This window comes from Populus trichocarpa, chromosome 1 (assembly GCF_000002775.5).
Source record: "Populus trichocarpa isolate Nisqually-1 chromosome 1, P.trichocarpa_v4.1, whole genome shotgun sequence".
NCBI classification, from domain to species: Eukaryota; Viridiplantae; Streptophyta; class Magnoliopsida; order Malpighiales; family Salicaceae; genus Populus; species Populus trichocarpa.
In genome coordinates this window covers 28,676,091-28,786,320 of record NC_037285.2, presented here as the reverse complement: position 1 = coordinate 28,786,320, position 110,230 = coordinate 28,676,091, and the positions used below count along the sequence as shown (strand labels likewise).

Sequence of the window (110,230 nt, the reverse complement as noted above, 5' to 3'; positions counted from 1 at the left end):
ACCATAATAACTTTATATAATGCAAATCAAAACAAATTATGAAGGTTAATTCTCAATCAACTCAATGTTGAATAATGAAATTAAAAAAAAATAATTAAAAAATAACAAAACAATTTGACCTGAGTTAATCTGTCAAATCCGTGACTCGGATCATGAGATCAGGATAATATCATAAAAAGTAAACAAAAAAATGACCCGAGTCAACCCAAGTTAACTTGTCAAACCTATGATTAGGGTCATAAAACTGAGATAACCTTATAAAAAACAAATCAAAATAAATTATGAAGTCTAATTTTTAATAAACCCATTGTTAGAGGTTGAATTTTTTTAAAAAACTCAATATAAAAATAGGACATAATAAAACAACTTGATTCTACCTCAGATAATTCGCAAAACACGTAACTCGAGTCATAAGACTTGGATAATCTCATAAAAAGTAAATCAAAGTAAATCATAAAACCTAATTCATAATCAACTCTATGCTGAAGAATGAGATTGAAAAAACTATCAATTAAACAAAAAACAAAAAAACTCGAGTCAACTAGGTTAACCCACCAAACTTGCAACTCGTGTTACGAGACCAAGATGATCTTATAGAAAACAAATCTAAATAAATCATAAAATTTAATTCTCCATCAACCTAATGTTGAAGGATGAAATTGAAAAAAAAAATTATCAATTAAAAAAAGACAAAAAAAAAAAACTTGAGTCAATTGAGTTAACCCGCCAAATCTATAATATATGTTATGAAACCGAGCTAACCACGTATAAAGTAAACCACAATAAATGATGCAGCCCAATCTTTAGTAAACTAAATATTGAAGTACAAAATTAGAAAAAGAAATATAGATTTAGAAAAAAAACAAAAGAAAAAAACATTATTGAAATGAATAGTATTTTTGAGGTGGTGCACAGTAAAAGCACCACCTAGCTCTTTTAGTACACTATAACTAACTATTTGACTCGTGTTCCGCCACAGGTTGTAGATTAGAAAAAAAAAGAAGAAATCCCTAATATACATGCTATTTTGATATGTTTCATTATATAAAAAAATTCAAAGTGTAAATCAAAAAGTCTATCTGTCTATCTAACCATTAACAATAACTAAAAAAAAAACTGAAAAGATTGAGAGATGATTGTAGATCAAGATATTTGATCTCGCAAAATGAAATATTTACCTATTTATGTATACTAAATTTGTTTATTAAAATCAATAAAAGATAATAAAAAGAGAAACATAGATGAAACTAAGTGAATTAAATTTAATAGAAAAAAAATATTATGCAACGTCGAACATGTTATAAATATTATTTCAAAATAATGATTTTTTTAATAAAATAAAGCTTATTTTTATAAAATTAAAAACAATTCTTCAAAAATTAAATACATTTCCGTTGATGCTTCAATATTCACCCCAAATTTCTTCAAATGACAAAATCATAATTTACGTGTTGCAATGAAAAGTTTCTTGTGTCTATGTGCACAGTGTTTGCTACAGCTTATGCGCTTTTTTTTGTTTCTGTTAATATTAATTTGGCTTCCTTTTTTGTTTTGTTGACAGAATTTTGCTATCCTAATTAATAACGAATTAATCATGTAAAATCCTTGTTGCTATAGTATAAACAATTATTCTTATAGTTTATTGATAAGTAATAATGAGAAAAGGATATATATTTTTTAACGACAGTGAGAATTTAATTAATAAATGTAAAAATCCATTTACGATCGAGGCAAGTTGCCTTGTTACAATCAGGGTTCAGTCCAAAGAATATATAAAGATGAGAAAAAAGACCAATGCCTAGCAAGACAAGATTCATCCAATTATAATTTTAATGGATATAATTCAATTGATTAAGTCTTAAGTATTTTTTAAAGGTCATCAATTCGAGTGTCACAAATTTTAAAGCTACTAGATGTTTATATGATTGTTAATTTTAGGATCTTGTAGGATTAGTCGAGATATGTATATACTGATTTAAATATTCTTGATTACAAAAAAACAAAAAATAAGAAGAAGAAGGATTGATCGAATTGTTATCTGGGCCAAGAATCACCTTACTGCGTTGATACTTTAGAGTACCGTGCAGTAATTTGAATGTCCATGCAGATCTGTAACAGCCACACTTGTGCAAAAGGAAAGGAATGTCCTCTTCTGCTTGAACACCAAGTCATCGAAATGTCCCTCTAATGCTGCTCTGTTATGAATTGCAATGAATAAAAAGGAGACCGCCGTGCGTATCTTTATCAAGACCAGCTGTAGATCTAAATCTTAATTAGTGCTTACACCTTACTCGTGTTTCAATGCCTCAATCAGTCATAATCCATGATTGAACTCGATCGGCTCCTGATCTTTTCTTTCTTGCAAGCTAGCATTTACTTAAACTAATTAATTAGCTAGGCGGTAAATTTTGGGGAATATTAGGCAAGCCATGCAGTGTATGCGCACAATAAAAAGAAGCATCGTATACATTATGATCAGTTGCATTACAATATGCACCCACCACTCTACAAAGTTTGAAGCTGTGAGCAATGTGAACACTGTATTGAGTGGGCTGAATGGCTTTGACTGACTTTGGAGCAGAAAAGAATGGCACGATCAGACAGTGTGGCTGTGAGTGTAATAGGCATCATTGAGGCAGAGAATTATATGTTGGTACTGGGCAAGCAATTAGAGTGATTGCTCCCTTTATTTATTTGCTTTTTGTTTAGCTTTTTCTTGCTGGTCAAGGTCATGGTGCTCTACCATCATTGGGGTCTCAACTACTTCCACAAACTTTCACACCTTGTAGCCCCATGCGCCTTATTTCTTGGCCCATGCAACTCTCAACAAGTAAAGGAAAATGAATCCCAAGTGATATTTCATCACACAAAAAGAAGAGATGAGCAACATGGTGTGTAAGTGTTGTTGTAAACGCGATCATTGGCATGGAAGCAGAAGCTCAAGATGATAACTAGGCATATAGTAGAGCCAGACAACATTCATTCGTTTTACATAAGCGAAAAGAGAGGACTACACTGGTCTGATGGGTAATTTTATCAAGGTTAAGCAGGCGGGACGAGATATTGTCTAGTTCACTGGGATATTTCCAAATATAGTAGAGGGAAAATGGATTCAGATGCAAGTTCTTGAAGTGAGATCACTTGTGTGGTTAAAACGTAATCCTGTGGAAGCCAACTAGCATAAAAAAATGAAGCCGCCATTTTGAACGGAAAGATTAACAAGAGAAAAACTGAATACTGAATCCCTAGTTCCCTACTGCAGTTGAGCAATGAGCATTATATATTGCCAGCCATTCACGTCTCCTCTTCTCTCTCTTTAACATTCCTCATGGACTTCGAAGTTCTCAGTTGCATTTTTTTTTTTTTTGCTCTCCTTTAATGAGCAAACAGGGTGATCATCTAGTGAGAGCCTGGCACAGGTAATCTACCATTGATCTTTTCAGCACAACAAAAGATTCATAAGTAATCAATTACCTTGACTTCCAAATGGGGAGCAAATAGTGGTGTTTTGGATGCCGTATTTCATCATTCACTATGCCTTTCACCCGCAACATTCCTTTCCTAAAAGAGCTGAGATCATGAAGTAGAAATCAAGAGGGGCAAGCAGATGTAAAGCATAACCATAGTGCTGATAACATCTCATTATCCAAGTTAGCAGCCTTCCCCTTCTATTTGCTGCCACGGGCAGCTTCTGCTCTGAAAGCAAATATTAGAATGTGTTCAATATTTTGCTACAGATTATAATTACTGAATTTATATATATAGCTCTGGGTTTGTTTTATTCTTCTCTGTATAGAAAGTATACACACAAGACAGCTGAATAGTTTATCTGGTATAAACATGCATAGCTGAAACGTCTTATATCTTAGAGGCATCGGCTGTAACTTGGCTTAAAGCCACAGCTGTCTTTGATCCGGATGGACAACCTAATTGCAAGCAAATGAAATCCCCAGCAGAGAGGAGTTTCACCAGATCCACGTTGGTTATCACACCAAGTCCATGAAGCATGTAGACAACATCTTCAGTAGCAACATTGCCTGATGCTCCTTTTGCATATGGACATCCACCTAAACCCGCAATAGAAGAGTCCACTGTGCTAATCCCCACCTGTTGATAATATAAAAGACAATTGTTGACAGATCAGATAGATGACAGAAAATAAAAAATAAAGACAAATTTTCAAAAATTGTGTTGGATGAGAGTATAGAAAAGAACACATCCTCCACAGATGGGGATTAGCACTTCAGTCCAATATGCTCTTCCAGTTAGTCAGATGATTACTACCACAAACATATATGCTCATATTTAGTTGGTCAGATTAGACTATCTACTCTATCAAGATTCAACTGTACAGTTGTCCAGTGTACAGAGGAGAGGAGAGCATATAACAAGCAGTCCAATTGTATGCCTCCCTAAATACAGTTCTACCATGGCAAGGTTCTGAGTTCCCCAATGCTTACCTGGAGGGACACATAAATATTTGGAAGATATTGCCCATAAGTATCATGGAAGTGGACGGAAAGCTTCTCGACAGGAAAAACAGCCATTGCAGCTTCAAGCATGGGAACAAAAGCCCCTGTATCAAAGAGACATGCACATGAAGACAGAAAACAAAAATAGGTGTCAGAACAGGCAACTTAGAGCCCTCACATCTCTTGCATCTGCTAACTATAAGCGGGCAACAAAACAAAGAGGAAAAGGACGTCAATGAATAGCTGGAAAGCAAGAAATATTCATATATATATATATATATATATATATATATATATATATATATATAGAGAGAGAGAGAGAGAGAGAGAGAGAGAGAGAGAGAGAGAGAGGTAATTATTTGCTACAATAAAAAAGAATAGACAAAAAAAAAATTTGTTATGAATGCGAATATAGATGTTTCTAAGAGATAATGTTCGTCTGATGCAAAGGTCATTACAATAGAACTCCAAAAATTTGTTGAATAAAATACCCATGACTTCCTTTCACAGAGGAGCAATATCATTTGCAAGGGGGATTCTACACAAGAAGCTCCACTAGCATCACAGAAGGAAAAGGAAATGAAGAGAATATCTGAGCCCTAAAAGAAAGACTATCTGAGAACTGGGTTATGCCAGGAACAAGAGATGATGGCAAGTTTGTATTCAGACACGAATACATGTTTGCAAAAAGAGTATTATAAACTGAATAATCACAAGTTGCAGATAACAGACAATTACTATTTTGGTTTATTTTTGCGATGGAAAGTAGGAAAAATAACTGGTAAAGAAAATGTGCAACTTGGTGACAATAAATGAAATCAGGCAATCAAGAACCATTGGAGTCTGGTACAAAAGCAAAGGTAAAGCTTCCGTCTCCTTAAACATCAAAACATTTTGAAGAGGCTGATCGATGCCAGCATTTCACACAAGTATTTTCCTTATTATACAGCATCTACCACTGCTTATATTCGGCATATTTTTTAAGTAAAAAATATTTAAGCATGATACAGGTTGATCAAAACCACTTGGATCTGCTTCAATTGCACTAAAAACATTTGCAAAATAAGATAAACTTGAAGTTATAATTAAAACCTAATCAAATTACCTGAGGTACCCATTTGGGTGAAACAAAACTTGTGGCGTCAACAACAGGCAAGCCAGAAGATACTAGTCTATGAATCAATTCAACCTTTACATCTGTAGGCACAATATTTTTCTCATTTTTCAGACCATCCCTTGGACCAACTTCCACGATCTTCACAAATTTTAGTGTACCTTTCAAGAACTACTTTCCCAATCAAAGATAAAAGAACATGATTCAGAAACATCCATATTGAACAAATTGTAGCACAGTTCTGAAACGCTAGAAATTTAAATGGTGGACCAACACACAAATGCAACAGCCTAGATATGAACGTGGGGACTTTATGTACTTAAACAACAATAATGACTACAATCATCTAATTTTAAGAGAAAAATAAAATTACAGTTCTGATTCCATTATGGAATCACCTTATGGGTAACTATACTGATGATCAGGAAAATACTGTGAATCACAAATGCTTCCAGACACCACATGGTTGCTGCCTAAGCTCAGAGTCCTCCTGTTTCCTTGGGACAGGTCCCTTGTGTGTCTTTTGCAAGGAAATGTCTCTCTTGTATACTCATAATCTTCCCTGCAAACAAATTTGAAATTGTTAATAGAATTGTGTTAAAAACAATTACTGCAAGGGTCGCTTAATAGAGCAGAAAATGCAGTTAATTTTCTCTATTTCCAGTACAACCCAAAGGAAAATCTAGCCTTTAGTTCTTGACGTCATAATTATGACAAAGCTTCAGACCCTTGTATTCTTTTTATCATTACAGCACTAAACTGAGGGAAAAATGAGCGTCTACTAGGCAAAGAGGTGTCTTATATTTTGAGAAAATGCCTTGTCTAGGGGCATGAAAAATTGTTATTGCAGCTACCTCTTCCTTCCAAACTCTATAATCAAACCCCCACGTTGTGTAATTATTAAAGAGCTGATCATTCTTCCACCTCCACCGGATCCTTTGTTAATACAAGGATAGTTTAATCATGCATTTGCACTTACTCACAACTGTTGGATGAGCTGCAACCCCTTCCCTCAATCCAGCAATATCCCATTCCCATATCATCAACCCTGGGCCGGCAAGCACTATAGGAGAAACTTTGAATTCGGTCAATGGTGTTCATGCTAGGCAACTTGTCGAAACCAAGCGGCTCTTCCAAACTCGACATTGCTAAAATGGATGCAAATGGAGGAGGAGCTGCAATTCAGGCACAGAACAGCTCAGTACTCTCATAATAACTAAAGAAAGCCTTTGATGCCAACAGACCTTATTAACTACATAGTTAAATTCTGGAATATCACCATGAAAATCCAACACCTGTGACACAATGTTTTAGCACCCACTTACCCGGCATAGAGTTATAAATTTTTTCTTCGAGTTTAAACTTTAAGTAAACAACATTTTAATTAAAAAGTAAATTATACTTGTCAAACCAAAATAATTCAATCCTCAAAAAACTTGAAAATCCAAACTTCTTCAGCAAGAAATCACATTCACTCTGTTTATATTCTTAAGAAAAAACTAAAAAACGGAACTAGATACCTTTAGAATTTCACAATTGCTTCTGTTTTAGCTCTTCAGTGAGGAAAATAAACCTACATTCTCTCAAATTGACAAATTTCCTTTTGTTTTCAATTCCTTTTCTCTTTAAGTTTCTTGGAAACCAAACAGAGTGTATACAAAGCCAAACAAGAAACCAAAGAAAGAGAAGGAAAGAAACAGACCTGAATTACAGAGAAAAAAGCCTAGGATTTTTTTTTTACTTCAAATACTTTAACTGAACCATCCATCCTGAAAGAAGCAGATTCCTAGTAAGGACTTGCTGGTACCTTTTGCTGTTTGGTTTGATCAGTCTGTTAAATGTCAGTTTGTACATTTAAATGGGGCCAACATGCAAAGGAAAAGAAAAGCTCTTGCAGATCCCATGTCAACGATCGTTTCACATTCGATCTTCTCTTCTTCAATCAAATGCTCGCAGGTTGCTTTCTAAATGCGCTGTGCTTCTGGAAGTCGGTGCTGACAATACTGAACTTCTCACTCGAGCGTGTTTTGGCACACAATTATTACAACCTAGAAGGATAAGCAATGGTTTCAACAGGGTTATTTTTGTGTTCTTGTTTTAAATTGCCTCAAGATTGTTGAGGAGGATAAATGTGTAAAAAATGAGTTAGATATCTTTTGCATTACATGAAAGCGAAAGAAAAAAATTTCCTGATTTTTGCAAGTCTTGTCCTAGTCTTTGGATGAAAACTTGGGTTGTGAGGCCAGGATCTCAGAATAACGTGCACACTTTGTCGCCTATCACTACCATTCATCTCTGGTGCACTCTGTCTACGCTGTGATGGTTTTATCAGAAGGAGATGCTTACGTGAATGGGAGTTTGAGGGCGTGATCTGATTTTCATTGCACAATAAGACTTTTTGGAAGTGTTGTGAAGACATTATTAGTTCTTAACATCAATAAAAAGGATGAAGTGAAGAGATACTCCATTCGGGAGCGAGCGCACAATCACAAGGAGTCCGGAACAAAGCCGTAATGATCAGAAAGCTTCTGAAAATGGAAGCAAAAGACCAGCAGTGCAAGTTTTATAGGGAGCCCAGCTGGGAGGCTAATGGTTTTGCTCTTTATGAGAGAAGAATCACTCAGCTTCTAAGTGGCATTGGTTCTGATGAGCACATGGAATATTCTTGAAATTTTTTTCCTGAGGACTCCTGTAAATTACACCTTCAATTCCAGACTATATTCACTTCTTCTTTAATAGATTTCTTTAGGGGTTGTAAATTTTTTATTGAATTAATACCTGCATAATATTCCTTAGAAACCCCCGGTGGTGTTGATGGGGTACTCTTTGAAAATCAAGTATATATGAGATATTTTTATATGAAAAAAAAAACATTAATAAAGAAATTAATGAGCTTTTAATTATAAAAAAAAAAACAGGAGAAGAGAATGTAAAAGTTAGGGACGAAGAAGAGGAATGTGTTTTAATCTCGAAATATAAGGTTTTAAACCTTTTTTTTTTTTTATGTAATCCAGCTTTCTTTTATATTACTTGACTTGACTTGCTTCATACAACATATAAGAGGTAAAAATATAGTCTTGTAATAATAAAATAATATTATTTTCTTGTTTGTGTCATCACATCTCATTAATATATATAAGCATGAAGTGCTTATTTATAATTAATGAGATGTGATGGGTATCATAATTACTGGCTCAAGTCTAAAGTAGAAAAGGTTTAGTGTGTGATTACTTTTTAGCTATACGCTGAACTTAAGAGGAGGTGAGTCCAGCTCGTACATTGAATCTAAAAGGACTTGGGTTCAACTTTATGCTGATCCTAAGAGTGGTTCGGTGGGGACGCGTCATGGCCCAACTTGGAGTTAAGTAAGGACGTGTCCTGGCCCCAGGTGAAGTTGGGTGTGGACACGTCATGGCCCAACTTGGAGTTGGGCGCGAACGTGTCTTAGTTCAAGGTGGAGTTGGGTGTGGATGCGTCCTAGCCCAACATGGAGTTGAATATGAAAAAAATATAATTTTATTTTTAGATTATGATTTTATGCTATGATTTTAAACAAGGGAGGTTTTTAAAAAAACCATACCCATCAGATTCTGTACAAGATTGCACGCTCAAGTAGAATGTGTGGTTCTTACAAGATGAGGGCTGCTGGAGCTGGAGCCGGAGCCGGAGCCGGAGCCGGAGCCCTGAAGGAATGAATTGTGCACTCAAATCCCTTTTTAGAGTTTTTGTTTGGTATTGAGAAATGTTACTTTACTTTTTCTTTTACTTTTTTGTCATCTTGAAATATTGACAAGCATGGAATTGTTTTACAATTCAGACCAGGTTTTTGCCGACTTTTGCGAAACTGGTACTTTTGTCTTCTAGTTCTCTCTGTTCTCCTGATCAGATCCATACAGGATACTTCTCCTGATCAGATCCATACAGCAAGTATCCATATGCCATGTAGCTGTTGCGTGGCACCACACCAACTTGTGACTACCGTGGTCTGCGCGCGCGCGCATATATATATATATATATATATATATATATATATATATATATATATATATATATATATGCATGCTTGCACAATGACTAGATTATTGCACAATTTTTTTTAAAATTAAAAAAAATAGTTTTTTACAGTTTTCTTTTAAATTTTTATGAGGATTAACTTGATATGACTCGATCAATTTGGTAAGTCTAAAAACAATATAAAAAACCAGTAAAAACATAATTTAACTTAAAATAAATATTCAAAATGAGAAATTTTTTTATAAATATTTAGATAACACCATATTGGATCAATTCGGATCAACTCAGGTTTACCTGTTAATCCATATGTTGGGTCATAAGACCATAATAACCTCATAAAAAACAAATCAAAATAAATTATAAAGCATATTTTCCAATAAACCCAATAATAAAGTATAAAATTGAAAAACAATCAATTAAAAAAGAACAAAAAAATGACTCAAGTTAACATGTTAAATTCGCAACTCACGTTATGAGACCAAGATAACTTAATAGAAAACAAATTAAAATAGATTATGAAACTTGATTCTCATTCAACCCTTGAAAGATAAAATTGCAAAAAGGTTTGATTAAAAAGGAATACCCGAATCAACTCAGGTTAATTCGGCAAACTCATGACTCGAGTCATGATATGTGAATAGCATCATGGAAAGCAAACAAAAATAAATTATGAAGTATAATTTTCAATAAACTTAATATTGAATGATGAAATTGAAAAAAAAAATCAATTAAAAAATAAGAAAAAATTGATCAAAATCAATCAGGTTAACCTGTAAAACCCACAACTCGGGTCATGAGACCCAGATAACCCAGTAAAAAGAAAATTAAAACAAATTATGAAGTCTAATTCTCAATCAACTCAGTATTGAAAGATAAAATTGAAAAAAAAATCCAATTAAAAAAGGACATAAAAACAACTCAAGTCAACTCAAGTTAACCCACCAGACTCATGATTCGAATCATGAGACGAGGAAAACCTCATAAAAAATAAATCGAAACAAATCATAAATTTTAATTCTTAATCAACACTATGTTTAACGATGAAATTTATAAAAAAAAAATCAATTAGAAAAAGAAAAAAATTATATTTGATCAAAAGTATTTTTGTCATTTTACTGTGCATTTTAATTATTTATTATTTTTTATATTTGATCAAATATCAAATTATTCATCAGCTTAAATTATAATAACAAAACAATCATTGTGAAAATACAAAAATACCCTTTAATGCTGTATTTAAATTTTTTTTGCTTCCAATGATATTTTAGATGTTTTACTGTGCACTCAATGTATAAAAATATTTATTTCCTCTTGATTAATTTGAAAATAAAAAATATAAACTATGTGAAAAGATTTCAATATATTTCAATATATTTGAAAGCCAGTATTAAGTTTTTTGAATGAAGAAAAGAAAGAGTCATTACACTATTTCAGAGTGCAGTGTAAATATCTTTAAGCTACTGTGTTTTCCAAACACCAAATAGCTCTTTTTAATTTGTTTTACATAAAATATTGTGTTTAAGGAAAATATTTTCTAAGTCGGTCAATTTTGTATGCATCATTTTGTCAATGGCGCCTTTGGAAAGGATCACACTAACTTTTACATGGATATATGGTGATGAAGTCTTGAAAAACCTCAAACACATTGGGTTTTTTATAGCTGTGATTTTGGGCCGGTAACTAACTTGTAAAAAAAGTTCTCTGTTAGTCCTGATACTTAAATTAACAAATGTAAAAGGAACGTGTTCTGCAAACACTGCAATGCATCAAAATCATGAGATAATTTCTGCATCTAATTTTAGAAGAGCTTTTCTTCTCCCTTAGATAGGTCTGGTCTATGAAACTAGAACACTGATCATGCACTAATTTAACTTTTCACCCTTTAGATTTTTTTTTAACTCGTAGTGAATTTGTTCCTCTATATATGTATCTGGGATAAAAAGGCTCGCATGGTTTGGATTCTGATTTCTTGAATGATATGCGACTTTTAACTCACAGCAGAACTAATCTTGAACTGATGACTATCTTCTTGTCACTCTTGTTGCTAGAAGATTTTGTTCACCAATCCATTTGGGAACAAAATCTTCATTATCTTTCAACACTCCAGCCACATCTTAGTCCGTGATTCGATTATGATGAGTTTTCGGCAGATCAATCATGGCACTTGAACGATTCTGTAATTTAAATTACAAGACCAGGCATACTGATGAACAGGGACAGGCATGGAGACAAATCATGAAGACACACATTTTGTCACGTAACACTAGTAAGAAGTCATGACTAGGTATAATCTAGTAGTTGACCGAGGATATATAATGCAAGAAATTCGTAATGATGCCCTTCTCATTCTATAAACAATAATAATATTGTTATCATTGACTGGACTTTCAGCAGTAGATAGGAAGAGACAGGCACCGAGAATCTCTCCTGTATGTTCAAAATGTTTGAAGGATATTTTGGAACCTAGAGGAGACCCAACCCCTCATGAACACATGCATGCAACATTTAGTGTCTGCCTTGTTTCTGGAGCAAAACTCTCCGTACTCTATCCCCTTTTCAAGCAATCTTTGTTGTTAAAAAGGAAATATTTCCTTGGCATATATATCCGAGGCAAGGCCTCTATACTATACAGTATACACAACAAACCATGGCACTTGAAATCTCAAATTGTTGTTTCTTCATGAGTGCACCCACAACTCCAAGTGGATTCAACCTAGACGATAATATGTGTTTCTACAGTGCACCTACCAGCCCTACCAAGGGGACCTCCATTGCTACATATGATCTCGAATCCATGCCCACCACACCAAAAACATATGAAGATGCAAATTCCAATCTTGATGACTTTGAATTCGAAACTAGTCGGCGTTTCAACATCGGCGATATTGATTCGGGAGGTAGTATGAGATATGAAGATGCGATGGAAGAGCAACAAAAGCACCAACACAAGGAATCACTTCCTGCCATGGCATTTGCGGATGAATTATTTTGTGATGGTAAGGTGATACCACTAAAGCCTCCACCGTGTCACAATCACAGCTCAACTCCGACATCCCCTGAGTCCCAAATGGCGAAAATTAAATTCTCTTTTCCACGACGGAATGTGTGGAACGATGATTTTGATCCATTCATGGTAGCTTTAAAGACCGTCAAGGGAGAAAGAAAGGAAAAATGGCAGAAAATCAACCATACACGGGCCCGGTCCATGTCGCCTATACGAGCCAGAAGTGAATTGATGGACTGCACGCATAAGCAGTGCAAGCAATTGGATCGTATCAGGCCGGATCTGAATAATCAACTGGAGCTCAATGGGTTGCCTACTCGCATATGGATTCCAAATGTAACAAATGCTAGTCCAAATAGGCTAGCTGAGTCCAAAGGAGTTCTGTTTGCAAGAAAAGCTAGATTGATGAAAATAGACCTAGAGTGGCCACGAAAGCCCAATAAGACAACTCTTCAAGAGTCCATGCTGAAGGCTGGAAAGAACGCCAAAGAAAAGGGAGAGCCTAGTGAGAGAAAAAGCAAGAGGCAGAGTATGAAAAACTTTCTGTATAGGAGTTTATCTACGAGGAGAAATGATGAGGATAGAAAGCAAACAGAACAGACTGTTGAAGTTGCAAAGCCAGAAACTAAGAGGAAGTTAAGCTTTAAGTCCATGGGGTTAGTTGTCCGCAATGGGGAGAAAGGAGGGTCTCAGATCACCAAGGTAACACAGACACGTTATAAGCCAAAGCTGTCTCTGTGCATGGGCAATGGAGCAAAATATGTTGAATGAATAACCCATATTGTTTGTACAGGCTATTTTATAAGGTCATCCCAGTATCATTGTGGGATTATGGTAGTAGCTATAATGTATGGTTTACAATTTTCTCTTCCTATTCCTATTGTATAATACATTGACTTGTATTGCTTTAATGGCTTCTTGATGGCATGTTGTTTGCGAACACTTTGGACTTTCTTTCTTCTTTATGTTTTTCCCCTCCTTCCAAGAGCCATACTTGTCTTGTTTCTTGCTCATCATCACATAAAAGTTGTTCTCATAATATTACTTCCCATTTTCGTATCTCTAGTTATGTGATACTAAACACTACGTTTCATCATTAACAAGGGCACAGGAACCAGAAGATAATCCCATCTGCATGATCGAAGTTCGTACTCTGAGGGATCAAACTCTAGTACTGAGCTTATGACAGCTTTGATTAAAAATTTTATATACCATTGTAAATGTCCCCCCCCCCCCCCCCCCCGAAAAAAGTAAGAAGTAGAGACGAGGAAAACAAGATGAATAATGGCTGGCTAGCGTATTCATGCAGCTAAATTACAACTCCTATTTCCTGCTTTTCTATACTGAATTTAGCAAGGCAGAAATTCAATTGGAGAATCAATTTCTTGGATGATATATAGGTTTCGATGTTTGCACTGGTGGAATCTGTCGTGGAACTTTAGTGTTGCGAATAATGACTATTCCAACACTTCAGTCGGCCAAAGCCTCTTCCACCTGGAAATCTCTTCATTGTTGTATAGTTTTCTGATCCCTCCATAAAATCCATCTGCCTCATCCCCCTCCTCCCTATGCTCTTTCCTGTTGACCGCTGTGCTTCTCCATCGTGAGCCAGGAGTATACTGGTGGAACTCCAACACTACAGTGTCTGTTCGCAGAAATTTGATGTTAATTAGAGTTAAAAGGACAGTAAGCAAAGACAAACTTCATTTGGCTTTTGCAATCACGGCATGGATTGCAAATAAGATGTATTGACATCGTTTCTCGAATCTTGAAAATAAGTGCATGACCTATACACGCAGTCACGAATAAATTTGGCTTTTGCAATCACAGACATGGAGCAAACAGAAAAACTATCATCATTTAACAGAAATTTCTAGGGCTAGAACATGAGGAGCTTCAACTTTTGTCCAGAGTCAAAACAGATGAATAAGATTCATATATGCAATAAAAACTTGGCTTCACATTTTTAACAAGACTGCATTTTTCGCAGTACAAATAGAGACATAAACATTCTCTCTTTATCAAGTTCCAACTAGCATGCCAAAAAGAGTTTCTTTTCGATGATGTAACTTGACGAGCGGGCCATCAAGTGGTGTGGTTTACTTAAAGACAATACAAGGCCATTAAGCTTGCAAAGAAGGCAGAAAGCTGGTTGAGAGATTAGAAGCTTACAATGGGAAATTTATTGCAGCCCCACTTTGTTAAAGATTCCAACTTAACAAAGGGAGGCCTATAAAAGACATTAAGTTCTTTCCATGTGGTTGGCCATAAATATTCCCACTGACACAGAGGTTATCAAAATGTTGGTGGAAGCTGTGACATTTTGACAGGGATTTGTCGTTGGGGACCGATCAAATAGTATAACTTGGTGGTCCACATATTGAAACACCGAATTCAAGAAAAGGACTTGCCCAAAACCCAAAACTGGGTCCAAACTGTGAAAGTAAACTTAGCTTTATTTTTATGTCATACACAGTTTAAAGGAAAGATGTTCATTGCATTTTTCACGAACATGATTATATTATTCAAGTGTACTGGCACAGTTTGGAACTCTCTTTCTTTTCTCTCTTCAAAATGTTTCGCCCAATGCTGCCAAACGTGAAACCGGACTAAAATTGTGTTATTTTTTAGTGTTCCACAAGATGATTTTAGACAAAATAAAAGTAAGATTCCTCAAAACCTTATCTTCTAGGCAATCACATGAAGCATAAAGTGGTAATTGCTAGGAAGAAAAGATGAAATGAACTCACCGCTATTATGACACCGGCAATAATTTTCATTTCCATCACATAACTCCAAGTGACCTACAACACCATACCACCAACCTGCAAATATGCATGGTAATATTTAATCAAACATTAAAGCATTTTTTAAACCTGATTAATATATTCAACATACACTTCTAACTATGTACTACAAAGAATTATGCGTTTATTTAGGCATGTTCTATAGAAAATTCAAAGCGAATCACTTCAATATAAAATAGGACCTCTGCTGTCTCTGGTTCCTACAGACAAGAAGAGTATTTTTTATGATAAAAAAGTTCCCCTAGATTTTAAAGCTCACCAATATAAATCTACTTATCTCTAGCTCTTCTTCGTAGACAATAATGAGCAGATTGGGGTTGAATAATTCTTATTGTATGGAGTAAATACTCGGATATTGATATATCTAACTTGGATAAAACATCGAGAAATTCTGATTAGTAGCAAGTTTCTGGTATGGAGAACAAACCATAAGGAAACTCTTTGTTTCTTCTCCACTGAATCTCAATGTGATCTCCAGGGCGTAAATCATTCAAGCAATCAGAGATATGTAGATCATGCGGGGAGGTATCAAAAGGTGGTGCTCTAAGCCTTTCCCATGGCACACCACTCTCTGTGGCAATTGCTCTCCTCCCATGTGGTGGGTACCTGAGATAGACAGAACATATAAAATTAAATCCACTAGATCCACTTACCATATCAGTGTTATTTTAACATCAACATCTTTTACAGAAAAAGCTAATTCAAGAATCTTTAACACCCTATGAATAGTAACTATGATGTCCATAACAATCTATCGAGAATCATGGTCCAAGAAGAAAATTAATTTCATTACCTGACTTGAAATGTATCCGTCCCTGGATCATAACTTAGATTAGCATCATAGCATGATAGCATGAATCCGACGTGCCCATTCTGCAATACAACATAAGTAGCATTTACTACCAGGGATGAAAATTCATAAAACCTAACACATCAATCCTCTGTAGGGTGTTTAACTAAAAGCATAATTATAGAATTTGTAGCCTTGAAGAAGTAAAAACTATTCAAATTTAAGCTCAATTATAGCTAATTAATTAATGTAAACAACAAAAAAACAGGATCATGATCGATACCTCGCGGTTAAAGACTTGAGCAGGGAACCAAAACTTGCCAGTCTCAAGAGCAAGGTACCAGGACATGATTGAATTAACAGGAAGAGAACTCCTCTGCTTGCTATTGTTAATAGGATCAGCCTTTGGGGTACTCCACGAAGAAGGCCAAAACATTGACAGAAGCCTCGTAAGACCTTTTGGCTTTCCTTGTTTGCAACTTCCCAAATCCTTTCTCGAAGCTAAATGCCATTGCCACTCCCTATAAGCAGCAGGGCCAATAACCCTGCCCCATTTCTGCTTCATATGTTTTTCCCATAAATGATCACTCACACACCTTTCCCTCAAAGAAGTACACACGCCTGCCATGCTACAGAGCCCTGCAGGAGGCAACCTCTCAAGAATGCATTCCAAGGCCAATTCAGGCAAGTCCAAAACAGACATCTCTCCAGCTTCACCATCAAGAGAACTTTTTTCTGCTCTTGCACTTGAACTTAGGCTCATATTCTTAATTGTCATTTTTAAAGGGATTCTATCGATATGAAAAACTTTCAAAAGGGTACTCCTTAATGACCCTAAATAAGAGAAGAGAAGCAAGTCCTTCAAGAACCAGAATGACAACAATCTCATTTCACTTGTCCATGGAGGCAAAGGCTTGAGAGGGAGGGGCTTTAACAATAGGACGAAGGAGAAACAAGTAATGAAGAAGTAAAGTAGCATTGGAGATAAAGGGTATTTATATCGCCGATCAAACTCAAGTTTGGCATAAATTGTTGGATAAAATAGTGGAAGATCAATGGATGGACCAATACTGAAAAAAAGAAAAAAGAAATGGTAATAAAAATATTAAATAAAGAAAGAGAGGAAAGGGAAGGGAAGGAAACGAATCAAGTCTTCTCCTCTCCTTCCTCCTTCCAACAGCAACAACGCCCACCTCTAAAAAAAACAAAACAAAAAAATATATATTGATATTAACAAAGTGGGATCTTCTAAAAAAGAACAATCTTTTTCTTTCATAAAATTCATAAAATGGGGTTTTACTGGTATAGAGAAAGCCCACCAAACCCACGAGGGGGCCACCTCTTAAAAAAAAAGTTTTAAATTAGACCAAAATTAAAGCTTTCTCCTATCTATGAACACTCCAAGGAACAAAAAAAAAGAAAAGAAAAAAAACTTCACTTGTGTGAGATGTCAGCTGTCATACAAACCAACTCAAGAATCCAGAAGCAGTACTAGAATTCTCACCCTTTTTTATATTTTTTATGGACGCCAGTTCACCCGCAGCCTAAACAGCTGTCAATAAATAAATAAATAAGGGAAATGGGGTATTAGATGAGCCAAGAAGGAGAGAGCTAGTGAAGTTGGTGGGGTATTCAGATCTGATTTGGGCCTCTGATACATGGAAATCGCAAGAAGAATACAAACCAGAAAAAAATACAGTAGCAGAAAGAAGGGCTAGATACAGAGGCCCATATCTCTCTGAAAATCTGAAATTTGGCAAGTAAAAACAAAAAAGAAACAAGCTTCAAGCTTTTTTTTTAAATAAAAAAGTGGAGAATACAGATCTGGGTAGTTGAGATAGAACCCCAATTAGGTGACTCAACCAACTCCCCAGTATCTGTTTAAAAACTAAAAACCAAAAGAGACAAATATTAGCAGTAAAGAAGAGGAAAAAAGTGAAGAAATATTGAAGAAGATGGTTAATCCGGGGTCCCCTTTATTCACCTTAATCCATTATTTTCTTTCATCAAATTCTCCTCCACCTCCCATTACAACACCTCTCTCTTCCCTATATAGCAAAGCACTGGCATTGGATAGAAAGAGGGAGATTATATTAATATTTTTGTGATTGAATGAATGAGTGGTTATAGTTAAAGCGATTTCTTTTTTTGGCGTGGATGTGAAGCGAAATCGTTACTAAGATCTATCTATCTTTTTTCTCTTTCTTTAATTGCTGTGTTCTTTAGATTTTTTAGAACTTGAAGGGAAATTTATTTGACCAAGAAAAGGAAGCGGTTAGGATTATCAGGAATCAGGCTTCCCATTGGTGGTTAAACAGGTTTCTGGGTTTTGTCATTATGCAGGCAGGCAGAGCTTCTTATTACCTATAATCTAAATCGCGTGGGGATGTTTTACTGTAGGAGCCGGCACTGTTTACGCATACATAAAATTACTGTGAATGGCATTGTTAATTTTTTTGACTAGTCATTTTGGTACTGAAGGATTTATACTAGGTGATTTGATACTAATTTAAGGTTAATTGATTTTGATTTTTTAGTTAATGGTGAAATTAAAAAAAGAGGAACAGTAATAAAAACGATGTCAAACATGGAAGGCATGCTAGAAATTTCAGTACAGATATATTTTGGTCTTTAAATTTAAAAATAACACAAATTATATGATCTCGATGCCTTCCAATTTAATTTTGGCACAAAAGTTTGTTTTTTTTTTTTTTTTTCATTGATTAAGAGAAGAGAGAGAGAGATCGTCAGATTCTAATCGTAAAGAGAGAAAAATATCATTGACACTTAATTAGACCACTAAAAAGGTCGATATTTGTATCAAATTATTCCATTTGATGAGGCAAGCTCATGTTAAGTGTTTTTTTTTTTTTTACTTTTAAAGTTTGTGAAAAACATTTTTGAACCTGGGTAATTTTTGGATTTTATGATGGTCTTTTGGTTTTTTTAAGGCCATGAATAGATTTATTATAATTTTTAAAATGTTTTGGATAAAAAATAGGTTTTTAAATATAAAAAATTAAATCCTAATTTTCCAACCATTACAATAATTTATTGTTGGTTTTGCATTTCAAAGTACTTTTGACCAAATTTGAAATTTTTTATTTTTTTATTTTAAATTAATATTTTTTTAATGTTTTCAAATTATTTTAATGTATTAATATTTAAAAAAATTTTAAAAAAATAAAAAAATATTTTAAAAATCAATTACAACTATACTCTTAATCACTAAATATAATAAATTAGGTGACTCACCATTTGAAACAGCAAGCGATGCGTGCTAATGCTATTATATTTTTAAAAAAAATTGGGGCCAGTCGACAAAATGCAACCAAAAACAAAATAAGAGCTCATTCGTGTGGGCATGCACAAAAGGTTACACAACCCAATAACAGAGCATGTGGGGCTAGCGAACGCGTTCTCCTTCACCATAGATATTTGGACGGTGATCAGAGGAAAAAAAGATCTCCAGGAAGAACAGGGCAGTGCGCTCACCGAGAAATCTCGTGTTAGACTTCTTCCTTAACTTACTGAATAGATGTTACATCTGCACTGTATTGCCTCTGTTCTTTAATATATTCCATGATTTAGTTTCAAGGTAAAATATGGTGGAAGCAAATTTAAATGTGTGTAAAAATTATAATTTTTTATTAAAATCTACTTCATCTCTTTTCTTTTTATAAAAACTTATATGGGTTTTACCACAAACCCTATCCCGATGAATTTAGTTTACTCTGGCCTTATAATGTTTAGGTTGGTGCTGAGTCAGTTTTATTAATTTTTTCTTTTTAGTTTTTGTTTGGTTCTTTAAAATATATGATGCATGACACCATATGCTTGGATTTGATAATGCGTCAGACTTAAGGTATCGTGGGTTTGGCACGTGTGTTAAATCCAAGACGCTTGAACTTGGTAGGGTGTCTAGCTCAAGGTAGCATAGGTCTGACACGAGTGTGAGACCCAAGGCGCTTGGATTTGATAATCAGCCAAGTTCAAGGTAGCGTATGTCTGTAAAAAATAAAATAAATCAAGAAAAAGATATAAAAAACAAAAAAAATAGTAATCAAAAGAATGAGAACCAAATATAAAAAATAAAAAAGAATTAAGGAATGATGAGATTAAAAATCAATTTCAATTTCATTTAAATAAAACAAAATATTCAAAAGTATAAATTTGAATGCAAAATAAATTGAATGATTGCTTTGAAAATAAAAGGGTTTGGCGTGGAAATTGAAGAGGAGAGAAAAAATAAAAAAAATAGGTTGTCGGCACCAAACCATAGATCATTTGGTTACACGCGTCACCCAAGCATAAAGTAGATGCCGAGGGAATTCCAACTCTGCCCTGGAATCAGCGTTTGGCCACCGTGCAACGCTACGCATACCGTTAATGCCTTTTGGCACAACCTATACACTAATGTGTGCATTATACGCGTCAACTACTTTTTTTTCAATAATATTTATATTTAGTAAAATATTAAATCACCTTCAATCCATGTTATGATAACAAAAAATAATATTAGAAAGACAAAAAAAACCCTTAATAGTAAGTTTAGTGATTTTTACTTTTAAAAGTAAGTTAGTCATTTAATTATTTTGAAAAAGTTGGAAAAACCAAGAAATCCCGGATGCTAAGCTAAATTTTTTTATTTTATAAGGATAATTAATTTTTTTTATTGTGCTAAAATAAATAAGAAAATTAGAATTTGATAATGCCAATTAAATCTAGTAAAAATATCACTTTATTAACATGTACTATAAATGAAAAAAACATCATTGTACCATAGTAATTTACAGTACAATAATTTTTTGTCCACGCTTGTCTCTTTTGTTTTTTTATTTATTTTATCCCTGAAAAAATATGGAATCAACTTTGATTTTCCGTATACGTTTTTGTTGATTTTACCTTCGCTAAACACCACAATCAAATTAGTTGATTTCAACTTCTTTCATGGAAGTTAAAATGTTGAGAAAGTGGCACTTACTTTATTTTTTGTTTTTTTTTAATATCAATTATTTATTATTCATGTAATTTACTTTCAACCACTCATAAACAGTTTCTATGAATCTTAATCTAAAAAGTTTTCTTTTAAATTATTCTAAAAAAAATCCAACTGCTCGAGAAAATCAGTTTTATTATAGTTTTTGTAAATTTTAAATTCGAAATTAAAGGTCATCCGGATCAAGGCAATTAAAAAATAATGTATAGGAATATAATTTATTAGATTACCGATAATGTAAGCATTTTATTTGTGGATCCAAGGGAATTCTTTTTATTGATTATGCTGGCGGGTAAGATACAAAAATCAAGAAGACAACTAGCCTAGTTTATATATATATATATATATATATATATATATATATATATATATATATATATATATATATATATATAAAGGAAAATATATAAATGGTATAGCTCAAACAAATTAGTTTTCGAGCTTGGGTTTACGATGATGAAAACAATAGTAAATTGGATCCATCATTGATGTCATAACATATTTTTGAGTTATTTTTTAAATTTTATTATTTTTCATTTAAAAAATAAATAATAATAAGAAGAAGACTGACATTTTAAAAAAAGCAAGTTGAAAGAATTTCAAATATAGAAAAAAATTAAGTTGTAATTTTAGATGGAACTAGAAGCTTAATTGTACTCCAATGTATCCAAGACTGGAGAGATAATGCAAATTCAAGGTCAAATTAAATAATTATTGGACAAATCTGTATAAAAATTAAGTCCATGGACATAATTAGATTTTTAATAAGCCAATTTGATTTAATCATGGGCCAAATTAAAAGTTTAATTATATTCAAGAATTAATTTGGGTCCAATTAAATAATTTAATTAGGTGCAAGGACTTAATTATACTTTAAATGAGTCAAATTAATTTTATTAGGAGCTTAATTTGTGAAAAAATAAGTTTGGGAGCACAATTTGAGCTTAATTGAGAAGATTGAAATTTTTGAAGACCAAATTTAATTTTTATCAAGTCAATTGATTGAATCAATGATAAAATTGCAAGAAAATAAAAAATTTAGGGTCACTTAGGGATTAAATTGACAAAAATCACAGCCGAAGACCTTTCTGTAAAAGATGTCAAACTATTGGGGCTCAATTGACTAAGATTAGGGGTGAAATTAAGGACAATTGAAAGTTTAATAATCAATTGAGGGTCAAATTGCATAAATCCAAGACTAATAACCAAAATAAAAAAAGCCCTAAAATGCAGGGATGATGTTGAAGTTCGGTAAGGGCAAAATTGCATAAAATTAAAAGTTTAAAGCCAATCAGGGTATAATTGAATGAAAATAAAAATTGAAGAACTAAATTGAACTTTACCAAAATGACACCGTTTTGAAGTTACTGTTCATCTTCTTCTTAATTTTTGCTAGAAAAGACTCCTCAAATGACTACTTTTAAGTGCATTTAATGTTTCATCTCTCAATTAAATTTGAAAAAACATACACCACCATGATGACCTGACATTGGTTCCGGCTGATTGACAGCATAGTCACCGCCCCAAAGTGGCCAACCTTTTTGCAGTCATTTTGACAATTCAAAATGTTCATCTTCCACTCCCTATAAATAGAGGTGGATTCCATACATTAAGTACCAAGAAATCAGAGGCCAAAGTTGAGAAAAAAATCAGCCTCTCTTCCTAGCTTTATCTGTCAGTGTTGCCCCCTTCTTGTGCCACCATAACTGCTAGTTCCTCCTCCAGTTAATGGTCACAGCATGTACAGCCAACATACAACCCTTGCACCAGGTAATCTTCTTCCTTCAATAACCTATACCCATCCTTTTCTTTTTTTTCCTCTAAATGAGGCATGTGGGACGTGAATTGACTCACATTCTGCTGCCTCTCATCCCTTTCAATTAAGAAAGAGATGGGTTGGACGTGTTTCGCCCAGCCCAGCCAAAAAAAAAGAGGGCAAAATATGTTGGGCCACTTGTCAGCCTAACCTGACCGAGTCGGGCTAGACCCATTCTAGCCCATCCCGAATGGCTGGGTCGGGTCCAGTCTAATATATTTAATAATATAATAATATAATAATATTAAAAAAACCTTCAATTTTTTCAAATGGCATTTTGAAAATATTTGTGAGCTCCCCGCATGTTTTTTCAACAATTTTGCATAATATCAGGCTATATATTTACGTTGTAAGATACAAGTTCAGTATTACAAATATCCGGTTTCCTCCGAAACTTCAAAAAAATCAAGAATTTAAAAAATAATTTTTCATTTCAAAAAACAAAAAAAATATTTTGTTTTCGTGCATACAACCAAATCCTAAAAATTTTTCAAGCATATTTTCATAAAAAATACAAAAACATTCATCTTTCTCATGTTTTAAAATATAAAATGGATATCATAATCAATTTATGATTATCCGTTAGAGTTTGATCAAAATATCAAAAATCATTCACTAATCATTTTGTTCACTTTATCTTGAAAGTGTTGGGATTTACCTATAAACCTTAGTATTTGGATTTTGGAGGTATAAAACTATACTGTAGAGTATACCCTCAAATATTAAAGATGATAATAATAATAAATAATAAATAAATAAATACGATGCTAAAATTTATATTTTATAAGGGTTAAGATTTAACTCAATAAAATAGAGGCTTTATTACAAATAGAGATTTGACTTGAACCTTATTAAAGATCAATAAATAATAACAAAGCTTAAAAAAAACAATTAAATAACAATGCAGCTTATTTTAGATAGGATGTACTTAGAAATGCTATATTTTTTTTTATACAACCAGTTTTTTATTTGGATTATTGCAAACTATTAAATTTTTTAATAATTATAATATTAGATGGTCATTCTTAAATTTTATAAGTATAATTTTATAATTAAACTTAAAATTACATTTTCTTTTCAATACTCTGGACGCCTCGCAAGCGCCACGACAGGGGAGAACGGATGAGATAAAGTTAATGCTCAGAGCATGGAGCTTGTCTACTAGTTTATGTCAGGTCCTTTTCAGTGCAGCTGCAAATGCGTATCATGTTTCCATCAGTACTTGCATATTGCTATAATACACACAAACTATTTCGTTTCATGATGTCGGCACTGAGAAAATGCAAAACTATAATGCACTTTCTGTAGGCAATAGGCATGGTAACAATTAACTAAATATATTCTTGAGTTAGGTGTGTAAAAGCTGGTCTGGATATTTATATTAAACTAAAAAAATGATATTTTTTATCAGCATTTTAAACAGGAATTATTTATCTGTTATATCATATCGGCTGTTTTTTTTAAAAATAATTTTTAATTGAAAATATATTAAAATAATATTTTTTATTTTTTAAAATTAATTTTAAAAAAACAAAATCAAATTTTCCCCCAAAATAAAAACAGAAGGTAACTAGTTGTCATAAACTAGAAAAGGCCCAAAACACAATCTTAGAAGAATTTAGCTGTAAAAAGGATACTGTTACCATCAAAACATGTAGTTAATTTAAGGATGCCAACGCCTTGTTTAGTCGGAAAACATCACGAGTTCAAATTCTAGAAAAGCAAAATTCTTAAATCAAGATATATATATATATATATATAGGTGGAGGCAGGATTTGAATAATATATAGTTGGGCCCCAATGATTCTCCTTGTCTAGCTATTCTATCCTCTTCTCTACCCAAGATTTCTAAAAATCCCCTTTATGAACAAATGTGTGATGATCCAACACTTGTTTGCTCGTTCGAGCCTTTTTCAGTGAATTATGGAGATTGCGATTGTGGTCAAGCAAAAAGTTTTGGAATAGAACTTGCTTGAAGGAGCTTGAATGGTGGACAAAGTCCCACCTGGTTAGAGCTCCAAGCCACAGGATTGACACCTCGAAAAGCAACATTTCATTGGGGGGGATAGTGGGGTTGCGTGGCTAGTTGCTGAAGCAGTGTGATAAAAAGAAAAATACGACAAAAAATGAATATAAGTTGAAGTCAAACCACATAATGATGCAAATGGCAACATTTGTTTTGTGGTATGGTATCACAGAAAGAGCCATAGTCGATAATGGCGAGATCGAACAGAATATAATATGATCTTGACGCCAACTTCTTCTTTTTACCCAAAGACATTCAAAACCAAGAAGGATGTCAATGTGCCGTGTTCCTGGTGACATCAAAGAACACCGTGCCTGCAACAGTACTAATGTTTCATGGTGATTTATTAATATAAACAGTAGAGCTTCTTAATATTTTTTTTAATCAATTAATTAATAATAAATTCAAGTTGCTGAGATACATGTGTAGAAACCCAAAGGTTATTGTTTCTAGAGCTTGGGGTAGCTATTGATTTTCTTATATCTTATAGACTATTAAAATAAATTAAATCCGCTAGCTAGGCGTGTGGGTCTGACTATTACACATACTTAGATTAGTTGTTAGTTATTTTTTTACATTTGAGAAAAAAAAAATTATTGGATTCATTTACTCTTCAATTATTACATGATTTTTAAGTACTATCATAATTTTTTATTTTAATTTTGCTAATTTATTTTTCAATCATTATTATGTATTTGATTTGAAAATAAAAACACTAATAATAAATGGTTTATGAAATTTAATTTAATTAAGATTTGTTGTTTATCATTAAAATGTTTAAATATATTTGGAATATAATTTTATCATATTTATGATTTTATTGGCTTCCAATCACATAAAATATAAGCATATTGTTTTTTGTACATGCTTTAACAATTATATATAGTTCTTCTTGTAAATATAAACAACGCTTTTAGTTAAAAACATTACATTATAAAGGGTGCTGGGCATGTGCTTTGTTCAGACAGGAACCCAATTCAGTTGCGCCTCGAGCTAGTGGTTATTTCTTGCGGAATCTACCTCTTATCTAGTACTGAGGAAGTGGCTTTATCCCCCCTTTCCCTGTGGTCTCGTAGGGGCTCTCCATGGATTATGGAACACAGAGAGCATATAATAATTGGTAAAGAATATTTGATAGAGGTGCCATCGTGTGGATCATTGATGAGGTGAAAAGGCGTTTAGGCATCTTTCGCTTTAGTTACCAGAAGATTTTCACAAGGTACATGATCATTTGATGCTTGGTCCCCTAAAGTTGAAGCATCTCATCTATTAAACCCACAAGCCTTTTAAGAAGCTGCCCCACCATTTTTGTCAACGTAAATGCTCTCTCTAGCACAGCTGATCATGTTCTAGATCCACGGAGGAAGACGACGAGCTCGATCCCAGATTGAAGATGAGGTGGGCGCGCGATAGTAATTCAGTGCTGGCCGGGGAGTATGTGTAAGGACTGGGAATTTGTAAAACAAGTCTTTTTATGGGCCATGGAGACCCTCTAATAATTAATGAGAGCAGCATAGAGAGAGTTAGAAGCTTCGTGGATGTGTTGCGGAGAGGGTGTGTTCGCTTGAAGTTTGAAGAAGAACAGGAAATTATGAGCCTTTTTTTCATCCCCTTATCCTTATCCGAGATATAATAAAATATTTATATAACCAAGAACCATGGCAATTTGCATGAAGACGTGAGAAAAGCATCGCAACATCTATCGTTAAGGACTGCAGTCTAGGATTATAACTCTTAATATATCGGCGATACAGTGTTGAGCAAATTAAAAATTAAAGAAATGTTGGAAGGGTGAAATTAAAAGAAAATTAAGAAGAAAAAAAAAGAAAAAGAGAGGGAATTGAAATAAATAAATAAATAAGCACTTATTTCACTAATTGTATTCCAAGTTTTTTTAGTATAAAATATAATTAGACAGGTGACCCGTACTAATATAACTCCAAGTTAACTCGAGTAATCCGTGACCTGAAATATAAAATAAGAATAACCCCACTTAAAGAAAAGAAAAGAAAAATTATGAAACTCAGACCCAATAATCTAATGTTGAAGAATGAAATTGAAAAAAAAATTAATTTAAAAAAAAACCCTAAAAGAATACCAAAGTTAAAATCATAATAATCTTTTAAACTTGTGACAAAAAAAATGATGATCAAAAGTTAAAACCCGGATCATGAGATTAGAATTAAAAAAAAAAAAAGATGAAAAAATCACAAAACAAAATTCATAATAATACAAAATTAAAAAATAATAATAATACAAATAACAATAAAAATAATAATGACTAAATCTGGTATAAAACTAAAATAAAAAATAATAATGAAGAACTAAATTAAAAAATAAAATAAATTAATAAGAGGATGAAAATAAAAAAATAACAATGATTAAATTGGATAGATAAAAAAATAAAATAAAATATTGAAAAGTGAAATTAAAAAAAATAAAAAATAAAAAATAAATTGAATATAAAAATGAAATGAAATAATAAAAGATGAAATTAAAAAAATATTAAAAAAATAAAAAGTTTACGAAAATCCAACTAGTGCTGCACATGCGTCAGATCATCAAGAAGAGAACCGCGATACGTTTTCAACGCCATCGCAGGAAACCGCGTTGGCCCATTGAAAGATAGTACACACGCCGCCCAGAAAAACATGGACGCCTCCCTCTCGATGCGAAAACCAATGAGATCTTTTACTCTTTTCAATTTTCAAAGACGTTGGACACCGAGAATTATACAATCAACACCTTTCAATTTCACGTAGGAAATGACCCTTTTTTTCTTTTTTCTTTTTAAGATCTTTCTCTTCCACAAATTGAATGTCTTCCTCTTCCTCTTCCTGTTTTTTTTCCTCGAGATTGATACAGCTACTCGCACCAACGAAGCATGTTGTTGTGTTCCCCGCCTAGAACCACATCAGTTGTCTACTGGACCACCATGGTCAGACCATGATTGATGAACAGAGAAGGCGAGTCTCTATCAGTCCAAAGGTGCCTTGGATAGCTGGGCTAGTCTGATTCATATGCAGTTCAATTATCGTTGGCATTGTCACTCGTTAACAAGGAAGAAAATAAGCTGTAAGATCTTAAAAAATAAGAGTACACTCATATTATTTTGTGATTATTTTCCTAAGAAGGTAGCATTGTTCTCGAGATCACCTATATCAGTCTTAAATCTCACTTCAAACGATTTTAAAAATACATCTACCTTGCCAATATCATATATATATATATATATATATATATATATATATATATATATATATATATATATATTTTAAAATCACTTCTTTAAATACTTGACTCCAAAACATGAACTTGGAAAAAATTCTGAACAACCACTAGTTCAATTTTTTGAAATCTTTTGAGATTTTATTATCCTTTCGAGTTATGGGTTTAAAAGATTTGATCACTTACATTTTTTTTAAAATCTTTTTTCACAATTAACTTTGGTTGATATTATTCTTTTATAGAGTTATCTTAAACTCGTGTGTTAAATCTCGAGTTTCGTGTGTTAATCCAACTTTGTTTAGGATAATATTTTTTCTTAATTTATTTTCTGTTTTTGTTGTCTAATTTTTTTTTTATCATAATATCAAATTAATTCAAATATCAAATTTATTTTATTTATTTTAAAACACAGTCATCTTCTAAAATTTTTTTCAGGTTGAAATTTTTTTTTTGATGCAGCCCCGCTATCTAGTTTTATCCTCAACCTCCGCAGGCACTGACAGGGATCTTTGAGGGGCTTATTCCAGTCTGCGACCGTGAAAGTTAGGTTTGTTTTCTGGGCCTTTGAGCCTCTCAAGTGACCGAAAAGATAATGTTGGCTGGGCCTTAGTTATTCAAATATGTAAAACTCTGCGCAAGGAAAAGTTCAAGCTAAAATCAGAAGAGAAAATTGGCAGGCCCGCAGAGAATTGAGACCAAGTCCGTGGAGGAGGATAGAGAAGTGAAACCACATAACTTTATACATAGTATAATGTTCCAAACAAGGTAGACTACATCCTCTTCAAAGGAATTTCGAGAAATAAGAGTAGAAATTTAAGAGTAAATTCCTCTTTGTAGCCCCTCTAGTTTCAAAAAGTAATCACATTAGCTCCTTTAATCTTAATTACTCAAGAGTCAAGACCTCATAATTTCAATTATCGATCCCAGTGATGAGGTCTTCTCGTTAACATTTGTTAGACCTTATAACAACTCTTCTACCTGCTTCTTTATCAGTCTATAATCTCAAAAACAGATGCAACATTAGCCACTATTACATCTATTTCCTTTTTCATTTGATTTATTTTTCAATAACGATGATGGGTTCTGTTTTATATCCCTAGAATTTATTGTTTCTGATATCAATGTAGAGATTAAGTCTTGGAAGTGAATGGAATTCTATAATTTACGTAGATAATATATCAAGATACTTGGACCTCAAAATAATTTGATGGAATTTTTCGAATCTAGTAATTTACGTCTATGTGGTGAAGCTAACACAGTTAGGATCGAGGATTCTCGAAACACCAATGGTGGACATGGATGGAGAGACCATGTACGGACGCAGGACCATAACTAGGAGTGTAAGGCCTTGTACAGCCAAGATAGGAATAGAGGGGCTAATATGATTAATTTGCAGAACTTCCGGGACCACTAATTTGAATTTACCCCATAATCTGCCAGTAAGTGGTGACATTAGTATCTCAATTGTTCCCCAAAATTCGAATATAGTCTAAGTCCTTCTCGACGGAGAATAAACTTGTATGCATATATGTTCGGATCTCCTCCCTCTGGTCTCCGAATTTCTTTTCTTACATATAGTCATAACCATTTACCCAAAGCGGGGAAAAAAGGAGGCAAGGAGAAAAAGAACACAGCATTAACGTAAAAAGGAAAGAAAAGAAAAGAAAAGCTTGCACAAGAAGAAGAGAAACAAAATCGAGGCATGACAGTGAAACGCATTATAGAACGATCCCAAAGCAATCTTTAACCGAAAATTCTTCTCTTTTCCCCCTCTGCCTATGCTAATGGCTAAATGGGTTACTATTTTCACCCATTTCTAGGGTTTCTTTCCTTCTTTCCAGATAAAAACTGAAAGTAAATCTTTAGACATGATCATGAATGTCAAACTTAAAGCATGATATGATTGCCCAATTCCCATCCTCCACTTACATTCTCTGAACTCTCCATTTCCATTCCTTTTCTCTCCTTTTAAAAGAGGAATTATTGAGTGGCCTCTGGCCAGAAGACCATATGCTACTAATCACCAGCTAGTTTCTTTCCACTGCATTTCTTTCTTGTTTCACTTACTTTAAGACGTTCTGCACGGTACAGCATTCCAAATAAAAGCTTTGAGTAAATAGTGAAACTGACACTTCATGTTTCTTTATGGACATGGCCATTCTTTTTCCCCTGAGAGATAAAGACTGACAAACATTGTTTGGGTGGAAGACAGTTAATGAACAGAACGAGCAATAAAAGGCTATTTTTACAGATGCCTTTTTGAATTTACTATGCGTGAAAAAAGAGCATTGACCAAGAAGATGAGTTCAGGCAGCAATGGTCTTTGTATATACTACATTACCACTTATATTCATAGTTTAAAACATTAATTATATATGGAGTTTTTTTTTTTATGTTCTTAATAGTCCATTATTAAGTATGTACCATATGTATTTATTCAGAATATCATCTACCCCATATATATTTGATTAAGGAAATTAAAGAATTAGGGATTTAAGGATGCGATTGTTTTGCCTAAAATATTTTTTTATTTTGTGTTTATTTTTTACAAGATATTGTATTGGAAAATTGTCTCGCCTTAAATATTACTTTATAATTAATCTTTAAATTTATTTTATTCATTAAAAAATATTAATTTTCAACTTATAAAATTTTTAAAACATATTTTATAAATAATAATTTACTCGTAATATTATCCAACAATTTCAACAACTACCACCAACTTTGTTTTTATGCCACCATCACCACCTATCATCATTATCATTATTATTGCTGCTATCCCCCCACCCCCACCCCTACCACCACACCACCTCTCGCTAACCCTACAACCACTACTATTACCGCAATTTCATCATTAAAATATATTATTATCATCTTCCTTTTTATATCATTACTTACTGCACATCATAAAATATTTTTCTATAAGACATTTTATGTAAAACGAAGAAAAGGAAAATGAGGCTAATATATATAGAAACTCTAGCTACTTAATTTATAGAAATATCTATAAATGAGAAGCCAATATTTTGCTGCAGATTTGCCAAAAAAAGGAAACGGAAAGATTTTTTTTTCTTTTTTGCTGCTGATTTTGAAGTAGCTACAAGTAGCTTAACTCCAACTGAACTTTCAGCTACTTGTATACGTAGCTTCTCTTCTGATAACTCTTACTGAGAACGACTACAACCTGCGGTACAGGCTAATTAATGGAGACCCTACGATATTGTTGCCGCTAATCGATCACTTCTGGATGCAGCCTTTTATTGCCACTGAGAGGGACTCCAAAGAGCTTCACAGGACTAGTTGATTCCTCAGTACTTAATGTCAATGAATGCTGACCCAAAACAGTACCATTCTTAGCTCTTTGAATGCTAGAACAAATGGTTTGATCCTGACATGAAGAGCCCAGTTCTATTAGCTTAGGTGCTGCATTATAAGCCTTTTGCTCATAGGGCATTGGTTTTACATGGTTTTGGATGAAGTAGATAATGTCATTATAGAGGTTCTTCATGTGGGAGAGTTCTGATAAAAGCATGCAGTTTTTCCTTCTCAGTCGCTGATTATCTTCTGAGAGTGCAGTTAGGATGTCAGTACTTGATTTTGGAGATTGAAATGGAGGGTCGATCCAACTAAAACCATCTTCTGGTTGGAAAAATTGGGGTGGTTGCTCAGGGTAGTGCTGGTGATGGTGTTGGGATGTTTTTCTCCTGTGGATCTCAGATAACAAGTGCTTTGCTCCTTTTCTGAAGTACTCATTTGCAAACTCCCATCTGTCAGCTACTACCTTCTTGAATCCCTGCAAAGTATTAACAAGAATAAGAGAATGACAAGAGAGAAAAACTGTCTGGTATAAACATCGAATCAGTTTCGTGGAACGTTTATTTATGAAGCTTAATTAGTAATTTAATACGGATTACCATGTACTAGAGTACTAGAATACTTTATCTTGGGCTGAATGTTTATGGTTAATTAGGTGAGATTGATATGTCCTCCAATATTTTGTATCGGTAATATCTAGAACATAAACGGTGCTTATATAAGATCTTAAAAAGAAGTGAGACATAGAAGCGAACAAGACCCAACTGTAAGAGATTAATTTTGAGAGCAAAAGTCTAGGTCTAACTGAAGTCAAGTTATCTAAAATGAGAGTAACCCTACTTGGAAATACCAAGAAGCTCCATGGAAAAGCAACCCATATTAGTCAGCACAGCTTTTTACCTTGCTGCTTATAAACTAGTAGAATCTAGAGAGCGTTTTGAATTACCCGAGAGAGAGAGAGAGAGAGATGCTCACATAGGTATTGAGCTGCCTGACGAAGCTTGAGAAGTTGTTGTGCTTGAAATAGTTGGGAAGAAGATCCCTTGAAAACTCAGGAGGTCTCCACACAACAAAGCTGGTTTCATCATCACCCCAAGACACAATGTGGTCAGTAAGAGGATCATCAACCAGCTGATATGTTTTTGTTAAGAATGGTGCAGGAACTGCCTTTTGAGACTCCACAGTAAACACCATCTCTTCACATCTATCCACTGTAAAAGCCATTACCAGCTATGAATTACACCAGAGGGAGCAAATGACATGTACTGCTGCTAGACCTCTGCTAGTACGATTTTTACACTCAATATTCCAATATGTTTAAAGAAGCTCCTGTCTCTCTCTCATCATAATTTTCTAACTTTATGAAACAGAAACATATGGCCATGCCACTAAAATAAAGCCACTCGATGCCCTCTCTTTCTCTCTCATTGTAGTTTCTAATTTCAAGAAGCATAAGACCATTTCAGTAAATTACAGCATTGAATTTTCTAGATATTACTATAATTATAAAGATCGACGTGCTCTTAATTAATTAGCTCTTGATTGTTCCATTGGCTGCAGTACGACTAGCTAGTACTGGTGGGGAAGATGCATCACATCCTTTATTTATTTATTGCACTGATCATCGGGGAAGATATATGTGTGTGCGCATCTAATTCAGCTCATGAACTTTTCTTTGATTAGGGCACACCCAAATGATGGTTTAGAATCACTGTCTTCCCATGCAAAGACAAATCTGTCCCTATCCGATGTTTACAGTAACCCATGCATGTTGCACGAGAGCAGATACAGCTAAAAGTCTACTAGGTTATGGCATATGCATGCATGCTACGAGGAACATCCATTCATCCATCTCTTCGCGCATCAAAAGGCAAACCCGTGACTTGAGATGCTGTAAGGGAATTAGGAGTGAATACTCATCACTGCAGTGGAAGGAATAATTTAATTAGTTTCCCTTTGAAATAAAATTGCTTGTTAAATGAAATGTCATTTTCTAATTCCCATTTTTTCTCCATCAACAAAGCTGCTTCCTCTATAAATCTTTACGTGACAAAGATCAGAAAGACCCTTTCAGTACTCAAGATTCCTCTGTTGAGGTTCACTTTCTGTACAAATCACAAGCATCATAGAATCCTAGTGCCCTAATAATTATTACCACATTAATTATCAAAAGAAGTCTCGTCTGTTCATTTTATAATTTATAATTTATATATATATATATAGCAAATCTCTCTCTCTCTCTCTCTCTCTCTCTCTCTCTCTCTCTCAGTATAAGAAAAGAAAGAAGGAAAAGTTTCTTTTTATGTGTTGCTTTTCTTATAACTCCAATTCTAGCGATTATTTAATGCGCCTGGAAAAAGAAATGCAATGGTTCCTCCGTCTTCATATAGATATATATAAAACGCAAACAGCTCTTGCATGTCTGTAAAGAAATTTTATCTCCATGTGACCCACGACCTAATTAATTTGCCCTTTCACATCAGAGATAGAGAGAGAGCTAGTTCTTTGTCTCATACTGCAGCGCAAATCTAAATGCATAGCATGTGACCATGAGCAATCCTGAATTGTGAAGAAACAGAGGGAATGCATGTCTGTAAACGCAACAAGATTTTCAGATTCTTAGAAGATTTCAGACGACTAATTTTAACAGAGTACTGTTCAGTTAAGAAATTTCGTATTAAAAGAGGAAAAATAAATATGTGGAAATTCTTGGCTAACCGATAAAGCAGATGTTATTGGTGTAAATAAAATTGATGTAGTTTTATTTATTAAAAATAAAATAATATTTTTAGTTTAATTTATATATATATTTTTTATATTTAGATTAACACTAAATACTCATAATAAACAGATTATTAAGAACTTTTTATTATTATTTATATAATCTTAATTATTTTAACAATTATAAGCATGGCGATATTTGCATCAAAATGCTTGTCCCAAGATAATTAAAGTGTCATTTTGCGTTTCTATATATTTACCTTTTATTTTCATTATTTTTCAAAAGTTTTAAAATAAAAAAATCGTCTATCTCTCAAAAAATATATATTTGTTTTTTGCAAATTGAAGAAAGTTGTTTTAAAAAGTTATTCAAATGATTTTACCTTTGGAAAAACGAAATTTAAATCAAAAGACCCGAAATAATTAAGAGACTTCTTTTTAAGAAAATCAAAACGTTGTGTTCTGCGATATGATATAAAAATGTGTTTATATTAATCTGAGATAAGGGAGGACGGCAAAAAACTAAAAGGAAGGACGACTAGACATGTAATTCAAGATGCAATATATTCTTTCAATGAACTTCAAGAACCAAAAAGTTCCCTTTAGAGCAACCGCAATTTTGAGAATTTTTATCTTATTTTGTAAGTTTTAAATTATTATTTTTTTAATATTTTTAAAATGTTTTGATACGTTGGTATCAAAAATAAATTTTAAAAAATAAAAAATATATTATTTTAATATATTTTCAAATAAAAAACACTTTGAAAAACAATTTATATCACACTTTCAAATTAACATATCCAAATCAGAAACTCATGTTAATGATGTTTACTCAACGATTGTAAGACAAGTAATGGCAATATATTTGAAAATTAGTAATGTTAATAATTATTTAAAAAAAAAAACATGACTGAGAAAAGCATTTATTCGCCTCAATCTTAATTTATCATGATTCACCCCATAAAATATTTAGGATTCATGGTCAATATTCTATGCACCAATTAGATAAGGCAACAAGATCAATCTCAGTGGCATCATGAAAATGCACATGCAATGATCTAAGCCAAGCCAAATTAACTTTTTGAACATATATGATGCATGCATACACACATATTGCTTGAAATAACTTTAGGTTTGAATCTTGGGTTTTCGCATCATTACCTCTCATGCAGTTGTCGCTCATAAAGAGGGGTCGAAGCGGCATAATATGATTGAAATTCTAATGCATAGAGTGCTACTAGTTCTCTATCTCTCTTTAAGGATCTTCAAGGATAAGAGTGGATCCCATGAATCCAAAATTTGAGGTAGCAATCCATCAAGTTTATCTTTGAAGTTTTATATCGTAGTGAAAGCTAGCGAGCATGAAGATGCTTGAGAAATCCGATAGAGCAATGAGAAGCAATAATGGCATATTCATGAAGCCTTTTGATTTTAGTGAAAAAGATAAAGGTGCAAAAGATACTCTTTGGTAAGAGGTGGCTTGAAAGACAAAAAATGCTTTAGAGGGGAAGGAACATCATCTTCTTTTCACCGGTGGAAAGACAACCATATGGGTCAAGCTCCGTCAAAGCATTAGAAATTTCATTGATTGTAGTGAAAAGGTGATGGGAAAAAGAACTATCGTATTTCGGTGTCAAATTAATGAAGTTATCTATCAGATTTGTGTATACAACAATTAATTAGGGCTTCTACGACGATACCTAATAGAAATCGAGTAGGTGAAACTTCAAAGTGATATTATTTATATATTAAAACACGTGGGATTTTTATTGTATTTTTATTATTGTGCAAAATTTTATTTTTTTTAGTTTGGTCTTTAAATTTTGTTTTTAGACAATCAAGTCTTATTAAAAAGCAAATGATTTCAAATTCTTATAAAAAAAAGTGGGATTGGAGGGGGGGGACCGAAATGAGAAACACGACAAACATAAGTGATGTACCATAAGTTTTGAAAACATTCACTTTGGTTCTCTAGCTTAAACAATCACGCAAATTATACAATTGTGGTCGCTCGAAATTGTTCCAATTCTATTTTGGTATAGAGATTTATTTTTTTTATGTTTTGTTTCTGGTTGAGAGAGGAAAGAGAGGGGGGTCACTGGATTTTGGTGGTAAAGAGAGAAACTTATCATTGGCATCGATTTAGGCCACCAAAATGAGGGATTTTTGTGTCAAATTGTTCCATTTGATGCGGGGAGTTCATATTAGGTGTTTTTGTACCTTAAAAGTTCATGAAAAAATAGATATGAGAACTCGGGTTGATTTTTGGTTTCGGGTTGAGTTCGGTTTTTGGGGCGGTTTATAGGGTTTCTTTGAGGCCATGACTAAGTTTGTCATGGTTTTTAGGGTATTTTATAAGTGTTTTGGGTCAAAAAACGGGTTGCAAAATAAGTTTTTGGGTTAAAAGAGCATAGACCCTGATTTTTCGGCAATCACATTAACCGGAATTCAGGCAAAACAGGCGACACGTCTTCTGCCTCAGCAAGCAACGTATCGTCTGTTGCTGGCATGACTGCCCAGATCCAGGTGCTTGGGTCTGTCATGGTTACTATGAAAATATAACTTTAAAGAATACAATTGAAAAGAAATAAAGTGATGTGATTGGTTAAAAAACTAAAAAAAAAAAAATAGACAAAACTTCCTCTCTTTTATTTTGTTCAGAGGGCATCTTTTAAATAATATTGATTTTTTTATGTGTTTAATTTTCAGAGAGATTTTTCTAGTTCATCTATAGTTTTATTTTTATCTTTTATATAGATAAACTATGTTTTTGAAATAAAAAATATTTATTTTCAAATGATATTTTTAATATCTGTAGCCTTACATGTTATTCCTTTTTTCTTTTTATTTTATTCAGTCAATTTAATATTTTATTTTTTAACATTAAATATCTTGATTTATATCTGTCTCGGTTTTTCAAGTTTTTTTTTACATGTCATTAATGATTTTTTATTTATTTATCAGCGCACATAATTCTTAGTTTATTTGATTATATGTGTGCATAAACTTTTTGATTTGTTATATTTTTTAAACTACAAAAATGTGTTGAAAACCCCCGCATATATATTTTTTTATGAAAAATAAAAATATTTGACCCACGGCGGAATGCGGATCACATAGCCAGTATTCATACATAGGGTGTTTGGTATTATAATAACATTAGCGTTTTTAAGTATATTTTTGTTTAGAAAAATATTAAAACAATATTTTTTATTTTTAAAAATTTATTTTTGACTTTAGTACATCAAAACGATTCAAAAACACTAAAAAAATTTAATTTAAAACAAAAAAAAATCAAATTTTAATAAAAAAAAAATTGAAACTCATTCTCAAACACCAATCTCATTCGTGTTTCTCATTGGGCACAGAAGCAGTAAACATTGGATCTTGTGATGGCCAAAAAAAAATGTTATGAAATGCCAAACCTCATACATATGCATAAAATCTTAGATTTTACAATGCGGTATCTCTTATATTCCACAACACCATATTGAGATCTAACTTTAATGTGTCAAAACTTGTTTATGCCATGATCTCAAAAAAATCCAAGTAGTCTAGAATAGGATTTCTGAGTTGGATAATCGGTTAATTAGTTGGTTATAGTAATTTCATCTATTTTTCCTAGTCAAGGTAGTTGATAGCTTATATTTGATGTTTGGTAGGTCAATGTGGCTTGTGGCTAGTACCTGCAAAAGATCTCTTTTGGTGGAGATGAGGACTCTCCGATGCTTAAATAAATATCTTTTTAGAGAGAGAAAATACAATAATATTCTAGAAAGAAATGCTCTGAAAATATATATGTAGTAGAGAATGAAGATTGTGAACATTTGTTCTGAAGGTTTCATGGTGTATTTACAGCCCATGAGTCTTATTCTTTGGTGAAAATGAGGGTCTGAAGTGTAATTTTACCCTAATAACATTTAATGAGGTATAAATATTTCTTATATTTGTATTAATATTTGATGGAAATATGATGGGTCCCTAAATAACTTTTACACACCTAAAAGGTGTATAATTATTAAAGTCCAAGATGTCAAATATAGTTGAGTCTATGAAGGTTGAGCTATTTTCCTGGGCTAGACCCAAGAGAGGTGCTTGACACACTATCACTAAATTTAACTAGAGCCAGATGCATTGCAATTTTACTAGGGCGTGCTATTTTTTCAAAAAATTTATACCTATATATTTTTCTTGATCCGTTGTTTTTAGGTATACTGATAAAAACTGTATCAATGCCATTAGTGAATCATACCGCGCCCCAACTCTGAATGAGATCCACTTACGGTAGCCATTTATATTTTCTATAACAATAATTTCAATATTAAAGATGATTTTTCTGTTTGGTACTAATACTGGGTGGATTTTTTTTATAAACTCCAAAATTCTTGAACGATTCCTTCCACAATGCACACATGTAGATACAAATGTACTGCTTTCCTGGTTTTGTGCAATCATCATCTGTACGATCCACGACCATCTATGTGTACTGAATGCATCCTTCGTTAATCTACCTAACACAATATTCCCATTTGCTGTTCAATAGTAGCACAATAGAGATGGACCAGGGAGTACAAATTGTACAATAATTCAAATAAAAAATCCATATCAAGTTCTACTATAGATGGTGACTGCGTGTAGTATAGCAGTACATTTGAATAGAAAGTACTGGGCTGTCGTTTTCTATATAACATGAAATGAAGCTCCAGTGCATTCACCACCCAAGTTATGCAATACAGAGAGGCCTATGATATATGATTGTAAAAGGGTTCCGACAGGAGCGGCCTTGGCTCACATGTGGCGGCATCCAATGTACTTCATGTGTTCTCAGGTCGCCCCTGCCGGGCTTCCTCTACATGATAGCTGCTACGTTGCAGTGGTGGGCCCAAATCTGAACTGAATAGCCACCTGGTTTTCAACTTCATGCTAACATTTTCCCTTGCAAGTTTCGATTTTGTTGCCGTCGTTATTTTTTTCCAGTTAATGGTGGCATCCCTCTCCTATTTCGTTTTTTTTTTTAACTTTATTAGTTTGTCTAGTTACAGCAGGTAAGGGTTACTCTCGTGTTAAAAATTGGAAAGCGTCAAAACAGCACAATAAATAATTAAATCCAATGTCCACAAGATGGAATGCTAAAAGAGTCAGAAAGATAGACCCACGAAAGCAAAGACTCAATCAAGGTCCATATAATCACAACATTACTTGCAATTTTCAATTTCAAGTTGTTCTTTAACGCAAACGGGCAGGCATGACAATGAAAGCTCTTATTATTATTATTATTATTATTATTATTTTGTTCTAAAAGTTCTGCCCGTGTTGTGTTGTGTTGCTAGTGCAGCATCTTGAACAGGTTTAGAGCAAGTCCATTGCTAGCAGCGTCAGACCTACCTGCGGTCTCCAAGAATGATGGGAACAAACCTGAACAGTGCATCATGAAAAGATCCAGGTGGTGCTAGATCATGTTTCCTCGTAGCATACTCCACTCCCATTGAAAATCTACCACTTCATCAAGGAGTGCCAAAAGCACCATTTGTTCACCAGGAAACCAGTTTTACCCATGGCCGTTACTTCGCAAAAATTCCTGTAATTTCATTGCCCAGACAAATGAGGTTGTTATGGGGTGGCAAATGAATATCGACAATAATGAATTGAGTAAATACGGAACCAGAAATGTTATCGTGGACACTTCTACACCAAAATCCTCACATCAGACATAATAGTAAGCAGCTCTTCTTCCCCTATTTTCTTCCAAACTCCATTTATCATCAGACAACCTTTGTCATCTCCTGACAACAAAACATTCTCGCAATCTGATTCAAAACTGTCAGCTGTCTCTCTCATCTTCTTAGCGCTTGATTTATCTAATAAATAAATATCACAGCCAGCTTCTCTCTTACTACTAGTCCTCTCGACGCCATATGAAAAACGAATGTCACCACTGCTGCCTTGTTTCAGTTCCCAGGACTGCTTCCATTCTGATGAATGAACAGGCTTTTTACCATCATCGGCACAGTCAAGAACAGGAAGATGGCCGGAAGATCCAAGGTCACGGGGCAACATGCCAATTGGACATGGATTCCATGATTTTGCCACAGCCCATCCGCCTGAACTACCTACTTCACCATCTGTTCTCTTAACAGCTTTACTCTTTGTTCGGCAAAATTTAACAAACTCTAGCTTCTTGGTGGCCTGATGGATAGATTCATCTTGCTGGATAAGAAGGTTATTCAAACTTGGGAGAGAAGACTTTTCTTGGGTAACATCTGGGTCTGACAAAACTAGCGAACTTAGTTTTTTGAGTTTCCCCATCACAGAGGTATCACCCATCAACTGTGCAAGATGAAGCGCTGAATCCATAAGCTGCTTATTGCCATTTGAGGACACCAAAAGACATTTGCGGAGGACCTCCATCAGGATTGTGTTTGATAAATTCATTCCTATTGAAGAGGCTTTTCTTTCAGCTGCAGTTTCTTTGCAGCGGAGAGGCTTTAGTCCCTTGAGTTGTCCAACAAGCCATGCAAACAAAGAAGAAAGTCTTTCAATTTGGCCAGTCTCTGTTCTGTATGCCCGTGATGTGAGGTGTGTTCCTGGACAAGATTTCAGAAAGGTCAACAAAGATAACATGGAATCAAAACTATAGTTACTGGCAGCTATATGCCATGCCACATCAAGTTGGCTTTCATGGTAAACCGGGTACTTAGAAGGATAAACATAAATAGCTTAGAAACAAGGTTTAAAAGAGTTCAACAAATATAAAGTTGGGCATGCCTAACTCACTAGCTCAAATGAAGAATGATGATCACAAATGTCTGTTCAACAATGAAAAGTTCACTAGTGGGTTTGAAATGCATAAACAAAACACATATTGAAAGTTGACCACCAAATGATTGCTTGCTGAAAGCAGTAGCAGATGGAATTTGGTTAGGTTTGGAAAGAAAATTTTTGTTAGGAAACCAATTTCAGTTGAAAATTCTAGCTAATAAACCAATATATAAGTAGAGCTATTTCTGTACATCTTGTGAACCAACACAAAATTATAAACCACATGCATGTCAGTGGAACAGAAGGATAAGTTTGTGGTTACCCATTTCATATTTCATGGCTTCTTGAGCGTCAATCATATTTAGAACTGCCTTAAGAAGCATAAGGAGTAATTCTGGTTCCTTCTTTGAGAATTTTGTTATTACAAGCTTCCAATCATCCAAGAAAGAGCTCATGTCTTCACCAACTAGGCAACCTTTTGTAAGCTCCACCAGATTTGAGGAATCTAAAGCCTGGAGCAAGAATTCAAACAACACTGATAGTACTTCTGAGGAGAAGGAAGAATATAGACGTACAAGATTTTTCAAAGTCTTGGTAATATTTTTCTTAGAACCTGTAGAAAGAAGTACATCAGCAAATACATATAACTAGTGCATGCAGATATTTGGGTCATTTTCCATGCATTAGCCATGACCCCAAATTTCAAAGCATTTCAGTAAGAATTCCTAAAACATTAAAACTATTCTCAAAATTTTAGCACTAAGTATTTATAAAAAGTTATATCCCAACAAAAACAATATCAAGAATGAAAGAACCATAAATTTGAACTTTGCCTTTATTAGTTCTTAAAAAATAATTGGAGCATATTATCTCACCCCCAGATTTGGATGAATAGAGCTTGCTGGGCATGAGAGAAAAACTTATTACAGCCACAAAGCTGTTCATGACAATTGCATCTTACTGTTTCAAGAATTAACCTTTCCAAGATAAGGAAAATTAACATGTTCTGGATACGTGGTGGTGGAAAAAATACAGATCAGTGTTCTGGTCAGCATGAATACCAAACATGCTACGTAGACGAAAGATTCCCAAAGAGGATTAAGATGAAAGCTAATACCAGCATTTGTCCTAATTCTAATTTGACAGGACCCCTCATTCACTCACTATGATTTACCTGTTCTAGCTATCCTCATGTTGTTAAGAAGGATTTGCCCTTCTCTATGTTTCATTCTTAGAATAGAGAATTTCTTGCTTTCTATGGAAAGAAAATGCAGTTGCATACTGGTAGATCAAATATAGTCAATCAAATAAGAACAAGAACAAAAAAGGTGCACAAAAGTTAACAATCTTCCAAAACAACCAAAGAACAAAGAACTATTACTTTAAATTTTTTTATTACAGAAGAAAAAAAGAATAGATGATAGTTTGTGGAGGAAAATGGAGAAAGAAGTGCACCACTCAAGTAAAGAAAGGCTTTTTTACTAATAATTTCTTCATGAATAACAGTCACAAATATGAAAAAAAATATACTTTTTAAGTCTTGATGAAAATCCTGTAATAAGGTCTTCTTTTGAATCACATTACTTAGACAAGACAAGAACATTATTTTAAGGCTTTGCCACATAAAAAAGGAGAAAATAAAATTGCACAGGCCTTTGCATCAAAAAAGAGAAAAATAAAAAAACTAAAAGTGCATACGTACGTTTTTCTTTGATTGCTGAAGAACCAGGTTCAGGACTCTTCTTAACTTTCAAGCAGGAAACCAACTCAAGGAGTTTAGATTCGATTTCTTTTCTGATGCTAGCAGTTCCATCACTTTGGAATGGAATCTGCTTTGTCTGAGGTTCCCAATAATAAGATTTCAACCAATCAATTGCCTGAAATTATCAGCAGCACATGTTATAACTTAACTTTTCCAGAACTAAAAAACAAACATGGTTTGTTTGTTAAGCAATTCTGGGGAAGCTTGGTCCAACAGTTTCCTAAAAAGAAATCATGAAACATTGAAACAGGAGTTTTGGCTTAAAATGCTAGCTGTTAGAAGAAAATCAGAGGGTAAATTACTCTACAAATAACAGAAACTCGCAAAGATAGCACACCTTAACAGCTGAATCCTGAACAAGTGCAAGAGCAGGAAGATCACGGTGAGAACCCTCTACAATCATAGCAAGATTAAGAAAAGGAAAAATGAGTTCTCAATTTAGTCCAAAAAAAAACAAGAACATTTCACATTTCAAATTAATATTAATGACCTGCAACCAAATTACAAAAGCTCTGCTAGCATGTAAACAAATATTCAAGAAATTCAAGTTAGATCCTCATATGTGGATTGGGGAGAAGGATAACTGGCTGTTGATATGGGATAAATTTGGACTAACAAGAACTTGTGTATTTGCAGTGAGTTAGCTTGGTTAAAGTGTGGAGTTTAAGGGTCAGGGTATACGGATGAGGTTTATGTTTAAGGTTCATGAACCAAAGAACTTGAATCCAAACAAAATAATGCTAAAACAGTTCGGACTTCTGAATGGCTCCTAACTTGACAGTAAGTATGTAGTTATGAAAAACATATGCACGGATGGCCAAAGTTAAGACTCTTCCTTTGCTTATCAAACTAAATTATATTGAGCAACTAGCTTATGCAAAGAAAACACTTACCATGACGAATGTCGATCAGCGTGCGTGGAATACCAATTGCACCAGCTGCCTCAGCAATTGAAACCTGTGTTTTCTTCCGTGTCTTCTCAACAACACAGTTTACAAGCCTTCAGAAACAACACTCAGCAACGTGAGCCTACTATTTTTCCTTATTGCAATTTTATGTTTGCATGCATATACAAAACAAGGCAACATAACCAAACACAATCTTTAAGAGTAAGGCCTCCAAAAATCTCTATGGAAGTTACACACAAACCAGGATTAGATATATAAATCCACTAATTATATGTTGTTAGAGCAACTCCAAGGGGTGTGCTAAATGGAAATCCAAAAATAAAAATAAAAATATTATTTTGGCTCCTCAATGCTTGTTTTACATGCTCCAAGAAAAGTCTAAACAAAATGCCAAAATGCCTTTTCTCTCCCAAAAATGCTATTCCTACATCTCTCAAAAAAGCCAAAACCAACAAAGCGGAGCCAACAAAAAAATAAACCAATTAAATGCAGCCATGTGGAAAAAAATGACAGCAAACTCCTTGAAGAAAAATTAAAGCACTTATTTCTCCCACTCCATTACAATTGGCTTTTCAAATGGCTTTTTTCCATTGGAGTATACATATTAAAAATAGCCATATTTATACTATTCAAAATTCCATTTTATCAATTTGGCTCTTCAAAATAGCATCTCCCCTTGGAGATGCTCTTACTTTGACTTGATAAAGGATGAGTGTTTTCATATCAAAATATTTCAGCATATCTTAAAACGAACAGATATTTTCCAAATTCGAGGATATGCGATTAATGTACATACATCAAAATGCTAACAAATTATTCTCTATGAATATAGGGTTACTTAATTACTAATGTATTAGTAAAACTCGTTTCCAAGATGCTTTAAATTTCTAATCTAAATTTTGCCAGAGCTGATTGCTCGAGCATATATGTAACTATCACCGAGGCATGATTTCATGATCTATCATCAGTACATAGATAAGGAGCTTTTCCTTACCCAGCCTTCCAGGTTTTTACCTCAAGTCAAGAACGCCATACAATATAGCAAAAGAGGAGGAGGAGGAGTTCACCTCAAGATAGCCATACAATATAGCATTGCCAGCATTTGCTCTGAATGTAAAGCATCGTCAGGTAAGTCCTTTCTACAATTACAAAACGAACATTTTCAGAATATGAAAAAAATGGAAATTTATTCCAAAAACACACAATTATAACATTCATAGCATCACAGTCTCGCAGAAGCAGAAGAACTAGCATTGCCATTGTAATTTCAGCAACTTGCACAGGCCGAGAACCAAGCAAAACGTTTAAACCAGGACCTTGGGCATCAGCTCATCGAGACTGGAAACAATGAGTTACCTATACAAAGGATCCTTCTGTTGAACTTCAATGATCGAAGCTGTGACATCAATCACAACAGGTAAACACCCTCTGCTTCGCCATGTAGATATCTAAATCACAAATACATAAACTCAATTAAAACTAGAAACAAAAGGTAGAAACATTCTATTGGCAGCTGAGTCACTAACTTAACAATAATAAAAACAACGGAATTATTAAAAATAAAATTTCAAGTTTTAACAGCTGAACTGAAGCAGTTAAAAATAATACGTGACAGTTGGGGGGAAAAAAAGACTGAGAGGAAGCAAATTAAAAGCCGAATAACATACCGTTTCCCTCAGTTACTCGGGCAACAAACAGAAAACAATTTAGAGAAAGAAATAGAGTTGCGTCTTACTCTATTAATAGCAGAAAGAATATTTTCTGGAGATTCGGAGAAGAAAGAATCTCTAACACATTCCCACTCGTTCCAGTTTAACCACGGCACCAATTTGTAGCCGTACGATGAAGATGACGATGTTGATTTCTCTTCGTCATCATCAACAACGGCTACCGTTTCGTCTTGGAATCCTAGCAATGACCCCATTGATTAAACGCTAATTAATACGATTAAAGCTCTAGCTTCTTCAAGCAGGGAGAGGGAACTACAAGTGCCAAAACAGAAACCCTAATTTATTTATTGTTTCGGTCCGAATGTAATAATACTTGAATTGTTTTTAGGAAGATATTTTGGTGGCTTTGTCACTGACAGGGGCTCGGTAGGGAAGGGTTTGTGCGTTTCTTTGGTCTGGGAGATGGTTTTCAAATTCTAAAACCCTGGAGATGCTGGGGGCGAGTCGGATCCGATTCCATATGGGTTTGATTTTCTTAATTATTATTTATTGTATTTTTTTAAGGAGGATGGGCTGGGATGTGAGATGGAGTTTCTTAGTTGTCACGGACGTTCTTAATTATATTTATTGTTTTTTTTAAGGGAGATGGGCTTGGATGTGAGATGGAGTTTCTTAGTTGTCACGGACGTATTTTTTGTTATTAAAATGGCCTGTTAAGCGGCACATGCCGTTTGAAATTGCATTCGAGTATGTTATTAAAACAATATTTTTTAAAATTATTTTAATATACTAACAGAATTTAAAAATAAAAAAATATTATTTTAATTTACTTTAAAAATAAAAATATTTTAAAAATAAAAATATTTTAAAAAACACCCGCTTCGTTACTTTCAAGCATCCAAAATTTACCAATTAGGCCCGCAGATTTTTTAAACTGTGAACTTTGGAAATTTGCTCGTGGTGGTGAAGTTGCGCAGTATATTTACCAAAAATACTAAAATAATAGGCAGAGTCAGGCAGTGTGGTGTGTCCGTAACGAGTTAGCTACCATGAAGTCTTACAGCGCGAGTAAGACCGAGAGAGCTTAGTCTGTTCAGACTCAGTCAATGGCTTATCATTTCTCTCTCTCCTTATTACTCTCTCTTCTTCTCTTTACTTATTTTCCTTCAAATTCACAATCCAACCAGGTAATTAATCTACTCCTAATTCCTTCACTTTTGGTTAATATCTAAGTAAATCTAGTCAACTTGAGTTGACTTAAGTCTGAAGAGCGCAATCAAACTTCTTCTTTTTTTTTCCTAATCATATTGGCTCATCAATCAATAAATAATTTGAAAATTTTGGTTTTTTTCTTTTCAGTTCTGTGAGGCTGGTATTGGATATGATGAGGTTGGATGTGGAATTTCATCATCATCAACAAAGCTGTTGATCAAGGGAGGAACTGTTGTGAATGCGCACCATCAGGAGATTGCTGATGTTTACGTAAAGGATGGGATTATTGTTGCTGTCAAGCCTAATCTTAGGGTATAACGATAATAATAATAATAATAATAATAATAATATTTGTTTAGTTTCAATCTTTTTGAGCCGAAGTTGTTTGGGAAATAGTTCACAGAATTTATTTTTTAAAAAAAAAATTGATCTTCTTGAACTGCTTGCAAGAGTTGTATTTTGTTCGTTTGTTTGTTAAGCTAGCTGAATCAAGTATGATACTGTATTATAATTTGATTGATTAAGAAAGAAAGAAAGAAGAAAATACTCTCAGTAGAAGTTCTCAAAATGATTTCTTATGAAGATCTGTTTCAAATTCTATGATGAAGTGCCTTTGAAATGGTAGGAGATGCTTTCTCAGATTGTATGAATTTCATACAGTTATGATGTTATATATAACAACAATCTCGAACTTGACGGTTTACTAGCTAAGACCATAGAAAGGAGAGGAAAGTGATTTGCTATCCTTAATTGAATCAAGCAGGCAGAACTTCTGAGTTTTAATGAACAGAAAAAATGGACTGAAGACTGTTTTAGTTTCAGATAACATCATCACAAGGGAATTGGTAATGACGTTTTGTAGATGCAAAGTGGAACAGAGTATTTTAATGCTACGTTTTAAATGGATTTCAGCGCATCTGACTGGAAGTTCATATGGTGATAAAGTTTGTTCATTAGGGCTTTTAAATTTCTGGTGATCACATAATAATGATACTTGAAATCTAGCATTAGAAATTTTGGATTCTCTACATTTAGATACAAAATTTGACAGATTTTTGCATGAGAAATCCAAGGAGAGCTATCAGTTAGACAAGCTGGACATATTTCCTCCAAATCTTTCAGGCTCGGTAGGACATTTTTGTTGCCAATACAATGTGAGCCAACCAAACTTTCTAAATAAGTACATAAAGTGCAGATTTCTAGGATATTATGATATACACTTCTAGCAGCTCAAGATTCATAGCTGCTTATGCCTTCCTGATAACTGTCTTCATTTTAAATCTACTTTATTCAGAATGTGATATGCACCCGTTACCCTCTTGTGGTGCTAGGTTATCTGGTTTCTTTAACGCTTTGTTTTGGCTGTTAATGCCTGCACTTTACTTTACGGTGTCTTTCATACTTAGTTTTCAATTGTTTGGTTTCTATTGGCAGGTTGGTGACGATGTCAAAGTAATTGATGCTACAGGAAAGTTTGTCATGCCAGGTTAGTTGTGGTATTATTCCTTCATGATAGATCGATGTTGGTGTTTTAACCTTTTTAACTGCGGAATTTTTTTTTTTTTGGGGGGGGGCTTCTTTTGTACGCTTCCTTGATCCCAGACGCTAGGATTTCCTTGTAACTCTTTCCTTTCTTAGGCTAATCTTATCATAAAAAATATGATAGCTTCAGAGATACATTTACCGCTTGTCTACCTCTCTTTCATGCATTCATTGTTGCAGTTGAAACAGGGTTTTGGAATTTTAACGAGTCAGACACACTAATCACTCTCTATTGCATCCTATAATAAACCTGATACGTCTGTAAAATGCAGACATTGCTATACTAGAGAGGATCTTAGATGCTTTCTATCAATGTTTTCTGCCTTGCAATTTGTAATTTTTTTTTATTGTTATGGACTATGATGTAGAGAGTCTAGCGTTTAGTCCAACCATTTCCATGATATGCATGCTTGTTATGATCACTTATTGTGAATTCTTTTCTCTATGCTAGAAGTAATTTGAGTGCATAATGACAATCTGGTTTGCTGTTAATTCCAATACGGGTTTAAACACTTAATGCAAATCATTCCATTTTATGGCTGCTTCTTCTCCTTTTAACATCAACAGGTGGAATTGATCCTCACACACATCTTGCTGTGGAGGCCTTGAACACTGAATCTGTTGATGACTTTTTCAGTGGTCAGGCAGCAGCTTTAGCAGGTGGAACCACAATGCATATTGACTTTGTTATACCAGTAAATGGCAGTTTAATAGCAGGTTTAAAAGCATATGAGAAAAAGGCAAAGAAATCATGCATGGATTATGGTTTTCATATGGTAATCACTAAATTTGATGACATTGTTTCAAGGGATATGGAAATTATGGTGAAAGAAAAAGGTTAGTATCTTGTTCGAGGTCATATATGGATTCAAGTATTTTTTTTTATTTTCAATTTATATCGGTGAACCTAGTAAACAACAACTTCTGGCTATTTATTGTTTTATTTAGAATCTGTGTGCATCTAAAACTTGCAGGTATCAACTCTTTTAAGTTTTTTCTAGCATACAAGGGGGTGCTTATGGTCAATGATGAGCTTTTATTAGAAGGATTGAAGAGGTGCAAGTCTCTTGGTGCATTAGCCATGGTACATGCAGAAAATGGAGATGCTGTATTCGAAGGACAGAAAAGAATGATACAGCTTGGTATTACTGGTCCAGAGGGACATGCTCTTTCGAGGCCCCCACTGGTATTCCTTCAAATATATTGTCCACCTGTAATGCGTGCAAGCCAACAAAAAATTCTGTAGTTAGCGATGATCTTGTGCTTCACTCTAGAGTTTGTACACTCACTGATTTATCATACAAGTAATTCTCTAGTAGCATGTAGACCAAGTCTACTGTCCTTATCTTTGGTTGAATTAGTTGTTCCAATATTTTTTAGTCATTTTCTTTTCTTGTTCCTCTATGATGTGTTGTTTTTTTCCTGGGAGGATTTAGTGCTCAGCCGATGACCCATGTGTGAGAGAATGTGGCAGATGGCTTTTACCCTTCTTTTTTTTTCATTACCGTGTTTAGTTGATATTATATAGTTAGAGTTATCTACTGTGCTTTATGATGTCATTAATTTTATTATCACATAATCGTACAAACATGTTTCAGCTTCATAAATGGCCCAAATGAATTCTTAAGCTAAGGAGATTTGCTTAGTTCAGAAATTTACTTTCTTTTCTGCTGATCTCTAATTTATACCCTTATTGATAAGTAGATATGTTTTTCTATTCTGTGGTTTTCTGTTTCCTTAAAGATATTGAAGTATATATACCTTCCTTTTATAATTTAGCAGTTAGTTTGATTCTCATGCAGCTGGAAGGAGAGGCAACTGCTCGAGCAATTCGTTTAGCTGGTTTTGTGAACACGCCACTCTATGTAGTTCATGTTATGAGCATTGATGCCATGGAAGAAATAGCCAAAGCTCGCAAATCAGGTTTAAATTTTTTAATATTTTATTTTCTTGTTTGTTGAGGAAGTTTTACATTACTGCAGTAGCTAATAACAATTAATACTTTTGCGAATGGAATATGTCAAACATGTAAAAGAAAGTGTTGCTTACAGGAGAATGCATAGCCATGAGTTCGTAAGAGAATGAACACAGTCTGTAACAGATAGAAACAGTTAAATTTGATGGCATCATCCCATATATTTTGTATATTTTCTTATACTTTTTCTCTTAAATTAATGTTATTTAGATAGAAGATTCAGTAACATGCTAACATCTATGTAAAAAAATAGATCTTCTCTGAAACAAGTTCATTGAAAATTTGGCTGGAAAGAGTAGCAGACTATAAAGAATAGATAGTGATACTTTTGGAATACAAGCTGGGTATTAAGGATGTTGTAATACAAAAGATGAAAGAGTCCATTTTGATCACTCTAATTTTCTACTTTTACCATGTGATCTCCAAAAACTGCAGTGATGGCAAATCTTTCCAAGATTATTGGTTAAGTGGTACCATATATGGATATGGGAACAAGGATGATGTCCCATTTAAAAGCATTTATAGTTATCACCAGACTCCTCAGTATGCTTCTCTCAGTTGTGCCAGACTCTATTGTGAGTAACTGTGATGGCTGCTTGTTCCCACATGCAATTGATTTCCTACCATAATCAGCCACTTTCTCTCCCACCTATAATCAAAATCCTAGTAACCTCTACTTATGTGTGTCCTGGATTTCTGCATGATTTCGTGCCTAACTTGCACCGGCTTATTTTCCTCAGTGCGTTGCTTTATTTTCATCCCTGTTGCCATCTCTCGCTTTTATAAAGGCACCTCAAAACCTTTCCTTTGGAACTCTAAACAGGGTTGTAAAATGTACTTCTGCCACCAGATTCTATTTAATACATATAAGTATCTTAGCTTATTCGTTTATGACTTCCTGATGCTATATTGTTTTGTTTGTTTTTTCTTTTCAACACTTGAAAGCCTGATCACTTTCTTTGAATTGCAGGGCAGAGAGTTGTTGGTGAGCCAGTGGTTTCTGGATTGGCCCTTGATGATTCAGGACTTTGGGATTCTGACTTCACCACTGCATCAAAGTAAGAGCCAACAATCTGTTCATCATTATTATTTTTATTGAAAGGAGGAGAGGGAGGTGCACATATTTGGTCAATTTGCCATATATATTGCCAAGCATTAATATATTCTCATGCTTCAGGTATGTCATGAGCCCCCCTATAAGAGCATCTGGGCATGGCAAAGCCCTGCAAGATGCCCTTTCAAATGGAGTTCTGCAGGTTTCTCTCTTGTCATTATAAAGATGTTGCTGGAGCAACTGTTGATACTTTAAAGATACTGCAGATCATCTAGTTTCGATAAAGTTAACTTCGGTGACAAATTAATTTTGTCTTCTGTAAAAGCAGGACGTGAGGTCTCTTAAAATCTGGAATGGTGATTATAAGCTTCAGAAACAATAAATGGATTCAGATTCATAGATATTTTGAATCGCCCAAGACATATCAATCTATTTGCTCATTTAAGAACAATCTCATAATCTGTTTCTCATGTTACTCTTTACAATTTGCAGCTGGTAGGAACTGATCATTGTGTATTTAATTCCACACAAAAAGCCTCTGGGATTGATGATTTCCGTAAAATTCCTAATGGTGTCAATGGTAATAAAAATTGATCATTGTTATTTCTGAAGTCAATTATATGCCTCTTCTTATTCCATTGACTCAATTGAAGCCATTTTTCTTCGTGCTACATATGGCAAATGGAAATGTAGGTATTGAGGAGAGGATGCATTTGGTTTGGGATCTGATGGTGGTAAGCTTTTGTGACTCTTTGCTTAATAAATTTCTGTCCTCGTGATTGTCAACTAAATGCTGGGCTTCTTTCAGGAATCTGGCCAAATTTCTGTCACTGATTATGTACGGGTCACAAGCACTGAATGGTATGTTTTGACTGTAATTCTCTGTTTGTTTAGTATCTATCTGTGAATCTTGTTATTCAGTTTCAGGGATAAGAAAGATAAAGTATAGGTCAAATGTTCAATTTGATGAATCACACTATTTAGCTTCATCTAGTGCCAGGATCTTCAACATATACCCAAGAAAAGGGGCAATTATTGCTGGATCTGATGCTGATATAATTATACTCAACCCAAACTCAACCTTCGAAATTAATGCAAGGTCTCACCACTCTAGAACAGATACAAATGTTTATGAAGGAAGAAGAGGGAAGGTAACTTTTTCACTATAATTTAGTGCTGTTTTGTTTCGTTAACAAGTGGGATTCAAAATACCTCTTAGCAGTTCTTGCATAAGAAGGGTCTCACACCGGTTAGACTGTGACTAAAGTAATGGCACCAGCTACGCCTTAGCTGATGTCTATCATCACTCAATGCCTCCAATCCAAGTGATTGGTGTCCTGTATTTATTGTATTTTCAGCGTCTTTGCAAGTATTTTTGTTCTATTCGATATATATGGCTTTTAGTGTTCATCAAAACTATGGTGTCCAGAATAAGAACACACTTAAAGATAAACATAATTGATGCTTGGGTTCAGATTCATTACAACAGGTTATGCTGTCATTTTAGAGCCTGGAGTCACTAGAATACCCTACTTATTAAGCATTTTAGGAGAAATAGACCCATGCTGCAACCGTTGAGTTGTGACCCGGGATCACCTGATTTATCATCACCAGGATTCATTCATGCCTAAAGGCTATGCTCACACTTGTCGGGTAGGATGTTAGTTATGATATGATACATTTTTTTGTTAAATAATTGCCAGTAAAAATCTTGTCTCTATATGGGCTGAGAAAACGAGATTGGAAATGAGAGAAATATGCCGGCACAAAAGTATCCATGCATTGCTTGTCACACAAAGCGAGTATGCATCTGATAATTGCCTGTGGTACAAAGTGATCATGCGTCTGCTAGTTCGCTGCATTGAAGTCTTAAGTTTTCCTTGTATGGGTGTACTTGTGTGTTGCATTTCTGTAATCTTTCACAAGCATTGTGGTAATTGGCTTTTCTTTGGTTGTAAAATTGTTGTCAAAGAAATAATAGACTCATGAATCAGAAAGCCCATTTGGGATTATGAATCATATCAAGTCATGAAAAGTAAGATTTATAACAAAATGGAAAATACATGACGAAAGATAATAACGTGCTACATGTTTCTAAAGTAAAGAATGCATATAATTGTTGGAACAAAATGAACATCAATTCATAGAAATTTAGTAGTTTTAAGAAGTTCAAGACATTGTTCATCGGTACTCATCATCCTAATGGATTAATAATTAATAATCTATCTAATGGCATTTCCTAACCTGTCAAGACTCAATAAAAAGTAGTGAGCCTACACAATATGTTGTTTTCAGCTTTGTCATTTTTGTCTTTGTTTCTCACTCCTCTTTCACCCCCTCTCTTCCTTTGTGTAAATTTAATTTATAATTGGCTTCAAATCGAAAGTTGTACCAAACAAAAGGGTTTATATGCTGCTGTCATTTATGATCTCTGGACTTGTTGCTTTCTTACTCTTGCCATCTCTTCAAAATTATGCGTTTTCTTTTTGGCTATTTTGCTATTTGAGGTGAATTGTATGATTTGGTGAATAGTACTAAATCAAATTGAATCGTGACTGAATTGGATGTGAATCAAGTCAGATCATAAGATCCAAATCGTGAATTGTGAGATTTGAAGAACCATTAAGAATCATTTCATGTTCACTTGTGTCAAGTGTGGATCCTGCAACTATTTCATTTTTCTCTTATATGTCACCCTTCTTTCATTGTGTGTGTGTACAGCAGTGCACTTTCTCACTCACCATCATCGTGTTTGTGTATATTCATATTCATATTCGTGTTTTAACCTAAACCTTGTCACTCCATGTTGGGTTTTGAAAGTTTATACAATTTTTTCATCAGGGAAAGGTTGAGGTGACAATTGCTGGCGGACGAGTTGTTTGGGAAAATAATGAACTGAAGGTTGTTCCTGGCTCTGGCAAGTACATAGAAATGGCCCCTTTCAGCTATCTTTTCAGCGGAATTGACAGGGCCGATGCTTCGTACCTATCTTCCCTGAATGCTCCAGTGAAGCGTTTTAAATCCACAACTTAAAAGGTGGCAGGTACTCCTACTAGGATTCTTCCTCTCTGTTACATGATGCATATGGGAGACCTATACACAATACCAAAATTTGTACAAAACTTAACCCAGCTCCACTAAGCTTGAATTTCCAATAAACTTGTGTTATGTTCTTCAAAATAATGGTAACATTTCTTTTTTTTTCTTTTTTCTTTTTTTTTTTTGTAACATTTCTTTAATAAATAAATTGGATTGTTCCATCTTCTGAAATGTTCATGGATATTTATCGGCATGATTATTAAAATCATGAGTTAACTTGTAAATCATATCTAATGTATATAATCAGATTAAAAACTTAAAAATTAATAAAATTATACTTAATTCATGCAAAATTAATAAATTTGGTTAAACTTATGCAAAATCACGATTTTATTATTTAATGGAATTATAAATGCTCTTCTAATTAACTCACATTTCTCCTAAATTAACCCTAGCACATAACAACAACCCTCTCTGTAATACCACCAATGATGCCATCACGACAGCATGCCATCTCCTTCATCAAACAACCACACTATTAGCCACTCAAAGCAATAGTGACAGTCTCCTTCGATGAACAGGCCTGAATAAAAACAGCAACTCCCCAGCCTCACTCGCCACCAAATCAGCCCCAGATCGAGCCATAAAACCTCTAGTTTCAAATCATAAAAATTCACAGCCCTGATTGAATTATTCTCATCATGTAGTCTTCTTCCCCCGTGATGGTAGCTTTCTTCTTCGTGAAATTGAGGAAGGAGGACTCATCAAATTACCCATAAATTTTGAAGTAAGATATGAAAATTTTCTTCCGATTCCAATTCCAATTTTAGCCGGCCTAAAATTTGTCTTCACTCCTCAATTATTGCCTCTGCACACCTTTCACCACTCTTTTCTGCAAAATAGATACCCTCCCGAACAAATTGAATGGGCAAATACTAAAAAAAAATTAGAGAGTCAATACGAATTACTTCAACTAGTATAGACTATTATATTAATTCGTATTTTACATGTTAATATTATTTAAAAAAATAAAAAAATATAGGTAATATTTTAAATCCCGACCATGCTGAATTCACACGACTTGAGTTTGTTAATCATACAAGATCCAAGAGTATGGCTCTGACAACCATATCAAATCCAAATGACTTAGCTCAAGAGCCTTGGGTCATAGATGATCGCCAGACCCAAGACTCTTGGGTTTGTTATTGCCACTAAATTTAAGTTTGTTGGGTCCGGCATAGCCGCTTAAGGATCTTGGGTCTGACGGCCAGGTCAGACCCAACTAACTTGGATCTGGCGGCCATGCCAGACCCAACTGACAACCAAATTATTTAGAATTATTTATAAATGAATAAATTTGAATATTTACCAGATTAACCTTTGTTTTATCAAATAATAATTGATTTATTTAATTTTTGAAACACATAATATAATTTATAATTACTTTTAATTAAAAATTAGGGACATAATTGAATTATATGCCACATGATTATAAATTAATAATAAATATATGAATAAATAAATTAGTTTCTGATTCGTGGAAAGAATTAAAGCAGACACCATTATCACGCTCTAAACAACAACCAAGAAAGACTTTGATATTATCAATTTTTATTTAAAATAATAAAATCAACGTTAGAGTTCAATTTATTTTGATGAGTTTTAAAGTAGAATAATTATTTTTAAATTTTAATGTTTATATTTTTTGTTGATTTTTTAAAGCTTTTTAGAGTTTTGATAATCGAAATAAAGTATAACGATAGTATTATATAGTTTAGTTGTTAAGTAGCTTATTTATATTATTTAGAGTTTTACATGGTGCATAAATTAAAAATAAGAGTAACCTATATTTTATGTCGCATTATATAAAATAGTCCATTTTTATGAATTAAGAATTTTCTTTTCAAGATTTTTACTAATATTGATCTTTTTATTAATCAGATGATGAGTTGAATTTACTTTTATATATATATATATATATATATATATATATATATATATATATATATAGGATGATAGACCCACGCGTCTTGGGTCCGACAGCCATGCCAGACTTGCGCGTCTAGGTCTATCAACCATGCATGACCCGCGCCTAGGTTTGGCATCACACATGGTTTCCATATCCAAGGCGCTTGGGTCTGGAAACTCATGTCAGACTCAAGCAAACAACAAGCAAAGAGAGGACAATAGTGCATTTTAGTTGTCAGGAGAGAGAAAAGAAATTAAGAAAAAACTCAAATAATCGATCATCAGCGGCAATCCAACTATGACATGTCCACATGCGTCACTCCATGTGCAAGAGGGCACGGCTACGCATCTAGTGATACGATGGATGGCCAGATTAGGCCACCAGGAAGTGGCTCACGCGCCTCCTTAATGGCACAGGCACCGCCCACTTGTTTAGGCGTGTGGAACACACATCAGCAGCTTTTTAATTTAAAAATACAAAATACAACATGAAAATACTAAGATGCCCCTCAGGGTCCTCTTAATTACACAAAATACTAATGTAAAAATACCAAAATACCCCCAAAGGCAAAGCTTTTTTTTTGTCTTTTCTGATGCTAAAATCGTTATTTGCTTATACTCTGAAATTAAAAAAAAACCTGAATATCCTTGTGGAAGAAAGCCAAGGAAACGTTTATCTGCTCGCAAAAAGACGAGAAATTAAAAGTGAAACTACTATTACAATTCACAGTAAAATATCTCTTAATCTATAGTGATCCCCCCCCAACACCATTTATCTTTTGTTATAATAAAAGCTTTATAGACTCTCTTTGATTCTTTATTTCCATATATATTTTTCCTCATCTTTTTATTTCTTATGTCTTTATGTGCATTATAAAGCAAGAGTACTACTATACGTAGTTCAAAATTCAAAATAGTGAGATGTATTAAGATCAATTAGTCCATGATTAAGTGAACCTGCCCATGTTCCAAACTTCACCTGGAAACCCTCCTTCTTTTATGGAGGATTAGAGCTTGCCAAAGAATTCCCATCCAATTTGTTAAGATTGCCATCATTAATAGGACTTTAAGTTGGTTATGAAAAAACCAGATTAGAACTAGAAAAGAATGCATCAAAAAGATCAAATCCATCAAAATTGTTCATCGTAATTGGAGCAAATGGTTCGATGACATTAGTGTTTGGAGGATCAGATTTTAGAATCTCAATCCTAGGTTGCGTGACTGATTCGTCACTAGTGATGAAGAAATTTTTTTTAATGATGTTGAAATGAAAAGTCATGGTACTTAGATGATTTAGATATTCAAATTGAACCTAATAAGAGAATTCAAGGAATTTTGGGTTAAATATTATTAACAATATTGATGTTGGTACTAATAATAGCACTAATGTTCAGAATATTGGTATTGAAACTAATAATAACATTAATCATCATCTAGATGATAATAATCTTGATGAATGTCTTATGAATAACAAGGAAGATGAAGGCAATAATGTTGGTTTTAGTTCACATGTTTTAGGCTTGTTGATTGTTAGTTAATGGAATTCTATGAGCATAATTGTATTGTAAAGGATTTTTACGTTAAATCATTTATGAATTTTTATTTGAACTATGTATTTTAAGGTGCTTGAATTTTTGTATTGTTTATTTTACTTTTTTTCATAATTTTGTTATATTGTTATTTACTACTTGGCTGAAATTGTCCATATAATTAGTTAAAAAAAATTACTTATGCTTTTATAATCGGAATTTATATTGCATTTTCATGTCGTGTCAAAAAAATATTTTTAACAACCTTGTCTATCAATATATGTCATATCACTACTTTTAATGTAGTTGTAATCTCTTGATATTCTATTGTTTTTTTTATATAAAAAACATATGCAAGATAGAAAGTCTTACATAATAACAAAGGCATACAACAAAAGGTGAGAGTTATATCAAATGGATGAAATATGTTTCATCATACTTCCCTTTATACACTATTGTTTTTTCAACAAAATGATATCATAGAGCGTTTAAGAGAATTAGAGCATGTGTATAGAAGTAAGGGAAAAATCCCAAGAGTGAATTAATAAACAACTAACATTCAAATAAGAAGAAAATAGAAATGCAAGATGGTAGAGCTTAACAATATAGAAAGCCAAGATAAGCTAAGTGCAAGTTGACAAGTCCTTGCATAAAAGATGAGATGGTATAATAAGAATCACGTATAGAGAAAGGAAGAGAGCTCTTCTAAAAAATAAAAAATAAAAGGATATAAGCAAAGAGTTGTGATAAAGAAATTGGCAGCAACATCATATAGCTTAGAAGAGCCATATTCTATCAAAGATAATTAATAATGAAAAGAAGATTGAAGAGATGACAATGAGGTGTCATTATCCATGATGATAGAAAATGATTAAAATAAATATCCAAGAAATTCACAAGATGAAGGCCATGGGAAATGGTTATAATGAGAAGAAGAACTAATTTACAATTTGCAAGCTTTCCCAACATAGTTTCAAATTCATGAGATGTGAGATTTTAAAAATTAAAAGGGAGTGTTGCAATTAATTTTTAAGTCTAAATTTGAAGTTTCCTTTCATTCTTCTAGGTGAATGTATAGGTATCAATGATGTTGTTATCTTATTAAGTATCTAAAATTATCCTTGGACTAGTATAAAACCATGTACTGAAAGAGTTATAGTAATCTAAGTCCAAGTCCAGAGGGACTTCCTCTCTTAAAAGAATGATATGATATGATATGATACGATGCGAGAATGGTCTCTCACCATGCTTCCCTTCCTACCTACTTTTTCTCTTTAATTATTTTCAACAAGAAGGTATCAAAGTTAGTTCAATCTAGTAGGGGGTGTTTAAAAGATTCAATAGAGCATATACGTTAAAGAAAGAAAAAATCATGAAAGTAAATAGGCAATGGAACAAGAGTGAGTAAATGAAGAAGTGACAAAAAAGAGAGAGATCCAAACTATAAAGTCCAACAAGAGATATAAAAGAAGTTTAAGAGAGAGGCTCAGTACAAGTTGACAAGTCCTTGTATAAGAGAGTGTGTGGTATAAAAGAAATCACACATGAAAAAAAGAAGGGATAGAACTTTCTAAAAAAAAACTTCCTAAAAAAGAGGAAAATAGCAAATGAGCCATGGTGAAGAAGCAACTAGTAGCCTAATAAAGAGTTGGCCAAATACACAAAAGTCGTTTGAAGAGCTAAATCTTAAAAAAAAAGACTTTTCACAGAAAAGCTAGTAGCTAGAAAAATGCGGTGATGATATCAAAAGAAGAGAAATGACTATGAGGTGATGAAGAAAAGCTTGATGAAAAGATAGCAATGAGATGCTATTAGCTAACCATGATGAAAAGAGTGACTAAGACAAAAATACAAGAAAAATCTTTTCAAGGTGAAGATGGAAGATCCAAACAATTATGGTAGTAATGTGGCTATCTGAAAATAAAAAAAAAATAAAAACAAGAGATGAGAAAGGAGGATCGTCTACAACAAAATGATTTTTTAAAATATTTTTAAATTTCAAGAAATGCAAAATTTTCAAAATTAAGAGAGGGTGTTGGAATTAATTTTCAAATCTAAATTTAATGTGTTCATTTAATTATCTCAAGTGTATGTATAATTTTTTAATTATATATTTATCTTTTGAGTCTCTAAAATTATCCCTACACTAGTAAAAATACATGAATTGAAAGTATTGTAATCCAAGTATCATTCATATCATGTTACTTTTTGAATATATGAATGTGCTATAGATTTACAAACTATAAATTAATATTTAAATACTTGAAAATTACAGGAGAGTTGATGAACCGTGGGTTCTTAGGAAATCAAGGCCTAATACAGCAATTAATGTAGGTCAAGAACTTCTTTCGCTTCTGCACGGCAATACATATGGAGAAGAATTAGAAAGCAGAATGTAGCAGTATTATGATTTTTATTTATTTATTTTTTTTTGTACTTCACCTCCCTCCTACTGTTACCCTCATTCTTTTTTCTCCACAAGTGATGTATATAGCCTTCCCATGTTAGGTCATTCTCTGCCATGCAATGATCCATATGCGTTTACCAATGACCAGGGGATATGGACCATTACAAGGTGAGCATGGCAACAAATGGGGAAGTGCAGGATTCAATCAAGCAGGCAAAATAATCCCTTTGTTAAACTGTATAAATAAGATAAAGAAAACTGTAGACTCACCATGACAGAGTCTTCTTGTTGGTTAGCAGCAGCAAGCAATTCCCTTTCATTTCCAAGGCTGGCGTGCCTGACATCGGACTTATGTTGCCTCCTGTTAGCACGAGCTTGTGTGAACACCACGGAATAGTCTGTAGGAACTGGGTTCTTGGAGTTCCACCCTCCAAATTGAGGAACAGAGAGCCCTCCATTTTTCTGTAACAAAATGAAGTCGTAGCCATCAATATCTTGCCGCAGAAGCTTGCACAGTTTGCATGAGATTTAAACATAATTTAACTAGATATACTTGTAATTAATCGTTGTTAATGTTAAGTAAATTTGAGGAGGCATTCAGCTTCCGTTCTGATCTTGTTTTGGTGAATACCCCCTTGGTCATTAACGCATATTAATCAAAACAAGATCAAGGATCCCCGTTTACAAAAATAAAAGCCGGGGATAATAGCTAGTATAAATGCATGCATGCTCTTTTGATCTTGGATATCAAAAACAAGAAAAGCTTTTCTCCAGTTCCCATCTATCTATCTCTAACGCTGATAACAACACTCCTGATAGTTTACGAGAATTCTTGTTGGAAAATACCAACATCAAAATCAAAACACACAGGAAATTCGAAACCAGATTGTCTCCTTGAACTCTTGAAGCCGTGAACTTACCCTCCTCCTTTCCATGATGGGGGGTGGGAGTAATATTGTGAATGAGGCTATCGGTATGTATATGGTACAAGTCTATTTTTAAGTGAAATTTAGGGTTGATGCCCTATTTTACTGCTGGATGGAAAGAATCAATGATGGTGCCAACCTGTTTCCTGCCACAAGAATGGCATCTTCTTCTTTTCAAGTAGCATAACACAGATTAAATTAGACAATGGCAGTTGAAAACTCGAGAGTAGAAAAAACAAGAGCCAAATTTAGAATGTGGTTCTATTACTGAAGAATCATCAGTGATGATGAATACAATACAGCCCTTACTTTTTACTTTTTACTTTTTAGTGAATGGTTATCCTTGACCAGCGGCCAACTACAACAGAAAAAGAAGAAGAAGAAGAACTGGATGTGGGGATGAACTTCCAAATTCAATTCCTGCCATTCACTTGACAAACGATTAATGAGAGACAAGCCGTTATTTTAGCTGGAATGACAAATCATTCGTTTACTGAGGTTATGTTTTTATTTTGGAAAGTTTTGATTCGATTAAAATTACAATCACAAATGTTGACTAGTCTAGTTTGGCTGACACTGATTGGGACAGATTAGATTTGAATGTCTTCGGAGTGCATAGTATTGGGTTTTTTTAAAGCCCTTTTTTTTTTTAGAATTATATCAAATAATAATTTTTTTATTTTAAAAAAATTATTTTTAATATTAGCATATAAAAAATTCGAAAACACAAAAAAAAATTAAAACAAAAAAATTCTAAGTTTTCATGAAACAATGTTTAGTACGTAATTTCCAACTGTGCCTAAAAGGATAGGAACAACACATACTTTGGTCCCTAGGGGGCTAAAGTGTAACATTTCTATTTTGGAGGGATCGTTTTAACATGACTTTTCCAAAAACCTCTATAAAACCCTTCAATTCCACCCTTCATCTCTATTTTACTCTAATGTTATATATATCATTTTTTTTCTAAGTTATGATATAAATTAACTAATAAAATGACACTAACTACTTTAGGTGCGCTTTAAAATTCTAAGTTATGGTATAAATTAACTAATAAGGAATATATATAAAGAGGGAAGAAAACATGACTAGTCGTCGTGGCATTATTTCAAATGTTGTTTCGAAAAATTCCTCGATGTAACCTTTTCTTTAACGAATTATGAATTATGAATTATTTTTCTATAAGAAATTAAAAATTCACTATAAGAAAACGAATCATAATTAAATTATTATGGAAAAAAAAACACGGATTTTTTTCGACATTCTTGGATACCGAACGACAATTCGTTCGTGGCTTCATAACACCCGTTGTAAAGCCGACACCACGCCTACACCGCCCCTCAATATATGGAAGGTGATTTCCCCCTCTCCCTTTAGAAGTCCCCCTCTCACACACAGATTAGAAAGAAAACCCCAAAAACCTTGCCTCGCTTTCTCAGCACCCAAACAATACCACACTAATGGCGCAAACAATCAGCCTCCGCAAAGGCAACACCCGTCTTCCACCTGAGGTGAACCGCGTCCTCTACGTCCGTAATCTTCCATTCAACATATCCAGCGAAGAGATGTACGATATATTTGGCAAATACGGAGCGATTCGTCAAATCCGGATCGGAACCAACAAGGACACTAGAGGCACTGCTTTTGTGGTTTATGAAGATATATACGATGCCAAAACGGCAGTGGATCACTTGTCAGGGTTCAATGTGGCGAATCGGTATTTGATTGTGCTGTATTATCAGCCAGCGAAGATGAATAAGAAGTTTGATCAGAAGAAGAAAGAAGAAGAGATTGCTAAGATGCAGGAGAAATATGGTGTTTCTACTAAAGATAAGTAGACTCTTGTTAATTAGATTAGTATAAGAAAATGGAAACTCTTTTTGTTGTTTTGGAATTGCTAGGGTTTGTTATCGATGCTATTGAATTATTACACTGCTTTGTTTCTGCAATCGATATATCCATGCATGTGCTCATGTATCGTTTCCGTGTTTAATTGACTGTTGTGTTGCTTAATTTCGTGGAGTTGGTGAACTTTGCTTATTGATTTTTAGGATTGCAAGTGTGTTTTTGGTAATTATGACTGGATAAATAAATAATCATCAGATTTTAATTTTCTGTGATTTTGGTTGTGAGGTATGGAAGTTGAAATGGACTTGTTTTAGCTTCACCTTTTGTTTGTGAATAATTAGGGCTACAGTAGGTTAGTAATTAGTTGAAGTTTGCGATTTTTGCACGGGGAAGGATGCATGTTCAATTTATTGATCAGGCTGAACAGTTGGTTGATCAGGCTAACTGTTTTGCAATTCTCAAGTATACCATTCTTGATATAAGAGAAGAGATTGTGTGACAAATGAAGAATCAAATTTCTTTCCATGAAGCTCTAATATTTGAGTTATGCGTTATATCAACTGCAACTAACATGTTTAGATGAAGATTGAGAGAAGGGGGGAGGTTCTCTTGATTACATTATTCGATATTGTGTGATGGGATTTTAACTGGGTCAATTAAGGAAAAAGGGGACTGTAAACCTGAATCAGCAGGGACTCGCCATGTAACTGTTGATATGGTTTATCTTTAGCTAATTGTATCCAATCCCTTACATTCAAAGAAAGGGATGACTGCCCTGCTTAGATTGGATTCAGATGCAAGTAAATTTCATTAGGCAGCTTTCACCATGATAGATAGTTGAGCACGCATGGATCTATTTTCATTTGGAATCTGGATTCAAATAGTGTCAAAATTCAGACTGAGCGCGCCCGCAATGACAGAAAACAATTAGTAATGATTTACTTGTTTTTCCCTTTACTTATTTTTACCTTTAGTCATCCCATTTGACATGGATAGTGAAATACACTGAAACTTGTGTTGCAACTAGGAGTAGGAATTAGCAAAGGGTAACGGCAGACACAAGTGTCATCTGGCTTTTCTAAAAAGAAGCAATATCCATAAGAGCCTGAGCCATACTTGCGGCGCATCCGTTATTGCATTCATCTTTTTCACAGCATTTGCCAGCATCTTTTCCCTACCTGCACTCAGTAAGAAAGAATCGAGTCAGTGAAAGAATCTTTACATGACCTTCATGTATTTAAGTCCATTACTTTCACGTTAGGTAACAGACTGTGTTTATAAATTTAGAATTTTTCAAGCATTTCCTGGAAAATGACCAACTTTTAAAATATGGGTGTGCAGGTTCTCTATGAGACACGCACTTCCACGTTTATATCCAAGTACTTAGATGTGTGAATGTCGATCAGTTTTTAGTGATTTCATCCTTTTGTGTGTAAATAATCTGCTTTCTACCTTAGCTAACAATAAATAAAACGGCATAGGGTAGAAGGAGCATTTTACTAGAAGTGGTAAAGAGAACAAGAAAAAGGAGGACGGCGAAAACTGGAAGGCTCTTCCTGGCTTCCATATTTTACTTGTGCGAATGTGTATACAAGAAGAAGCTGGCAGAGATACTAATAGAGATTATTGGTTTATGTTTTTTAAAGTATTTTTTATTTGGAAATTTATTAAAATAATATTTTTATATATTTTTTAAAAAATTTATTTTTGATATTAGCATATTAAAATTCAAAATTTATTGAAAAAATTTATTTAGAACTAAAAAAATAATTTTTTTGAGAAACATGGTTGGATTGTAAAACATTTAAAAGAATAATTTACTCTCTTTCTCTCTCTTGTTTATATTTCTCATATTGTTCTTACAATTTTTGCTTTTATATTTAGTAATTTTCATGTTTAATGATGAAAATTAAGTTAATTAAAATCAATTATCTAAATCTGATCCAAATCTATGGTAGAGGTTGAAATTATAAACATTTAAAAGAATTTTTTTGAAAAAAAAAAAACACTTGGACAAAATCAAACGCATTTTTGTAGCGTGTATATTTTTATTATTATTATTATTATTATAGAACATTAACTTAGACATTGTTTTAAAAACATATATAGGATAACAGGCTCGAGTATAGATTAATATCACTGGTAAGGGTGCCGCTCTCCACCATCAAATTACCAATTTGTAACTGGCATTCATTTTTTAATTCAAAAGAGAACCCTCGTGGATATTTTCTTTAGACAAAAAATAAATGATCATGGCATGGTATGTCGAAATCTTATTAAAATACAAAGTTAAAAATAAATCTTTAATAATTATTTTTAAAAAAATAAAGGAACAAGGGGGTTTTTCTAAAAAATAAAAACATTGAAGGAGAAAAGCAAACCACCATCTTTCGAGACAAACTGTTGTCCACGTGCGTCTTCTCCGGTGACCAAAAAGTTGGAGGGGAAAGTTATCACCTTCTAGTATCAACTATCATTTTTTTCCATCACGTTTTGCGAAGGACCATAGAAAGCTCATTCACAACCCAGAAATGCATTTCTATCTATTCTTTTTTAGCATATTGAAACTCTAAACTCTCTATAGTGAACTCCATACCGAGACTCGATTGTTTCATGAAAATTAATTTTTAAAAAATTATTTTTAAAATTTTATTATATTTATTTATTATTAGAAAAATTAATCAATGAAAAATACTTTTAATTAAAAAAAAATTAACTTAATTTCCAGTAAATTATTTTTCTTTTATTTTAAATGGAAAATCTTTTTAAAAATTATAAAAAATTCAGAAATATCATGTTATTTTTTTACCGTATCAAATTTGATCCTCAATCTTTTAATTGCTATATATTTTGTTTTTAATTTTTTTTTAAAATCCCATCCCTTAAAATTTAATTTAATTTGATTTTTATATCAATTTTGATCCTTATTTTTTTTATTGTTATTTGTTTTTTCCTTATTTTTTTTTTAACTAAAATTGTTTATTTATCATATTTGATCATTATTCTTTTGATTGCTATTTATTTTATTTAAAATAATTTATGAAATTATATTTTTTTAACTTCATCATCTTTCAACTTTTTTATTTGTCAAATCTAGTCTCCACTATTTTGATTGTTATTTATTTTATTTGAAATAATTTATGAAATTAAATTTTTTTTCAATTTCATTATCATTTAATTTTTTTTATCTGTAAAATTTGTTCCTTATTTTTTTAATAAACTTGAAAAAATTTTAAAGCATTAATAAGTTACTTTTCATGACGTAACTAAAAACTGGAATGTGTTTTCCTATTCAATATCCATAAAACTATCAAACATCAAAAAATAATTTATTTTTTTAAAATTCACCTTCCAAATAAAAACTACTTTTCACCAAACAAATATTAAACTTAATGTATAGTTGGTTAATTAATTGTTCATAGCAATTTCAACCATTTTTTATAGTCAAGATGGTTGATAGCTTGTATCTGGTGCTTGGTAGGTCAAGATAGCTTGTGGCTAATACCTATAAAAGAGTATTTTTTATGGAGGTAAGGACTCTCTGATGCTTAAATAAATATATTTTTATAAAGATAAAATTCAATAATATTCTAAAGAGAGATGCTTTGAAAATATATATACATTAAATAATGAAAATTATAAACTTTTGTTCCGAATGTCTCATGGTACATTTATAACCCATGAGTTTTGTTATTTTGTGGAGAAAAATGGCTAAAAATAACTTTATCTTTATGATATTTTGAGTTGTATTATGAGATGTATTTCACTTATTTTATTTCGCTAAAAAAATAAAAAAAATTAACGAGTCATGATAGATTTAAGTTCACCTAAGGCTCAGCTTGGCACGCTACCAAACCTAATTATGACTGGGTTTGAGACACTGTCTGTATGTTTTGTTTTTTATCCAATATTATCAATAAAGATATATTGCTTAATTTTTCAATTAGCAATAGAATCCAAGTGTTGTTATGGTCTCTTCAAAAAAAAAAAAAAAAAAACTCTTTTTATTAAATCCAATTAATTTTTTTTAAAAAATCCAAACTATAGAAATACATTAATAGGCTTAAATAGAATAAATCATTACATATTAAACCATAAATTATAAAAGCTTTTACATCCAGAATTTTTTTTTTTGACAAATTACAAAATATTTTTGAAGTCATGATATATTTTCACAAACTTATTTACTCATAATATTTTTTAAAAATATTAATTTTCAAATATTTATTATTGATATTTTATTTTATTAAATTTAAAACGAAATAAAAAAAATAAGCCCGATATACATTGAAACTTTCAAATGAAAAACATATAAACGATATTTTATGATTGAATTCATATGAAATGAAATGATAATAATAATAATAACTACATTAATTTTGAAATATATTATCAAATTAATTTCATTTCTTTCTTATTTCATGAAATTTCATTTTGAAAAAAAATGAAAAAAATTATCTGTTCATTCTATTCTGGATTGCTGTGCAATGGATTGACAATGATCAAGGAATATAAATATATAACCAAATATTATTATATGAATTAAATTAAATAACCAAATTTATCTCAATCTCCAGTTCTTTAATTTATGAACTCACAGAAAAATTATATGTTCAATTATAGAAAAAGAAAATACCTTATTCATTTGAATTCATAATATTTCTATACGACATCGCTGTAGTTGAAGTTGATGAGTGGCTCGGTGTAAGCCCAGCCTTCATCAGCTCCTCCTCCGCTGAAAACCTGTTTGCACTGCTGTCTTCTTCGCTGCATATCCAGCACAAGCACTAGACAACCAGCGCCACAAAAGCCATGCAAGCCCTTCATCTTATATTTGAATTCGAATAGAAACCCAATGGAAAAATTTTAGGTTCGCTCTGCTCTTCTCAATCGACGGGTTTCTTAACAATATCTATCCTTTTCTGTCCATTTATATTTGTTCTTAGCTATCCTTTTAATTTCTGTCGCTTGTTCTTTCCCTTTATCAGTGTTTTGCGTTTTTGCACAGAACATGTTTGATATTTTTACCAGCTGCCATCTCTCTTTATCTCCAATCAGAACCCAACCATACCGTTTGGGTTGATATTTGTGCTACAATCCCACCTCTGATTTGACTCTCATTTTCTCCCTTGGCCTTTTCATTTAATTTGTGATGACTGCTTTGTGGAACAACTTCTTACATATCTTCTGCTGAATTAACAAGGGGTTGAATTTAAGGATGTGCACAGGCTCAGTGATGGCCAAGTCAAGCACTCTCCATAATTCTTTTATGCTGGTTCTCTCTGGAAGGTACTTGAAATATCAGCTTGTCATTTGTAAACATGATTTTCTTACTTTACAAGGCTTTATTCATATGTTCTTATAGAAGTTGGTTGTTACATGATCCGTTTAATTTTATAGGTTAGTGCTCAGGCCTTCAATGATGAAGATCCTCTAAGGACGTTGAGCTCTTGGTAGCATTCTGTTTACTACAAAGGAGAAAGTAGAGGAGAGGGCTCAATTATAATTTTTTAAAACTCTTTGTTGACTAATTTTTCGCGCGCTCAAGCATATAAAGTGTTATAAGCATTATAAACACGTAAAGTGTAATTTTTGAAACTTGGAAGGGTCGGTAATTTTCACACAAAAAAAAACTCGGAGAAAGAGAGGAATAAATTACTTAAACCCTCCCCAGCTCACTATATGTTATACCCTCTCTCAGTCACCAAACCCGACCTGCCCAAGACGATCCACAGTTAATTCAATCGCTGCAAAAAAGCTTAAAAGTAATCGCATTCAATCCCGGCGGCAATAAGAAGCCCGATTTCAAACAGATTGCAATGAGAAATTTTGTAAATGTGGTAGCGAGATCCTTCTCTCTATCAAGCAGCCTCCTTTCACATCTTCATAAAGTTCAGTTCTCTCCTCGAAAGGTAACTTTGACTTCCCATTTCATTACCGTTATTATTCTTGTTGGTGGGTTCTCTCTTTTTTTTTTAATAATTTTCTTTTTCTGGTGTTTGGCACCTGAGAAAAGTGGGATTTTTTAGTCATGTGAGGTCAATGGTGACCGAGTCACCTCCACTCTAAATGAGTTTTCTCTTTTCTTTTTTCTTTTTCAAGATAAAGCTGAAATAACATGAAATTGGTTTTGTAGTTAAAACTTTGCATTTCTGACATGGTTTAAATGCTTGTAGTTTGCAAATTAGATTTTGGAGGGTTTCTTTTTCTTCTTTCTTTTTATATTTTTGGTTTAGTTTTTTTAGTAAAAAATGTGGTTGGTATTGATTTATCTCTAATGCAGAATCGTATCATATCCATCCTTGTTGGTTCTCAGATTTCACCCCACTTAGCTACTATAACTGAAGTCATTGATCATTGCAAACGACTCACAACACGGGTGTCTTTTGATGAAGGGGAGGTCAAAGATGATAACTTGAATCAAATGCTTAATGCTGTTGAAAATGCCCCAGAATCTGCCACCAGAAAAATCGGAACTGCTTATGTCCATAACTTGTGTAAAGCTGGAAACCTTTTCACTGCGGTTAGACTGCTGCAATCATTATGTGATAAAAACATTTTCCTTGGCCCTAGTGCTTATAATATCATTTTGGTGGCAGCTAGTGAAAAAAATGATATTGCGATTTTGTCCCAGGTTTTTAAGGATTTGATTGTGTCTTGTCAGTCTTTGCCTTCGACTTCGTATCTGAAACTTGCCAGGGGTTTTGTGAAGACAAATGATGATGTCCAGCTACTGAGACTTGTCAAAGAAGTTTCTGAAATGACATTCCCGAGTAGCATGATGGTTGTAAATAGAATTATCTTTGCCTTTGCTGAATGTGGGCAGTTTGACAAAGCCCTTCTGATATTTAAGCAGATGGAGAATCTGAAATGTAAGCCGGATTTGGTCACGTATAATACTGTTTTGGATCTTTTAGGTCATGCAGGTCGGATTGATGAAATGCTCTGTGAGTTTGCCTCCATGAAGGAAGCAGGAATTCTCCCAGATTTTATTTCTTACAATACTTTGCTAAATCAGTTATGGAAGGTAGGAAGATTGGATTTGTGTTCGGTGTATTCCCGGGACATGGTTGAGAGTGGAATTGAACCAGATTTGCTTACATATACTGCATTGATTGGGAGCTTTGGCCAATCTGGAAACATTGAGGAATCATTGAGACTCTTCAATGAGATGAAGACAAAGCAGATCCGCCCATCTATTTATATATATCGATCGTTAATTGCCAGTTTGAAGAAGATGGGTAAGGTGGAATTGGCAATGACCCTTTTGGAAGAGATGAATGCATCAATGTCAAACCTAGCCGGTCATAAGGATTTCAAACGAACACGCAAGTAGTTATGCATAGAGAAGCCAGGGTTTTACATTGTGACGGAGAGTACTGAGTTCAGAAGTTAGCTCAAGCTGGGATATGCGGTGGAGGTTCTCTACCCGTCTTTAAGTTGATAACGGTATGCTTTTAGTGCTACTCTCTTTCTGATGTACCTTTCTTGACGATTTTTAATTGGTCCTAGAACCCATTACCTAGGCAGTCATATGTTTCTGTGCTACAAAATAGTACCTGTTAGTGTCATAATAATCATTGAATTGGTGACTGGTCTTAAAGCCACAGTGTTTAGAGTTTGCACCTTTAATTATATCGATATTCAAATTGAAAGGATACAGTAATTACTAATTTATTAACAATTTGTTATTCCCAGCAGCGACTGGAACTTTCATCTATAAATCTTAAGTTTATGGTATATGAGTTTATATGATACTAAGGTATATTCAAGAGTTGGAGCAAAGTGTCATGTGGATGGTTTCTGTTCCTAGTACAGTTAACTTATGGTTCCTCGTATACTATTTATGCTGTACACATTTCAATGCCTCTGGTCTTTCCCTTTTCCCTTTTCCTTTGTTCGAAACCTTGTAAATGTTTTAAGCTGGGGTTGCTGCCTTAGTATGACTGTGTTGTCATCTGAATCCACATGACTTGCTGAAGACAAAATGTTCTGCAAAAAGCTGGAAGTCGTCAATTCATCAAATAGTACTTATGTGAAGTTCCATAGACCAGTTGTGACAATGCACCTAAGCTTGTATCATCGAATGATTTTCCAAATGATCCTTGTCTTTGTATTTCTTTTTTATCTTCAGTCCACGAGAAACTTCAGTAAATTGACTAATCATGCTGTTTAGTACTGTTTTTCAATATCATTTGCCTTTTCTGTACATAACATTATTATACTGTGCGTTAGACTTGCTATTATTTATCCCTACTGCTGATTTGTCATCCGCCGACCATTGCAGTGGTAGAGGCTTGCTGGCTTTTTCTGATGCCAGTGCTTTCTAGTGAATAATTGCCTACTCATCTCAAGGTGAAGACAAGAAGATGTTTACTCCAATTGGTTTTGGTGGCAGCCTGGCACCAATTCTATTAGAAATCTAAGAAATTCTTTCACAAGAGATTTGCACAGATCCCACCTTGTAAATGTTTCAGTCTCATTCCTCTGTAACCAAGTGCTGCAAATGGAACAGTGGAGGCTTGCACGTTAAACCAATTTCACAATATCAAGGTAAGAAATCCAACAACACAATCTACTTAGTTCGCTTTTGTGGTTGTAATTTAAAAAAAAATAAGTTTAAAAAAGACTTTTAGTTGCATTTTTTAAAAAATAAGTTTTGAAAAATACATGTTTAGTTAAAACTATTAATAATTTTACATGCGGTTTTAGTTTAAAATATTTGTTTCTTTTATATGCAAACTGCTAATAATTTTTTTTCTTTTATATGCAAACTGCTAATAATTTTTTCTATCTTTATTATTTAAGTTACTCTTTAGTTTTCCATCACTTTTCTAACTAGTTGTGTTAGTCAACTACATCGCCTAAAAAAAGGTTCTTTTTTGTTAAGAAAAAAAACCTTTTGTCTTGCTCTAACATGCACGTGGACCGTCCACCTTCCTCGAGTTCCAATTCTGAGTCAGAGGCCTCTTGTATGTATCATGATTCATGGGAAGTGTTCGGCAATCAATAACATGTTCTTCAATGTTATACAGTTCTTTAAGGTGGATTTCATGGTGATCTTAGTCAGATGATTTCTGTATCATTTTTAACGTTATGGTGCCTAAGCTATGGCACCGGCAAGTGATTCACTATTCTTGATTGCGTATCCGAGGCTACCAAACTTGGGAACTTGGAGGTTTCGAGTTCCTACAAAAGAAAAGAATAAATAATAATTTATTGCTTTTTTTTTCTCCAGAAACCATAACGTTATGGTGTCTATTTACTGATAATGATCGTCTACACGGTCTGTCTGTCTAGAACAACCGTTTATGAACACATAAAGCATCACTTCATACCATATGAATACTCTATTTTACAAGAAATCAAGAGCTTCTTTCTATAGATACAAACCCGTCACATCTATGAATTAAGAGATCTTGGGAAGAAAAAAAAATAAAAGCAACTCATCAAAACATGTAGAGAATCCCTAACGAAAGCAAAATCCCATTCAGTTTCATGTCTAAATTCTTCACATACAACGAAATAGATCCAGAATCCTTCTTAACATCAGTGTCTTGATCGTGAGGGTTATTGAAGTCAAAGGGCACAACTGTATCCGGTGTCGAGCCATAATCGGCAGCATTTGGAGCCGGGGCCTGATCGGATGGATCTTTCAGGCTATCCGGTAGCCCTTTTCCATGAGACACGGTTATTTTGAAATGCTGGCCATTCTGACATTGCTCCCCGTCGTAGTACCCAGAGAAGAAAAATGTCGGCCCTTCCTTGACTAGAGGAACTGCCACTGTGACTGCCTGTGTGAGAGTGTTGGATGGATTGGTGGACGACCATTCCACGGTTTCATTTCCTTCAGAATTGTCATAATCGCACGACTTGAATGTGGTGAAATTGTATGTTTGAACCACTGAATGATTGCTATCCGTGTTGAAAACTGCATCAGCATAAACAGCACCCATGTACACAACACGATTAACACCAATATCTTATAATGTGGCCATCTAAGGAAATTAATTAATATTGTAAAAAAGAAAATAATTCCATTCGATAATGATCATATCCAAAATATACGAGAAAATCTCAAATCAACATTGAGTAGTTTGAGTGTTGGCAGGGGCAAAATGCTAACATCAATAGATTCTTGTTTAGTCTATGTCAAAGATACTATGATCTTATTTAGCATGGTAGTTCAATCATGTTTTTTTTTTAATTATTATTTTTCTTAATTTTAAATTAATTTTGTTGGTATTTATAAGTTTTTTTAATATTTTGATATTAAAAATAAATTTTAAAAAATTAAAAAAAATCATTTTAATCCATTTCTATACTAACAAAACTAAATACTAGTACAGGGATGTCTGTTGTTTTCGGATTTATATTTCAAAAGAAGATAGGATGGATGTTAACTGTTCATTACTGAGAATTTTTAAGGCATGGCAGGTGGAGAATATCCTAATGGTGGGAATTTCAAGAAAACCTCGCAGATAGTTTCTCGTCCTAATATTTTCTACGAGAAACCCAATCATATCTGGCCAGGTAGAAAGAAAGTGTCGGTTGTTGTCTTAATGTAACTGATAAGCATGTCAGTCAGCGATATCCTTACCACAGCCTGTGCACATGGGACGGCCCTTTTGCTCACCATTCTCTCCTGATTACCAAATCCAATTAGACCATCGTTCCCATGTGAAGACCGTACCTCCAGGCTCCATCTCCATCTCTCTCTCTCTCGATCATTGCTTCATGCTTGACTCAAAGAATAAAGGGTTAATTGTGATAAGAGTATTAGTCGGCGGTTCTTTTGGCGACATGTGAGAGAGAAGGCTTGGGATACCTCCAGGCTCCATCTCCATCTCTCTCTCTCTCGATCATTGCTTCATGCTTGACTCAAAGAATAAAGGGTTAATTGTGATAAGAGTATTAGTCGGCGGTTCTTTTGGCGACATGTGAGAAAGAAGGCTTGGGATCATGGAAAACCCATGTACCAATCGATAACTTTATCAGAATACTTCTGTTGATGCTTCTTTTTTTAACCCTAGCTTTTCCCCCTCACGTCTATGCTCATCTTGGTAAAGCATCATCTCATAACCATGTACTTTAAACTTACTAAATCCAGTTGTTAAATGCATCTTATATTCTTTTTTTAACCCTAGCTTTTCCACTCACATCTATGCAGGATCTATGCTTATCTTGGCAAAGCATCATCTTGTGATCATGCACGCAATTCCATTCACCTCAAGACATGGGCTTGGGCTGGAAATCTTGGCTACATTTTCACTCCCTCATGATTTCAAGAAAACAAAACGGCGAAGTATAAGCAAGGTGGATAGAACATGCTAAATGATGTATCTATCCCATGTGAATTCAACTAACTGTCTTGGATCAAGAAAGTAAACTAAGGGAGATGTAGCATATTTTAATGTTTTTCCTAACCTATGGCGCCACCTAAATCATGGGTTCATCATAACTTTATTAAAGTACGACTTCAAAAAGAAAATTAAGACTTAGACAAGGTAACACAGGATCAGGAATATATGGAAGAGTTCGATGTTGTCAAGTTTAGCACAAAGAATTTAATCCAATCCAATGTGATCTCCTAATTTTCACTGTGGATTCAGTTATGAAACAGATATGTATTTACGCAAAAAAGAAATAATAATTGCAGATCCAAAAGGAGATATATACTTTGAGATTTATTAAGATTTCTTTATAATGGTTGAGACTCGGGACAAATTCCCTCTTTTGAGTAAATTTACTCAGAGCTCGCTGAATTGGGGCATCACTTAAAGAAGAAACTAAAAATAAAACAACGAGTAAGACGCGAGGAGTGACCACAAACCATAAGAAGAAAGCAGGAAGAGACGAACTATAAGCAGAAAAATGCAATTTTCGGGAAGTTCAAGTTCCAAAACATGTTAATTAATTAAGGACTTACTGAGGAAATCTCCCAAGCTGAAGTTCTTGCCATCAGCCCATTTTTGGTAATTGACATTAGACTTGACAGTGGCGTCGTACCAGCCCAAGGAGTCACCCACCGTGTAGTTCTTGTAAGCATCGACAGGTCCTAAGAAAGATGGAAGAAGAAGAAGAAGACAAGAGAATGAGAGGGAAAGAAGGCATAGTCTGCTGTACCTTCTCTGTTGCATTGTTCCTGGGTTCTGTAGCACTTGGTGGTTGTGGATTACTGTGTAGCTTCAACCCCTTCTGAGGAATAAAGGAAGAGAATGGGAGCTGTTATGTTCCAAGCCTTTATACAGTTCTATCCCTTCCTTTCCTTCGAATTACTAACATCGCCTCACTTATATTATTTAGATTCTTTCTTTTATTTTTGTTTTTGTTTTTGGGTCCTGTTTTCTGCCTTGTTTTGTAGGGAAGGGTTGATCAAAGCTATAGCTAACAATGTTATCTTTTCAGAAGCTATTTACTATGGCACTGTTCTCTATCCACCTGTGAGAATTTTATTTTTAAAAAAAGAAAATTTAATTAGTGTTTTTTAGTGTTTTTAATATGTTGAAGTAAAATAAAATAAAATTATATTGATATATTTTTAAAATACTTTTTAAAAATTAAATTATTAAAAAAATTACAATATTTTGAAAAATATTATTTTATTATTTTAATTTTGTTTGTGTAAACCGAAATAATTTCTTTTTATGAGCCGTGAACATACGTACGTACACCATTTGATTTCTTTTCGCCTTTATCGATGTTGGTAGAAGAGTGATATGGAAGGTAGTGTTGGACCGTCGGTGGGATATGATACAGTAAATGTTTGTTACTGTGTTGAAAATACGGTTTTCAAAAAACATTATTTTTTTATTTTAAATTAATGTTTTTAATTTGATGGTATTAAAAATAATTTAAAATAATAATTATTTTAATATATTTTCATTTTAAATATAATTAGTAATACGGTCGGTGCTAAACAGGCCCCGTGGAGTGAGAGGCTCAGGAGCGCAAGAAATGATGGGCAACAGCTGGATGGGTGATTGCTTCTGCGCCGAAGTAGTAATAGTTATTATAAGGTGGATGGCATGAAGACACCCAATCCATTCTCATTGGTGCGTTCCATTGCGTGGAGGTTGTGCTAATCAATCATTAAGTTGTCATTGGGGGTTAGTTTGTTTAATTTGAGATTATTTAAATATTTAATAGAGCTTCACAATTTATAATCTTCACTCTACTCTGCTTAAGCTTGGTGCTGGGTTTTAGTATTGTGTTGGTGGCCGGTTGTAACCCTGGTTATTAAACTCGGCCTGGCTGAGCTGGTCAATCTGGTAGTTGGACCGGTCTAGGTTTAATAAAAGATCAGTCGGGATAACAACCCGGTAAAATCCGGTTGACTCGGTGGGTGAACCCTTGACCTAGGCAAACTCGGACGAGACCCCGTTTTTTTTTTAAATGTGAGATTTGAAATCCATTAATATATATACTCTATGTTCCAAAAAAATAGTTATGTTTTTTCAATGTGGGATAAAAAACTTTTTGGTTTAAATACTTCAACTTAAAGGGATAACATAATATCTTTTGAATGTGGGATTTGAAGTCATTTCGTATACATACTCTATGTTCCCATGAAAAAAGTTATGTTTTTTCAATGTGAGATTTGAAACCCATTAGTATATATACTCTATGTTCCCAAAAAAAATTATATTTTTTTCAATGTGGAATAAAAATCTATTTGGTTCAAATACTTCAACTTAAAAAGATAATATAGTATCTTTTCAATGTGGGATTTGAAATCCTTTTGTATATATATTGTATGTTCCCAAGAAAAAAAGTTTTGTTTTTTCAATATAGGATTTGAAACCTATTAATATATATACTCTATGTTCCCAAGAAAAAAGTTATTTTTTCAATGCGGGATAAAAACTTTTTTTGTTTAAATACTTCAACTTAAAAGCTTAATATAGTATCTTTTTAATGTGGAATAAAAAACTTTTTAAAATATTCTTTTAAACTTCATTATTTACAATATGCATAACCTATATTTATTTGGATTTTTTCTTAATTTTTTCATATGAAATATTAAAGTTTTAAATATATTTTTTTAATTTTTCCGAGTTGATCCGGGTTGACCCGAGTTGACCCCGGTTGACTCATAAAAAACAATTGAAGACTAGACACTCAATTGTACAAAGCATTGAAGTTCAAACACTTAAACGCTTATCATCTTCAACTTATTTTTAAGTTTTTGTACCTTTTTTCTTATTCAAATCAAAGATATAAGAAAATCCAGCAATTACATGAGCTAATACCACAAACTTAAGTTACCCTCCTTTTATGATATAGACTAGTTGTTTGACTATCGTCATCTTGGGTTGGATATTTGTTTTTTTGAAAAAACAATGTGTAGATTTTTTTATCTTTATTAAATTTTTCTTATTAAATTAAATTATTTGACACAAAAATTGAATTTTTTAATGGCTTGAATCAAGGTTGTTAAAATCACGATTTTGACATGGTATAGAAAATACAAAATAAACTCGGATCGTAAAAACGGATCGTAAAATCATAAGGAATTTTAAAATACATTAAAAAAAATTCATGCTTCAAATAAAAATTCATACATAGTTCAAGCACCTTAAAATACATGGTTCAAATAAAAATTCATACATAATTTAAGTAATTTTTCATTAGCACTAAGCAAATCAATGTTTGAATATTTTTCTCCCTCGGTTATTCAATCATCATCAGATGAAAGATCATCTTCTACACCAAAATCATCAGCTTGCTTTTTGACTTGGTTATTATTCAATTTCAGATTGCATATCACAAATACCAAGTCATTCATTTTTTTTCTGGTGCAAATGATTTTTTCATTTTGTATGAACCTAAATAAACAATTTAAATTTATAATATTTTTATCAAATATTTCAACATTTAAAATAATAAAAAATAAAGTATTTTTTTGAAAATAAAATACTATAAATTACTATGACTCTAATTTTGGTCAAAATTCAAATTCTTTATTCAAATAAAAAATATTTCCTAAATACTTATCACCTTGGCTTACATTGCATTATTAAATTATATTAATCATGAGGAATATTGTTAACTCTTCAAGGGAGAAAGAGTCACCAATTAAAAAATTATCTCATCACAAAAGCAAATGCTATATTATCAAAATAAAAAAAGATAGGTGGCGAGCAAAAAAGTGATGATGTAAGAAAAACGTCCTTTGCTGCATAACCAAGTATTGAGATAGGCAAACACACACGTACTTAATCGTGATTGGTTTGTCCTTATTCCTATTCATGTTATCTAATCGAAGAGACTAGATTCGGCAGAAATCATAAAATTGGTGGTGAAATCATTATTTTTCATGATTTCACTTAATTTTAATAATTTTACCTGATTTCAATCCGATTTTATTTATTTTCGAGTTTTTTAAATGATTTCGCATATTAAATTTATATTAACTCGTAAAATTATACGATTTTACGAATTGAATCGCGATTTTAACAACCTTCGCTTGAATAATTGCCAACAATATTTTTCTCTTTTTATTGTAAGAATCTAGCATTCTTTTTTTTTTTTGTCTCTCAAATAAGAGACTAAAAAAATAACAAAATGTATTTTTATACCAAAATTAAAATGAAAAAATATTAAGAGACCGAATATATATAATTTATAAAGTTTAATAATTAAATTAATTTTTTTGCATGAACTTTGAAACCATTATTCATTTATGGCTTCTTTTCAACTCTGATCTTTTATCTTTTAGTTTTGTCAATAATCAATAAATTTGATTTAATTATTTTTAAATTTGATCCAAAAAGGATGCAAGTGCGCAAAAAAAATAGTTTGAGCATCAAGTTAAAAAAAATTAAACAGTAGATCCAAATAAAATATTTTATTTGAGAGGATGGATAGTAATTCTTTATTAATTAATATTAACTAATTGCCCAAGGAAATGCCAGCCAGAACTAGCTTTTTCCTCAAAAATCAAATCAAAGGGATGTATAACAAATATTTTCTCAGTTTAATTTTATATTTTAAAAATATTTTTGAAAATTTTAAATATTTTTTTATTTTATTTTAAATTAATATTTTTTTGATATATTTATATTATTTTAATATGCTAATATAAAAAATTATTTTAATATATTTTTAAATAAAAAATATTTTAAAAAGCACCAAAACAACCAACTGTAAATTTATACTTTACATTCTGTTCAGAAAAATAATAATGACAATCATTTTTAATGAATAATTGTAACCTAATTATCAATTCCTTAGGAACTGAATGTTGTTCTCTACTTAACCAGAGTGATCTCACCATTCGGTCCTTTCTCTGCCTTTGCTATGGTCTCTGATTCTCGGTCATCACTCTTGTACTTGTACCAGGAAGCCGAGAAGAGATAGAAGACAAAATTGATGACGTTAAGGATAGCCAAAAACCAGTAGAAGAGGTTCAGATTATTGGAGTTGAGGTCATTCCCATGTAACCATCCTTGTTTGCTTGGAGTGATTCTCTTGGTGACAGAGTTTATGATATCAACAAAGACAGTGCTGGTGAAGTATCCCAGAGCCAATGTTAACCATGTGAAAGAAGTAGATACAGATCTCATTCCTGATGGAGCTTCATTGTAGAAAAACTCCAACAATCCAACAACTGTGAACATGTCTGCAATCCCAAAAATGCCATATTGGAAGGAAAGCCAAAAAACACTGATTTTGTTTGGTGGATTCTTGTGGACCTCGTGTTTTCTGTACAGTTCAATAAAACCTGCCACGGCCATTGACAGAATGGACAGAACAAGACCAACTCCGACACGTTGAAGCTGCGTTATACCGGATGGATGGCCGGTTATCTTTCGAGCAAACGGGACGGCAACAAATTCATAAATGGGAATGAGGACAGACATGAAAACCAGAGGAATCACCGGAATAGATGGGGTTGGGATTGTTTTGGTGCCAAGATGTGCATCCATGGTGACCCCTTGTTGTACTGAGAATGTTTGTAGCTGTGCCATACTTGTGTTCATTAAAATTGTACTGGCTATGATGGGGATCATCCTTATTATAATCTTTACTTCTTCAACTTGGGTCACTGTGCAAACTTTCCAAGGCTGTGGCTCCGTTCCTTCTCTAAGAATAGCAGCTTTGTCTAGCAATCTGTTTCGAAGAAAACAATCAACAGCCATAATAATCCCATCAAATTAAGATGCTGGACCATAGAGGATGTTTCCAATGGTTTACCTGAATTGATTGGAATGTGAAAGTCTCTCTTCAGATGGATCTCTTGACGCATCATGGATCTCGAAGAGTTTGTCAGGATTTTTTGGCAGAGACAAGTCCCTATTCCGGAACGTGACCGCTATGACCTGAGTCATTTACAAAAATCAAACCGTGTAAGAAATCATAATTGCAAGGAAATAATCACATTGTCTGTGCACGCGACTAGAGAAGAGCGAAACCTGTGCTATCCTAACGAAAGTACTATTTCCAGGTGGCTGGATGCGGTAGAAAGGCTTCCCAAGGGCAAGAACAGTGAATCCAATCAAGGTAGCCACAGTTGAAACGAAAAAACCTTTGTACCACCCCTTGTTCATGCTAACCCACACAACAGCTGTGACTCCAACTATTGATCCAGTGGTTGAAATTAGAAGGTTCCAGTTATAATAACGAGCAAGCGCCCCTTTCTTCTGTTGATGATGATCAAACTGGTCTCCACCTAGTGCAGGAATAGCCCCCTTAACTCCACCTGAACCTAGTGCATACAGACAAAGAGATCCATATAACATAACTGCTTGGCCACCTTCGACACAAGTTGACCTGAGACAAAATTCAGGCTGCAAATCCTTGAAATAAGCTTGAGTTGTAAGCAATGCAAGACCCTGCCGATTAAAACGTTGATGATTAAAGAAAATCAAACAGATTAAAAGATCAGGTTATCTGGATTCAAGAAGGTTTTTGATATGTATGAATCACGTACCATGACTTCCATTATTCCAAATAAGAGGCAAGTATAGAATCGGTTCAAGAAAGTATCAGCAATGAAGGCTCCAACAAGAGAGAGCATGAAAACCGAACCCATGAAGTTGGTGAGCGTATTTGCTGAAGTGGCTATGTCGAAATGCATGATATAATAAAAATATAGAACCAAGCTTGCCATGTTAGCTATAAATCCCATGTTCTCCAGGGCTCCCAAAGCTGGAAAAAAACAGAAAATGACACAAATTAGTCCATTGCTCATGTTATTTTATATGCCAAAACTTAATTTCTAAGCTCTTGTAGCATCCTCACTGAAGATAAAAGTGCAAGCTCGGAAGCCGCCTTTTCGTCTGCTAGATGTATTGAGGCCATCCTGGATGTAGAAAACCAAGCAAAACTCAGTAGTGACCGAGAGAGATAGACCTAAAAAGACGAGTTTAATTTAGAATAGCTCACTGTCAATTACCATTGCAAAGTTACATGCAAGTGTATTTTACTTTTTGAAGGTTTGAAGGATTAAGGGACTGCTATTTATACTGCTGAAGTCTAGAACCACAAGATAAATTTATCCTTCTCCTCCACAGTCGGTCTTCGAAAAGACCTTAAAAATGGTTTGATTCCCTTTTTCGAACCTGCACCACTCTCTCTCCCACTGACTGCTATATATGCAACTATTAATCTTGGTTTTAGATTTTGCTTTTTAACCCCCTACATGATGCCAATTTGTCCGCACTACTCAACTTCAATTCTTGTTTTTGTAAGCATATAGAGAGAAGTATTATGTCTACTTCCCCTTTTCTTTTCTCTGTCAGCATATGGGGCCTGCACTGCCTTCGCCTGGGAGCAGGAACAAGAACAAAAAAACAAGTATCGGATAAAAGTATGATCCACACGCAAAGACCTCCACAGTCGGGATCTGAACTCTGCGGGGTTTGGCATTATAAACAGTAGAAACATTTGATAGCAACCCCTAGTTTACCGCTATGCATAACCAGGAGAGAGAGAGAGAGAGAGAGAGAGAGAGAGAGAGAGAGTAAAAGTAAAAGGATAAAATCTCTGTGGTCTTTTGGGTGATAATCATTCCGTTATTTTTGTGGATGGACAGTTTTTTATTTTTTAAAGATTGATTATAGGAATAGAAGAAATAGCATTTAAAGCAAGAATTGAAACATGAACAATACAAAACTTTTCACACCAGCCACATGGCTTAATATTTAACTTGTAGAACTGGGAAAGTAAGAATATAGGCAATTTTCCAACCCTACTTACTACTCAAACTGCTCAGACAGTGCAAATCACCACGCGGAACTTAAAGCGGTAAAAATGTATGAAAAATAGCAGCAGCAGCAGAAGATAGACCTTGCACAACTCATTACATCTAGGCAGCCTCTTCCTCCTCCTCATCCTCGTACTCAAGTTCTTCATCAACGGTTGCATCCTGGTATTGCTGATATTCAGACACGAGATCATTCATGTTGCTTTCAGCCTCGGTGAACTCCATCTCATCCATGCCTTCCCCGGTGTACCAGTGCAAGAAAGCCTTCCTCCTGAACATAGCTGTGAATTGCTCACTCACACGCCTGAACATCTCCTGGATGGAGGTTGAGTTTCCAATGAAGGTGGATGCCATAGCAAGCCCTATTGGAGGAATATCACACACACTGGACTTGACATTGTTTGGAATCCACTCCACAAAGTAGGAGGAATTCTTGTTTTGGACATTCATCATTTGTTCATCAACTTCTTTAGTGCTCATCTTACCCCTGAACATGGCAGAGGCAGTCAGATAGCGACCGTGGCGTGGGTCTGCGGCGCACATCATGTTCTTGGAATCCCACATCTGCTGGGTGAGTTCTGGGACAGTTAGTGACCTGTACTGCTGAGAGCCACGAGAGGTAAGAGGAGCAAATCCAACCATAAAGAAGTGCAGGCGGGGGAAGGGGATAAGGTTCACAGCAAGCTTCCTAAGATCAGAATTCAGCTGGCCAGGGAACCTGAGGCAGCAGGTAACCCCACTCATTGTTGCAGAGATCAGATGGTTCAGGTCACCAACTGTCACAAAAATCAATAATTCAATGTCAACCCAGCATTTAAATCATTGTTGTGATGCAGAAAGGATGCAAAGACAAGCAGTTGAAAAACACAAACAATCCTCATGTCAAAAGACCACATCAACGCCACAGGGAAAAAAAAAACAGAGCTAGTGGTGAACAAACAAACAAATTCCCATGCATAAAAACCCTAAAACTTCTCTTTTCAAGGTTACATCAGTGTCATAATGTCTTAATCAAATTATCTCAGACTCGGTAATGTCATAAAAAGCTGCCACCCAACATTTGGTGCTTCCATTTATCAACCAAGCAAATGCTTAGCTCCTAGAGAATAACATCTGAGAAGATTCATGTGAGATCCAGCAACATGAGCCTACATCCCCTCATTCAAGAAGACATGAATTGTAAGATAAAGCTTCCCAGCCGAAAGATATAAAGTAAGCAACTAACATAAATGCGGGAAGCAGTGAACCACTACAAAACATAAACACAACAGAGACCTGACAAAGGCACGGACAAAAAGTGAAAAATAATGCCGAGCACCAAAGAAAATGAGAAAGTGCCCGTTGCCCAAGATATTGCACCAAGGGCTTGAGAGCAAAGAAAATCAGACAATAAATGATCATACCGGAACTTTAATCCACTTTCTTATTTTCATTGCTTCAATAACATACACATTTCACATAATCAGATAAAAAACCCCACCCCCAAACCCTTGCCCAGGAGAGCATATTGACATAGAATCCAAACATCCATTACGAGTTACTTGACAATAATCTAAATTTGTGCAAAAGTTTTCAGAAAATCCAATAACAACCTTTTTCACAGAAAAGAGTATAAATAATATCTTTAGATAAACGCCAAAGATGAACTTACAGCTAGGAGTAGTCAACTTGAGAGTCCTGAAGCAGATATCATACAAGGCCTCATTATCTAGCACCATACACTCGTCAGCATTCTCAACCAACTGATGAACTGAGAGAGTTGCGTTGTATGGCTCAACAACAGTATCAGAAACCTTAGGTGATGGAAACACAGAGAAAGTAAGCATCATTCTATCAGGGTATTCCTCTCTGATCTTAGAAATCAAAAGAGTCCCCATCCCAGAACCAGTTCCTCCACCGAGTGAGTGGCAAACTTGAAATCCTACACGTAATAAATAAAATTCATTAATAACTACTCGAAAATTTTAAAAATCAAATTTGCCGAACAACAACCATTCATCGCACACAACAACATATACCTTGAAGACAGTCACAATTCTCCGCCTCCTTCCTCACAACATCAAGAACCGAATCAATCAACTCCGCACCCTCAGTATAATGACCCTTGGCCCAGTTATTTCCAGCGCCAGACTGTCCAAACACAAAGTTATCAGGCCTAAAGATCTGGCCATAGGGACCAGTCCTCACACTGTCCATAGTACCAGGCTCAAGATCCATAAGCACAGCGCGAGGGACAAATCGTCCGCATGAAGCCTCATTGTAATAAACATTGACGCGCTCCAATTGAAGGTCAGAGGATCCAGTGTATTTTCCAGTGGGATCAATTCCATGCTCAGCGCAAACAACCTCCCAGAACTTGGAGCCGATTTGGTTACCGCACTGTCCTCCTTGAATGTGAAGGATTTCTCTCATTTTTTATCTCTGCAAGTTGAGAAAAAAATATGATTAAATTAATGGTAAGAGAAAAACTAGGTAAAGCATAAGAGAAATTATAATTTAAAACATGGAGAACAGATCTAAAACGTAAGTAAATTCCACTAGACAATTATATCTTAATAAATAATTAATTAAGTGACTAAATAAAGCTTTTGATCGAAGATTAACAAAAAGTCTAAACAGAATAATTACAGATCCAGCCTGTTTGGCTGCAGAGAAAATGCAAAAAAACAGAAAGTGCAATGAGACTGCATAAACAAAGTAATTCACTCAGAAAAATAAGATTCAATAATTATTCATCAACAAAATAGATATTAACTTGTTTTCTTATGTTTTCTCGGCATCAAGACAGGTTCGATAACGGAAGAAGAGATCAGATCTAGAAATCGAAAACTCACCGTTACGAAATCGGTGACCGGATTTAAATATGCGGTGTCTCCGGTGAGGTTTTCAGAGATCGAGCGTTAGAGAGGCTCGATCAAAGGGAGTGATGGAGGAGGGAAGTAATAATTTGGTTTGAAAATGGAGTGAATGAGTAGTTATATAAAGGAGGAAAATAGGGGTGGAGGTGTGTGGATCGGACGGCTGTCGTGGTTTCCCTCTCCTTTTGTTTTAGTCCGTTGGATGCCGTTGGATCGTGATGTTCAACGGTGTAGATGTTGGTTTTGAATTGACAGGGCAATGATATTTGATATTTGAAAAATGGGTTTAATGGACTAATAATGACCTGTTGAAACGACAGATCTTGTGCTTATTCTATTCTTGGGAAAATTACAAACTGGTGTCCCAACGTGCAGATGATTGCAATTAGGTGCCTAGGCCGCTCTATCTGGCATAGTTTTTACTTTTTAGACCCGGCCGGGTTCAAGGCCCGGGTTCTAGGTTTTGACTGGGTCACCGAGTCGCCCGGGTCAATTTTTTTAAACAAAAAAATCAAAATGACGTTGTTTTAGTAAAAAAAAAGTCAACGAGTTGTAACCGGGTTTTTGACCGGATCTTGTCGGGTCATACAAGGTTTTTTTTTCCTTTATTTTTTCTTCAACCCGGCTTGATTACAGCCCTGAGTTGGCCGGGTCCTGGATCGACCGATCAAGCTGGGCCGAATTTTAAAACTTTATTATCGGGAACAAGATACGAGAAGGCAAGAAATAAGGTAGGATGATAGCAAATAGAGGACACAAATTCGAGGACAGCGTTGCTTAATTTTTAACTTTTGGGGACTCAAATGGAATCACATTTACAAATGGGGGAATAGAAAAGTGGTTATCAATCGTTTTTTTGAAAAAAAAATAATATTTTATCTAAAATAATATTTTTATTTATTTTTAATAATTTTGATACGAAGATATCAACAGGGTAAAAAGTTGAATGATGAGCTCTTGGGAGCGCGATGGGCCTTTCACGTATTTTATTATCAGAAGAAGGCACTGTTGCCAATTGCATTGATTAAGAATCACTGTTAAGTTTAAGTAACGGAACGGGATTAGAGGAGAGAAGCATCTTTCTTCAAATGGCAAAAAAGGACAAAAAAAAAAAAGGTGGGAAAGAGCTTTGCTAGAAGGGCCACATGAGGCGAGGATGTCCCCATGTGAACTGTCAGCTACTCTCCTCCTTATCTCCTATGGATTCAACATCATAATCACGGGATCCAGACTCTGTACCTAAAGCAGCTTAATTAACACACCCTCCCTCCTCCACTAATCCTCGCCATTAATGAAAACTGATTCCTTGCTTGGATTGAGAGCCAAGCATGCTGCCATCGCTTAGGTCTCTGAATGTGAGAGTGATTTTTTATCCAAAAGCAGACTCTCTACAGGGCGGTCCGATGGGGAAATGGCACTGTTTGGTTCCGAGATTGTTTTCTCGCTTCCTTGATTTTAGACGACGTTTTCAGCCAAGAGTGTCGACACGAATTAAACACCGAGATGGGGGGGGATAGTGTATAAATTAAACTTGAAATTGCAAAGCCACTTGGGTTTATGCACTTTTTTGCCGGCATCCTTCCCTACATTGGAAGAATGAATTAGTCTTAAAAGATGTAGTATGGACTGTGCAATTAGGGGGGGGAGGGTGTGTTTGTGTTCTTTCTTTGACTAATTTTAAAGAATTCAAATCTTAAATCAGCGCCCCGTTGAAAGGGAATGAGTAATTGGCATCATCCTCTATCTGGATTTCAAAAACTTGGACAGGATTTAGGATACACTAGTTATGGGACTAGCGCAGCAATGTTGAGACTCAGATATTTTTATTTTTATAAAAAGATTTCATACTGTAGTTTGAAAAATTTAAGCTCAAATTAAGAATTTTATGTATGCATGTAATCAAATAATTCAAAAACTATGTGTGTTAATAAATAAATAAAAAAGTCATTGACGATACCTCAAAATAAAACTTGAAAAATCAAGACACTAATATAGATCAAGATATTTAATATCGAAAGACAGGACATTTAACCGGTTTTGTTTGCTAATTTGTTTATTAAAATAATTTTTTTATTTAAGCAAATAATGATAGAAATAGACACACAAATTAAATTGATCAAGAAAAATGTTGATCGAATTATTTAATCTCGAAAAACAAGACATTTAATTGGTTGTGTTTGCTAATTTGTTTATTAAAATAATTTTTTTATTTAAGCAAACAATAATAGAAATAGACACACAAATTAAATTGATCGAAAAAAATAAAATGGGAAAAAACATCATGCAAGGCTGCATATATTAGAAATATTATCTAAAAATAATTTTTTTATTTTCAAAAATAAAGTTCATCCATACAAAAAAATAAAAAAAAATATAGATGAATCACAAAAACTCTTCGAAATTAAATGCATCACTAAAAAAATAATCATCGTTTAAAAAAGGCTATTCAAACAAAATAAAAGAGATAAGAGATACTAATTTGTATATAAATTTAAAAAATAGAGAAAAAATCATAAAAAATCATTAATATAAAAAAATAAAAATAGAAGAAGAAAAAAAAAAGAGCAAAGGCCAGGCCAGCCCCCTGGCCCATTTTGTTAGGCCCGCGCGACTAGGCCCTTAATCTTTTATGTTTACAACTGGGATGGATGGCACGTCGTCTGGCCCAATTTTTTCTAAAAAAAAAAATTAGACAACACATCGTTTGATTTGCCTACATTTCAATCACCATGGTGACCGAAAATCAAGGCTTAAGTTTATTTACCCAAAAACTCATTTTTCAACTTGTTTTTTAGTCAAAACACATATAAAGCATTGTAGAAATCATGATAAATCTATCTATGACCTCAAAAAATCATTCCAAGAACCGAAATCAACCCGAGATCGAATCTATTTTTTCACAAACTTTAAAGCTAAAAAAAACACCTAATATGAACTCTCCTCATCAAATGAAATCACTTGACACAAATATCGTCCGTTTTGGTGGCCTAAATTAGTGTCAATAATATTTTTTTCTCTCGACCACCGAAATTTGGCGACATTTCTCTCTTCTCTCTCAACCAGGGACTAAAAAATAACAAAAATGAATTTTTATACCAAAATTAAATTGAAAATATATTAAAGTACTGAAATTGTATAATCTTCATGATTTTTAAAGTTTAAGGACCTAAATGTATCTTTTACGAAACTTATAGCATATCATTCATATTTTGTGTCTTTTTTATTTTGATCCCTCTTTTTTTAATCTCTGTTTTTAATAAGAAATAAAAAACAATTGATATATAATTAAAACTAAATAGTTGAAAAAAAATTGAGAATCAAATAAAAAAAATATAAAATTTTACCCAACTCATTAAAAATATGTTAAAACTGCTCAGCCTTTCACTGTAGCAATCCACAGTGAAAGGCTGAGCTGTTTTTTTTTTTTTTTTAAGCTATTTTTCTTCATTTTTCATTTTTTGATGCCTTTAGTTTTTTTTTTCTTTCTTTGTTTTTTTTCTTTTAATAAATTTTGTTTTGTTTAATTTAGTTTAAGCTATTTTTTTTAATTTTTTTAATTTTTTCTTTTTTGATGCCTTTAGCTTTTTTTTTCTTTGTTTTTTTTCTTTTAATAAATTTTGTTTTGTTTAATTTAGTTTGTTAATGTTAATATTTTTTTAATTTAGTTATCAGACTTTTATGACATTGATTCCGGGTTTAACATGTTAACTTGATTTCACGAGTTAACCCGGATTTTTTTTTTCTTTTTAATTAATTTTTTTTGTTTACTTTAGTTTGTTAATGTTAAATTTCTTTCTATTTAGTTATCAGACTTTCATGACACATATCTCAGGTTTCACGGGTTAACTTGGTTTCATGGGTTAACCCAGTTAATTCTGGATTAACCCGTCCATTTTTTTTTGTTTTTTTTATTTTGTTAATGTTAAATTTTTTTTATTTAGTTAACCCGGAGTTTATTCTGGATCCCAGGTTTAACAGGTTAATCTGGTTTGACGAGTTAACCAAAAGTTTTTTTTGTTTTTTTTTGTTTTTTTTTTGTTTACTTTAGTTTGTTAATGTTAAATTTCTTTCTATTTAGTTATTAGACTTCCATGACACATATCTCAGGTCTGACGGGTTAACCTGGTTTTACGGGTTAACCCAGTTAATTCTGGGTTAACCCGTCCATTTTTATTTGTTTTTTTCTTTTGTTAATGTTAAAAAAAAATTATTTGGTTATCAGACTTTTATGACATGGATCCTGGGTTTAACGGGTTAACCTGGTTCGACAAGGTAACCCGAAGTTTTTTTTTCTTTTTAATTAATTTTTTTTGTTTAATTTAGTTTGTTAATGTTAAATTTATTTTTATTTAATTATCAGATTTTTATGACACATATCCCGAGTTTGACAGGTTAACCTTGTTTCACGGGTTAACTGAGTTAATTATTGGTTAACCCATCAACTTTTTTTTTTCTATTTAGTTATCAAACTTTCATGGCATGAATCCCAAGTTTGATGGGTTAATTCAGATTTTTTTTCTTTTTCTTCATTAATTTTTTTATTCATGTTGGTTTTTTTTCTTTGTTTTTTTCTTTTTAATTAATCTATTTAATTATCATACTTTTATGACGCGATCTTGCAGCCAGACCCACATCCAAGGCTCTTGGATCTGGTGTTGCAGTCAGACTCACTTAAACTTGAGTCATGTAAGTTTAATATTATTATTAATATTATTAATATTACTCTTGGGCCAAGCATTGCAGTTAGACCCAAGGCTTTTGAGTATATCTTTGCAAAAAAACCAAACACTCTTAGATCTTAACCTTTTTTATATTTTTTATGCAAGAAAAAAAAATTAACATGTGGGTATGCCTTTGTTTTTTTCCCTTTTCTTTTTCTTTTTAAGCATTTTATTGTGGACTGCACAGTGCAGTCCAGTCCACAGTGAAAAAGCCGATGCCTTTAGTTTTTTCTGGCTTTTTTCTTTTGTTTTTGTTTTTTAATTATTTTTTTTAATTTACTTTCTTAATATTAAATTTTTTCTATTTAATTATCAGACTTTTATGACACGGATCTCGGGTTTGATGGGTTAGCCCAGTTAATTCTGGGGTAACCCGTCAATTTTTTTTTCTATTTAGTTATCAAACTTTCACGACACAAATCCAATGTTTGACGGGTTAACCTGGTTTGAAGAATTCACCCAGTTAATTCAGATTTTTTTCTTTTTCTTCATTAGTTATTTTCTTCATGTTGGTTTTTTTATCTGTGTTTTTTTCTTTTTACTTAATCTATTTAATTATCACACTTTTATAATACGACCTTGCAGCCAGACTCACATCCAAGGTTATTGGGTCTGGTATTGCAGCCAAACCCACTTAAACTTGGGTCATGCAAGTTTAATGTTATTATTAATATTATAAATATTACTCTTGAGTCAGACGTTGCAGCCAAACCCAAGACTCTTAAGTATAGTTTTGAAAAAAGACTTAACACTTTTAAATTTTAGTTTTATTTTATATTTTTTATAAAAAAAAAAATTTAACTCACATCGCGCGGATCTTCTAAATAGTCTATACTAATACGTGAAAGATAAACAGTGGAGCCCTGCTGAACAACACACGCTTTTATAGTAGAGTAATGCTTAATAATTGAGGAAACAGACGAGAAGAAAATAGAGTATGGTGGGGACATGTGACAGGTCCCTTTGAATATATATAGAGTTGCAGACTCACATGTCAAGCCAAAAGGACCGAAATCTGGTGTAACTTGTATGGTCTGATGCTAGCTGTGAGGGTATTATTCTCTCTTGTTCATCCAGGCTATTATATAGCTGATAAAATGCTAAAGAACTACTGCCAAGGAAACACGTTGATTCACATGGAGTCTCTCCTACAGGATCCTGCTGTGCTGCGTTGACCATTTTATTTCCGTGCACAATATTGTGTCCAGAAACATTTGCCTTGGATTTATTCCGTTTCCTTTGCACTCCCTTCGTGTCTTTTCCTTCCCCAATTTTCAACTGAAGAATTTGCATCGGCATTTTAACAGCAGTAGATATCTTTTTTTTTATGAGGCCATGAAATACGTGCTACGCTAATTAATTAACTAGAAGCAAAGCAAGAGTAACGCGAGAATTCAGAAACAAATATGAATAGTAACACAGCCCAACCCATACCAACCACGTTATATTTAACAACTATTACAACTAGAAGGTAAAGCAAGCCCTTTTCCAACTCTACAATCCATACTCTACTCTCCCTTGGAAACCGGAAATTCACCCATGACCAATTAAAAGAGGACACAAATTTATGCAGCAAGACTGCAAAATTGGTAGCCGGACCGTTCACACTTCTTTACATCTCAGCAGCCTCTTCCTCCTCCTCATCCTCGTAGTCAATATCATCCTCAGCAGTTGCATCCTGGTATTGCTGATATTCAGACACGAGGTCATTCATGTTGCTTTCAGCCTCGGTGAACTCCATTTCATCCATGCCTTCCCCGGTGTACCAGTGCAAGAAAGCCTTCCTCCTGAACATAGCTGTGAATTGCTCACTCACACGCCTGAACATCTCCTGGATGGAGGTTGAGTTTCCGATGAAGGTGGATGCCATTGCAAGCCCTATTGGAGGAATATCACACACACTGGACTTGACATTGTTTGGAATCCACTCCACAAAGTAGGAGGAATTCTTGTTTTGGACATTGATCATCTGTTCATCAACTTCTTTAGTGCTCATCTTACCCCTGAACATGGCAGAGGCAGTCAGATAGCGACCGTGGCGTGGGTCTGCGGCGCACATCATGTTCTTGGAATCCCACATCTGCTGGGTGAGTTCTGGGACAGTTAGTGCCCGGTACTGCTGAGAGCCACGAGAGGTAAGAGGAGCAAATCCAACCATAAAGAAGTGCAGGCGGGGGAAGGGGATGAGGTTCACTGCAAGCTTCCTAAGATCAGAGTTAAGCTGCCCAGGAAACCTGAGGCAGCAGGTGACACCACTCATTGTTGCAGAAATCAGATGATTGAGGTCACCAACTGCAACAATTGTCAACAACCCAAAGTTATTCAAGCATTTTTTAAAATCTCATCTGAAGCAAAAATCATTTTGAAAAGCAACATCCACCACACTTCCAACCAAAATAAGGGGCACGGCCACATTTTATAAGGTACATTACAACAAGCAGATAGAGAGAGTAAGATACAGCTTGCAAAAAGCCAAAATTCGTAATTAAGAAACTGTCAAAGCAAGAGGAAAACTGCAGAAGAAATCAACACTTCAGAACATCAAAGCAACTAAACTAGGCCGCCTTGTAAGCAAGTGGAGAATATAAACAAACGACAAGGGAAGTGAGGAAGTGTACAAGCTAATACATAAATGCTATTATACATGACCAAGCAGTGGAGACCAGGTGTTCAGCACAAAGGAACAGGGACACATAATTAAACCATGCACATCCATCTCAGTCTTGATTTCAAGCCTTGATAAAGATATATATTTCAGACAATCAGATAACAAAACCCGAACCCACCAATCCCAGCCTAATGCAAGTTTAAGAAAACAAATTATGGCTTAATCAGAATTGGATCACCAAAATCCGAATGTGTTAGGCACCAAAACAAGCATGCTACTAAATTTGTGTAACAAACACATAAAGCTAGTTTTAACACCAAAATGCACTTACAGCTAGGAGTAGTCAACTTGAGAGTCCTGAAGCAGATATCATACAAGGCCTCATTGTCAAGCACCATACACTCATCAGCGTTCTCAACCAACTGATGAACAGAAAGGGTGGCATTATATGGCTCCACAACAGTATCAGAAACCTTGGGTGATGGGAACACAGAGAAAGTGAGCATCATTCTATCAGGGTATTCCTCTCTGATCTTAGAAATCAAAAGAGTCCCCATCCCAGAACCAGTTCCTCCACCGAGTGAGTGGCAAACTTGAAATCCTACACGTAATAAAGAAAATTCATTAATAACTATTCGAAAATTTTAAAAATCAAATAAAAAATGAATAAAAAAATAGTGCAAGACATGAATTATACCTTGAAGACAATCACAATTCTCTGCTTCCTTCCTCACAACATCAAGAACCGAATCAATCAACTCCGCACCCTCCGTGTAATGACCCTTGGCCCAGTTATTTCCAGCGCCAGACTGTCCAAACACAAAGTTATCAGGCCTAAAGATCTGGCCATAGGGACCAGTCCTCACACTGTCCATAGTACCAGGCTCAAGATCCATAAGCACAGCGCGAGGGACAAATCGCCCGCACGAGGCCTCATTGTAATAAACATTGACACGCTCCAATTGAAGGTCAGAGGATCCAGTGTATTTTCCAGTAGGATCAATTCCATGCTCAGCGCAAACAACCTCCCAGAACTTGGAACCGATTTGGTTGCCGCACTGTCCTCCTTGAATGTGAAGGATTTCTCTCATTTTTTATGTTATATTTCTGCAGAAACAAAAAAGGCAAGCCGGATAAAAAATATTAAGCACTCTCGAAAAAAATAATAATTTTGCACAGAGACATCAGATCCGAGACTCTATTTAAAAGTACGATTTTGAGTTAAAAAAAAATAAAAAAACAGCAGGCGAAATTCGAAACAAATTTCACATCCTCGAAGGAGAAGATACTGTTGGCAAAGAACAATTAAATTACTAAAAATAGCGGAGATAAACACACTAGTAGCTTAAAACAATGTGTTGTCACCGATCCAGCCTGTTTGGTTTATGAGAAAATGCAAGCAAATGAAAACCGCGACAACTAAGAAAACAAAGCATTGAATCCACAAGTTCAAATCGGAAAGATAAAACAGAATGAATTCAGCTTTTTGCGGTTTCTCTATGTTCTTTCTCGGTATCCAGACGGACTCGAAATGAGAGAGGAATCATATCTGGAAATGAAAACTCACCGTTGAGAAATCGGAAACCAGTGTGACAGGGAGGCGTTTCCGGCGAGGATTCCGGCGATCGAGTGAGAGTTAGCCTCGATCTAGCAAGTGAGAGGGAGCGGGTGAAGAGTGGAGTGCAGAGATGGTAAAATCCGTGCGTATATAAGAAGAAGGTCGGGGCCAGGCTGTGTGATCGGACGGCTATGATTGTTTCCCTCTCTTTTTCTTTTGGCCCGTTAGATGCCGTTTGATAGTGACTATATACGGTCCGTGCTAAGCTGCGAGTAAGACTTGAGTTATTCACTTATGTTTAATGAATTTTATCAATTTAAATAATATAAATAAAAAAAATATAATGATAGTAAGAAAATTTATAAGAAAATTATCTATGTAAAAAATAATAGAAAAATATAACTTCAGCATATTCAGGTTAGCATGAATCTATCATCTGGTTATAATATCGGGGTTATCTTATTAAAAGCATCCTAAAATAAATTATGAAATTCAATTATCAAACAATTCAATGTTAAAGGACGAGATTGAGAAATAAACAGTTAAAAAAAGCAACAAAAAAATCCAAGTTAATTCGCTAATATTATGACAATGATCACATGATTGGGATAACTCCATGAAAATGACAAAAAAAAACATGAAAACTAGTTCCTTATATATTAAATCTTGAAGAATAAAATTAAAAAAAAAATTATTTTCAAAAAGGACAAAAAAAGAGTCAACATGTGTTAACCTTTAAAATCCATGACTCGGGTCTTGAGCCCGAGACTAACCCCATAAAAAGCAAACCCTAAAAAATAACAAAGCAAAAATTTAAATCATCAAAATATTGAGGGATGAAATTAAAAAAAAACACAATAAAAAAATGATGAAAACAAACTAAATAATAGTTAAAAAAAATAGGGGTTAGATTTTATATAAAAATAATTTAAAATCAAATGATGCAGGAAGAGATTGAAAAAAATCAATTAAAAAAAAAATAGCAATCAGAAAAATAAGGATCGAATCTTATATAAAAATTAAATGAAACTAAATGATGAGGAGCGAAATGGAATAAAACAATTAATTAAAAAAGATAAAAAAACAAAACAAAATAAAATAAATATTAAAAAAAAATGATGATCAAATTTTAAAAAAAAAAACAAATTAAACAACACTTTTATATTTTGACAATGACAAGAAAAATAAAAGTTCATTGGAGTTCATCCACCACACCAACATATACATGCCTGGCACCAATATATAAAAGATGGCGAGATGTTTTCTACATCATCCTGAAAGTCAATGATTGAAAGTGAATGACGTCACATGCACTACCCCCTCGTTTAATGGTATATTGAACACAATAACAAATTTTATTTGTTTTTATAAGATTCATTTTAAGTAAAAGACCAAGTAAACTCTATGAGCTTATTTATCATTAAAAAAAAAATTGAAAAGACAAAAAAACTATTGGATGCAAGTTTAACAATTTTTGTTTTTTAAAGGTATGGTATTTATGGTCTGTTTTTAAAAGGTAACCTTTTATATTTTATATACAGCTTATATATATAAACTGTTATTTTTTTTTTATAATAAATAAGGCAATGTATGTCCATGTTGATGCTTGAAACTCAATGAATATTATATAAATATCTAAGTTTTTTATCCTATAAATAATAGAAAATGTATACATATAAAGAATCTAATCTATAGATAACCGTTGCCATCCCTATTATTTGATCACGTGTTTTTTTTCCCCTCTCAACGAATCAATAGCCAAGAGCATAGTTATTAAACCCGGCCGGGGGGTTGACCCGGCTAAGGGGCTGGGTCCCGGGTTTCATGGGTCAACTCGGGTCAACTCAGATCAACCCAAAAAAATTAAAAAAAAAATTAAAGTTTTAATATTTCATATGAAAAAATCCATGTAAATATAGGTTATACATATTGTAAACAATGAAATTTAAAAGAATATTTAAAAAGTTTTTTATCACAAATTAAAAAGATATTATGTTAAGCTTTTAAGTTGAAGTATTTAAACCAAAAAAGTTTTTTATCCCACATCGAAAAAACATAACTTTTTTCTTAGGAACATAAAGTATATTTACTAATAGGTTTCAAATCCCATATTGAAAAAACATAATTTCTTTCATGGGAATATAGAGTATATATACAAAAGGGCTTCAAATCTCACATTGAAAAGATACCATGTTATCTTTTTAAGTTGAAGTATTTAAACCAAAAGGTTTTTTATCCCACATTGAAAAAACATAACTTTTTTCTTGGGAACATGGAGTATATATACTAATGGGTTTCAAATTCCATATTGAAAAAACATCATTTTTTTCATGGGAACATAAAGTATATATGAAAGGGCTTCAAATCCCACATTGAAAAAATATTATGTTATCCTTTTAAGTTGAAATATTTAAACCAAAAGGTTTTTTATCCCACATTAGAAAAACATGATTTTTTTTTTGGGAACATAGAATATATATACTAAAGGATTTCAAATCCCACATTGAAAAGATCCTAAGTTATCCTTTTAAGTTGAAGTATTTAAACCAAAAGATTTTTTATCCCACATTGAAAAAACATGACTTTTTTCTTGGAAACATAGAGTATATATAGTTATATATTAATGGGTTTCAAATCCCATATTTGAAGAAAAAAAAACCGGGTCTCGCCCGGGTCATTGGTCGACCCGCCGGGCCGGGCCGGGTTTAATAACACTGGCCAATAGTGTCCGGAAAGAGTGGAAAGTGGAGGGAAAGAAAATGAGGAGGGGGAAATGCAATTTTCAAGATATTTTCTGTTGTTGGGGAATATAAAAGAGAGTGTAGGCTAGGGGTGTGCAAAAAAACCGATAAACCGTATAAACCTAGAAAACCGACAAAAAAATAACCGGAAAAACCGAACTGAGAAAAAAAATTGATTAAATCGATTATAATATTTAGAAAAAACCCCGGTTCGGTTTGGTTTTCGGTTTTTTAATGCAAAAACCGGTTAACCCGGACCGAACCGAACCGGTTCAAAAAAAAGATCCCTAACCAGTAAGCATCACTTCCATTGGTATAAATAGAAAGTTTTATCCCCCCTCTCGCCTAACCCTAACAAGCTGTCAAAGCAAAAGCACCCGCCACTCCCTTTCCCTCTCTGCTAACCCCACCTCCAACACTGCAAATATATAATATAAATATTCACACCCCCAGCCCCAGGAGAGAAGAATACAGGCAAATCAAACATTTAAATTTAGATGACCACTCTCAATTTCATTAACCCTAGCAAAATCTCAAAATCAATGAAGAATCCAAGCTCTAGCCAGCCCTCCCCTTCCACTGATCCGTATGTTTCAAGTTTCATCTACCCTTTTCTTTTGCTTATGATGTAATTGTTAGTTTGTTTATAAGTAAACAGAAAAACCCCTAACTTTTGTAATATATGAGGTTTTTTGTTTTTTGAAGAATGATTGTTGTTACCTGTTTGGTTTATTCTTATGAGCTTATTTGCCTTGACTGTGCTTTGAAAGAATCGGGAATGGATTCGTTGCACTATATACTCGTTGAGTTTTTGGTTACTGGATTTTGATTTAGTGTCTTCACTGTGCAGTAACCAAACTTGTTTATGTATAAATAATTATAGGAAAAGTGGTAAGAAAGATTTTTCGACTGTGATTTTAGAGCGAAAGAAGTTTGTCAATCGTCTTGTTGTTGACGAGGCGATCAGTGATAATAGCTCTGTGGTTGTTATGTATCCTGCTAAAATGAAGAAGCTTCAGTTTTTTATGGTGACGCTGTGCTAATAAAGCCAAAAAAATGCATATAGGTTTTTCCGGTTTTTTGGATAAAAAACCGGACTGAAACGGACCGAAACCGGCCGGTTTCGGTTCGGTTTCGGGTCTCTTTTTTTTTTGGTCTGGTTGTATTTTTTGGATAAAAACCGAACTGAACCGAAAATGATCACCCCTAAGTGTGGGGGAAAGAAAATGAAGGGAAAAAAAAATCTGCAATGGCCCACGTAAACCTTTCTCTCCAATTTCGCAGATAACGTGGAAGTAACACCTAACAAAATAACAATTTTATCATTTATAAATGTGATTTTTAACTTTATTGACAATTATTTTCTTTCACTCCTCATTATTTAAATTAGTCTGATTCCACGTGTTACACCACATGATAGAGTTTTTTTTTTCTCGGCGTAAAAAAAAACGTGAGTGCTGTTAATGTTTTTTTTATGATATTTAAAATTTTTTTAACTACAAACTAAAAAATTTATGATAAAATAAATTAAGAGTTAAATATATTAATAAATTATGATAATTTTTTTAATTATAGTCAAAGATTGAATTAGAAAACTAAGACAAAGATATTATTTTTTATAAAAAAAAATTTAGAATATTTTTTCCAGTTTTAAATTAGGTTTTTAAAATTTTAATTAGTTTAAATTAATAAAATTAAATTTTATTTTGTTAAATTAAATATTAACTCAACATTGAAATCTACTATTAACACCGTGAGAGCCTTGTATAGAGTTAAAAAAAAAATTGATTCTAATCTCAAATCAACTCAATATAAAATAATTAAATTGCAAATAAAAAAAAACAAGAGATAAAAAAAACATTATGGATAACTTTAAACAGTATTAATTAACTAAGTATTCTTAAAACCGTATATAGAATAAAATACAGTTCCACTCACACCTCACACAAAGCAAAAATACGCATAACTCTTTTCCCATCCTATGGGACTGGGTGCACGATGGTCATTTTACCTGCAAAATGATCAGCTGTTGATTAGCAGGGTTTGTTCATTTCTGTGGGATCTTTATGTCTGTTCACAGAGGAAAGGATAATTGCCACCAGCATTTATTAATTAAGCATAATGATTATCGGTTAAACTCTCTGATTAAAAGTTGTTGCTGACTCAAATAAGATATTAAAGTGGAGATCGGATGCTTGTTGATGAATCAACCTTGAATTAGCAGAAAGGGACAACCCGGACAAAAATGGTGGGAAGGAGCTTTGCTGGAAGGTGCCACGTGAGATAGCGATGTGGCCACGTGACATGCACCAACTCTCACTTGCCTAGCTCACTAATATCACCCTCACCTCACGATTAACTATCTGTACGTCGGCACCTTCCACTGAGGTTTGACCATATGATACGGCCCCGTTCTTGCTTATATTTCCAGTTAAGCATTCCTCCAAGTTGCTCGTCTGGACCTAATATTATGACAGTGATTATTTATCCAAAAGAGACTCTTGAGTTCTTACAGCACCGACAACAGAAGGGGTAGCAGCTTCTTGTCCTCCGTTAACCTATGCATTCAGAATATAAACTGCACGTGAATTAGAACTTTCTTGCCTTTTGTGTTTCACAAAAAAAAAATTGATTTTTTTAAATATTTTTATTTGCTTCAAAAATTTATTTTGGTGTTTTTACATTGTTTAAATATGTTATTGTTAAAATAAATTTTAAAAAATAAAAAAAATATTATTTTTATATATTTTAAAATAAAAAATACTTTTAAAAATAATTATTACTATATTACCAATTAATTTAGTCGAAAAACACCCATAACCCATGGTCAATGATTTATGGCCCATGGTCAATGATCTGTGTATGTTTATGCCCTTCATTTCCAGGCTGGTAATATTTCCTTTGTCGGGACATTAGATGGCAAGAGATGTAGTTTATGTGTGAATTAAATTTCTTATTTCGGGTTAAAATACAATATTTTATATTACTATTTTTTCTTTCTTTCTTCACTTTTTCTTCCTCTTTGCCCTGAAAAAACATGATGTAAATCAGAAAATTCATATTGTCCTTTTATTTTATTTTAATATTTTATTCAATTTTTTTACTTTTGATTGTATGATTTTTATCTTAATTTATTTTATAAATTTTAAATTTCTTTTAAATTTCATCCTTTATTGAAATGTTTTTTTTCCTTTTATTTTCTCTTAGTTTCAAGTTTGATCATCATTCTTTTGACTTCAGGTTTTTCTTTTGATTTTTTTTAGAAATATTTGATTTTCTTTTCAATTTTACCCTTGAATTAATGAATGTTCACCCCACCCCTATTTTTCTTGTTCAACGTTTGGTTCTCATTCTTTAATATTACTATTTTTTTTTGGTTTTGGGGTCTTTGTTTTCAATTTCATCCTTTAACATTGAAATGTTTTTTTTTCTATTTTATATTTGATCCATTTTCTTTTGATTTTGAGTTTTTGTTTTGAATTCTTTTGTGAATTGTTGGGTTTTTTTTTTCTTTCAATTTCTCTCTTTGATTAATTAATGTTATTTACCCACGTGGTTTTTTATTTGCATTTAGTCCTCATTTTTTTATATTACTATTTTTTTTATTTCAGGGCTTTTTATCAAATTGATTTTTTTTCATTTTCATCCTCTAACTTTGAAATATTATTTTTTCTCTATTTTTGTTATGATTTCAAATTTGATCCCTATTATTTTAATTTTAAATCCTTGATATGATTTCTGTTGTAAAATGTTTTTTTCTCTAATTTCACCATTAAATGAATCAATGTCCTTTTCACCCTGATTTTTTTGTTGAACATTTGGTTTTTGTTCTTTTATATTACTAATTTTTCTTGGGGATTTTTGTTAAAAAAAAATTAATTTCATTATTTGATATCATGTCTGTTGCAAATTAAGATTCATGGTTATCGTCAATAAAGTTAAACCGAGCTCATGATCGAGGTAATGAGTTTGAAAGGTTGACTTGGATGATATTGGTTTTTTTATCTTGACACTTTGCATCCCATTCTTTCTTTTATATCTCTTTAAAAATTATCAAGACCTCATGCATATGTATGTGTTACATAACGACAAGTGTACTCAGATTTGGTTGATCATTTCTTCCCCTTTTATTTTTTATTTTCTTTGTGTTGGCCTTAGTTAGATTGAAATGTATTTTCATCATCATTTTATTTTTATTTTTATTTTTTTTACTATTATCATTCCTTTTTGTTTCTTTGTACTATCCATCTAATGTCGTGGAATAAAATAATCTTATTTAACCCACCCAGGTCCATGACCGAAATCCTGATTTTTTCTTGCTTTTTTAAAACATGTCTGATGTCTCTTGATTTTTTTAATATTAAGATTTTTTTTCAGCCCACAATGTAGGCGGGTCACGGAGGAGTAAAACACTATAATTCCTCCACTCTCGGTGTGTTTCTGCACGACCACTCAGCCCATGATGTCTTTTAAGCCCACCATACATGCTCATGGCCGTCTTAAGACGTTGTTCGTTCTTAGATTTGCTTCGGTTGGGCCATAAATCCAAAGTCCATTGTCATATTCCAGCATGACAATAACATACACGTATCTTTTGTTTATTCTAGGAATCAAGATCAGCAGTATAAAACGAGATTAATTAAATACAAGAATTCAGCCCAAGAACTGAAATTCGGAGAGCGTTGTCACTGTCATATTTTGGTCTGAAAATAGCAGATAGGATAATTAAGAAAGCAGCCAAAAAGCAAATGGAGCCTGGTATGTCATTTGACCGAATGCACGTTTGGCTTTTGGAATGCACTACCATTTCTTGTACATCCGAAGCACGAGGATCAAAATCTGGTGGAGCTTAAGCTTTTCAAAGCAAGTTGTATGGGTATAATTCTTGTTCCTTCTTCATCCAAGTGATAATGTCCATAGCTACATAAATTGCTGACAATTCAGCAGGTAGCACGTTATTTCACATGGAGTTTATCTGTCTTACAAGATTCATTGCCAGGTCTTGCTGTCCTGAACATTATTTTTTCTTCTTTTCCCGTTTCTTCCGATCTTGCAAGGAACAAATTAATCCACGCATCTAAATAAAAAAAGCAAGAGGGCATATTGCAGTTTACCATCTGCAGCAGACATTAGAGCTATCATGCCGTCCATTTTTTCCTGCCTATCAACACCACCTGACGGAGAGCATAGGAGGAGCCGTGGTCCGATTTTCCATCAGAAGGCTAATTGGATCCCCTTCTTTTTCTGTCATAAGAAAGGCATCTCACATGTCTCGTTCACATGCCATGACTCACTGCCCATCACTTCGCATACTATGTTTCCAGATCTAAGCACGTGCCTATCTTTTTTCTTGATTTTGTTAAGAATGCTCTGCCATTTGTGCGTACAGTGGAGACAGTGTTACTATGCAGATCCAAGTGACCAGAAACCAAATATAGGAAGCCACCATTTGTCTCATATTCCACTAGATTATTGTCTTGTTCATGATGGAATAGGATTTATAAAAATGTTTTTTAATTAGCTCAAGCATGTTTTAATACCTTGAAGAGACGTTGAAAACATGCTTTGGATCCAAATAATGGTTATGGGCTCAGGCACATACCAACACCCATGGGATTCGATGTAGCACCCTAGCCCAGTCTTTGAGTGCATGCCAAGTGTCCTTGTGGGCTTGAGCAACACCCTCGAGCCTAAGTGTTGGGACCTCGCCAAACACCCTTGTAAGCACGCATGGGTGTGGTGCCCCATGAGCTCGGGCTTGACATCCAAGCCCAAACATTGGGAGCACGCCACAGTGTTCGGGCTTGCTCATGGAGGGTTTGAGAGGGATGGGAGACAAAAGATGGTTATGGCTAGTGACTCCAAATGAAAAGAGTACATTAAGGTACATTTCATCCTCTGTACTTGAATGCATTTGTATCAGGGGATTTGATGGTATGACAATGTGTCATCAAGGGAGTATTTGACATGGTGAATCAGAAACCAATTTCTTTCACGCCACAGATAAAATGATTTTGAATGAGTTACAAATGTGATTTTGATTGTATCTTGCCTTCTCCTTTTTGGTTTTCTTTCCAACTGTAAAAATCACTCAAATTAATAGTATACACGCATCATAGAGACATTTGGAGGGAGCATCATTGCAGATAGTTATAGTGGAGCTAACTATTTCTATTTTACTCGTGATTTTGCTCTACATGTATTCATGATTCATTTTTTATTTCTGCGTGAATGTTTCAGTTCAGAGAATTATGATGCGAAGCATTTGCGGGAAAAAAACTATTGAGAACTTCATTGAGTTGCATATTATAATTGGCCATGAGCAGCCAAATGGAAATGGGGCTGAAACTGGTTCTAAAGTCGTGGCGGATCCCATACAGAGCAACGAAGACCTCATGGGGATCCCATCGCATGTGCTGGTCTATGAAGATATATACGAAACATGATGTTGGTGATGATGACCAAGAGTCATCTCAGCAAACAAGGGCCAGGCCTTCATCATCATCACATTCCGAGCAGCCTTCCAAGAGAAGACGTGACGCTGATTTTATGATAGAGATGATGAGTGCCATTGCCACAAACGTTGGTAGGATTGCTGATGCATTGACAGAAATGAATAATGTGTGTTTGGATGAAGTGTTTGAGATGGTGAAGAGAATACCAGGCTTTGACGATGATCTCATTATTGGGGCTTTTGAATATCTTTCTTCTGATGATAAGAGCGCCAGAATGTTCATGAAATTGAATGATCGATTAAGAAAAAAATGGTTGCTGAAACGTCTGCGTGGTCAAGGTAGTTGAAGTTGAATCGCGCCATTATTTTAGATCATCAATGCATATTTCTTTAGCCGAATGCTTCGAGTCTTGAGAATGAGTCGACTCAAATCATTTATATGGTACAACCATTGCTGGTTTTTCAGAAGCCGGAACCACCCTTTTCAGAAGTCTACAATCATGTATAAAATTTGGACGAATTGATCTTGCTGCTGCTAAGGTCTTTAATCGAATTCCAAGCAAGGATGCGGCCTCTTGGAATTCTATGATTTCAGGTTATGGAATGCTGGCTGAATTGACTGTTGCTATCAATCTTTTTGAAGCAAGTGGAATATGATCCAGTCTCAAGAACTGCGGTCCTGTCAACTTGTAGTCATGGTGCGCTAGTTGAAGAGGGGGGGAAATATTTTGAGCATATGCAGGCCCAAAATAATAAGCCAACGCAGATGCATTATGCTTTTATGGCCGATCTCCGTGGCCGGGCTGGATTCATGGAGGAAGCAGTAAAACTCATTGAAAGCTTACCCATTGAACCGGCTGCCGGCGCTTTGCTTGGGGCATGCTGAATACGTGGGAAAATTGAATTGGCTCGTCGGGCGACTGAGCATTTATTTAAGTTGAAACCCAAGCATTCTTTCAAACATGGAGGCAGAAGCTGGAAAATGTGACGTGGCAAACCAGGCAAGGGAGCTGATGGAATCAAGGGGTGCAAAGAAAAATCCCGGTTGCAGCTGGGTTCAGATTGATGACGAGGCTCATGCTTTTGTATCTGGAGAGAGAATGGTGGGTGCTGATTCAGGTCTTCGATTTGCAGATTTCTTAATTCATTATCCAATGTTTGCAAATCGAATGTGCACAAGCACAACCCTTAAAAGCATTATAGCTCCCTTTCGGTTTTGGATGTAATGTGTGATGATACTTTGCTAATTTTTGTGGTTATAGACTTATAGTTTAAAAAAATATTTTGAAAATAGATAATTTTAGTTGTAGTTTTTTTTTTAAAAAATATATTTTGCTAAAATTATTGTGGAATAAATTTTATATGCAATCTGCTTATATAAATGAAAAACATGTTTATAGCGGAATGACAAGTTTGTAATCTGGTAATCACTAATTAGAACTTAACCAATCTGAGATATTTTATTAAACACGCGGTTTAGATCATGAGATTAGAATAACCTGATAAAAAAATAAAAAAGAATTATACAGTTTTCTTTAAAAAAAAAACTCGTGTTAACTTTTCATACCTATGATCTGGATTATTAGACTTGAAGTATCTTATATGAAAAAACCATGAAGTCTAATTCTTAAATAGTCAAATACTGAAGGATGAAATTGAAAAAATAATTTTAATTATATGAAAAGATTAAAAAAAATAACAATTAAAAGAATGAATATCAAAATTGAAATATAAAATAAATATTATATTTGATTGAAGAATGAAATTAAAAAGAATAATAATTTTTACATGAGGGTCACATTGAAAAATATAATACCATCAATTTGAATTAAATAATAAAATTAAAAACCAATAAAACTTTTACAAAATGATCAAGAAAAAAAAATAGAAATCAAATAAATAAGGATCAAATTGAAAAATATAATATTTAGTAAATTGAAATTGAATAACAAAATTGAAAGCAAATGAAACTTCTACAAAAGAGCCAATAACAAAAAATAAAAAATAAAAAATAAAAACTGAAGTTAAAATATCAATAAAAAAGAAGGTAAAGTTAAAATTTTCATGGGAACAAAGAGTAAAAAAAAAAAAGAAGAAAAGTTCCTGACAACAAACTAGATCATCAATGTCGATATATGCCGCTCCACATGAAAGAAAACACAATGACATGACAGAAATATATTTTTGGATGCTAAAAGACCTCGCACTGGTTGCCCATAGTGCATGAATACTTTTCAAGCGCCTCTCGATGTTGCACAAGCTCCTCTCAGTGTTGTACAAATACCTATTTTTCTTGTATTTTTATTTATTTTATATTTATTCGAATAACAAATTATCTCTAAGCTAATATAATAATAATAATAATAAATATTATTCTTGATAATTAATGTTAAATTTTTTAGATTAAGTAATAAAACCATCATTACACTTGCAATATTCCAGTGCAGATAAGTTTGGAGCTGCGATGTTTCTCCATGGCCAATTTCTTTCTTTTAATTTTTCCAAAAATTTATAATACAATAGAGGTTACATTTGGTATGAAATGCGTGCAAAAGAATATCAGTAATATTTCAACGTATTGTACAAAGAAAATCGGTTAAACAAAATCTGTCCAGCACTAAATGCTATGACACATGACAAACAACAGCAGTGCAAGAAGAGTCACCATCTACAACCCACAAACTCAATTCTTGAAGCCGCCTTTGAATCAAATCCAAACTTGTGTCTGTAGACCAATAAACCATTTTCTTCCCAGCCTCCAAAGATGATTGGTTAAAAGCATTGGCACGAATCTGGATGCCAATGCTTGCCTCATCAACCCTGAGAATTCCTGCACCATTCTGTTCCAAGAATTTCACCACAATGTATACAAAATTTGTGCTCTCTCCCTGTAACGAACCCTTACCTATTGTGGCAGCTACCTTCTTCAGGAGATCAGCCCAAATTTCTTGAGCAGAAGAAGAGCTCCTAACAAAGAAAAATCCCAAGCTCTTCCCAGCACACATGTCACTGGAAGGATTAATGAACTCTTGAACTTTACTGAGGAAAAGCACGTTTGCATCCACTGTCAAAGAATCATACCCATCTTCTAAACACTTCTTGATTACATAACCATTCACTAAAACGTTCTTCATCAGCTCTGCACTGGAGTGTTGAAATCCCATTACTCTCTGTGCTCTGAGATAATTGAAAAACTGGTCAGCATCAATCACAGGATGCCCTCTTCTAGCAAGATCAAATAGAAAGTCAGACCCAGGGCCTATCAATATATAGTTCCTTATATTTAGCCTCTCCAAGTGGCAAAGCATGTTCCTCGTGATTGTGCCTGATTCCCCAAATATAGTCACAAGCAGAACACTCCGATCTTTCTGCACAGTCCGAAGAATAGACCCAACTTCATCCAAGGTCCTTCCAATCCTTCCAGAAAGAACTTCTCTAAAGCAGTAATCATACCATTTCAGATTACTCAGTGGTTGCATTTCCAGTAAGTTGAAGTCAAGAGAACTTCCGTCCAATAATTGGGAGTCAGGCCCAGCAGTTTTCCCATAGTTAACACCAGCATCCCTGTGAGAGACACTGAGTGCTCTCTCATGCTGAAAATTTGTGTAGATATTAAAATAACCTCTAGAGTAGATGAATTTAATGAACCAAGGAGTCCAGATTCTTTCTCCCATCCTTTTGTACCACCCATTAGTCACCTGCATGATATTAGATTTAGACAGAGAAAAAAAATTCAACCAGCAAACGTGAAGGGAGGGGGGGGGGGGGGGGATGTCATAAGATTACCATTCCATCAAGAAATGGCTTGATGCCCTTGGACTTGTGCAGATCATACCACAACCTAAACTCTTTCCAAGGTTTCGGAAAGAGAATCTGACCCCAAGTACCAACCAATTGGTACAAGAAAAGATGTGTTTCACTATCCAAATGTATTTTGTTTCCATGTTTACCTGTAACCAGCAACCAGATCGATCAAAACCACTCTCCAAAGGATAAAAAAGAAAAATCTGGCCAAGGGTAAGTAATAGGGTTGTAGAATCAACACGATTTTTATAAGAATGCTCAACTAAGAGAAGAAGAAAATTGCATATTGCACATTCTACCAACAACAAAACAAATGCGTCTTGGTTTAGATGTCATTGTAATTCATAGACATCATACTGGAATCAGCGAAAAAACTTAGCTTGGAAATGTATGGATCAGCTTGCTTCACATATGCTTATGCAATTGCAGATACAAATTTAATTTTTTTAAAGCTCGCATTCGATCAACATAAATTTCAGCCATAAGCAAAATATTGAAAAGATTTCAGCCTAGCAATTAACTCACTATCCCTCAAAGTTCACTTTTAACATAATGCAAGGCCTTACACACTAGTTCTAAAGCAACGAGCATCACTACATCACCGTAAAATCCGATAAAACAAACAAAAAAACTGTAAGCCCCAACATTAAACATTAAAACTTCCAGTCTAACAAATCAAAAAAGACATGAAACAGAAGAAAATAGTACCTGGGACAAACCTTGGACGCTGAAGTGAAGCGCCATAGACAGAAGGACTAAAATTCGACGCATTGTAATAGTAATTAACAATCAAACCCCTCACAAATTTATAAAACAGCGGCGAAACTTCCAAATCATCCTCCACAATAAACGCAAATTCATGATCTGAACTTGGCCACCAAGCTTCTAGCCATTGAGCTTGCAACCCAACATTATTAGTCCTATAATGCACCACTTTGTTTCCAAATTTCCAATCAAACCCATCAATAAAGTTCAAAACTTTTCGCGATTCCTCAAGTTTTTTATCTATAACGTTGATGGGTTCATTGGTGAGAGCAAAGTGGTCAATGTGGATGTGGAGATGGACAGTGTCTCCGCCGTAGTTGGCGGCGGAGAGGGAGTTAAGGCACCTGGAGAGTGAGTCTAGGCGGTTGAAGGCAAGAACTTTGATTAGGAACGTGAAATCTTGAGGAGTGAATTGGGGATTTGGGGTCTTGATTAAGGTGTTGATTGGGATGAAATCAGGGTTAGGGATGGGGTGAGTGGATTGGTGGAGGGAGAACAGGATGACGGCACCAATGGAGGTGAGAATGATGGGAAGAAGTAAGTGTCTTGGTGGGCCTACCATTTGCTATGCTTTTAAGATTTGAGATTGAGGGAAGGAAGGGGCATTGTAGGGGTTTACTGAGGGTTTTTCAGTTTCCGTGTTTGAGATGTTCGGACGTGAAGAAGTGAGGGAGACAGAGATCTCAAGTTTGCAGACCTTGCAGTTGATGGTTCTTTGGACTGGGAGGCAGGAAGGGGAGGGGGGCGGTGCTAAGATGGACTGGGCAACGATTGTGAAGCCCAATGCGAATATATTTGGAGGTAGGAGTCCAAATAAGTGCAGAACTAGACTGTTCTTGATCTGGGTTTTGAGAGTTTGGCAAGAACGAATTGGCCCAGATGGAGATAAGATTCATTGTGCTGCACGTCATGTAATGCCCAATAAATTGGATTCTGTGAAAGTAAATATGAAGATTCAAGGGAATCTTTGGACTTTGGATGCCATCTCCTGAGGTATTTTTACCACCATCCTGAGGGGCCTAGCTGTTTTCTACATTGGATTTTTTCGAACAAGCATTGATCCTACTCTTCTAATTTTATCTCTCTTGATTTTCTTCATTGCTTTTGACCACAACATATTCGAAAATAATCTGGGATCCAGTACTCTCAGGGCCAGATTATAATTGATTTTGTCTCTCTTAAATTTATTCATTAACCTCGCATTCATACCTTGTTATTCACTATGTACTTGTTAGAACCGCCAAAGAGGATACAGCCGAAATATGGGGTATTGAATGAATGGGGTTGCTTGTCTTTGCTATGCAAAGAAAATCAAGATAGATAATAAATGTTAAGAGCATCCCATGCGAGATGCTATTTTAAAATGGTAAATTGATAAAATACTATTTTAAATTATATAAATATTTTTTTATTATATATATTCCAATGAAAAAAACTATTTGAAAAACCAATTGTATTAGAGCGAAATAAATAAGTGTTCTATTTTTTTTAATAATTTTCGTGTTATTTTTTTTTCATAGCTATGTTTAATTGGTTTATTTTTTTGTTGGTCCCACTTTGCTAGTTTTAACTTTTTTAATAGATATGTAGAGATAACATTTGTAAAAAAAAAATATTTTAACATTTTGTTTAGCTTCTGTAAGGGCACAAATAGGTCTATGGAGTTGTGTATGTTATTTTTCATATGTTTTTTAGGATAAAAATTGGTTGAAAAGAAGTTGTTTATTCCAAAAAACTAAAGGAGAGTTTTTGCCCGGTTTTCGGCTCATTGGGCTGTCGAAAATTAGGCAAGAAAACAACACGTTGTCCGCCTCAACAGACGATGAGTTGTTCATTTTTTCTAAAAAAAAATAAAAATAAATGACGTATTATTTGTTTTTTTAATAAAAAAAACAAATGAGACATGTGGGCCCCACCTCCAGGCCCATGCTCACCTCGCTTGCTATTAGGGGGGCATGCGTTGTGCCCAGCCCTTTCATATCCTTTTCTTTTTGTTTTTTTTTCATTGAAATAAAAAACTACTATAATGATTTACGTACTCTTCAATTTTTTACACGGTTCTTAAATAAATATTATAGTTTTTTATTTGAATTTTAATAATTTATTTTCTATTACATATGGAATATAAAAATAACAATAATGATAATAAATTATTCATGAAAATTCAATTTGAATTGTATTTTTTTTTCTATAAAATACTTCAACAATCATAAAATATGTTTCTTTTTATATGAAAATGATTTAAGTTTAAAACACAATTGTGTTAGACAAGAGATACTTTAACAAGAAAAATGATTTTAGACTCAATAAATATATATTTTCTTATTATTTAAAATGGCTCACATTAAAAAAGAAAACCATTGTTCTATAATTAGATTTTTTTTTTGAAAAGCTACTTGCGACTAGATACATGTATCTATATCTTTACTTTACTCAATCTTTGGTTTAGACTAATAAATTTATTATTATTTATAATCGCATATAATTCTCAATTTATTTTATTGAACCCATATATTAACTTTATTTTGCAATGAAAAATTATCATGATGAAATTATTTTTTTAAAAAAATATTATATATTTGAGTTTATTAATGATGCCAAATAAT

At 33.8% G+C, this 110,230-nt stretch overlaps 13 protein-coding genes, 2 long non-coding RNA genes and 1 pseudogene across 19 annotated transcripts; 6 read left to right on the top strand and 10 right to left on the bottom strand.

Moving 5' to 3' along the window:
• Positions 1-3,473: 3,473 nt before the first annotated feature.
• LOC7480114 (hydroxymethylglutaryl-CoA lyase, mitochondrial-like) lies at positions 3,474-6,747 on the bottom strand. The gene is made up of 4 exons (XM_052456803.1): positions 6,566-6,747; positions 5,997-6,148; positions 4,461-4,576; positions 3,474-4,107 (listed from the first exon to the last, which is right to left on the bottom strand). The coding sequence occupies exons 1-4, from the start codon at positions 6,730-6,732 to the stop codon at positions 3,859-3,861; spliced, it is 684 nt and encodes a 227-aa protein (XP_052312763.1). The 5' UTR covers positions 6,733-6,747; the 3' UTR covers positions 3,474-3,858.
• Positions 6,748-7,444: 697 nt separating this feature from the next.
• On the top strand, positions 7,445-8,155 carry LOC112323676 (tRNA-splicing endonuclease subunit Sen2-1-like; annotated as a pseudogene).
• Positions 8,156-13,882: 5,727 nt separating this feature from the next.
• On the bottom strand, positions 13,883-18,243 carry LOC7480112 (F-box protein At2g26850). Its single transcript, XM_024593751.2, has 5 exons — positions 16,485-18,243; positions 16,205-16,284; positions 15,839-16,017; positions 15,355-15,429; positions 13,883-14,249 (listed from the first exon to the last, which is right to left on the bottom strand). The coding sequence occupies exons 1-5, from the start codon at positions 17,178-17,180 to the stop codon at positions 14,062-14,064; spliced, it is 1,218 nt and encodes a 405-aa protein (XP_024449519.1). The 5' UTR covers positions 17,181-18,243; the 3' UTR covers positions 13,883-14,061.
• Positions 18,244-31,239: 12,996 nt separating this feature from the next.
• On the bottom strand, positions 31,240-33,147 carry LOC7480111 (heat stress transcription factor B-4b). Its single transcript, XM_002298424.4, has 2 exons — positions 32,561-33,147; positions 31,240-32,063 (listed from the first exon to the last, which is right to left on the bottom strand). The coding sequence occupies exons 1-2, from the start codon at positions 32,807-32,809 to the stop codon at positions 31,500-31,502; spliced, it is 813 nt and encodes a 270-aa protein (XP_002298460.1). The 5' UTR covers positions 32,810-33,147; the 3' UTR covers positions 31,240-31,499.
• Positions 33,148-38,978: 5,831 nt separating this feature from the next.
• On the top strand, positions 38,979-40,853 carry LOC127904735 (uncharacterized). Its single transcript, XR_008058131.1, has 2 exons — positions 38,979-39,483; positions 39,642-40,853. It is a non-coding gene; the product is annotated as an uncharacterized LOC127904735 (long non-coding RNA).
• Positions 39,925-45,964, bottom strand: LOC7463878 (protein LAS1). Its single transcript, XM_002298423.4, has 8 exons — positions 45,471-45,964; positions 45,092-45,183; positions 44,803-44,874; positions 43,721-43,827; positions 43,165-43,220; positions 42,768-42,942; positions 41,388-41,678; positions 39,925-40,890 (listed from the first exon to the last, which is right to left on the bottom strand). Exons 1-8 carry the CDS (start codon positions 45,657-45,659, stop codon positions 39,992-39,994), a joined length of 1,881 nt encoding a protein of 626 aa, XP_002298459.4. The 5' UTR covers positions 45,660-45,964; the 3' UTR covers positions 39,925-39,991.
• A 443-nt stretch (positions 45,965-46,407) lies between these two features.
• Positions 46,408-54,451, top strand: LOC7480110 (dihydropyrimidinase). Its single transcript, XM_024589551.2, has 13 exons — positions 46,408-46,592; positions 46,765-46,929; positions 48,052-48,103; positions 48,727-48,996; positions 49,134-49,345; positions 49,962-50,082; positions 51,105-51,192; positions 51,312-51,390; positions 51,681-51,768; positions 51,882-51,922; positions 51,997-52,049; positions 52,183-52,339; positions 54,030-54,451. The coding sequence occupies exons 1-13, from the start codon at positions 46,512-46,514 to the stop codon at positions 54,219-54,221; spliced, it is 1,599 nt and encodes a 532-aa protein (XP_024445319.2). The 5' UTR covers positions 46,408-46,511; the 3' UTR covers positions 54,222-54,451.
• Positions 54,452-59,888: 5,437 nt separating this feature from the next.
• LOC18095121 (uncharacterized) lies at positions 59,889-61,253 on the bottom strand. The gene is made up of 3 exons (XM_006369587.3): positions 61,052-61,253; positions 60,402-60,593; positions 59,889-60,078 (listed from the first exon to the last, which is right to left on the bottom strand). The coding sequence occupies exons 1-3, from the start codon at positions 61,064-61,066 to the stop codon at positions 60,031-60,033; spliced, it is 255 nt and encodes an 84-aa protein (XP_006369649.1). The 5' UTR covers positions 61,067-61,253; the 3' UTR covers positions 59,889-60,030.
• Positions 61,254-62,414: 1,161 nt separating this feature from the next.
• Positions 62,415-63,070, top strand: LOC7463876 (splicing factor 3B subunit 6-like protein). Its single transcript, XM_002299933.4, has one exon. It carries the CDS (start codon positions 62,518-62,520, stop codon positions 62,893-62,895), a length of 378 nt encoding a protein of 125 aa, XP_002299969.1. The 5' UTR covers positions 62,415-62,517; the 3' UTR covers positions 62,896-63,070.
• A 4,392-nt stretch (positions 63,071-67,462) lies between these two features.
• On the top strand, positions 67,463-74,456 carry LOC7480109 (pentatricopeptide repeat-containing protein At1g11900). Of its 4 annotated transcripts, XM_052454696.1 has the most exons (7): positions 67,465-67,775; positions 68,109-68,194; positions 68,306-68,817; positions 69,189-70,354; positions 71,193-71,260; positions 71,383-71,458; positions 74,076-74,456. In XM_052454696.1, the coding sequence occupies exons 3-4, from the start codon at positions 68,725-68,727 to the stop codon at positions 70,239-70,241; spliced, it is 1,146 nt and encodes a 381-aa protein (XP_052310656.1). In that variant the 5' UTR covers positions 67,465-67,775; positions 68,109-68,194; positions 68,306-68,724; the 3' UTR covers positions 70,242-70,354; positions 71,193-71,260; positions 71,383-71,458; positions 74,076-74,456. The 4 variants fall into 4 exon arrangements, with proteins under 4 accessions (XP_052310665.1, XP_052310658.1, XP_052310656.1 ...); XM_052454705.1 differs by lacking the exon at positions 74,076-74,456 and having other exon boundaries at positions 67,463-67,775; positions 69,189-69,428; positions 69,540-70,354; positions 71,193-72,053; XM_052454695.1 differs by lacking the exon at positions 74,076-74,456 and adding an exon at positions 71,780-72,053 and having other exon boundaries at positions 71,193-71,458.
• On the bottom strand, positions 72,214-75,045 carry LOC7480108 (blue copper protein 1b). Its single transcript, XM_024606537.2, has 2 exons — positions 74,835-75,045; positions 72,214-72,836 (listed from the first exon to the last, which is right to left on the bottom strand). The coding sequence occupies exons 1-2, from the start codon at positions 75,043-75,045 to the stop codon at positions 72,355-72,357; spliced, it is 693 nt and encodes a 230-aa protein (XP_024462305.2). The 3' UTR covers positions 72,214-72,354.
• A 3,981-nt stretch (positions 75,046-79,026) lies between these two features.
• On the bottom strand, positions 79,027-81,712 carry LOC7480107 (protein NRT1/ PTR FAMILY 4.5). Its single transcript, XM_002298420.4, has 6 exons — positions 81,306-81,712; positions 81,152-81,212; positions 80,841-81,058; positions 80,323-80,742; positions 80,105-80,229; positions 79,027-80,020 (listed from the first exon to the last, which is right to left on the bottom strand). Exons 1-6 carry the CDS (start codon positions 81,306-81,308, stop codon positions 79,159-79,161), a joined length of 1,689 nt encoding a protein of 562 aa, XP_002298456.3. The 5' UTR covers positions 81,309-81,712; the 3' UTR covers positions 79,027-79,158.
• Positions 81,713-81,966: 254 nt separating this feature from the next.
• On the bottom strand, positions 81,967-85,106 carry LOC7480106 (tubulin beta-4 chain). 2 transcript variants are annotated; one of them, XM_052454689.1, is made up of 4 exons: positions 84,950-85,106; positions 84,134-84,536; positions 83,767-84,036; positions 81,967-82,891 (listed from the first exon to the last, which is right to left on the bottom strand). In XM_052454689.1, exons 2-4 carry the CDS (start codon positions 84,525-84,527, stop codon positions 82,218-82,220), a joined length of 1,338 nt encoding a protein of 445 aa, XP_052310649.1. In that variant the 5' UTR covers positions 84,528-84,536; positions 84,950-85,106; the 3' UTR covers positions 81,967-82,217. The 2 variants fall into 2 exon arrangements, with proteins under 2 accessions (XP_052310649.1, XP_052310651.1); XM_052454691.1 differs by having other exon boundaries at positions 84,134-84,534; positions 84,946-85,095.
• Positions 82,292-91,624, top strand: LOC127905588 (uncharacterized). The gene is made up of 2 exons (XR_008059738.1): positions 82,292-82,440; positions 91,536-91,624. It is a non-coding gene; the product is annotated as an uncharacterized LOC127905588 (long non-coding RNA).
• LOC18095120 (tubulin beta-4 chain) lies at positions 91,088-94,025 on the bottom strand. The gene is made up of 4 exons (XM_006369586.3): positions 93,870-94,025; positions 93,000-93,409; positions 92,634-92,903; positions 91,088-91,986 (listed from the first exon to the last, which is right to left on the bottom strand). The coding sequence occupies exons 2-4, from the start codon at positions 93,391-93,393 to the stop codon at positions 91,307-91,309; spliced, it is 1,344 nt and encodes a 447-aa protein (XP_006369648.3). The 5' UTR covers positions 93,394-93,409; positions 93,870-94,025; the 3' UTR covers positions 91,088-91,306.
• Positions 94,026-105,522: 11,497 nt separating this feature from the next.
• Positions 105,523-108,653, bottom strand: LOC7463874 (uncharacterized). The gene is made up of 3 exons (XM_002298417.4): positions 107,568-108,653; positions 106,842-107,005; positions 105,523-106,753 (listed from the first exon to the last, which is right to left on the bottom strand). The coding sequence occupies exons 1-3, from the start codon at positions 108,184-108,186 to the stop codon at positions 105,680-105,682; spliced, it is 1,857 nt and encodes a 618-aa protein (XP_002298453.4). The 5' UTR covers positions 108,187-108,653; the 3' UTR covers positions 105,523-105,679.
• Positions 108,654-110,230: the final 1,577 nt, after the last annotated feature.

Bases quoted from the DNA above. Each gene is read 5' to 3' on its own strand.
- LOC18095121 (XM_006369587.3), bottom strand. The intron at 60,079-60,401 runs GTGAGTCTACAG...ATTGCCGTGCAG, and splicing joins AACAAGAAGACTCTGTCATG to AAGCGAAAGAAGTTCTTGAC.
- LOC7480108 (XM_024606537.2), bottom strand. From the start codon at position 75,045: ATGCAACAGAGAAGGTACAGCAGACTATGCCTTCTTTCCCTCTCATTC. The intron at 72,837-74,834 runs GTAAGTCCTTAA...ATGCTGATGCAG, and splicing joins CAGCTTGGGAGATTTCCTCA to TTTTCAACACGGATAGCAAT.
- LOC7480114 (XM_052456803.1), bottom strand. From the start codon at position 6,732: ATGTCGAGTTTGGAAGAGCCGCTTGGTTTCGACAAGTTGCCTAGCATG. The intron at 4,577-5,996 runs GTTACCCATAAG...TCTTTGATACAG, and splicing joins TTTTCCTGATCATCAGTATA to GGGCTTTTGTTCCCATGCTT. The intron at 4,108-4,460 runs GTAAGCATTGGG...TATTATCAACAG, and splicing joins ATATTTATGTGTCCCTCCAG to GTGGGGATTAGCACAGTGGA.
- LOC7463878 (XM_002298423.4), bottom strand. From the start codon at position 45,659: ATGGGGTCATTGCTAGGATTCCAAGACGAAACGGTAGCCGTTGTTGAT. The intron at 42,943-43,164 runs GTGTGCTATCTT...TGATAATTTCAG, and splicing joins TTCAGGATTCAGCTGTTAAG to GCAATTGATTGGTTGAAATC. The intron at 41,679-42,767 runs GTACGTATGCAC...TTCTTTCTACAG, and splicing joins TTCAGCAATCAAAGAAAAAC to GTTCTAAGAAAAATATTACC.
- LOC7480111 (XM_002298424.4), bottom strand. From the start codon at position 32,809: ATGGCTTTTACAGTGGATAGATGTGAAGAGATGGTGTTTACTGTGGAG. The intron at 32,064-32,560 runs GTGAGCATCTCT...AATACTTTGCAG, and splicing joins TCAGGCAGCTCAATACCTAT to GGATTCAAGAAGGTAGTAGC.
- LOC7480107 (XM_002298420.4), bottom strand. The intron at 80,230-80,322 runs GTTTCGCTCTTC...TAAATGACTCAG, and splicing joins CTTTCGTTAGGATAGCACAG to GTCATAGCGGTCACGTTCCG. The intron at 80,021-80,104 runs GTAAACCATTGG...TCTTCGAAACAG, and splicing joins TCACATTCCAATCAATTCAG to ATTGCTAGACAAAGCTGCTA.
- LOC7463874 (XM_002298417.4), bottom strand. From the start codon at position 108,186: ATGGTAGGCCCACCAAGACACTTACTTCTTCCCATCATTCTCACCTCC. The intron at 107,006-107,567 runs GTACTATTTTCT...TGCTGGTTACAG, and splicing joins GCGTCCAAGGTTTGTCCCAG to GTAAACATGGAAACAAAATA. The intron at 106,754-106,841 runs GTAATCTTATGA...AATATCATGCAG, and splicing joins AGCCATTTCTTGATGGAATG to GTGACTAATGGGTGGTACAA.
- LOC7480106 (XM_052454689.1), bottom strand. From the start codon at position 84,527: ATGAGAGAAATCCTTCACATTCAAGGAGGACAGTGCGGTAACCAAATC. The intron at 84,037-84,133 runs GTATATGTTGTT...TATTACGTGTAG, and splicing joins GAATTGTGACTGTCTTCAAG to GATTTCAAGTTTGCCACTCA. The intron at 82,892-83,766 runs GTAAGTTCATCT...TTTTTGTGACAG, and splicing joins CAAGTTGACTACTCCTAGCT to TTGGTGACCTGAACCATCTG.
- LOC7480110 (XM_024589551.2), top strand. From the start codon at position 46,512: ATGGCTTATCATTTCTCTCTCTCCTTATTACTCTCTCTTCTTCTCTTT. The intron at 51,391-51,680 runs GTTTCTCTCTTG...TACAATTTGCAG, and splicing joins TTTCAAATGGAGTTCTGCAG to CTGGTAGGAACTGATCATTG. The intron at 52,050-52,182 runs GTATGTTTTGAC...AGCTTCATCTAG, and splicing joins CGGGTCACAAGCACTGAATG to TGCCAGGATCTTCAACATAT.
- LOC7463876 (XM_002299933.4), top strand. From the start codon at position 62,518: ATGGCGCAAACAATCAGCCTCCGCAAAGGCAACACCCGTCTTCCACCT.
- LOC18095120 (XM_006369586.3), bottom strand. From the start codon at position 93,393: ATGAGAGAAATCCTTCACATTCAAGGAGGACAGTGCGGCAACCAAATC. The intron at 92,904-92,999 runs GTATAATTCATG...TATTACGTGTAG, and splicing joins GAATTGTGATTGTCTTCAAG to GATTTCAAGTTTGCCACTCA. The intron at 91,987-92,633 runs GTAAGTGCATTT...CAATTGTTGCAG, and splicing joins CAAGTTGACTACTCCTAGCT to TTGGTGACCTCAATCATCTG.
- LOC7480109 (XM_052454696.1), top strand. From the start codon at position 68,725: ATGAGAAATTTTGTAAATGTGGTAGCGAGATCCTTCTCTCTATCAAGC. The intron at 68,818-69,188 runs GTAACTTTGACT...TCTCTAATGCAG, and splicing joins TTCAGTTCTCTCCTCGAAAG to AATCGTATCATATCCATCCT.
- LOC7480112 (XM_024593751.2), bottom strand. From the start codon at position 17,180: ATGCTACTTTACTTCTTCATTACTTGTTTCTCCTTCGTCCTATTGTTA. The intron at 16,018-16,204 runs GTAATGAAATTA...TGTCTATCTCAG, and splicing joins ACGGATACATTTCAAGTCAG to GTACCCACCACATGGGAGGA. The intron at 14,250-15,354 runs GTGAGTTCATTT...TTCTGCGAACAG, and splicing joins TTGCCGGTGTCATAATAGCG to ACACTGTAGTGTTGGAGTTC.